The sequence below is a fragment of the Heterodontus francisci genome, chromosome 11 (genome assembly GCF_036365525.1).
Source record: "Heterodontus francisci isolate sHetFra1 chromosome 11, sHetFra1.hap1, whole genome shotgun sequence".
In the NCBI taxonomy this organism is placed as follows: domain Eukaryota; kingdom Metazoa; phylum Chordata; class Chondrichthyes; order Heterodontiformes; family Heterodontidae; genus Heterodontus; species Heterodontus francisci.
Window position 1 is genome coordinate 100,707,300 of NC_090381.1, and position 124,222 is coordinate 100,831,521.

General features: G+C 44.3%; 3 protein-coding genes across 5 annotated transcripts; all 3 read left to right on the forward strand.

Annotated features, from left to right (window-relative positions):
* The first annotated feature begins 12,992 nt into the window (after positions 1-12,992).
* agtr1a (angiotensin II receptor, type 1a) lies at positions 12,993-51,763 on the forward strand. 3 transcript variants are annotated; one of them, XM_068042604.1, is made up of 4 exons: positions 12,993-13,288; positions 36,816-36,946; positions 38,551-38,647; positions 44,971-51,763. In XM_068042604.1, the coding sequence occupies exon 4, from the start codon at positions 44,980-44,982 to the stop codon at positions 46,138-46,140; it is 1,161 nt and encodes a 386-aa protein (XP_067898705.1). In that variant the 5' UTR covers positions 12,993-13,288; positions 36,816-36,946; positions 38,551-38,647; positions 44,971-44,979; the 3' UTR covers positions 46,141-51,763. The 3 variants fall into 3 exon arrangements, with proteins under 3 accessions (XP_067898705.1, XP_067898706.1, XP_067898707.1); XM_068042605.1 differs by lacking the exon at positions 38,551-38,647; XM_068042606.1 differs by lacking the exons at positions 36,816-36,946; positions 38,551-38,647.
* Positions 51,764-57,865: 6,102 nt separating this feature from the next.
* On the forward strand, positions 57,866-76,507 carry LOC137374941 (carboxypeptidase B-like). Its single transcript, XM_068041554.1, has 11 exons — positions 57,866-57,936; positions 58,046-58,121; positions 58,218-58,342; positions 58,459-58,561; positions 63,540-63,641; positions 64,133-64,237; positions 65,074-65,184; positions 66,440-66,530; positions 69,769-69,971; positions 73,318-73,402; positions 76,291-76,507. The coding sequence occupies exons 1-11, from the start codon at positions 57,866-57,868 to the stop codon at positions 76,476-76,478; spliced, it is 1,260 nt and encodes a 419-aa protein (XP_067897655.1). The 3' UTR covers positions 76,479-76,507.
* Positions 76,508-95,090: 18,583 nt separating this feature from the next.
* LOC137375416 (carboxypeptidase B-like) lies at positions 95,091-119,196 on the forward strand. The gene is made up of 11 exons (XM_068042607.1): positions 95,091-95,275; positions 95,762-95,837; positions 95,929-96,053; positions 96,845-96,947; positions 98,334-98,435; positions 98,608-98,712; positions 98,816-98,926; positions 100,985-101,075; positions 105,393-105,592; positions 115,855-115,939; positions 117,311-119,196. The coding sequence occupies exons 1-11, from the start codon at positions 95,163-95,165 to the stop codon at positions 117,496-117,498; spliced, it is 1,299 nt and encodes a 432-aa protein (XP_067898708.1). The 5' UTR covers positions 95,091-95,162; the 3' UTR covers positions 117,499-119,196.
* The last annotated feature ends 5,026 nt before the right edge of the window (positions 119,197-124,222 follow it).

Below are 124,222 nucleotides of genomic sequence, written 5' to 3' on the forward strand. Positions count from 1 at the left end.
GGGGGGTGATGTTAGGATCTAGCTGGGAGTGATGGTAGGATGTAGCTGGGAATGATGGGTTATAGAGCCAAAAGCAGCCTTGATTGCTCCTCTTGACTGGGATCCACCATCAGGAGTTGATCCATTAGCCAAAAGCTTCTCTGGAACTCTTGCCCCATATCATTTTGTTTTGCCGTCAAAAGCCTGTAACTGTGCCTTCAGTCTCTCTCACCAAATTATTTCACTTTTTGCTTGGTGCCCACCTATCCCTCTCTCGTTAAATGCTTTGAGATATTCTTTTACATGGGGAGTGCTACATTATAAAATGTTCCTGTAATAAAGATACTGTAACAGGGTTGAACAAGGACAAATTTGGCTTGATTTTCCCAGTCCCGTGGAGACAGAGTTGGAGGTGAGTGGGGGGGGGGGGGAGCCATGAAAATGGCAGGGGAGCCTTGTTAGGATGACTCTCCAACGCATTCCCACCTCCAGGAGACTTTTCCAGGGGCAGGTTTGGAACGTGATCAGCTTCCCACTCCCTGGAGGCGGGCAGCCAATAGCGGGCAGCCAATTAGTTCAATGAAGGCCTGACGTAGGGGCCATTCTGTGCTGGTGCTGGTATTTTACTAACATTGGAGCAGCATCCTGCTGTGTACAGAGGTTGCCAGCTCAATCGACGTGGCCTCCCGACAGCAAGCCAGGAAGCCAACAGAGCTGGAGGTTCCATGCCCCAATGATGGGGCCACGGGGGTGAAAGGCCGTAGCTCCATCCTTCACAGAGGTTTCCCCTCCACGCCAGTCCCGACTGGCTTCATACCTCTTTATTTCATGAATTCTATGCGGGCAACTGAGGGACCTCCATGTTAGGGAATCACGCTCATCTGCCTGCCTCGGCAGCACCCACCTCTCACTGACAGCACTGTGAGCCCTCTGATTGGGTTTGCAGTCTCAGGAGCCTGCCTGCTGTCCTTAATATTACAGTAAGCATAGAGGCAGCCAATTAGCAGGCCACCTCCCAGAAGGCTGCACCGATGTGCAGGCTGATGTGATGGGCTGGCTCGGGACCCCCATATGGGCTCGATGTTGGGATCCCCACGCCAGCCAGAAAATGCAGACCATTGCTTCTGAGAAAGTAGTCAGTGCAGACCAAGAAAAAGTGAGCTGCAAAAGCCCAGCACAGCTTCATTGGAGAGATGCCTCGACCTCCTGCAATGTGCTGCAAACTCCCTTTCAAAGATCTCTCGTTTGGGCTTTGGTAATGGCAATTCTCTCTCTACTCTCCTGTAAAAATGATTCATTAATTCATAATATAATTATCGTTTCTGAGACAGACATCCTGCTGAAGATAATGATGCTTATAAATTGTAAACAGACAACTGTTACCACTTCCATTTATTTGTAAACATGACAAACCACTTAGTAGTAAGTCAGAAGATCCAGAACAAATAATCTAATTATCCAGGTCCTGCAATCTTGCTTGTCCCTAAACTCAACTGTTTAGCCTAACCAGTCATAAAACAGCATTAAATGATTAAATCTCCACTCCTTCCTCAATGCACTGTGCATACTGTGCACCATGAAACGTCATAGCATTCTTAACACTCGAGTACATGGTATGCCTTGTACAATATCTATTGTCATAATAACTCATCAGTGAGATGACATTTGGAATGTGCCATTGTACTGACTTTATCTTCACAGGATATTGATGGGAACTGAGTGATGCAGTGGACTAACATGTACAACACTGAGCTCAATTAGTCTAACACAACAGAGATTCTGGCTTTCAGTTGGCATATGCATCATATGCATGCATAAGAGAGTGCGCTTCTGGTAATACAGGTTTCTTAAAATACAACAAGTATGTTAGAATGCCTCCTGGAGATTCCGGTCTCTTGCGCAGACCTGATTTTCATCGCTCTGTCACTGGTGGCCGTGCCTTCAGCTGACTATCTCCTGTTCTTTGGAATTCACTCCCTAAATCTCTCGATCGCTCTAGCTTTCTCTCCTCCTTTAAGGCGTTCCTTAGAACCTACTTCTTTGACTAAGCTTTTAGACATCTGTCCTAATATCTCCTTGTGTGGTTATGTGACAAATTTGATTGAAAGATTTTCATTTATATAACTCCTTTTATGACCTCTGTTGTGTGATTGCCTTTAAGAGTGATGTCCCTTTAAGATCTTAGTATGCTAATGAACCAAGTACCATGATGCAGTCATGCGACTACAAGCCTGAGTCACTCTGTAACTGTAACCTAGAGGCAGGTCCTCTAAATAGTTAGCTCTGTACTGTGTTTAATAATTTGGCTGTAAATAAGACTGTTTGAGATCTTCAACCAACTGAACTCCACACATCTCATTTATGTTGCAACAGATAACATAAATATAGCTCATCTTCTGGTGGCAGCGGTGGTGAGAAGACAGAACCTAAGATCGAAGACCACAAGGAAAACAGCTTTAAAAACTACCTTCCTACAGCTAAACAGGAGAAAGTTAAACAAAAACTGGCCCAAACAGGGAAAAAAGAAAACACTTTCCTCAGGCGATAGAAGATGGAGCACTGAAGGACAGGCTGCAAATCAATCACTGTAATCGGGTGGGTCATTGTCCCGACGGTCCAGGAATCCACATTAAAAAAAAAGCTTCAAGGTACTTGCAAAGTTGATTTTTTTAAAGGCTTAGTAAAACAAAATAACAGGGAAAACCCACTCCCTATCTCAGGTTGATCAATTGTTTTCAAAGGCTCTCCCAGGCTGTTCGAAGTCGGCACCATTACAGAAGACATCGGACAGCAAATAGCGCGGGAATCCTCAATTCACGCAGCCCACAACTAAAGCTATAAAAAATATTAAATCACTTCAGTGTGAAGAGCTTTCACTCACTCAGCCAAAGGTTTAAAAAACCCATAAAACCACTCAAGCCTGAAGAATTGCCTACTGAACAATATAAACAAACTCGAGCAGAAAAAAACACTTGAAATGCCAATTGCACAACTGTGTAAACAGATAGTCTAGAGTGCTGGGCTAAATCAAAGAAGAGCAAAACCTCCATTCCCTGATGGCAGTAGCTCATCGCAAAGTACTTGTTTTTAATAGCAAGAAGTGCCAGGTGAATGTAAGTCAGATCAATTTCTTTGACCAACATCTATTCCGGTTGCAGAATCCGTCATGATCCAGGCAAAATCGAAGATGTAAAGCATATGTCTATCCCACAAGACAAGGAAGACCTCCACAGATGTCTTGGATTTTTAAATTTTTTGGCACTATACATTCCAAATTTTTCTGACAAAGCATCATCTCTGAGAGAGCTCTTAAAGAAAGATGTACCATTTGTCTGGCAGGAGGACCATCAGCATATGTTTGAGTCTTTCAAACAAGCATTGTCAGCAGAAACCAGTACCCTGAAGTACCAAGACCCAAGGAAGAAGACAGTTCTGGAAGTCAACGTCACGCAGAAAGGGCTAGGAGTATGCATCCTACAGGATGGCAAACCAATTGCATTCGGGTCCAAATGTTTATCCTCAGCACAGTCCAATTACTCAAACATAGAACGTGAAACACTTGCTCTGCTGTTTGGAATCACAAGGTTCCACATCTACCTGTTTGGCAAGCAGTTCACGGTGGAAAGTGACCACAAACCACGAGAGATGATTTGGTGCAAACCATTGACAAACGCACCACCTCGACTACAGCAGCTCTTAGTGAAGGGATAGGGATTCGACTTCGACGTCTGCTACCAACTGGGTACCAAAGTGGTCAACTTGGATATGCTGAGCAGATTGCCAAACCTGAGCAAGAATGAAGAACTTACACTGGATCTACAAGTGGACAGCATGGCCAGTGAGGTGGAAGATGTGCTCAGAATCAAATTGAGTTCTTGCACTTTGGTCAGCACAAATGTGACAAACTACAATCAGAAACAGCAAATAACCCACAACTGAAGGCACTGTGGGAACTCACCATAGAAGGCTGGCCTGACACAGTAAAAGTGGTGCCAGAAACGCTCAGATGCTTCTGGCCTTACAGAGATGAACTTGGTATCTCGAGAGGCATCACCTTCAAGGGAAAACAAGCAATTGTGCACAAAGCTCTCCGAGAGGATACATTGTCACAACTTCATCAAGGCCATATGGGCATAGACCAAACAAGATGACTGGCACGAGACACTGTTTATTAGCCAGGGATCAATAATGACATCGAAAGGTGAGTGAAGATATATGAGGCATGCCAGATCCACCAGCCACAACAACGCGAAGAACCTCTACACCCTCACGAGATTCCTCACAGCAAAATCGCTACTGACCTAATTTCCATTAATGGAGAAGATTTTATCTTAGTCACTGACTATTTCTCCAAATTACCAATTGTCAGACAGGTAAAAGACACTTCCAGTGCAGTCATCACAGACACTTTAAGTGCTATATTCAGTATATTCGGTGCATCTGAAGAAATCATTTCTGACAATGGGCCACAATATAAGGTCAAATCTTTCAGGGATATGTGCGCCAAAAGAGATATAAACCATGTGATGTCCTCACTACATTACCCTAGGTCTAATGGTCTTGCCGAGAGAATGGTCCACACAGTCAAAGCATTTATCCTAAAATGTAGGACCGCAAACCAAGATTTCCGCATTGCCATGCTCCACCTCAGAGCTACAACTATGGATATAGGCTTACCATCACCAGCAGAGATCATGTTTAGCGGACAAGTACGGACAACTCTGCCAAGCTAGCATCTGTCCAAATTCTCTGAGATGCAGGAGACACTGCTCGAGAAACAGGGGAAAATGAAGATGGTGCATGACCGACACGCAGGGGTGGAACTACATCAGCTATATGTAAGACAAAAGTTCAGGATCATACACCCCACAATGAAAACATAGTTGACTGCAGAGGTATCCAGAGTGTGCAGTGTGCTTATGTCCTACAAGATTACAACATCTAGCAGAGTGGTGTTGAGAAGGAACTGAAACCAACTGAGAGAGGTATGCAGTACTCCAGTTGCGTATTGTGGACTCGAGGGAGCACGCTCCAATGGCAGGGGTGTGACAGATCAACAGGACGGCAGCCAAAGCATTGACAACATGCCTGCAAACCCAGGACAGCCAAGTGTGAAATCCACATCCCCAAAAGGTTATACCAAACCAGATCTGGAAGAGTTGTCAAACCACCAAAATGATATAAGGACTCTTAAGCCTCTACAGTTGTAAATTTCACAATCTCTATCCATGTGTAAATAATTTTGATGTTGTCTAATTTTATGTATTTTTACCTTTTGCATACGAGACTTATCTTTGGAAAGAAAGGGGATGTTGTGTGATTGCCTTTAAGAGTGATGTCCCTTTAAGATCTTAGGATGCTAACAGCCAATACCAGGATGCAATCATGTGACGACAAGCCTGAGTCACTCTGTAGCTGTAACAGCTAGCGGCAGGTCCTGTTAGTAGTTAGCTCTGTAATGTGTATAATAGTTTAGCTGTAAATAAACTTGTTTGAGATCTTCAACCAACTGAACTCCACGTATCTCATTTATGTTGCATCAGACAACATAAAAAGAACTCATTACAACCTCAGGATGTCCCAAGCGCTTTACAGCTGATGAAGTACTTTTTGACGTATAGTGGCTTTTGTAATGTAGGAAACACAGCCGCCAATTTGAGCACAGCAAGATCCCACAAACAGCAATGTGATAATGACCGGATAATCTGTTTTTGGTGGTGTTGGTGGAGGAATAATCATTTGATAATGTTCCTTGGGACGTTTTACTGTTAATGTCACTATATAAATGCAAGTTGTTGTTGTTTTATGTACTTTTAACACAAAAGTCCAAGTGTATCAAGCCTGTGTCCTCAGTACCTTGCTCGACGGCAGCGAGGCCTGGACAACATACGTCAGCCAAGAGCGACGTCTCAATTCATTCCATCTTCGCTGCCTCCGGAAAATCCTTGGCATCAGGTGGCAGGACCGTATCTCCAACACAGAAGTCCTCGAGGCGGCCAACATCCCCAGCATATACACCATACTAAGCCAGCGGCGCCTGAGATGGCTTGGCCATGTGAGCCGCATGGAAGATGGCAGGATCCCCAAGGACACATTGTACAGCGAGCTCGTCACTGGTATCAGACCCACTGGCCATCCATGGCTCCGCTTTAAAGACATCTGCAAACGCGACATGACATCCTGTGACATTGATCACAAGTCGTGGGAGTCAGTTGCCAGTGATCGCCAGAGCTGGCGGGCAACCATAAAGGTGGGGCTAAAGCGTGGCGAGTCGAAGAGACTTAGCAGTTGGCAGGAAAAAAGACAGAAGCGCAAGGGGAGAGCCAGCTGTGTAACAGCCCCGACAACCAATTTTATCTGCAGCACCTGTGGAAGAGTCTGTCACTCTAGAATTGGCCTTTATAGCCACTCCAGGCGCTGCTGCACAAACCACTGACCACCTCCAGGCGATTACCCATTGTCTCTCGAGACAAGGAGGCCAAAGAAGAAGAAGATAAACGCAAGTTGTTGTTGTTGTTACTAGGAACAGGAAAATATAAACTGAGAGAAGAGATCTGGTGGTTTGTGAAAGTGGATCTTTCTTAGAGAGGCTTCTTCTGGTGGCAATGGGAAAGATACAGTTTCAAGAGACATTTGTAATACTGAAGTACCTGTTGTTTTGATTTTATTGCAGGATTTCGCTGCAAGCATAGTACTTAGATTCAATCAACAAGGACCTATTAATAATGGTAACCAGGCTGTAAATTCCTGGGATGATTTAGTTTAATAATCCTGTAAAATGTTTCCCATATATCTCATGCTATGGATACTGCAACTAATTCACTTCACCTCAATATCTTGTCCAAAATGATCAGATGACACCCAATAGTTCACAGTGGCTTCCCATGCTATTGTATTAATCAGAAGACTCTGAGGGGATTGGGAGGGAGGGCAGTTGTGGTCGAGGGTGGGGCGGGGTAGTGTGGAGGTCAGGGGAACTGTCAACTGTCAGCTATCTGTTATATACATAGAATTTGCAGCACAGAAACAGGCCATTTGGCCCAACTACTTTATGCCAATGTTGCTGCTATACACGAACCTCCTCCCACCTTACTCCGACCCTACCCTATCCATACATCCTTCTATGCCTTTCTACCTGAGGTGCTTATCTAGCCTCCCCTTAAATGCATCTATACTATTTGCCTCAACCACTCCCTGTTGTCATGTGAAGAAGGAGCCGTGAAGAAATAAACAATGAAGTGGAAGAATTATGAATTAAAAAGTCAACTGTTAAACAAAACCACAAGAACATGGACACTTGTACCACAGTCAAAATGGAGTAGCGGTCATGTGACCCCTCCTGTACTGGAAATCAACAAACCTGCCTGCAACAACGAAACGCGTTAACCTCATCTGAAATAGCTCTGGGGAGACTCTGGAACATTTCCTACAGATTGGAGGGTAGCTAATGTAACCCCACTATTTAAAAAGGGAGGTAGAGAGAAAGCAGGGAATTTTAGACCAGTCAGCCTGACGTCGGAAGAGGGGAAAATTCTAGAGTCCATTATCAAAGATTTTATAGCAGAGCACTTGGAGAACAGTGGTAGAATCGGGCAGAGTCATCATGGATTTACTAGAACTCTTCGAGGATGTAACTAGTAGAGTTGATGAGGGGAAGCCTGTGGATGTGCTTTATTTGGACTTTCAGAAGGCTTTCGACAAAGTCCCACATAAGAGATTAGCATGTAAAATTAAAGCGCATGGGATTTGGGGTAGTGTACTGCGATGGATAGAAAATTGGTTGGCAGACAGGAAACAAAGAGTAGGGATAAATGGATCTTTTTCCGAATGGCAGGCAGTGACTAGTGGGGTACCGCAGGGATCGGTGCTAGGACCCCTGCTATTCACAATATATATTAATGATTTAGACGAGGGAACTAAATGTAATATCTCCAAATTTGCAAATGACACAAAACTGGGTGGGAGGGTGAGTTGTGAGGAGGATGCAGAGAGGCTTCAGGGTAATTTGGACAAGTTGAGTGAGTGGGCAAATGCATGGCAGATGCAGTATAATGTGGATAAATGTGAGGTTATCCACTTTGGTAGCAAAAACAGGAAGGCAGATTATTATCTGAACGGCTATAAACTGAGAGAGGGGAATATGCAGCGAGACCTGGGTGTACACCAGTCACTGAAGGTAAGCAAGCAGGTGCAACAGGCGGTAAAAAAGGCAAATGGTATGTTGGCCTTCATAGTGAGAGGATTCGAGTACAGGAGCAGGGATGTCTTGCTGCAATTATACAGGGCCTTGGTGAGGCCACACCTGGAATATTGTGTGCAGTTTTGGTCTCCTTATCTGAGGAAGGATGTTCTTGCTATAGAGGGGGTGCAGCGAAGGTTTACCAGACTGATTCCCGGGATGGTGGGAGAGATTGACATATGAGGAGAGATTGAATCGGTTAGAATTATATTTGCTGTAGTTCAGAAGAGTGAGGGGGGATCTCAAAGAAACCTATAAAAGTCTAACAGAACTTGACAGGGTAGATGCAGGAAGGATATTCCAGATGCTGGGGGAGTCCAGAACCAGGGGTCATAGTCTAAGGATGCGGGGTAAATCTTTCAGGACTAAGATGAGGAGAAATTTCTTCACCCAGAGAGTGGTGAGCCTGTGGAATTCGCTACCACAGAAAGCAGTTGAGGCCAAAACATTGTATGTTTTCAAGAAGGAGTGAGATATAGTTCTTGGGTCTAAAGGAATCAAAGGGTATGGGGCAAAAACGGGAACAGATAACTGAGTTGGATGATCGGCCATGATCATAATGAATGGTGGAGCAGGCTCGAAGGGCCGAATGGCCTACTCCTGCTCCTATTTTCTATGTTTCTAACCCCTTTGAAATTGAAAGGAGCACTATTGCATATTAATGACTGTTATCAACATAAATGAACTAACAAAGGATTCTGGAGACAGTCGGACTCGCAAACCAAACCAAAATGAATGTGTGTTAAGTAGCACCGTGTTACCAGAATGGTTCCCATTCAGACATCAATCAATAGCCATGGTCTCCACATCCTGGTCCATTGTGTGGTCACACCAGGGGACAGGCCCATGTATCACCTAACAGAAACTCTAATGTGGTGGATTTTTACTTTAATAGGTAGCCCTCTGGAGACAGAGGGGAGATCAAGCCAACACCTACAGAAGACGAGTCCAGTCCGAGGCTATACAAGATATCCAGGCAAGAAAGAAGAACTCTGCTGAACAATAACTAAAAACCACCATAGTAGAGACATCACAGAGTGACTTTAAGACTCTCCATCTATGAAGGTAATAAATCCCACACCACCAGCTTTGTGCTGAATTGTAACCAGTAGAACTCCACAACACCTCAACAAGTTCAAGACTAAAAACACCCAGACTTGCACCTTTAAAAAATTCAACAGGTTTACTGTAAACCATGAACACTTACCTCATTTTGGACTTTAAACCACCGACCCTTTCCTCTCTATCGAATTATTCTTGTGTATGTATGTGCATGAATGCGTGTGGGTGAGGTTGCGACCATTTTGAGAATTGTGTAGAAATAGTTATCATTTTTAATCCTATCATTTGTCTGTTCATTTGACCCTAAAAAAAACTCAGGGACGAACTCACATTTTTAATAAAACACGATTGTGGTCAGTTGGGAGATGAATGGGGGGAACCACCCATACCCCCTTCCACCTGTTTGTAACTGTGCATTCCACATTCTCACCACACTCTGGGTAACCAAGCTTCTTCTGAATTCTTTATTGGATTTATTAGCGACTATTTTACTAATTTTGGACGCCCCCTTAAGTCAAAACATCTTTGCTGCACCTATCTTATAAAACCCCTTCATAATTTTAAAGACTTCTTTCAGGTCGCCTGTTTTTACTTGCCGAAGAAATTTGCAATCAGCAGAGGAAATTCTGGTGGAGACCTTGTGCACTTATTTCAATTTTCAGGCAAATCTCTAATGGGTGCCACCCAAAAAAGGCAAGAGGCAGTTTAATGACGGTTACAGAATTCCAATTATAAATTTCATGGTTAAACGGGCAGTGAAAAGAATGCATAGTCCCACTTTTTTCAGGCATTGAGCGGTCTCACCAACCAGCGCATTCTTGATCCCCACAGGCCCAGCATCCACTCTCCCTCCAGCAGGCACTGCTTCCTGCTAGCCAGCTCCATGCAAAAGCCAGCCATTTACCCTTGCAACAAATTGGTGAGCTGCAGGCGAGTGCTCATTAAATGCAACGCAAACTATTTTCAGAGCAATATCTTCAAGCTAAAGAGTGAGGGGTACAAGTCTAACTAATGGAGCACACACAAATGAGGCAAAATGGACATGATGGTGGCACGTGCCCACCATGGACATGATCTACAAATGGAGCATCTTACTAAATGGACTTTTACTGCAAAGGACAAACTCAATGGCTCAGATTTTGCTGGAACGGGATGTCTTGCAGTGTGCTTGGTTAGTTATACTTCTATCTCTCATCTTTCAGCTTGAAGATATTTTGCCCTGCAAATTGCTGAAAGTGTGAGCTGATAACAGTGTGGTGAGGGCAAGGGGCATCTGGGACCTTGGTGTACAATGGGACCTAGAGTCTGTCTCCTTGACCAATGAGATTTAAGGATTGAGGAAGAAACAGAGGAACAACAGAGAAGGAAATAGGGTGATTATAGTCAAATCAGGTACAGAGAGAAATAATAAGAGGGAAGGAAAGACTGGATTAAGAGAAAGCAAGGAAAAGTTAAAAAAAAAAATTAAAATCTCTCAGAAGAATTTACTGCCAATAGGAATAAGACTTGACAGTTTAAATAGTTCTCTTTCTGGGCCAGAGAGGTTGTTTTTTTTTTCGAGATATAGCACTGAAACAGGCCCTTCGGCCCACCGAGTCTGTGCTGACCATCAACCACCCAGTTATACTAATCCTACACTAATCCCATATTCCTATCACATTCCCACCTGTCCCTATATTTCCCTACCACCTACCTATACTAGGGGCAATTTATAGTGGCCAATTTACCTATCAACCTGCAAGTCTTTGGCATGTGGGAGGAAACCGGAGCACCCGGAGGAAACCCACGCAGACACAGGGAGAACTTGCAAACTCCACACAGGCAGTACCCAGAATTGAACCCGGGTCACTGGAGCTGTGAGGCTGCGGTGCTAGCCACTGCGCCACTGTGCCGCCCCCCGCTTTACTTAATAATTATGATATCCTGAAAAGGGTGCTTGTGCTGTTAAGTATCAGCTCTAACTTTCTGCTGTGAGTTTAATTTGAGGTTAATGTGCAAATACAACAAGTTCTTAAAAATAATGGGGAGAGCAAGAGCGAGCAGGGAGGGCAAGAATGAGCGAGGCTAACAGCAGAGCAGTGCAAATCGTCCTGCAACTTGTGGCGATTTGCAATTCACAGGGTATATCTACCTCAGCACAGTTGCAGAATGGTTTACACATTAATAATGACGCGCACCATTAAACTCGTCATTAGTTTGGAACAAATTCTGGGCCAATATATAAGGCACTTGGCAAACGTTACTCATAAAATCTGATTAGATGAAGCATCAACCTCGAGCCCAATTTCCTTCAACAAAATACCAGATTGCTACATAGTTTGTGACTTAAACTTGCCCCACTGTCAGTTGTCAAAATCCAGCTTGGCCCTGCTTCAAAAAAAGCCTTAATAGCGCTTAAATTGATCATTACTGTCAGTTGTTAGCCTACCTCTGTGTTACACTGGGGATATGCAGGTCAAACTCATGGCATAATGCACAGCGAGAATACTGCAGATGCAGACCGATAATAAGGAAAAAATAGCAAATGGTAAAATTTCAGTAATATGTTCTGCATTCGTTCTGCATTCTGCAACTAGAGATGGGCAATAAATGCTGGCCTAGCCAGCAATGCCCACATCCCAGGAACGAATAAAAAAAAATTGGTTGTTTGGATAAACAGTAATCTTTCCCCAGGACAGTTGCCAGCAGTACCAGCACAGACATATCCTGGCAGCTGAAAGATGTTTTTTCGAAATAACATCAGCAACTTAGATTTCTGCAGCGAGATATCTCCGTGTACCTTACAGGGCAGTGAGCAAAAGAATGGACAGGGATAGTGGAGTGAAAATGATAAGAGGGATCAGGGAATAGATGGTAGTGAGCACCTGCTCAGAAAGAAAAGGTATTCACAAGCTTTTGAAACTAGGGAGGGAAGTGAAAATTCAGAGGTGTTGAGAGAGTCAGTTCCCTTAAGTCAGGAACATAGGGGATGGGAAAGATTCTCATCTTGCCATCCAGTTGTAAAACTGGCATTGTGGATTGTCTGCCTGCAGTAGAATTTTTATTTATTTTGATTTTATCAGTGACAGCTAAAGGAGGGAACAGTGAATCACTTTATTTGATTGTGTTCATTTTTGTTTGACTACGCTGCTGGGAAGCAACATATTTTGTTTCCTAGTTTTGGACTCCTCCCCGCACCCCCACTGGTGGCAACATTTTCTCTACATCTACCCTATCAAACTCTTTCATAATTTTAAAGACCTCTGTCAGGTCACTTCTTTTTACTCGCATTTGACTATGTAAAATGCACAATATAAATGCAAATTGCATGGACTGCAGTGGTTGAAGAAGGCGGCTCACCTTTTCAAGGACAGTTAGAGATGGGCAATTGCCAGCAATGCTCACATCCCATGAACGAATAAAAAAAAACAAAAGGTGAAGTCAAAAAAAGACAATAAATAAAAGTACATGAGAAGCACATCTAACTAAAGGGATCATTCAAGTATATAACATGCACAAAGTTATTAAGTAAAATATATGCAGAAACTGGATGCTGCAAAACAGATTTGGTGAATACTGGGTTAAAGCAGAACATTTCTGGAGTGCATGAGACCTTATTTTGTGATCATTTCCGTTACTCTTTAGAACTTAATTAATGACGCAAAAGATGATTACAAACAAACTAGAAATAAGATTCATAGCCCAGGTCACTCGGGACCAGCAGTACACAGCCACTGAAGCATAGCAGTCAGCAATAAACAGCTCTCAGGAAATTGGGCTGTAAATGGCTCACCGTTTCTGACTGGTAGAGTCAATCGCCTCTTGCAGATTAGAAAGGGGAGGCTGCTCGCCATCTGCTCCTGGCAGTGTCCACGCGTTCCCGTGGGTGTCAGGCTGAGTATAAAAGAAGATCTGCTGTCACCCTTCCAGTAGTCCAGCTACAGCACGTGCCCATCTTACTCAGTCGACAGCCTCGGCACACAAACAGACTGCGAATTCCAGGCAAAGAGCTCACTGGTCAATCATCAGGTAAGGAAGTCATCATTCTTCTTTTTAAAGTCTCTGGCACTGTATTTGTCCCCCTCGTACCCACTGCACTTGTAAAATTGTAAGCAGGTTGATTTCCAGCATTTTCGTCCCTTTCCCTGGCAATGCATTTGATTTTTCGAGGAGGTTGTACTCTCCCCAATACAATTCTGTTATGTGGTCATTTTCGTTCAAGCTTTAAAGCACTTTCGTTTAATGTGCTTCTTTCTCATGACACATTAGCAGATTGAGGATGGACTATCATTGCTGTCTGAGTATTTATAAACTCTGCTCATTGAAGGGTTTGGCGATTATCAAAATGAACAAGGTATAAAAGCCTCAATTAACAACCAAATAAAGTTGATGTTTTTGTCAAGGATGACATCTGCAGGGCATTTTTCTCACTGGTAGTACTGTAAGCATAATCAGAGGTTTGGGTACGGTGGAAGGAGTGAGTTTTCACTTTTACCACCGTGCATAACTAAGCAGCATCACATTGGCCGTCTGTTGACAACATAGAAATGAGATTCGGGGGGGGGTGTAAAATGGGCAGTGGTAAAAGTGAGAAGTCAGTCCTATGTGTCAAATAGTTGTAAAATTATCATCTGTAACACAGCTGTAACACCACCCGCCCAATTTTTCCACCTAGTTAAATTAATGGACAGAAAATCGGGCTGGTTGGATTACGAACAGGCACTACCTCCTGTTCAATTTTCTTTTATGTCCTCCACTGGGGCAAGCTTTACACCCAAGACCTAAAGAGAAACTGCTCCCTGAATCTTTAAAGGGATTGTGCCTTCATAAGAAATTGTTTACTATTTTTGTTTTGTTTGTAAATAAAAATCATGTTTTGCTGCATAACTTGAGTGTGAGAAAAATGTAGCCCAGCGCTTCTCAAGCAAGAACCATGATTTTGTAACCATAGTGCCTCTTTTAAAATCACTGTTCACATGACAGATAATAAACTTGCTATTTGTACTGCTTTCATCCAACAAGATTACCCCTTCCTTTTTGGCCTCCTTGTCTCGAGAGACAATGGGTAAGCGCCTAGAGGTGGTGAGCGGTTTGTGGAGCAGCGCCTAGAGTGGCTATAAAGGCCAATTCTAGAGTGACAGGCTCTTCCACAGGCGCTGCAGGTGAAGTTGGTTGTCGGGGCTGTTACACAGTTGGCTCTCTCCTTACACTGCTGTCTCTTTTCCTGCCAACTTCTGAGTCTCTTCGACTCACCTTTTTTCAGCCCCACCTTTATAGCTGTCGCCAGCTCTGGCGATCGCTGGCAACTGGCTCCCACGATGCATAAATTAAAGACAGCCACAAAGATAATTGACTCATATAAGTGAGATTCGCATTTATATAGCACTGTTCACAATCTCAGAATGTCACAAAGCACTTTACAGCCAATGGGGGGAAGTACTTTTGAAGACTAGTCACTGTTATTCTTTCAGGCCTCGACAGGGTTGATGCAGGAAGGATGTTTCCCCTGGCTCGGGGTTCTAGAACCAGGGGAAACAGTCTCAGAATAAGAGGTAGGCCATTTAGGACTGAGATGAGGAGGAATTTCTTCACTCAGAGGGTGGTGAATCTTTGGAATTCTCTACCCCAGAGGGCTGTGGAGGCTCAGTCATTGAGTATGCTCAAGACAGAGATTGATAAATTTCTAGATATTAATATCAAGGGATATGGGGATAGTGCGGGAAAATGGCATTGAGGTAGAAGATCAGCCATGATCTAGTTGAATGGCGAAGGAGGCTCGAGGAGCTATATGGTCTACTCCTAATCCTATTTCCTTTTTGTCCTATATATGCCCTATAATGTAGGAAATTCAGCAGTCATTTCACGCACAGCAAGCTCCCACAAACAACAATAAGATGATGACAAGATAATGATGTTGATTGAGGGGTAACTATTGGCCATGACTATTGGAGAATGCCCCTGCTCTTCGAAATAGTGCCATGGGATCTTTTACATCCACTGGAGAAAGCAAACGGAATCTCAGTTTAATGTCTTATCCAAAAGAAGACATCTCTGACAGCTTAGCACTCCCTCAGTACTGCACTAAGTGTCACCATAGATTTTGTGCTCACATCTCTGGAGTGGAACTTGAACTTACAACCTTCGTAACGCAGAGGCAAAAGTGCTACCACTGAGCTGACACCTTAATTATCCACTCTTTCTTTACGGCAGAATACAAATTCACAGAAGCCGAGATTAATAATGTTTATATTGGGACAGTGGATCCTGCATCAAGTGGGTGGGCTAAGGTACAAAAGTCAGCTTTTGGTGGTAATTTTCTGAGGGTGCAGTGCCAGTCATCAGCAAGTCATCAGCTACAGTGTCATAGGCCTGACCCCATTACTGTACACACAATTAATGAGGCTCCAAACTAGGAGCACAGCTTCACAAAATTAACCCGGAATGTCGAGAAAAAACTAGCAAAGGTGGAGAAGGAAAGGATTTGAATGGGAGCATTAGCCATTTGCTGAAAGAACCCAGTCAATATCAAGCTTATACAGAATCAAAGAAATATCGGCATAGAAGGATGCATCTTGGTCCTTCATACCTGTGCTGGTTCTAGCTCCCCCAACAGAATTCCCGACTGTGATCCCAATTCCCTGCTCTTTCCCTTTAACAGTTATCATTTTTGAGTGTTTATCTCCCTCTTGAATGTTGTTGTGGTTGGCTCAATTTCAATATCCACTTGTGATAATGTATTTCATAATCCAATAATCCTTTGGATGAATACATTCCTTCTAGCCTTCTCCTTGATGCTTCCAGTACCAAGCCTGAATGTATTCTCCCTTATTACTAATTAATTTATCATTAAAAATAATCTCATACTACTTAAGCCCTTATGTAAATTTGAGCATGTATTCAATCCCCATTGCAAATAATTAGATACGCATTAACTTTATTTTCTCCAAAGGTGAGCAAATGTTCCATTATGTATTGAAGGAATTAGGCAACACACTTGTACAAATAACCAAGGAGGCCACTTGTATTGTATTGTGTAGCAGGTTCAGCATTCGGCCTTCAAAGGGACATTGATGTTTTTGGGAGGGTTTAACTAAAAGCAAGAAAGATGCTTCTGAGATTTAGTTATGAGGCGATATTTTCAAAGTTCAAAGTTCTTTAAGGAAAAGCAAACTGAAGGATAATGTGCCACAAGTCTTTAAAATACTGAGAACCATAGGTCATTAGCACAGAAATACTGGGCATTGATTTAAAATTAACAAACCTTAAGCGAAGATTAAAAGAAACATTTTTCTTCACAGAGTGGTGAGTTTGTGGATCAGACTCCCAACAAGTGCAGTTGCAGCTGAGCCATTTAACTCTTTCACCTAAGTATCTGATTAGGGAATATGATGGGTCTTTAAGAAATACAGGTAAATATCAAGCTGATCAAATTGACATGAGCAACATTCTGGCAACATTTTGCTTTATTGTGTTAGATTATGTAATTGTCACATTACTTAGCAGCTCTTTTATATTCTTGGTGTTAACCCTTTCTTCTATTTTTTGAAAATCATGCCAAGGGATGCTTTACTCTTCCAGCAATGTTGCAAGAGACATAATTTGGCAGGGCTGAATCGTAGAGATATAGGGACAGATTGAAGTCTGGAATTCCATTTGATTATCTTTAGGGATCAAGGTGGCACAGTGGCACAGTGGTTAGCACTGCAGCCTCACAGCTCCAGCGACCCGGGTTCAATTCTGGGTACTGCCTGTGTGGAGTTTGCAAGTTCTCCCTGTGTCTGTGTGGGTTTTCGCCGGGTGCTCCGGTTTCCTCCCACAGCCAAAGACTTGCAGGTTGATAGGTAAATTAGCCATTATAGATTGCCCCTAGTATAGGTAGGTGGTAGGGGAAGATAGGGACTGATAGGTATATGGGATTAGTATAGGATTAGTATAAATGGGTGGTTGATGGTCGGCACAGACTCGATGGGCTGAAGGGCCTGTTTCAGTGCTATCTCTCAAAATAAAAAGGAGTATTTATGCAGAACTTCCTTTCAGGTGATGAAATGGGTAGAGTTAATACTAGGGTAGACTACACTGGCTAGATTTTGACTGTGAGAAAGTACAAATAGGTCAAGGTCAAGAATTTGCAGTTTAATGGGACTTCCTCCAGTGCTGGTTGTCTCTATTCTATTGTGGCATTAGAAAGAAGATTGAAAGTGGGTGAATATGTGCCCTGGGCAAGGGCTTTCAAACCTTCTCATGCACAAACATGCTTAACATGGAAGCTGCAAGTGTTGTCAAGACAGAGAAGTTGCGAGGACGGTGGCAACTTTTGAAACTGTGAATGAAAACGGTGGCATCAAAAGGTGAACTATTATCAAAAATGACACAGTGCATTAATATCATTACTATTGAGAGCAAGATAAACAGGAGCACTAAACTAAAACAAGCCTGTCTTTTTAGAACTCCATATGTGACATTCAATTTGTTATTTATTGGCAAGACAAGAAACAATTGTCAACAAAATGTTTTGTTCTATTTAGGACGTTTGGCAAAATGTAGCTGTTTTTCTGTCAAGTACCAGGCATCTGTTTTTATTTATTATTGGTGTAAGTGGCAATTTGTTTAGGGGCATGAATTCATCAAGAGATGAACACATCTGGTACTTACTACAGAGTGTTTTTGTTTAAAAAGTGCTAATGCACCACTGAACAAGGCATTCACTATGCATGAAATTGCTGCTTGCACCATTCTAAACATCCAGGCCCCAAAATTCCTGGGCTTAGGAGGGAATAAAGAGGGCCTAGGCCCAGCGGGGAGAGTGGCATGGGATCCAGTTTCACTGACTCTCCGCCCCTTTTTATTAAGTGGGAAAATTCTGACTACAATCGGAGGAAAACTAGTGTTTCTTGTGTCCATCCTATCCCATCACTTAAAGAGGTTAGTCAGGTGAGATCATGCCCCATCTGACCAGAAACCCTGTCAGTTCTGCTTTTACTAAGTTCAAAGAAAGTACACCGATCTGAAAAAGTAGTAGTTACTTAACCAGTTTGGCGGTAGAGGAATAATGCCGGTTTCTGTGGCAGCAATTAAAGGTAGAATGATCAACTGCTGGTAGGAAAGCTGCAAGCAAGAAATTCTGCATTATTTTTAAACAAAGTTTTTAAATGAAACTGCCCAGGCCCCCTGACAGAGAGACAAGCTGACACTCCAGTATTCATGGTCCCCCGACAGAGTGACAAGCTGACTCTCCAGTGTTCATGGTCCCCTGACAGAGTGACAAGCTGACTCTCCAGTGTCTATGGTCCCCTGACAGAGTGACAAGCTGACTCTCCAGTGTCTATGGTCCCCTGACAGAGTGAGAAGCTGAATCTCCAGTGTTCATGGTCCCCTGACAGAGTGAGAAGCTGAATCTCCAGTGTTCATGGTCCCCTGACAGAGTGACAATCTGACTCTCCAGTATTCATGTTTGCCTGACAGAGTGAGAAGCTGAATCTCCAGTATTCATGTCCCCCTGACAGAGTGACAAGCTGAATCTCCAGTATTCCTGGTCCCCTGACAGAGTGACAAGCTGAATCTCCAGTATTCCTGGTCCCCTGACAGAGTGACAAGCTGAATCTCCAGTATTCCTAGTCCCCTGACAGAGTGACAAGCTGACTCTCCAGTGTCTATGGTCCCCTGACAGAGTGACAAGCTGACTCTCCAGTATTCATGTTTCACTGACAGAGTGAGAAGCTGAATCTCCAGTGTTCATGGTCCCCTGACAGAGTGAAAATCTGACTCTTCAGTTTTCATGTTTCCTTGACAGAGTGAGAAGCTGAATCTCCAGTGTTCATGGTCCCCTGACAGAGTGACAATCTGACTCTCCAGTATTCATGTTTCCCTGACAGAGTGAGAAGCTGAATCTCCAGTATTCATGTCCCCCAGACAGAGTGACAAGCTGGATCTCCAGTATTCCTGGTCCCCTGACAGAGTGACAAGCTGAATCTCCAGTATTCCTGGTCCCCTGACAGAGTGACAAGCTGAATCTCCAGTATTCATGGTCTCCTGACAGAGTGACAAGCTGACTTTCCAGTATTCCTGGTCCCCTGACAGAGTGACAAGCTGACTCTCCAGTATTCCTGGTCCCCTGACAGAGTGACAAGCTGACTCTCCAGTATTGTTGGTCCCCTGACAGAGTGACAAGCTGACTCTCCAGTATTCATGGTCCCCTGACAGAGTGACAAACTGACTCTCCTGTATTCAGGGTTCCCTGACGGAGTGACAAACTGACTCTGCAGTATTCCTGGTCCCCTGACAGAGTGACAAGCTGACTCTCCAGTATTCCTGGTCCCCGAAAGAGTGACAAGCTGACTCTCCAGTATTCTTGGTCCCCGAAAGAGTGACAAGCTGACTTTCCGGTATTCCTGGTCCCCTGACAGAGTGACAAGCTGACTCTCCAGTATTCATGGTCCCCTGACAGAGTGACAAACTGACTCTCCTGTATTCAGGGTTCCCTGACGGAGTGACAAACTGACTCTGCAGTATTCCTGGTCCCCTGACAGAGTGACAAGCTGACTCTCCAGTATTCCTGGTCCCCGAAAGAGTGACAAGCTGACTCTCCAGTATTCTTGGTCCCCGAAAGAGTGACAAGCTGACTTTCCGGTATTCCTGGTCCCCTGACAGAGTGACAAGCTGACTCTCCAGTATTCCTGGTCCCCTGACAGAGTGACAAGCTGACTCTCCAGTATTGTTGGTCCCCTGACAGAGTGACAAGCTGACTCTCCAGTACTCTTGGTCCCCGAAAGAGTGACAAGCTGACTCTCCAGTATTCATGGTCCCCTGACAGAGTGACAAACTGACTCTCCTGTATTCAGGGTTCCCTGACGGAGTGACAAGCTGACTCTCCAGTATTCCTGGTTTGCTGACAGAGTGACAAGCTGACTTTCCAGTATTCTTGATCCCCTGACAGAGTGACAAGCTGACTCTCCAGTATTCATGGTCCCCTGACAAAGTGACAAGCTGACTCTCCAGTATTCCTGGTCCCCTGACAGAGTGACAAGCTGACTCTGCAGTATTCATGGTTCCCTGACAGAGTGACAAGCTGACTCTCCAGTATTCCTGGTCCCCTGACAGAGTGACAAGCTGACTCTCCAGTATTCCTGGTCCCCTGACAGAGTGACAAAACTGACTGTCCTGTATTCAGGGTTCCCTGACGGAGTGACAAGCTGACTCTCCTGTATTTAGGGTTCCCTGATAGAGTGACAAGCTGACTCTTCAGTATTCATGGTCCCCTGACAGAGTGACAAACTGACTCTCCAGTATTCCTGGTCCCCTGACAGAGTGACAAGCTGACTCTCCAGTATTCCTGGTCCCCTGACAGAGTGACAAGCTGACTCTCCAGTATTCATGGTCCCCTGACATAGTGACAAGCTGACTCTGCAGTATTCATAGTTCCCTGACAGAGTGACAAGCTGACTCTCCAGTATTCTTGGCCCTCTGACAGAGTGACAAGCTGACTCTCCAGTATTCTTGGCCCCCTGACAGAGTGACAAGCTGACTCTCCAGTATTCCTGGTTTGCTGACAGAGTGACAAGCTGACTTTCCAGTATTCTTGATCCCCTGACAGAGTGACAAACTGACTCTCCAGTATTCCTGGTCCCCTGACAGAGTGACAAGCTGACTCTTCAGTATTCATGGTCCCCTGACAGAGTGGCAAGCTGACTCTTCAGTATTCATGGTCCCCTGACAGAGTGACAAGCTGACTCTTCAGTATTCATGGTCTCCTGACAGAGTGGCAAGCTGACTCTTCAGTATTCATGGTCCCCTGACAGAGTGACAAGCTGACTCTTCAGTATTCATGGTCCCCTGACAGAGTGACAAGCTGACTCTTCAGTATTCATGGCCCCCTGACAGAGTGACAAGCTGACTCTCCACTATTCATGATTCCCTGACAGAGTGACAAGCTGACTCTTCAGTATTCATGGCCCCTTGACAGAGTGACAAACTGACTCTCCACTATTCATGATTCCCTGACAGAGTGACAAGCTGACTCTTCAGTATTCATGGCCCCTTGACAGAGTGACAAGCTGACTCTCCAGTATTCATGGCCCCTTGACAGAGTGACAAGCTGACTCTCCAGTATTCCTGGTCCCCTGACAGAGTGACAAGCTGACTCTGCAGTATTCATGGTTCCCTGACAGAGTGACAAGCTGACTCTCCAGTATTCCTGGTCCCCTGACAGAGTGACAAGCTGACTCTCCAGTATTCCTGGTCCCCTGACAGAGTGACAAGCTGACTCTCCAGTATTGTTGGTCCCCTGACAGAGTGACAAGCTGACTCTCCAGTACTCTTGGTCCCCGAAAGAGTGACAAGCTGACTCTCCAGTATTCATGGTCCCCTGACAGAGTGACAAACTGACTCTCCTGTATTCAGGGTTCCCTGACGGAGTGACAAGCTGACTCTCCAGTATTCCTGGTTTGCTGACAGAGTGACAAGCTGACTTTCCAGTATTCTTGATCCCCTGACAGAGTGACAAGCTGACTCTCCAGTATTCATGGTCCCCTGACAAAGTGACAAGCTGACTCTCCAGTATTCCTGGTCCCCTGACAGAGTGACAAGCTGACTCTGCAGTATTCATGGTTCCCTGACAGAGTGACAAGCTGACTCTCCAGTATTCCTGGTCCCCTGACAGAGTGACAAGCTGACTCTCCAGTATTCCTGGTCCCCTGACAGAGTGACAAAACTGACTGTCCTGTATTCAGGGTTCCCTGACGGAGTGACAAGCTGACTCTCCAGTATTCCTGGTTTGCTGACAGAGTGACAAGCTGACTTTCCAGTATTCTTGATCCCCTGACAGAGTGACAAACTGACTCTCCAGTATTCCTGGTCCCCTGACAGAGTGACAAGCTGACTCTTCAGTATTCATGGTCCCCTGACAGAGTGGCAAGCTGACTCTTCAGTATTCATGGTCCCCTGACAGAGTGACAAGCTGACTCTTCAGTATTCATGGTCCCCTGACAGAGTGGCAAGCTGACTCTTCAGTATTCATGGTCCCCTGACAGAGTGACAAGCTGACTCTTCAGTATTCATGGTCCCCTGACAGAGTGACAAGCTGACTCTTCAGTATTCATGGCCCCCTGACAGAGTGACAAGCTGACTCTCCACTATTCATGATTCCCTGACAGAGTGACAAGCTGACTCTTCAGTATTCATGGCCCCTTGACAGAGTGACAAACTGACTCTCCACTATTCATGATTCCCTGACAGAGTGACAAGCTGACTCTTCAGTATTCATGGCCCCTTGACAGAGTGACAAGCTGACTCTCCAGTATTCATGGCCCCTTGACAGAGTGACAAGCTGACTCTCCAGTATTCCTGGTCCCCTGACAGAGTGACAAGCTGACTCTGCAGTATTCATGGTTCCCTGACAGAGTGACAAGCTGACTCTCCAGTATTCCTGGTCCCCTGACAGAGTGACAAGCTGACTCTCCAGTATTCCTGGTCCCCTGACAGAGTGACAAGCTGACTCTCCAGTATTGTTGGTCCCCTGACAGAGTGACAAGCTGACTCTCCAGTACTCTTGGTCCCCGAAAGAGTGACAAGCTGACTCTCCAGTATTCATGGTCCCCTGACAGAGTGACAAACTGACTCTCCTGTATTCAGGGTTCCCTGACGGAGTGACAAGCTGACTCTCCAGTATTCCTGGTTTGCTGACAGAGTGACAAGCTGACTTTCCAGTATTCTTGATCCCCTGACAGAGTGACAAGCTGACTCTCCAGTATTCATGGTCCCCTGACAAAGTGACAAGCTGACTCTCCAGTATTCCTGGTCCCCTGACAGAGTGACAAGCTGACTCTGCAGTATTCATGGTTCCCTGACAGAGTGACAAGCTGACTCTCCAGTATTCCTGGTCCCCTGACAGAGTGACAAGCTGACTCTCCAGTATTCCTGGTCCCCTGACAGAGTGACAAAACTGACTGTCCTGTATTCAGGGTTCCCTGACGGAGTGACAAGCTGACTCTTCAGTATTCATGGTCCCCTGACAGAGTGACAAACTGACTCTCCAGTATTCCTGGTCCCCTGACAGAGTGACAAGCTGACTCTCCAGTATTCCTGGTCCCCTGACAGAGTGACAAGCTGACTCTCCAGTATTCATGGTCCCCTGACATAGTGACAAGCTGACTCTGCAGTATTCATAGTTCCCTGACAGAGTGACAAGCTGACTCTCCAGTATTCTTGGCCCTCTGACAGAGTGACAAGCTGACTCTCCAGTATTCTTGGCCCCCTGACAGAGTGACAAGCTGACTCTCCAGTATTCCTGGTTTGCTGACAGAGTGACAAGCTGACTTTCCAGTATTCTTGATCCCCTGACAGAGTGACAAACTGACTCTCCAGTATTCCTGGTCCCCTGACAGAATGACAAGCTGACTCTCCAGTATTCATGGTCCCCTGACATAGTGACAAGCTGACTCTGCAGTATTCATAGTTCCCTGACAGAGTGACAAGCTGACTCTCCAGTATTCCTGGTTTGCTGACAGAGTGACAAGCTGACTTTCCAGTATTCTTGATCCCCTGACAGAGTGACAAACTGACTCTCCAGTATTCCTGGTCCCCTGACAGAGTGACAAGCTGACTCTTCAGTATTCATGGTCCCCTGACAGAGTGGCAAGCTGACTCTTCAGTATTCATGGTCCCCTGACAGAGTGACAAGCTGACTCTTCAGTATTCATGGTCCCCTGACAGAGTGGCAAGCTGACTCTTCAGTATTCATGGTCCCCTGACAGAGTGACAAGCTGACTCTTCAGTATTCATGGTCCCCTGACAGAGTGGCAAGCTGACTCTTCAGTATTCATGGTCCCCTGACAGAGTGACAAGCTGACTCTTCAGTATTCATGGTCCCCTGACAGAGTGGCAAGCTGACTCTTCAGTATTCATGGTCCCCTGACAGAGTGACAAGCTGACTCTCCAGTATTCCTGGTCCCCTGACAGAGTGACAAGCTGACTCTTCAGTATTCATGGTCCCCTGACAGAGTGGCAAGCTGACTCTTCAGTATTCATGGTCCCCTGACAGAGTGACAAGGTGACTCTTCAGTATTCATGGCCCCCTGACAGAGTGACAAGCTGACTCTCCACTATTCATGATTCCCTGACAGAGTGACAAGCTGACTCTTCAGTATTCATGGCCCCTTGACAGAGTGACAAGCTGACTCTCCACTATTCATGATTCCCTGACAGAGTGACAAGCTGACTCTCCACTATTCATGATTCCCTGACAGAGTGACAAGCTGACTATTCAGTATTCATGGCCCCTTGACAGAGTGACAAGCTGACTCTCCAGTATTCATGGTCCCCTGACAGAGTGACCAGCTGACTCTTCAGTATTCATGGCCCCTTGACAGAGTGACAAGCTGACTCTCCAGTATTAATTGTCCCCTGACAGAGTGACAAGCTGACTCTCCACTATTCATGGTCCCCTGACAGCGTGACAAGCTGAATCTCCAGTGTTCATGGTCCCCTGACAGAGTTACAAGCTGAATCTCCAGTGTTCATGGTCCCCTGACAGAGTGACAAGCTGACTCTCCAGTATTCCTGGTCCCCTGACAGAGTGACAAGCTGAATCTCCAGTGTTCATGGTCCCCTGACAGAGTTACAAGCTGTATCTCCAGTGTTCATTGTCCCCTGACAGAGTGACAATCTGACTCTCCAGTGTTCATGGTCCCCTGACAGAGTGACAAGCTGACTCTCCAGTGTTCATGGTCCCCTGACCGAGTGACAATCTGACTCTCGAGCGTTCATGGTCCCCTGACAGAGTGACAAGCTGAATCTCCAGTATTCATGGTCCCCTGACAGAGTGACAAGCTGACTCTCCAGTATTCCTGGTCCCCTGACAGAGTGACAAGCTGAATCTCCAGTATTCATGGTCCCCTGACAGAGTGACAAGCTGACTCTTCAGTATTCCTGGTCCCCTGACAGAGTGACAAGCTGACTTTCCAGTATTCATGATCCCCAACCGAGTGACATGCTGCCTCTCCAGTATTCTTGGTCCCCTGACAGAGTGACAAGCTGACTCTCCAGTATTCATGGTCCCCTGACAGAGTGACAAGCTGTCTCTTCAATATTCTTGGTCCCCTAACAGAGTGACAAGCTGACTCTCCAGTATTCTTGGTCCCCCGACAGAGTGACAAGCTGTCTCTTCAGTATTCTTGGTCCCCTGACAGAGTGACAAGCTGACTCTCCAGTATTCTTGGTCCCCTGACAGAGTGACAAGCTGCCTCTCCAGTATTCTTGGTCCCCTGATGGAGTGGTAAGTGGTGTTTCCGGTGTTCATGGTCCCCTGATGGAGCAGTAAGCGGTGTCTCCAGTGTTCATCGTCTCCTGACCGAGTGACAAGTTGTCTCTGGTCCCTTGACAGAGCGGGTGAGTATCCCTGCAATTTTCCAGGACAGACAAGACAGGCATCCAGGAAATGTCACAAATGGAACATGAACTTGCTCCTTTTTATTGATGACACATTCCCAGAGCTTTGTAATAGGCTCAGTATCAGGCCAGATTGAGAGGCAGAAGTCCTGCCCCACTATACGTCCGGTGGCAGAGTGGTGCTGTGGGAAATCTGTCCCTTCATGCTTGGTACTTTAAGCAGCAAAAGCCATCGTTGACCAATGTGATGGGCTTTCTCTCAATCTGGCCTGATGGTGAGCTGTTCCACTTTCTGGAAACTTCCATCCATTAAGCTGAAATCAAGGGGCATTTTGGGCAGTAGCATAAACTGGATGATGGCAAATTAGCAGCCATTTTACATCCTGCTCAATATTCTTTTCCAATGACCTCACTGTGTCTCCACCTCTTTTAGATCATTCCAGGATTTCCTTGAGTTTCTTGCTGGGTGGTTGGGTGAGGATGGGCCCATGGGGGACGTAGGGCAGAGTTGTGCCTGAATCTGTAATAGGTGCAGGCCTATTTGATCAAAGGGTGATGTTCCTGGGTTCCCAGTGTCTGGAGCAACAAGTGACTGAGTTCCCAGAGCAGGGGCACCAGGAGAAATATGGCAGTCTAGTCTGTCCCCAAACTCCCTCCAGCTGGAGGTTCTGTGGTGTTCTTGAGGACGGCCTGATGTCTTGACATTTTTCTGCAATATTGACACCCTCTGAGATGTTTCTGTTTAATGAGGACCTTCTAGAAGTTGATCTCCATCAGCAGTTGAAGTTCCCCTCTTCTTGGAGGCCACAGCACACAAACACCTGAGAGATCAGCAGCTGTGTCTCATTTGCCTGCCTCTTCCACTAGTTGTAGGCTCAGTCAGTAGGTTGGGGGTGCCCCAGGACCCAGGAAAGATAATCTCAGTGGGTCGGCGCCCAGATAGGAGCAGCACACTTTGGGCACGTTACTCCTATACAGGGCTGGGGTGAAGAGGAGCTAGAAAATCTATCCGTTAGAGTCTAGCTTCCCAACTCTTCTGCCACTTTACATATTCAACTTGAGAATTCACCATGGTGAGGTTTGAACAACAACTTCAAATGGCATTTATCGAGCACCTTTCATGTAGTAAAGCATCCCAGGAGCGGAGCATTATCAAACAAAATTTGACATTGAGCCACATAAGGTGATATTAGAATAGGTAACCAAAAGCTTGGTCAGAGAGGTAGGTTTTAAGGAGCATCATAAATGAGGGGAGAGAGGTAGAGAGGCAGGGAGTTTCAGCGAGGGAATTCCAGAGCCTAGGGCCTTGGCAGTTGAAGGCATGACTGCAAATGGTGGAGTGATTAAAATCAGGGATACCTCCGGATTAACTGTTTATGCCCATAATTAATAGGCTGCTGTGCCCAAATTGTACCTCGGATGTCTGCTGTATTGTTAAGAAAAATGTGTTTTTAAAAAGATGTTTGCTGGCTGGTTTAGTTTAGTTTAGTTTAGTTTAGAGATACAGCACTGAAACAGGCCCTTTGGCCCACCGAGTCTGTGCCGACCATCAACCACCCATTTATACTAATCCTACACTAATCCCATATTCCTACCACATCCCCACCTGTCCCTCTATTTCCCTACCACCTACCTATACTAGTGACAATTTATAATGGCCAATTAACCTATCAACCTGCAAGTCTTTGGCATGTGGGAGGAAACCGGAGCACCCGGAGGAAACCCACGCAGACACAGGGAGAACTTGCAAACTCCACACAGGCAGTACCCAGAATTGAACCCGGGTCGCTGGAGCTGTGAGGCTGCGGTGCTAACCACTTTCAAGTGTTCCTGAGCCACTTTGCAGGCTCTCGTGAGCTGCTCCCGGAGCACGGATATGTAATCTAGCAGACGATCTGTCCCTCTCTTCTAAAAACCACTTATTAGTTTTCGAGAGCCTCTTTATCTCATTTCCATAAGCTAATTCAAAAGGACTAAAACCAGTAGACTCATTAGGTGAAGCCCTAGTGGCAAACTAAAGGAATTCAAGCCCTTTATCCCAATCATGGGATATTCATGACAGTATCGATTTAAAGCTTCATGTGTCTGTGGGTGGTATGCTGAAGACTTTAACTGTGTTATACCAAAATTACTCATAACTTGCTGAAAAATTTTAGACATAAAATTGAAACCTTGATCCGACTGAATCTGAATCGGTAATCTATATCTAGTGAAGAACTGGGTTGACTTCTGTACCACTACCTTAGCAGAAATTGTCCTCAGGGGAATGGCCTCTGGGAACCAAGTAGCCCTACCATGATAGGGGTATATACTGGTGTCCCGTTTACATTTTACAAATTTCTGGGTAAACCCATTTAAAAATAAACGACCCTGTGAAGAGGTGGAAGTTTGTGCCCTATATTACAGTGGAAGTTACTTCATATAGTGAGTACTGTACTTACCTGCTGCTTGAAGTGACACAATTCTTAGGCTGCAGTTTCAGGCTGCCTGCTTTATTGTTTGTCACTGCTGGTTGCAAATATCTTCAATGGAATTGGTGGTTTACTGGAAACAGCCTGCCAGCTGGTGGTTTATACTGAGTATTGCAGGACTTTGGCAGCAGGGCAGGGAGGATGAGATGAAGTACAGCACCCGAGAATGTGAGGTTATAAATGTTGTATCGTCAACCTTATCTGCATAAGGGAGAACAGACGGGGTCTGTATACCGCAATGTTCCAGAGGAAGAGATAAAAGTCAGGTCACTAACCCCTACCAATACACAATAATTAATTACATTTTAATAGAAAACATTTGAAAATGTATATTATGATACCATTAGCATTTATAGAGCAACTTGTCATATCAAAACATCTCAAGTGTTTTGCAACAATAAAAGACTGTTTTATAAAACAGTATTTATGAGATTGGTTTCCCCTTTTAACGTTCATGCCTGCGATTCCCTACCCAGTGATTGACAATCTTGACCATATTTTATAGCTTCCCCTCCCCTAGATTGAGCTGCTTTACTGAGAACAGCAAAATAGAAATGTAAATATTAACCATAGAGTGATTCCATCTGTAGAAGTAATGATCCTCTGTCAGTCCTATTTCAGGCTAGTACAATCTAAATGTATTCTACAGCTGAATAACAAGTGCAGATAAAAGAAATAAGTATTTAAGAATTTAAATTCATACTGCATCCTTATGCCTGTTGTATGATTATCTTTAAGAGTGATGTTCCTTTAAAATCTTAGTATGCTAATGAGCTAAGTGCCAGGTCGCAGTCTTGTGACTTTGTCTTCTCACCACAGCTGCCACCATGTAATGAATTCTTTTATGTTTTCTGATGCAACAGAAATGAGACTCAGAGCCAGACTCACTCTGCAACTGTAACACCCAGAGTAAGGTTTTGTAAATAGTTACCTCTGTACTGTATATAATAATCCAGCTGTGAATAAACCCATTTGAGAGCTTCAAACAACTGGATTCATTGCATCTCATTTATGCTGCATCAGAAAACATAAAAGAACTCATTACATGGTGGCAGCTGTGGTGAGAAGACAAAGTTTGAGGTTGAAAACCACGGTTAAAACAACTCTGAAAACGATCTTTCCTACAGCCACTGGAGAGAAAGTTCAAGAAAAGTACTTGCTCAAACAATGAAAAAAGAAAGAAGTTCCTCAGGCTGTAGAAGACAGAGCATAGAATGACAGGCTGCAAGTAAATCGGGTGAGGGATAATGATTTTTTAAAAAAAGCTTTGAAGTCCTTCAAAAGATCTTTTTTTTTTCAAAAGCTCCATGTAGAAAAAAAATGGGGGAAGACACAACTCCTCTCCCGAGCTGATCGAGGTCAGTGCCATTACAGGAGGCGTCCATTAGAAAAAACATGGGAAAACCCAGATCACTGCAGAGCCCTCTTCCACACAACCAAAGTTTTAAAAAAACATTAAACCATGCGAGCATGAATAAGAGCTTCCATTCACGAAGCCACAGTAAAAACAAACATTAAAATCACTCGAGTGTGAAGAACATAAAAAAAACTCTTAAAAAACCCATCGAACTGCCCATTGAAAAGCTGTGAAAATAGAACAGGCTTAAGTGCTGGAAGCAAAATAAACACAGAGCACTAGCAAACACCTGCTCCTGTCAATCAAAGCAACTAGTATAAATAAGAGAGTCTCTTAAAGGGGAAACAGTGCAGAGTCATAGAACACGTCTTAAAGCAAGTTTTAAAGCAAAAGAACAGCAGAAATATGGATACCAAATTTCCCAGCATGAACTGGAAGGCCTTGGATATCCTATGAGTTCCAACTGTTCAAAGAAAGAATGCAGTTATTCTTCACAGACCAAATAATTGTAGAACCAGAAAAACAGACTGTAAAAATACTGATAGCAGTTGGAAATAAGGGATTGCACAGAATCAACACCTCTGGACTATCAGATGAGGACCAGAAAGATCTCACACGAATATGGAAAATGCTAGAAGATCAGCTCCGATTATGAGTGAATTTTAGAATTCACCACCTGGAATTGATGTCCCACAGGCAACAACCATAAGAATCAATAGACCAGTTCATCAATAGATGCTGTAGTAGGGGCAATGAATGTGGCTTCTCAGAAATTTAGCTGTCAGACCGAATAATGGAGCTGCTGATTGCGGTTACACTCATTGAGAAAGACCTCTTAGGCAAAAAGAAAGGTCACAGCATTGATGTACTGCTGGAAGATGACAGGAAATATGAAGCCATTGTAGCTGGACAACAGCACCTGCAAGCACAAGGTGCAGCCAACTGTAAAGGCAGCATAACCAGGTCGAAAAGAGCAGCAAGCTGTGTGGTAAGTGCCCTCATTTCGTGACCTGTGCAAGGCGTGCAGTGCAAAATGACGCTGGGCCCATCTATTCAAGACATCTGGTTCCAAAGATGCAGCCAAAAGCCGAAGCAGGACACAGACAAACAGAAGACAGGCGTAACAACCAGGTAATAGCAGCAAGGAAATGCCAGAGACCTGTGTAAACACAAGCCGATACACGAAGTCCACAGTAAAACAGGCCTGAGACAAGACTCAACGAGGAGTAATTCTCAACCAGAAGACAAACAGGCATTCCACATTGTGGACCTGACACATCATGTTGATGAAGTCAAACAACTGGAAGCTTTCGCCACTATTAACATGACATGCCCAAAGAAAGATGGCAAACATACACTCAGTGTCAAGATTGACACCTGCGCTAGTGAAAATATCCTACCAGTCCGAATACTCAAAGAACTGTGCAGGAGTCTTTGGAAATCAATGATACAACCGACAACTGCCAAGTTATCTGCATACAATGGGTTGCTCATTCCTTGCAATGGCACACTAACAATGCAATACAGCTATGGCAAGACAGCATGGAAACCACAAAAATTCTACCTTGTAGACACAAGCAGACCAGCAGTGGCAGGACTACCAGCGTGTAAGGACCTCAACATCATAACCATCCACGAGATCATTGACAAGGGGATATCTCCAGGGACCGGAGACCGCTCGCAGACTCTGACCAACATCAACCGATGCAGTCTGGAAACCCAGCAACAGCATGACTATGCTGCATCTTCACTTCTGCTCTCTAGAGAACCGCCAGCACCACAACAAGCCAGAACGAACAGGTACCTCCATGAGACCAAGTACTCTTCCCCCAAAAGTCCTCAACCTTGAACTCCAAGCCTTCAGATGGAGGATGAGGAGAGGCAAAGGACACACAATGTCCTGAAGAGAAAGAGGAGAAATGAGTTTGAAGCATTGTCTGTTGGCTCTTTGAGATGAGGTGCTGGAACTTTCCAAAAATAACAAGGCCTCAAAAGTGGCCATCTTGAGAAAAGCAACAGAGTATTTTCACAGGCTGAAGGTAGAGCAACAGAAACTGAATGCAGAAAGGGAGAAACCTCAGAAAAAACAGCAACAGCTGAGATGCAGCTTCTCCGAGCAAGAGTTGTCAAATCACCGAGACGATATATGGACTTTTGAACGTCTATACTTGTAAAGTTTGTAATATGTAGATAATTCTGATGTTATCCAATGTTATATGCTTTTACTTTTAGTATAAGAGTCTTATCTTTGGAAAGAAGGGGGATGTTGTATGATTACCTTTAAGAGTGATGTCCCTTTAAGATCTTAGTATGCTAATGAGCTACGTGCCAGGATGCAATCATGTGACTTAGAGCCAGAGTCACTCTGCAACTGTAACATCCAGACTAAGGTTCTATAAATAGTTAGCTCTGTACTGTATATAATCTTCTTTGGCCTCCTTATCTCGAGAGACAATGGGTAAGCACCTGGAGGTGGTCTGTATATAATAGTCTAGCTGTAAATGAACCTGTTTGCGATCTTCAACCAACTGAACTCCACGCATTTCATTTATTTTGCGTCAGACGACATAAAAGGACTCATTACAATGCACCTTGTTCACATTTGTTTCTTTCATGTAACATTCCAAAGTGAGGTACTTTTGAAGTGTACTCACTGTTGTAATGCAGAAACACAGCAGCCAATTTGCACACTACAAGCTCCCACAAACAGCAATAAGATAATGATTAGGCAATTTGTTTTTAGTGATGCTGTTTGAGGGCTAAGTGTTGGCCAGGATGAACACACATGCTCTTCTTTGAAATGGTGCCGTGGGATACTTTGTGTCCAGCTGAGCGGGCAGTCATAGCCTTTGTTTAAACATCCCATCTGAAAGTTGGGACCTCTGACAGTGCAGCACTCCCTCAGTACTAGCACAAGAGCATCAGCCTAGAGTTTGTACTCAAGTTCCTGGAGTGGGACTTGAACTCACAACCTTCAGACTAAGAAGCAAAAAGCATTATCCATTGGGCCACAGCTGATACTCACAGCAGGGCTTTCCTTCTGGGGTGGAAAACAGATGTCGGGACTGTTTCTGAGTCCCAATCCTATCCATCGGGGGAAGCAGTCGCAGCACCCAATTTTCACAGGGGCAGCCTGTTAATTGACTGGAGGCTGGGTTCGTCGGCCAATTAGCAGCCACAAGGTGGGGATCGGAGGTGGGTTTGAAAGGGAGGGGGCCCGATGTAAACCCATAATAGCTGCCATTTCACTGAATCAATTGCTGTGGTACTATTCCTGATGGTGCAGGAGAGGCAGAGGCCTGAGATTTGGGACCGGGCTTCCCTCGCTTTGCAGATGCAGACTTGGAGGGCCTCCTACAAAGCTGTGAGGAGGAGGAGGGAGCTCCCCTTTCCGGAGGGTGGCAGGTGAAAGCCACCCTCCCAGGCAAAGCAGGCCTGGATCAATGTGGCAGAGACAGTGAGCAGACTGTGTGTGGTCCACTAGAACCTGGTCCCATGCAGGAAGAGGTTCAATGGCCTTTTTCACTCTGGAAAGGTGCATGCAACACCAAACCCTCAGGACAGGACACTGTGTTTTCAACCTCCAGCTGAGGAGCCTGAGGGCACGTCCTGCTCCTGAACATGGGACTTAATGAACCCTCAGCAAGGCTCAGAGCCATAGTGCTGCTGAGGACCTGCCAGTACTGATTCATGCAGCCTCTTATACATATCCATATGAGGTCCTGCAACAAGAATTTAGGGAGCTAGGTAGCAGATTAGAAGGCAGGACCTCAAAGGTTGTAATCTCTGAATTACCCCTGGTGCCACGTGCTAGCGAGTATAGGAATAGGAGGATAGAGCAGATAAATGCGTGGCTGAGGAGATGGTGAAGGAGGGAGGGCTTTAGGTTCCTGGATCACTGGGTCTGTTTCTGGCAAAGGTGGGACCTGTACAAGTTGGACGGGTTGCACCTGAACCGGAACAGGGCCAGCATCCTTGCTGGGAGGTTTGCTAGTGCTGTTGAGGGGGGTTTAAACTAATTTGGCAGGGGGAGGGGATACAGAGTGGAGGTACAGCCAACTATAGAAGAGAAACTGAGTCAGTCTGGAAGGCAGAGCAAATATAGACCTGTTAAGGCACAAGTGAAAAATGCAAGGCTGGATTGCATATACTATAATGCAAGGAGTCTTACGAGTAAGGCAGATAAATTGAGGGCGTTGATTAGCACATGGCATTATGATGTTATTGCTATCACAGAGACATGGTTGAGGGAGGGGCAGGACTGGCAACTCAATATTCCAGGATATAAAATCTTCAGGCGCGACAGGGGAGGGAGTAAAAGAGGAGGTGACATTGCACTGTTGATCAAGGAGTCAATTACTGTAGTAAGGAGGGATGATATCCTAGAAGGTTCCTCAAATGAGGCCATATGGGTAGAACCTAAAAACAAAAGGGGGCAATCACTTGGCTGGGAGTGTACTACAGGCCTCCAAACAGTCAGGGAGAGATAGAGGAGCAGATATATAGACAAATCTTAGACATGTGTAAAAATAATAGGGTAATAATAGTAGGGGATTTCAACTTACCTAATATCAGCTGGGATAGTCTTAGTGCAAAAGGCTTAAAGGAGGAGGAATTCTTAAAATGCATACAGGAGAGCTTTTTGAGTCAGTACGTAGAAAGTCCTACAAAAGAAAGGGCAGTACTGGACCTAATCCTAGAAAATGAAGCTGGACAAATGGTAGAAGCATCAGTGGGGGAGCATTTCGGGGATAGTGACCATAACTCTGTAAGATTTAAAGTAGTTATGGAAAAGGACAAAGATGGGCCAGAAATAAAGGTACTGAATTGGGGGAAGGCCAATTTCTATTTGATAAAACAGGATCTGGCCAAAATAGATGGGAGCAGCTACTTGTAGGAAAGTCTACATCAGGCCAGTGGGAGTCAGTCAAAGAGAAAATAGTGAGGGTTCAAAGCCAACATGTACCCGTTAAGGTGAAGGGGAGGACCATCAAGTCCAGGGAAGCCTGGATGTCAAGGAATATACAGTATTGGATCAGGAGAAAAAAGGAGGCTTATGGCAGATTCGGAGCACTGAAAACAGCGGAGACATTAGAGGAGTATAGAAAGTGTAGGGGCGTACTTAAAAAAGTAATTAAGAAAGCGAAGACGGGACATGAAAAAACACTGGCGGTCAATATAAAGGAAAATCCTAAGGTGTTTTATAAGTATATTAAGGGCAAGAGGATAACCACAGAAAGAGTAGGGCCCATTAGGGACCAAAGTGGCAATCTGTGTGTGGAGCCAGAGGGCATAGGTGAGGTTTTAAATGATTACTTTTTATTTGTGTACACTATGGATATACTTGAACATATTAACATTGAAAGGGAGGAAGTATTAGATGTTTTAGCAGGCTTAAAAGTGGATAAACCCCCAGGCCCAGATGAGATGTATCCCAGACTGTTATGTGAGGCAAGGGAGGTGATAGCAGGGGCTCTTAACACAAATTTTCAGATCCTCTCTGGTCGCGGGAGAGTTGCCAGAGGACTGGAGGACAGCGAATGTGGTACCATTATTCAAGAAGAGTAGTAGGGATAGACCAGGTAATTACAGGCCGGTGAGTCTAACATCAGTGGTTGGGAAACTATTGGAAAAAATTCTGAGGGACAGGATTAATCTCCACTTGGAGAGGCAGGGAATAATCAGGGATAGTCAGCATGCCTTTGTCAGGGGGAGATCGTGTCTAACTAACTTGATTGAATTTTTCGAGAAGGTGACTAGATGTGCAGATGAGGGCAAAGAAGTTGATGTAGTCTACATGGACGTCAGTAAGACTTTTGATAAGGTCCCGCATGGGAGATTGGTTAAGAAGGTAAGAGCCCATGGGATCCAGGGCAATTTGGCAAATTGGATCCAAAATTGGCTTGGTGGCAGGAAAAGATGATAATGGTCGAGGGTTGTTTTTGCGAGTGGAAGCCTGTGACCAGTGTTGTACCACAGGGATCAGTGCTGGGACCCTTGCTGTTTGTAGTGTACATTAATGATTTAGACGTGAATATAGGAGGTATGATCAGTAAGTTCGCAGATGACACGAAAATTGGTGGTGTCGTAAATAGTGAGGAGGAAATCCTTAGATTACAGGATGATATAGATGGGCTGGTAAGATGGGCGGAGCTATGGCAAATGGAATTTAATCCTGAGAAGTGTGAGGTGATGCATTTTGGGAGGAATAACAAGGCAAGGGAATATACAATGGATGGTAGGACCCTAAGAAGTACAGAAGGTCAGAGGGACCTTGGTGTACTTGTCCATAGGTTACTGAAGGCAGCAGCACAGGTAGATAAGGTGGTTAGGAAGGCCTGTGGGATACTTGCCTTTATTAGCCGAGGCATAGAATATAAGAGTAGGGCGGTTATGATGGATCTGTATAAAACACTAGTTAGGCCACAGCTGGAGTACTGTGTACAGTTCTGGGCACCACACTATATAAAGGGTGTGATTGCACTGGAGAAGGTGCAGATGAAATTCACCAGGATGTTGCCTGGGCTGGAGCATTTCAGCTATGAGGAGAGACTGAAAAGGCTAGAGTTGTTTTCCTTAGAACAGAGAAGGATGAGGGGGGACATGATTGAGGTATACAAAATTATTCGGGGTATTGATAGGTTAAATAGGAAGAAACTTTTTCCCTTAGCGGAGGGGTCAATAACCAGGGGGCCTAGATTTAAGGTAAGGGGCAGAAAGTTTAGAGGGGATTTGAGGAAAGATTTTTTCACCCAGCGGGTGGTTGGAATATGGAATACAGTGCCTGAAGTGGTGGTAGAGGCAGGAACCCTCACAACATTTAAGAAATATTTAGATGAGCACTTGAAACGCCATAGCATACAAGGCTACGGGCCAAGTGCTGGAAAATGGGACTAGAATAGTTAGGTGCTTGATGGCTGGCACAGACATGATGGGCCGAAGGGCCTGTTTCTGTGCTGTATAACTCTATGACTCTATATGAGAAAATGGCATTGGCCTTAGAGGTCAGTAGTGCCGTATCATTTTATTTTGTCCTTGCAGGAAAAATGGGCACATAATGCCTGGGAGAGGCCCCAGACAGGAGGATGGGTTCCCTTCCTACACATCATCACCACAATGGAAGAGGGAGCACTGAGATTACCAGGGTCGCTGACTGTGAGAAAATCGCAGAAGGCGAGATGGGCATCCTTGGTGGAGAGAGTGAATACAAACTGGAATGCATGCATTAAGGGGTTGCATTGCACTCCAACCCAATCTGAAGATTGAGTTGCACTGGGAAGCCTCAGCATTGCAGAGGCTTCTGTTCTCCAAGGCTAGTTCTAATGATCTGTTCTTGTGTCTCCTGCAGGTGTTGACATTGAGGCGTTAAGACCAATTCCTGCACCATCACCAGGCCAAGGGCTGCCAGACCAAGCCTCAGACCAAGATACACTACACTTTGCAAGTGCATTCTCCACCACAGCGGATACAGTCACTTCAGTAGGTTCTTGTATGCAGTTAGATAGGGTGGCACTGGGTGATGATCACATTACGAGTGTGCAGGTGGAGGTGACAGAGACAGAGGCAGCTGTGGGCAGTTCCCCTCGTGGATGGAGGACAGACACAGTCCTACTCAGCCGGGTGCAGATGCAGGGCCTCAAAAGTCACAGGAAAGGAGGCTGTACTTAGACCAGCAAGAGCAGATGTGTTCCCACATGTTGGAATTCTCTGAGGCAGTGTGGGATCATGGGCAGAGAATGGAGGAGTACATCCAGCTCATGTGCACCACCATGGCTCAGGGCTTTGAGCACATGAGCAAGGAGTATCGTAAAGGAGACAGTGAGGTCTAGGGGCAAAATTGCAGAGTTTAAAGCCTAGACAGCAGAAGGCACAGCTGCCAATGCTGGGATAAAGAGCATAAGGAATACACAGGAGGCCAGAATTGAAGGAACGCAGAGTTCTCAGAGGGTTGTAGGCTGATGGAGGTTACAGATATAAGGCTACTTTTATGGCTGCAAATTTTGGGGATTACCATTCTTCTGACCGTACTTGCCAGGGATGCTTATAAAATGTCAGAATGCACATTAAGATACACTGCAGTCATATTGGTGATGGTGAAATTTGAACTCAATTAATCTGAGAATTAGAAAAAAACCTAATCTAACGGTGACCATGAAACGTCAATTGTTGTAAAAACCCATCTGGTTCACTAATGTCCTTTAGGGAAGGAAATCTGCTGTCCTTATCTGGTCTGGCCTACATGTGACTCCAGACCCACAGCAATGTGGTTGACTCTTAATATGCTCTCTGAAATAGCCTAGAAAGCCACTCAGTTCAAAGGCAATTAGGGATGGGCAGTAAATGCTGGCCTAGCCAGCGACGCCCACATCCCACGAACAAATATAAATTTAAAAATGTCATATTTGCTACTGTATACCTTATTTATGTCCCAATGCCAGCTCCTGAACTGTACAGCAGACAAAAACTGCTCCATTAGGTTTGTTCCCACTGTACCAGAACAGTATGTAAAGGCCAGGCTGAACAGCGTTGATGATAGACAAATAAACACTATCATTTGCTTTGACACTGCCATTACACATAACATTTACTAGTACTGCACTACAGAAAATTCAGCCCCATAGGTTTTTCCTTTTGTTTCATGTAAGTGAGAGGACCAGAAATATCTCACTGAGGCAAATGAGGCTGGATAATTAACAGGAAACCCCAAAGGCTGCCTTCTCCTGTTAAGCTGGAACTGAAATAGTCAGAAAACTGTTACAGATTAAAAATATTTCTCACATATCACAACACCAAAAATAGCTTTGACATGTATGTACTGGACTGTATAAAGGGAGAACAATATATCTCACACCAAACTTTTTCTTCAATAACTTGCAGACAATTTTGAGATAGAGACAAACATTTAAGATTAATCATTAGGAACTACATGTGATCACTTTTTCAGAGAGCCTTGGTGCATTGAGAACCATTTATAAGTGAACTATTAAGTTATGCCATTTTTCCACACTGTACGTTGCAGCTTTGTCCCAAGTAAATACAAGTTGTTGTGAGTGTGACATTTATTCAGCTGTTTCTCATTACAGTTTTTCGCACATCCACATGAATAATGTACCAAAAGCCCTTGAGATATCTTGACCTTTGAACATTGCCCAAGGAATCTTCCTGTATTTATTGCTAACGGTATGGTACATTTGTGTGAAGCCTTCACATTGTTGACATGTAGAACTTTCCAGATAAGGTAAACAGCACAAGACCTCTGAGGGGACTTGTTTCAGGCAGAGCTAAAGCACATTAAACATGCTGAGTCTCAAAAAGGGTATAATCCATCACTTTCACAAGAGGCCAAAGAGAACTCTGAGGGTGCGTGAAGGATCAGGGTGATGCTCCTCTAACATTGGTTATAGAAAATCCACTTTCATTTTTAAACAGTACAGCCTAGAAATGACTCTGTTAGACATTAGTGTACAGATATATACCCACTCATATCAAATGAGTTTGAAAGAAAGAAGGACTTGCATTTATATAGTGCTTTTCACCAGACATCACAAAGCGCTTTACAGCCATTGAAGTACTTTTTCTTTGAGAGTAGTTGCTGTTGTAACTTAGGAATGTTGTAATGAGTTTGCTTTTTAATAAACTTATTGGGGGTGAAGTGGGTCTTGGACAGCAGAATGGAACAGGCAATGGTGAATCAACTACCCATTTCACAATGCACCCTAATTTATTTTCCATTGAAGTCAACGTCTCCAGCCTTGCTATGAGTGAAGTGAAGGCAAACACATTGCATGATGCATCTCTGTTATTGAAAAGAGAACATTTGTAGAACTATGGAGAAGTAGCAGGGGAGTGGGACTAATTGGTAGCTCTTTCAAAGGCCTCCTTCTGAACTGCATGATTTAATGATTTGGAAATCATTTCAGTACATTCATCCATACATGGGTGGACATACTAAAGATATCCACCCATCCCACTTCTGCCAAGAAACTACTAGAGGTAGCATGGAAGCTCCATTTTCTTGTCACAGTGTTATTTCATGTTTCATGGATATATGCATGTCTTTTATTCCCATGTTATTGGGAGTTAATTTTCAACTTCAATGTCTGGGTGTAATTGTGGAGGAGCAGATTGGCTCCACTCCCTCCCTGCCGCAGGGAGGCCATCCCCATGGAGCTGGCAGCCTTCTCACGTGGCGGGGAGGGTGGCACTCCGCCACTGGCAAAATGCTGGGCGGTGCCACAAATGCGCCGCTAATTGGGGCCTTAAGTATGTAAATTGGCTGCCTGCCTCCGTTCAGTGGTCAGCTGATCCATTTCCCAGGCTGCCCGTAGGAAAATTCCCTGGTGGCAGGAATGCATTGGGAGGCCATCCTGACGTGTCTCTCTGCTGTTTTACGGCTCCCACCAGACCCATCGCCTCCAAGCCCAACACCATAGGGCCAGGAAAATTCAGCCCATTGTGTGTGTTACCAATTATACAGCCACTTATTTTAAACTCAAGTCATTGTCCTGAAATTACTGGTCCTAGGAGGACAGGAGGACTTAAGTCCAGCAGGAGGCCCAAAATTTAGGCTCTAGTCTCCTTTTGTACCCTTTCCACCCCTCCACCTCTCCAACCCCCCCTACCTCGCTCTCCTCCTTTAAGACCCTCTCAATAACTAATTTCTTGAACCAAGTTTTTGCTTACTCTTCCTAATAACTCCTTTTTTGACTTAGGGCCCATTTTTGTTTGATTATACCTCTGAGAAGTTTCTTTTTTTTTGCATCAAAGTGCTATATATATGCAAAGTGTGAGGCATTTCTGTTTTTCTAAAATTTGTATAGTTCAATGGGAGTGGAATCGATGGCTTCTCATAGCCATCTCCCTCCGTCGTGTTGTCACTCAGAGGCAGAACTGACAGAATGACAACCCTACACTATAAATTCTGCCACTTCTACCTTTACATGTGTCAGCTTTGGCTCAGTCAGTTGCATTCTTGCCTCTTAGTTCAACATTAGCAAGTTCAAGTCACATTCCAGGACTTAAGCACAAAAATCAAGGCTGATGCTCCAGTGCAGTGCTGAGCAGTGCTTCATTGTCAAAGGTACTGTCTTTTGAATGGGATGTAAAACCAAGGCCCTCTCAAGTGCATGTAAAAGATCCCACTGCACAAAGAAGAGCAGGGGAGTTATCCCTGGTGTCCTGACCAATATTTATTACTCAAAGAACATGGCAAAAACATATTATCTGGTCATTATCACATTGCTGATTGCGGGGCCTTGCTGTGCACAAATTGGCTGCTGTGTTTTTTACATTATAACAGCAACTAAACTTCACAAAGTATCCCATTGGCTGTAAAGTGCTTTGGGACAATCTGAGGGCGTGAAAGACGCTATATAAATGCAAATCTTTATTTTTCTCTGCTAGGGCCAAGGGAAAGTACACGTGCATGAAGCAACCACATTTACTTAACCAGTACTTCATGTCAGGTTCATGATGGTAACTGATTCCAAGAAGATCAATTGCCACTGGGAGAGCAGCAATTATAAACTTTGAATGGAATAGTACTGGCCTCCGAATAGAGTGACAAGGCTCTGATATTCCTGGCGCCCTACAGGATGGACTAATGACTGCCTTAAAAGACATGGGCGCAAATGCCCTTTAAGCTAACAACACATTCTCAGGACTTGTAACAGCGTCAACATTAAGCCAGACTAACTATACTCTTGGATAGAGTGCAGGACTCCAGAAATTTTGACACCACTACTTCCAGTGATATGAACTAAGAAGCAATCTGGCTTTGTGTAGGAAACTTTGGGCTGTTGCTCACTGTTAGCCTCCATGTTTCAAATGTGTGATATTGGAATAAGGACTTTTGGATTTGCCTAATCCCAGTGGATATGCATTCACTGCAGAGAGTTGTAAAGTATCAAAGGGTTTATCAAACTAGAAGGAATGAGACATCAGTAAAATAGATTACACTTGGGTTGTTGGTTGCCTGTCAATTGCACAATGCTTGTGCTGTTAGTATGTAGTGTTATTTTCTTTCCTTAATGGCATAAGAAATCAAATGAATGCTGAACTTGACTGTACTGCAGATTAACAGTCCCCTGTAGGTAAAAGAAAAACACTCATTTATTTTCATATCAGCTTAGCATTTTGTTTAAATTATGGACATATTACACACTTGAGTATAATATCAGTTTGGCTTTATGGGTCATTTGTGGGAAGGAATTTACACTCTGCATAAGCCACCTATAAATTATCGTAGCATTTTGACAGAAGTTTAATACAAAAACTCCTGGGATACTCAAAACTCTAGCCTGTCATTAATCATAGCCCTTCTGTCCACTTCACCAACCCTAAAGATAGACGTGCCTGACAAGTTCTTACTTATGATACAAATTTGCATTTTATGGAAGTGGCCCTATAATGTAGTGTGGAGAACTGAGGACATATTTGGTTTTGTAGAATTGGGAGGAATTTTATGCTCTCGCCCGTGTTGGGTTTAGAAGCAGGGAGAGCACATAATCAGGCGGGATGGTGACAGGGGGGGGGGTGGTGGGTGACCACGTCATCTTCCCCCTCTACCCAAATAAAGTCTGGGGCGGGAAGGCAGTGATTGGCCTTCCTTCCCCACCGCCAATTGAGGCCCTTAAGTGGGCAATTAATGGAATTAGCCATGCAGTGGGCAGGCCTGTCGCCGCACGGAGAGCGCAACAAGCAAACAAGTGTGGGTTGCTTGCTGGCTCCAGGGGTGGTCCCTCATTCAAGGGCACTCAGTGCCTGACCGATGGACCCAGCATCGGGAAGGGGGGGGCCCTCTGAGAGCCACCCCCCCTCTCCCTTGCTGCCGACCCCGCCTACACCCCTTCTCCTGCAACCCCCACCGCACAAGCCCTCCCGTCCTGACCTACCTGTGGCCTGGGTCCAGGGCCTCAGGTGAATTGAGTACCAGCAGCGGCCACCTCCTCAGCGGTGGCGCTGCTCAGTTACGAGCTGCCAACCTCTGATTGGCCGACAGGTGTCAGCAAGCGGCACATCTGCCGCCAGGGTCCTTGATCCCAGGGAAAGACCGCCACTGTTCACCTAAGTGCCTTCTTGGCACTTGATCCAGTAGGCCTTCCCCAGAGGAGGCGACGCAGGGCTCTCGCCGGCACTTTTGCCAGTGGTCGAGACCCCATCACCTGGGTAAAATCCTGGGCTGGATATCTGAGGATTTGAATCCCAGAGCTTCTTGTCACTTAATTAAAACATTAAATTCAGCAAATGAAAATGCATTGGACATCTTTATTGATAATTTTATGAAGGTATTTGATCAGCATAAAGCTTTTATGAGCCAGGCAAATCAAGCACTGAGATATAGTTGAAGGACATTTGATCATTATAAGTGAAAGTAGGCTGTATTAACAATGATATATTTGGAAAGTGATATAAAAGTTTAGACATCCCAATACTGAAGGCTATTAATACATCACAGAGTTAAAAAATTAAGATGTATTCTGGCACAGAATTAAATTTTAAATTATTTCTACAGTGGCGCAGTGGTTAGCACCACAGCCTCACAGCTCCAGCAACCCGCATTTGGTTCTGGGTACTGCCTGTGCGGAGTTTGCAAGTTCTCCTTGTGACCGCGCGGGTTTCCAGTGGGTGCTCTGGTTTCCTCCCACATCCAAAGACTTGCAGGTTGACAGATAAATTGGCCATTATAAATTGCCCCTAGTGTAGGTAGGTGGTAGGAGAATGGTGGGGATGTGGTGGGGAATATGGGATTAATGTAGGATTAGTATAAATGGGGGGTTGTTGGTCGGCACAGACTCGGTGGGCCGAAGGGCCTGTTTCAGTGCTGTATCTCTCTAAGCTTAGAATCATAGAAATTATAGAATGATACAGCATGGAAGGAGGCCGTTCGGCCCATCGTACTTCTGCCAGCTCTTTGAAATGGCTATCCAATTAGTCCCATTCCCCCACTCTTTCCTCAGAGCCTTGCAAATGTTTCTTTTTCAACTCCCTTTTGAAAGTTGCTTTAAAATCTGCTTTCACCACGTTTTCAGGCAGTACATTCCAGATCATAACAATTTGCCGCATAAAAACAAATTCTCCTCGGCTCCTCTCTGGTTCTTTTGTCAATTATCGTAAACCTGTGTCCTCTGGTTAGCAATCCTGCTGCCATTGAGAACAATTTCTACTTATTTATTCTATTAAAATCCCTTATAATTTTGAACGCCTCTATTAAATCTCCCCTTAACTTCTGTGCTCTCAGAAAACTAATCCCAAGTTCTCTAATTTTTCCACATAATAAAGTTCTTTAACCCTAGTTTCATTCTGATAAATAACCTCTGCATCCTCTCCAAGGCTCTGGCATCCTTCTTAAAGTCATCCTATATCAATTGCAGAGAGCTCACTGACAGCTGATGAAAATGGACCAATAATTAACCACATAAACTGGTGATTCATTCCATCCTGAGAACTGTCAATATTAAACCCTCAACCCCTAATCACTCTCATTCCGAACATCATTGAACATAGAAAACAAACAATGTTATTTTTAGAAGTAAAAAGGATTTTCCACCAATCTTTCAGCATGATTCTAACAGCTAATTTTAAGAGTGGTGAGGGTTGTTTGCACGCAGAGCAAGCAACATGAATACATTGTACGTTTTACAGAGCAAAGGCTCCAGTTTCAAATCTCAGGAATACCTACCCCTCCCATTAGTTCTGTAGTCATGAAGCAATCAGGTTATTAGGTGGAATATCCTTGCAATTGCACTCCATTTTATCTCAGGAAGTGAAAACAATCCAAGATTTCCAAACTCATTTCAAAATGTCTTATCAGACAATTGTGGAGATCTCTGTAGCTCTTGATCAATACAACGAGCTAAAGGAAGCCTAGGTGAGAGTCACAAAACTACACCAATAGCATCAACTGTATTAACTAATCTGGTCCAACTTCCTGGAGGAGGCGATGTGGAGAAGCTGGGGGTCATTTCACCACAGGTGCCTTGTGGGAAACTGATGGGATAGGGTCGAACATTGGTTTTACATCCCACCTGACTTTACTTTCCACTGAAGTCAATGGAGGGTAAGCAAATAAGATGTAGGATCAATTGTAGGTCATATAGCCCCTCAGCTTGCTCCGCCATTCAATAAGATAATAGTCGATCTTCTATCTCAACTATGCTTTCTCAGACTATCCCAAATCCCTTGATTCCTCTAAAAAGGACATGGTGTAAAACTGGTGTTTATCCTGATCCCATCAGTATCCCGGTGGGTGGCTTTGGTTAAAATGACTCCCACTGCCCCCTTCCCCTCACCCCAATGTTGTCTGAATCAACACGCACACTTGGAAGTGAACAAACTAGACTAAGGTATTCTCTGTGAGGAAAGCTGTCCAGTGCGGAGTTGCTTGGAGCATTTCTTCTTCTAGAAGGGGACCGTTGCATCATCCTGAAGAAGCCATCCAGGGAAATAGTGTAATTTAATTGGGCTTTAAAAATGTACTTACATGATACCTTTTCTGCCTATAGATCCTGGAAATGAATTGGATGCAGATGGCCGAAAACTCCAGCGTATTTCATAACTTACCATCCGACCTTGCACTGGACACGGAAGAAAACATTCTGAACAAATCGGTGGAGAATACCTCGGTGGAGAACAAACTGTACAATTGCATAATTGGTGGGAGGCATGATTACATCTTCCTTATGATCCCTGTCATATACAGCATCATCTTTGTGGTGGGAGTTTTGGGAAACAGCATGGTTCTGCTCGTTATTTATTGCTACCTAAAGCTGACGACAGTTGCAAACATCTTTCTACTGAACCTGGCACTGGCCGACCTGATCTTTGTCATCACTTTGCCGTTCTGGGCGGCCTATGCTGCCATGGAGTACCACTGGCCCTTTGGGGTCTTCCTGTGCAAGATGAATGCCACCGTCATACTGCTGAACATGAATGCCAGTGTGTTCCTAGTCACTTGTCTCAGTATTGACCGCTACCTCGCCATCGTGCACCCTATGAAATCAAGGACCAGGCGCACCTTAGACCATGCTCGGATGGTTTGCATCATGGTCTGGATACTGGCTGGCTTAGCAAGCCTGCCTGCCATGGTTTTCCGTGTCGCCTTTCACTACGACAGCTGGAATAAAACCATCTGCGCTTTTCATTACCCAGATGAGCACAAGAGGCAATGGATATTTGGCATGGCTTTGTTGAAGCCCCTTCTTGGGTTTCTAATTCCACTGCTAATTATTTTGATTTGTTACTCCCTGATCATCAAGAGCCTGGTGCAGGCCTACCAGATTGAAAGAAGCAAGCCAGTGAGCAATGAAACATTTAAGATGATTGTGGCTGTCGTGGTGTCGTTCATTTTGTGCTGGCTTCCATTCCAGGTTTTCACTTTCTTGGATGTGCTTTCCCATTTGGACATTATCAAAAATTGCGACATTCCTGAAATTGTTGACACTACCATACCCTTTACGATCTGTGTGGCTTACCTTAACAGTTGCCTGAACCCTATCCTCTACGGATTGGTTGGCCGCAATTTCAGAGAAAAGTTCTTTCTTCTCTTGAGGTGCATACCCCCCGAGATCAGATCTCACCCAAGTCTGTCGACAAAAATGAGCTCTTTATCTTACCGTACCATAGAATCCCTGAATGCAATGACCAAACAGTCAGTCCCTTCACGTGAGATTTAAACTACCCTACTTCACAGGGCATCACGAGACCATCAAGATTTCAAAAAAGTGCTACAATCATATGATGGATAATATGCTGTTAATAATGAGTTTGAACAGAGCAAACAGGTTCCATGACCCAGAAAAGCCAAAGTTTTTGTCGTCAGATTGAAATTGCAATTTACTCCTTAATTCTGTTTTCCATTTACAATTGTTTTCTCACCTCAAGGTGCTACCACCTGCTGAAGTTCTGGTTCCCAGTGGAGCAGTGTACTGGTTTCAGTCCTTTGACCAACTGGCCTGTCTATATAATTGAGTCTTAATGTGAGGCATCACAGCAGAGCCCAGCGCAATCCTGATCCGATGTCCACACAAGTGCACTTTCCAGCAGGAGACACTGGATCGGGAATCATGATTGGGAACATCTTTACATGAGTTGCCTAGAACGAGCATGCTGGGGTCCATTGTAGCTACTCTCTAGCTAGCTCAGCTCTTTTCTGGCTCCGTTTCACATGGTACACTTGCTAATTGAACCCAAGGCGAAGAATTTCAATTCATAACTTTAACCTCACCATCAATTTTCTAAATAAAATATTCCGCACTTTGCTACAGACTCATAGCGACAAAAAAGTGTGCACTGCACTGCTTAACAACTTTCAAACAAGAAGTGTTCTGCCTGAGTCAGGACTGAACGTGGGCCGGAATTTTATATAAAACTGTAGGTAAACGTTGGCAACCAGCAAATCCTTCTACAGCGGTCCATTTACATGTGAATTCAGCAACTCAACCGAAGCAAAGCAGAAAACAGAATATATTGTCAATAAAACACAGAGGCCTGGATATTCAGAGATTGTCTGGGAAGAAGAAAGATTCAAGTTCCCCGCAGTTGGCTGGCCCTTTTTGAAAGTTGGGAAATTGTGACAGGAAGGGGGAAATCGCCCCTTCCACCATCTCTTTCATGTCAATTCAAAGAGGTGTGACGAGCAAGTTGACCTCACCCAGTGCCAAGAATCCACTGTGTTTTGTCTGGAATCAGATGAAAGGAAAGATTATTTGCATGAAGCAAGAGGACTTAACTGATAAAATGATGAAGCTGAATATTGGCTTTCCAGTGCCAAATAATTGGAAAGTGCCAACGAAGAAACAGAAACAATTTTTCAGCCGTAACAGACCTGGTCTCCTGAGAGAGCTGCTGGTGCTGCTTTGATGTTCTTGGTCCCCTGACAGAGCTGCAAGATGGGATGGTCATCAGGAAGCACCAGAAATGATGCAGTACCCTGTCCTTTTCTTTTAATGACCATCAACAGGGTTTGCTGTCAGCCAGACTGACCTGATAGTGGAGCAGGATTCTGGGAATATTGGCCCCCTAAATTTCCAAAGTGTGTTGCTGTCTCCACGTGAAATTTGACAAGAGAAAGTATTTAGAGTTTTCCACCATTTACCAAATCCAAAATAGGTAGGGATAGAATAGAGCCAAGACACGGAGATAAGGCAGGGCATGAGAACATGACATGAGTTGGGATGTTTCATTTGTTGCCGATGAAATTCAAGGAAAATCACTAACAACAACAACTTGCACCTTTAACATAGTAAAATGTCCCAAGAACACAGGAGTGATATGTGGTGCAGTGGCTAGCATTGCACCCTCACAGCTCCAGTGACCCAGGTTCAGTTCTAGGTACTGCCTGTGCAGAGTTTGCAAGTTTTTCCTATGACTGTGTGGGTTTCCTCTGGGTGCTCTGGTTTCTTCCTACATGCCAAAGACCTGCAGGTTGATAGGTAAATTGTCCATTGTAAAAATTGTGCCAAGTGTAGTTATGTGGTAGGAGAATTGAGGGAAGGTGGGGATGTGAGAGGGAAAATGGGATTAATGTAGGATTAGTACAAATGGGTGGTTGATGGTTGGTGCAGACTCATTAGGCCAAGGGGCCTGTTTTGATGCTGTATCTCTCTATAACTCTAAACTTTGACAGTGTGGCACATAAGGATATATTAGGACTGGTGGCTAAAAGCTTGAACAAAGAGGTAGGTTCAAAAGAGTGTCTGAAGGGAGGTGGAGAGGTTTAGGGAGAGATTCCAGAGAGTAGAGTCTAGGCTGCTAATGATGGAGCAATCAAAATTGGGAATGCTCATGTGGCCAGAATTCAAAGACAGGGGGAGAATGGGTTTGATAAAATGCATCAGAATGCATACCACCCACCCACCCCATGTGGCAGTCTGCTGAGCCCACCTTCTTCTGGCAGAAGGACTCTCAAGACCTCTGCTACGTCTAGCAGTCTAGTCTCAGGGCTCTGGAAGATGGGTCTGAGGAACAGGGGTGGAGGAGGACCCAGAGCAGCAGAGGCCCAGGCTGGTCTTGTCAAACCCAGAGGAGCACACTGGCCATGCAATAATAAAGCAGAACCTATCTGCTGCCTCCTCTCAGGCTGGAACACCAGCCGAGTCATTAGGACACAGAAAAAGGCCATTCATGCCAGCACTTTGCAAAGCAATCTCGTCAGCTCTATCCACCCCCCACACTCTATTACCATAGCCCTGCAAATTTCCATTCTAATTTCCTTTTGAAATCATTAATTGTGTTCACTACCACCCCCTCATAGGCAGCAAGTTCCAGAACATTACCAGTTGCTGGTAAAAAATGTTCTGCCTCATATCGCCCCTGCATCCCTTGACCAGAACCTTCAATCTGTGCTCTAAGGAGAGCAAACCCAGCTTTTCCAACCTAATCTCGTTCCTAAAATTGTCCATCCTTGGAAACATTTTGGTAAATCTCCTCTGCACCATTTCAAGGACCCTCATATCCTTCCTAAAGTGTGGTGACCAGAACTGGATGCAATACTCTAGTTGTGGACTAACAAGAGCTTTATAAAGGTTCAGCACAATTTCCCTGCATTTATACTCAATATGTCTATTTATGAAGCCCAAGATCCCATATGCTTTGCAAACTACTACAATATGTCCTGCCATCTTCAAGGATCTGTGCACATCAACCCCAATTCCGTTGTTCCTGCACACACGTTAGAACTGTGCCATTAAGTCTATATTGCCTCTCCCTATCCCTTCAGCCAAAATGCATCATCTCATACGTTTCTGTATTAAATTCCATCTGCCACTTGTCTGCCCATTCTACTAGCCTATTTATGTCCTGTTGCAGTCGATTTGTATCATCCTCACTGTTCACCACACCTCCAAGTTTGATATCATCAGATTTTGAAATGTTATTCTGTATTCCAATATACAAGTCATTTGACCCTTGGGGAAAACTACTGGCTACCATCCTCCAGTCTGAAAAACAACCATTTACCATGACTCGCTGTTTTCTGTCCTTGGATTAAGTTTTTATCCAAGCTAACACTTATCCTCCGATTCTATGAGCCTCAGTTTTGTTAACCAGCCTTTTTATGTGGTACTTTTTAAAGCTTTCTTAAAATCCATATAGACAAAATCCACCACATTCCCTTCTTCAACCTTTTCTGTTACTTGATCAAAAAATTCAATTAGATTAGTCTAGCATGATCTGTCCCAAAATGACAAATGGAGTCCAATGAGACCCTGATGTGTATATTAATTGGGCCTATCCACGAATCAGGTTGGCTAGTCTGCCTTCTGGCAGCAGGCCAGAGCAAGATGGCATGACAGGGGAAACAAGGCGTTAAGTTAATTGACAGTATTCATGTGGCACTGTTTCCACTGGGCAGAAAGACTTGCATTTATAGAGCACTTTTCATGACTACTGAACCTCTCAAAGTGATTTACAGCCAATGAAGGTCTTTTGAAGTATAGCCACTGCTGTAATGTAGGAAATGCAACAACCAATTTGCACGCAGCAAGCTCCCACAAACAGCAATGTGATAATGACCAAATAATCTGTTCTTTTGTGATGTTGATTGAGGAATAATTATTGGCCAGGACACCAGGGATAACTTCCCTGTTCTTCTTCGAAATAGTCCTCTGGGACCTTTTACATCATACCAAGGAGGCAGATGAGGCCTCAGTTTAACATCTAATCTGAAAGACAGCACCTCCAACAGTGCAGTTGTAAACTAATGTACAGAATTCTTTGTAACCATGTAACTGTTCCTTTATTTCTTTTATATTAATGTATGTAGACTGGTTGTGGTGTAGTCCTGTGTGTGTGGAGTCTGTCTGCAACATGGAACATAGCAGTACCCAGATCGAAGATATCTAATGAACTGTATTGTGGCCCTGAAGGCACAAGGCAGGATGGTCAATTTAGTCTTGACAGAGCCTCGCCAGAACTAACAAAACCTATAAATGAATTAAACTGCAAAAGTGCTAGCATCTCGGGAGAGATACAGGTTTTTGCTTGTTCAGAGTCTGTACTATCCTGGAGATTGATCACGGTGCTAGAGATAACAAAGTGGATTCAGGCTGGCTTTGTTATCTGAAGCAGGAGGCCTTGGAATTCCTGCATGAGGCCCAAGGTAGAAATCATCTGGACAAGTAACTGACTTGTGTTGGAAAGGACAATGAGGTAATTATAGGCCAATTGAAGGAGTCAAAGACAAGTTTTACCTTATATGGAACAGGCCCATGGCAAAAAAGGAATAAAGGAAGAGCCCACTGGAACGTCTTTGCTGCAGTGGTTAGTGTGGCATGGTCAGACATCTGGAAGTTGAACAAGGATAATTCGTCAGCATATTGACCACTGTGACAGACTCTGGCTCACAGGGCTGCTGAGCAACCGGTATTATCGTGAGCATGTACTATTGCTTAGTGGTTTAATAAAGGTGTACGATAGCTAGTGGAACAATATCCAAGTTGCTGCGTGCCATTAATATCCAAAGTAAAGACTAGAATCTTTAGACCAGATAGAAAGTCTTACACAGCACTCCCTCAGTGCAGCCCTGGAGTGTTAGCCTTAATTTTCGTGCTCAAGCTTCTGGAGTGGGACTTGAAGCCAGAACGTTAGTTCTCAGTGGCAAGATTGGTACCAACTGAGCCACAGCTGACACTCAAAAGATATCAAAATCAGAAAGAGCAATCAAAAACCAACCTGTCAAGTGCAAATCCAGCAATCTTTCAGTTCCCCCCTTCCCTGTCCCCTCACTGACGTGTTCAATTTATTTCCCAGTTAAATGCCTTATCTTAGATTATGAAGCTAATATATATTACACCCTTAAAATAAGTACAAAAATTTGGCAAACTAACCCTGTGTAGCTGAACCATGCATTTAAGTTACATGCTGAAAAGAGACATACACACACCAAGCAAATTCAAGCCACAGTGCTCCCAATCGCACAATTTGAAATACTGCGATGCACATTGAAAGTATTAACATTTTTCTGTGATATTTCTATCATTAGAGAGAAGATGAAATGCAGTTTAAATGCAAATGAGCTAGGCTTTGATCTTTCTCTGCCCAAAGATCGTAAACAATAAGCTAATTCATTAGTCTGTCTCATCAATCGAATTACCCGCTCAAACCCATTGTGTGAGGAGGTCGCCTGGAAAGGTCAATTCTCCAAACCACATTCTCTCTGAGCAAAGCTCCCAGCTGAGACCATGGGATCACTACATTCACCCTGAAAGAGAGGGAGACAGCTGGATTTGCATGTCATTGTGTCAATAACTACATCATTGTGTTTGCTGTGACTACTCTCATCTCCGGGAAATAAACTCATGCAACTTTATTCAATTCAGTGCAGTTTATCATCTTTTAACTATTCTAAAGTAGAACATTTTAGCTTGTGCAAAATCTTGGTGTGCATGATAATTTATTGTATCTGTTCAATTTGCCATTGCATTTTTTGTAAACATCTTTTAAATAAAGTGTTACCGCTATTATCACCAGTTATCTTCAATAAAAATATTTCAATTATTATATATTTCATTATATATAATTGTGAACTCCCTCCATTACTTGAGTTGTGTACTATACGTAGAAAGAACTTAAGAACATAAGAAATAGGAGCAGGAGTGGGCCACATGGCCCCTCGAGCCTGCTCTGCAATTCAATAAGATCATGATTGATATGATCTTGGCCTCAACTCCACTTTGCAGCCTGGTCCCCATAACCCTATAATTCTAGAATCTGTCTATCTCAGCCTTGAATATATTCAATGACTCAGCCTCCAGAGCTCTCTGGGGTAGAGAATTTCAGACATTCATGATCCTCTGAGTGAAGAAATTTTTTTATTAAATTCATTCATGGATGTCGTTGGCTAGGACAGCATTTATTGCCCATCCCTAATTGCCCTTGAGAAGGTAGTGGTGAACTGCCGCCTTGAACCACTGCAGTCCACCCACAGTGCTGTTAGGAAGGGAGTTCCAGGATTTTGACCCAGTGACAGTGAAGGAACAGCGATATAGTTCCAAGTCAGGATGATGTGTGACTTGGAGGGGAACTTGCAGGTGGTGATGTTCCCATGCATCTGCCCCTCTTGTCCTTCTAGGTGGTAGAGGTTGCGGGTTTGGAAGTTGCTGTCGAAGGAGTCTAGGTGCATTGCTGCAGTGCATCTTGTAGACGGTACACACTGCTGCCACTGTGCGTTGATGGTGGCGACAGTGAATGTTTTTGGATGGGGTGTTGAGCTTCTTAAGTGTTATTCGAGTTGTACCCATCCAGGCAAGTGAAGAGTATCCCATAACAGTCCTGACTTGTGCCTTGTAGATGGTGGATAGGCTTTGGGGAGTTAGGAGGTGAGTTAATCGCCACATGATTCCTAGCCTCTGACCTGCTCTTGCAGTCATGGTATTTGATACTGAAGCAGTCCGTGTAGGAATGCAGCAAGATCTGGACAATAACCAGGCTTGGGCTGATAAGTGGCAAGTAACCAGTGCCAGGCAATGATCATCTCCAACAAGAGAGAATCTAACCATCTCCCCTTGACATTCAATGGCATTACCATAGCTGAATCCCCCACTATCAACATCCTAGGGGCTATCATTGACCAGAAACTGAACTAGAGTAGCCATATAAATACCGTGGCTACAAGAGCACGTCAGAGGCTAGGAATCCTGCGGCTAGTAACTCACCTCCTGACTCCCCAAAGCCTGTCCACCATCTACAAGGCACAAGTCAGGAGTGTGATGGAATACTCTCCATTTGCCTGGATGGGTGCAGCTCCAACAACACTCAAAAAGCTCGACACCATCCAGAACAAAGCAGCCCACTTGATTGGCATACCATCCACAAACATTCACTCCCTCCATCACCGACGCACTGTGGCAGCAGTGTGTACCATCTACAAGATGCACTGCAGCAACGCACCAAGGCTCCTTAGACAGCACCTTCCAAACCCACGACCTCTACCACCTCGAAGGACAAGAGCAGCAGATGCATGGGAACAGCACCACCTGCAAGTTCCCGTCCAAGACACACACCATCCTGATTTGGAACTACATCGCCGTTCCTTCACTGTCGCTGGGTCAAAATCCTGGAACTCCCTTCCTAACAGCACTGGGTGCACCTACCTCACATGGACTGCAGCGTTTCAAGAAGGCAGCTCACCACCACCTTCTCAAGGGCAATTAGGGATGGGCAATAAATGCTGGCCTGGCCAGTGACGCCCACATCCCATGAATGAATTTTTAAAAAAATTATTTTTACTCCAGTTCAGTTTCTGGTCAATGATAACCCCAGGATGTTGATAGTGGGGGTTTCAGCAATCGTAATGCCATTAAATGTCAAGGGAAGATGGTTGGATTTTCTCTTGTTAGAGATGGTCATTGCCTGGCACTTGTGTGGCGCGAATGTTACTTTCCACTTATCAGCCCAAGATTGTCAAATCTTACTGCATTTCTACACAGACTGCTTCAGTATCTGAGGAGTCGCGAATGGTGCTGAACATTGTGCAATCATCAGCGAACATCCCCACGTCTGACCTTATGATTGAAGGAAGGTCATTGATGAAGCAGCTGAAGATGGTTGGGGCTAGGACACTACCCTGAGGAACTCCTGCAGTGATGTCCTGGAGCTGAGATGATTGATCTCCAACAACCACAACCATCTTCCTTTGTGCTAGGTACGATTCCAACCAGTGGAGAGTTTTCCCCCTGATTCACATTGACTCCAGTTTTGTCAGGGCTCCTTGATGCCATTCTCGGTCAAATGCTGCCTTGATGTCAAGGGCAGTCACTCTCATCTCACCTCTGGAGTTCAGCTCTTTTGTCCAAGTTTAAACCAAGGCTGTAATGAGGTCAGGAGCTGAGTGGTCCTGGTGGAACCCAAACCGAGCTTCACTGAGCAGGTTATTGCGAAGCAAGTGCTGCTTGACAACACTGTCGATGACACCTTCCATCACTTTACTGATGATCAAGAATAGACTGATGAGGCGGTAATTGGCTGGGTTGCATTTGTCCTGCTTTTTGTGTACAGAACATACCTAGGCAATTTTCCACATTGCCGGGTAGATGCCAGTGTTGTAGCTGTACTGGAACAGCTTGGCTAGGGGTATGGCAAGTTCTGGAGCACAGGTCCTCAGCACTATTGCTGGAATGTTGTCAGGGCCCATAGCATTTGCAGAATCCAGTGCCTTCAATCGTTTCTTATCATGCGGAGTGAATCGAATTGGCTGAAGACTGGCATCTGTGATGCTGGGGACTTCAGGAGGAGGCCAAGATGGAGCATCCACTCGGCACTTCTGGCTGAAGATTGTTGCAAATGCTTCAGCCTTATCTTTCGCACTGATGTGCTGGGCTACCCCATCGTTGAGGATGGGGATATTTGTGGAGCCACCTCCTCCAGTTAGTTGTTTAATTGTCCACCCCATTCATGGCTGGATATGGCAGGATTACAGAGCTTACAGCTGATCTGTTGGTTGAGGGATTGTTTAGCTCTATTGCATGCTACTTACGCTGTTTGGCACGCAAGTAGTCCTGGGTTGCAGCTTCACCAGGTTGACACCTGATTTTGAGGTATGCCTGGTGCTGCTCCTGGCATGCCTTCCTGCTCTCTTCATTGAACCAGGGTTGGTCCCCAGACTTGATGGTAATGGTAGAGTGGGGCATATGCCAGGCCATGAGGTTACAGATTGTGGTTGAGTACAATTCTGCTGCTGCTAATGACCCACAACACCTCATGGATGCCCAGTTTTGCGATCTGTTCAAAATCTATCCTATTTAGCATGGTGGTAGTGCCACACAACACAATGGAGAGTATCCACAATGTGAAGATGGGATTTGGTCTCCACAAGGACTGTGCGGTGGTCACTTCTACCAATACTTTCATAGACAGATGCATCTGCACAGGCAGATTGGTGAGGACGAGGTCAAGTATGTTTTTTCCTCACCACCTGCCACAGACCCAGTCTAGCAGCTATGTTCTTTTGGACTCGGCCAGCTCGGTCAGTAGTGGTGCTACCGAGCTACTCTTTGTGATGGGCATTGAAGTCTCTCACCCAGAGTACATTTTGCACCCTTGCCATCCTCAGTGCTTCCTCCAAGTGATGTTCAACATGGAGAAGCACTGATTCATCAGCTGAGGGGGAGCAGTAGGTGGTAATCAGCAGAAGGTTTCCTTGCCCATGTTTGGCCTGATGCCATGAGACTGCATGGGGTCCAGAGTCGATGTTGAGAAAACCTAGGGTAACTCCCTCCCGACTGTATACCACTCTCCCAATTTTAGCACAAGCCCCCAGATGTTAGTAAGGAGGAATTTGCACGCCCGACAGGGCAGGGTTTGCCATTGTCATTTCCGGTACCTAGGTTGATGCCGAGTGGTCCATCTGGTTTCATTCCTTATTCACTTTGTAGCGGTTTGATACAACTGAGTGGCTTGCTAGGCCATTTCCGAGGGCACTGAAAAGTCAGCCACATTGCCGTGAGTCTGGAATCACATGTAGGTCAGACCAGGTAAGGACAGCAGATTTCCATCCCTAAAGGACATTAGTGAACTAGATGGGTTTTTACGAAAATGGTTTCATGGTCATTGGACTAGCTTTTAATTCCAGATTAATTAATTGAATTTAAATTCCACTTTCTGCCGTGTTGGGCAATACCCCGGGTCCCAGGGTTACTAGTCCAGTGATAATACCACTCACCACCACCACCTCAGTCATCTCATCTCCATCATAAATAGATGACCCTGTCTCCTGAAACTCTGCCCCCTCGTTCCACAATGTCCTATAAGGGGAAACATCCTCTCAGCATCTACCCTGTCAAACCGCCTCAGAATCTTTATGTTTCAATAAGATCACCTTGCATTCTTCTAAACTGTAATGACTGTAGGCACGAGCTGCTTAACCTTTCCTCATAAGACAACCCTTTCATTCCAGGAATCAGCCTAGTGAACCTCTCTGAACTGCCTCCAATGCAAGTAATTCCCCCTTAAATAAGGAGACCAAAACTGTACGCAGTACTCTAGGTGTAGTGTCATCGATGCCTTACACAGTTATAGCAAGACCTCTCTACTTTTATACTATAAACATCTTGCAAAAAAGGGCAACATTCCATTTGCCTTCCTAATTACTTACTGTAAAAGCAAAATACTGCGGATGCTGGAAATCTGAAATAAAAACAAGAAATGCTGGAACCACTCAGCAGGTCTGGCAGCATCTGTGGAAAGAGAAGCAGAGTTAACGTTTCGGGTCAATGACCCTTCTTCAGAACTGACAAATATTAAAAATGTCGCAGGTTATAAGCAAGTGAGGTGGAGGTGGGGCAAGAGATAGATGTCCGATCTACACCTTCTTCTTTGTTATCTCATGATCACAAAGGGAGGGTACTCAGGACAGGGGAGGCCGAAACTTTCTCTGTAGGAGCCATGGTAAAACAAAAAAAAAGTTAAAAACTTACCTCTTTGGACCTCTTCTGGCCCTAACTCTTCCACACTTTAGTTTCACTTGTTGAGAATGCCACATTGGTTAACGAAAACAAAAGAGGATTTTGTCCATGTACAAACTTAAGAGAGCAGAGAGAACTCTCTTTCTCCCTCTCTTAGACAGACACCTGATATGGGCATGCCCTGCTTATAACATCAGAATCAGAACTAATTAGCTTAAATATGAGTTATTCTTGAAAGATTTGCATTCCTGTTGCTTTCAAAAAATGGGAAACGGTAAGGGAATTTTTTTTCCCCTGGCAGGAGGGTTGGTAATCAAAGGTTTAAGATAATTGGCAAAAGAACCAGAGGGGAGACAAGAAGAATTTTCTTTTTTGCAGCAAATTGTTCTGATCTGGAATGCACTACCTGACAGGGTGGTGGATGCAGATTCAATAATAACTTTCAAAAGAGACTTGCATATATACTTGAAAAAGGAAAAAAAAAAGTCACAGGGCTATGGGAAAAGAGCAGGGGAGTGAGACTAATTAGAGAACTCTTTCAAAGTGCCAAAAGGCTTCCTTCTGTGCTGTAAGATTCGATGAAGCTTTCTCAATGTGTGGTCTGTAAGCAGACAAACAAGAGTTTAAGTTGGAGCCGAGGACACTGTCTAAACAGTCCGATACATTTTGGATCCCAGTTTCTCAGCCTTGAATTCTTGACTGAACTCATGTGTGGAGCAGGACTGTAATAAGACCCGTTCAAAACGGCACCAGGCAGCCTATAAAATGCATCTGATTTCCACGTTGCATGTGTATAATGACCATCCAGTCAATGGCTGATGAAACTGTATTTCTAAAGGTGCCAATTTTTATCCCATTATAAAGATTAGGGGTGTTAATACTTACCACGAAGGCAACCTCAAGGTCATTAAAACCATAAATCCTATTATATCAGCAAATGACAATAGTGCAACTCAAGCATATAAAAAGCAGCATTGAGTCAATTGCTATGGTCAGAAAAATGAAGTTACTTTGGCTCCTCGGGCTGGTTTCAGCCGTCCTGGCTAATCCAGACATGCAGCGATTCGATGGGTAAGAAAGCTCTCCTGTGTGTTGTATAATATTAAAGGCTTACAAATGTAATGGGCCTGATTCACTAGTTCCTGCTCATTATTTGTGCTCTGCTTTTTTTCTGGTGAAGGGAGAAAGTATTTCGCCTGACACCTACGAGTGAACAGGCACTGTGGTATACAAAAGGTCTGGCCGACTTTGCAAAGGTACGACAACAGCTTTAAACATTTCCAAACGTTCTTCTCAAGTAAAATGATTTTTTTTTAAATCATCTCTCCCTCTCTCTCTCCCCTCTTATCCAGCTCGACTTATGGCGACCCGACTCCATTGACCAAGTGGCTGTAGGCAGCACTGTAGATTTCCGGGTGGGTGCTGAGGACGTAGCAAAGGTTCAGGATCTGCTGGAGGAGAGTGGAATAGAATATGAGTATGTTTTATCAAGCCACCAATGTTTTACTTCACAAGGTAGTGCCCAGATGCTTATACTGAAGCTAGCCACAAGGGTAACACTTTGTATTTTTCTCTCTCTTCCCCTTCATTCAGAGTTTTAATTGAAAACCTTCAGGCAATGGTTGAACAACAACTTGACAATAAGGAACGTTCACCAACTTCGCACAGTTACATAAAGTACAATGACATGAATACGGTACGCCCTAATCTTATGTGCTAAAGAGACATTGTCCCTCTGCTATATGACCATGTTCTTGTTTGGCTAGGTTGAGTCTAACCAGTGCTGCAATAGAACTATGGAGATACCTTTGGCAGTAGCATGTTACAATGGAGGGAAGGGGGGCGGGTGTTGCTACAGCAGCTTGTATGATAGCAAGAATATTTGGATCTAGTGTTAGGGAAAGGCAAAACTAATTTTATTGAAGATTGCAGTGCAGGGGAGTATTACAGCACAGAATTGTTGCATTTGCCTACATAATAATAATCACTGCACTGTCAAGTAATTAACTATATTTGATGTGTGTTAAGACATATTGGAGGGTCATGGGAAGGTGCTTTTTAAATGTAAATCCCCAATTTTAACCACTCGCATTGCATGAGAATGGGACACGTAGAGGAAGGATTAAAATAGGAAAAGAGTTCCTTAACTCTTCCTTCACGCTGCACTCCTGCCTACCAATTTAACTCCCAAGTTTTGGGAGGTGTGTGAGACACTCTCTGGAGGCAGCCAAGGGCCTCATAGATATAAAACCTCAGGTTCTATAGTGCAAATAGGACCCCAATGTGATTTTAGCATGCAATTGCATGAGTCTCGCTGGGTGCCAGATCCAACAGAGAAATTTGCCAAGAGACCAGTAGAGGAGAAAACAAGGTAAGTTATTTTAAAATATTAATAGTGTCTTTGTAAGCCAGGAGGAGCAGGGCCTGACACTGTAAATGGTTTCCAAAAATCTAATCTGCACCAAGTTGTGCTCGCATACCACTCTTGTTCTTGCTGACCTACATTTAGTCTCCCAACATCTCCAATTCAAAACTTCATACTTGTCTTTACTCCCTTCATGGCTTCATCTCTGTAGCCTCTTGCAGTCCTATAACAATTCCAAACAGGCCAATTACTGCCTCATCAGTCTACTCTCGATCATCAGTAAAGTGATGGAAGGGGTCATTGACAGTGCGACCAAGCAGCACTTACTCAGCAATAACCTGCTCAGTGACGCTCAGTTTGGGTTCCGCCAGGGCCACTCAGCTCCTGACCTCATTACAGCCTTGGTTCAAACATGGACAAAAGAGCTGAACTCCAGAGCTGAGGTGAGAGTGACTGCCCTTGGCATCAAGGCAGCATTTGATGGAGTATGGCATCAAGGAGCCCGAGCAGAACTGGAGTCAATGGGAATCAGGGGGAAACCTGTCCGCTGGTTGAAATTGTACCTAGTGCAAAGGAAAATGGTTGTTTTTGTTGGAGGCCAATCATCTCAGCTTCAGGACATCACTGCAGGAGTTTCTTAGGGTAGTGTCCTGGCTCCAACCATCTTCAATTGCTTCATCAATGACCTTCGCTCCATCACAAAGTCAGAAGTGGGGATGATCGCTGATGATTGCACAATGTTCAGCACCATTTGTAACTCCTCAGATACTAGAGCAGCCCATGTCCAGATGCAGCAATACCTGGACAACATGCAGGCTTGGGCTGATAAGTAGCAAGTAACATTCGCACCACACAAGTGCCAGTCAGTGACCATCTTCAACAAGAGAGAATCAAACCATCTCCCCTTGACATTTAACGGCATTACAATCGCTGAATCCCCCACTATCAATATCCTGGGAGTTACCATTGACCAGAAACTGAACTGGAGTAGCCATATCAATACCATGGCTACAAGAGCATGTCAGAGGCTAGGAATCCTGAAGCAACTAACTCACCTCTTGACTCCCCAAAGCCTGTCCACCATCTACAAGGCACAAGTCAGGAGTCTGATGGAATACTGTCCACTTGCCTGGATGGGTACAACTCCAACAACACTCAAGAAGCTCAACACCATCCAGGACAAAGAAGCTCGCTTGATTGGCACCCCATCTACAAACATTCACTCCCTCCACCACCGACGCACAGTGGCAGCAGGTGTGTACCATCTACAAGATGCACTGCAGCAATGCAACAAGGCTACTCAGGCAGAATCTTCCAAACCCATGACCTCTACCACCTAGAAAGACCAGGGCAGCAGATGCGTGGGAACATCAGCAGATGCGTGGGAACATCACCAGCTGCAAGCTCCCCTGCAAGCCACACACCATCCTGACTTAGAACTATATCACTGTTCCTTCACTGTCGCTGGGTCAAAATCCTGGAAATCCCTTCCTAACAGCACTGTGGGTGTACCTACCCCATATGGACTGCAGTGGTTCAAGAAGTCAGCTCACCACCGCCTTCTGAAGGGCAATTAGGGATGGGCAATAAATGCTGGCCTAGCCAGTGACACCCACATCCCATGAATGAATTTTTAAAAAAACTTCCTCTCCAAATTCTTCGCTTCTTCAACTCTAGCCTTCAGTGCATCACCCCTCCCCTTTCACCTCACAATTTGTGGCCATGTCTTCAACCGATTAGACCCCAAGCTGTGAAATTCTCCACTATGTCTGTCCTCCTCTACACAGGGCGGCACAGTGGCGCAGTGGTTAGCACCGCAGCCTCACAGCTCCAGGGACCCGGGTTCGATTCCGGGTACTGCCTGTGTGGAGTTTGCAAGTTCTCCCTGTGTTTGCGTGGGTTTTCTCCGGGTGCTCCGGTTTCCTCCCACAAGCCAAAAGACTTGCAGGTTGATAGGTAAATTGGCCATTATAAATTGTCACTAGTATAGGTAGGTGGTAGGGAAATATAGGGACAGGTGGGGATGTTTGGTAGGAATATGGGATTAGTGTAGGATTAGTATAAATGGGTGGTTGATGTTCGGCACAGACTCGGTGGGCCGAAGGGCCTGTTTCAGTGCTGTATCTCTAATCTAATCTAATCTAACCTCTATCTCCTCCTCTAAGGCCATCTTAAAACCTAGCCCCTTGATTGATTTTCTGATAACCCCTACTAGTATTTCCTTCTTTAGTTCCACTTTCAGTTATTTCTGATTATATCTCTGTGAAGTGCCTTGGGACATTTGTATACCTTAGAGGTAGTATGTAAATGCAAGCTGTTGTTTAAAGTATCTCATCAGTTGGCTGTTTCAAGGGTTAACCAAATTTACAGAGTAAAATATTAAAGCTCACTGTTTTAACAGTGAATGAGTCGATGCCCCGAGAGAAGTTCAGCCACTCAACAGTCATACCTGTTATTCTGCAGTGTAATATCAAGCTGTCAGTGTTCTAAGTAGTATAGATCATAGAGAGAAAATCTTGTTTAACATCTGACCTGGATGAGGGTGTAGAAGGGTGGGTTAGTAAATTTGCGGATGACACAAAGGTCGGTGGAGTTGTGGATAGTGCCGAAGGATGTTGTAGGGTACAGAGGGACATAGATAGGCTGCAGAGCTGGGCTGAGAGATGGCAAATGGAGTTTAATGCGGAAAAGTGTGAGGTGATTCACTTTGGAAGGAGTAACAGGAATGCAGAGTACTGGGCTAATGGGAAGATTCTTGGTAGTGTAGATGAACAGAGAGATCTTGGTGTCCAGGTACATAAATCCCTGAAAGTTGCTACCCAGGTTAATAGGGCTGTTAAGAAGGCATATGGTGTGTTAGCTTTTATTAGGAGGGGGATCGAGTTTCGGAGCCACGAGGTCATGCTGCAGCTGTACAAAACTCTGGTGAGGCCGCACCTGGAGTATTGCGTGCAGTTCTGGTCACCGCATTATAGGAAGGATGTGGAAGCTTTGGAAAGGGTGCAGAGGAGATTTACTAGGATGTTGCCTGGTATGGAGGGAAGGTCTTACGAGGAAAGGCTGAGGGACTTGAGGTTGTTTTCGTTGGAGAGAAGGAGGAGGAGAGGTGACTTAATAGAGACATATAAGATAATCAGAGGGTTAGATAGGGTGGATAGTGAGAGTCTTTTTCCTTGGATGGTGATGGCAAACACGAGGGGACATAGCTTTAAGTTGAGGGGTGATAGATATAGGACAGATGTCAGAGGTAGTTTCTTTACTCAGAGAGTAGTATGGGCGTGGAACGTCCTGCCTGCAACAGTAGTAGACTCGCCAACTTTAAGGGCATTTAAGTGGTCATTGGATAGACATATGGATGAAAATGGAATAGTGTAGGTCAGATGGTTTCACAGGTCGGCGCAACATCGAGGGCCGAAGGGCCTGCACTGCGCTGTAATGTTCTAATGTTCTAATGAAAGACAGCCCCTCCAACATTAGCACTCCATCAGGCTTGCACTGGAGTGTCAGCCTAGATTATGTGCTTAAGTCTCTGGAGTGTGTCTTGAATCCATCTGACTCAAAGATGAGAGTGCGACCCATCAAGCCACAGCCGACACTGCCAATGCATTTTTAAAATTCATTTGTGGGTTATGGGCATCACTGGCATTTATTGCCCATTCCTAATTATCCTTGAGAAGGTCATTATGAACTACTGTCTTGAATGAGTGGCTTGCTAGGCCATTTCAGAACAAAGAACAAGAACAAAGAACAGTACAGCACAGGAACAGGCCATTCGGCCCTCCAAGCCCGCACCGATCTTGATGCCTGCCTAAACTAACATCTTCTGCTCTTCCGGGGCCCATATACCTCTATTCCCTTCCTATTCATGTATTTGTCAAGATGTCTCTTAAACGTCGCTATCGTATCTGCTTCCACCACCTCCCCTGGCAGCAAGTTCCAGGCACTCACCACCCTCTGTGTAAAAAACTTGCCTCGCACATCCCCTCTAAACTTTGCCCCTCGCACCTATGTCCCTATGTTCAGATGGGAGTTAAGAGTCAATCACATTGCTATGGGTCTGGAGTCCCATATAGGACAGACCAGGTAAGACGGCAGATTTCCTTCCCTAAAGGACATCAGCAAAACATATTGTTTTTACAATCATCCAGTAGTTTCATGGTCACCGTTACTGATATTAAGTTTTTTTTTATTTCAGAGTTATTTAATTTTTGAAGAACATTTGGGGTGTTGGGGTAGGTGTGTTGAGGATTCTCTTACTTGTCATTACTTGTCTTCACATTTTAAGAAGTTTTTTTTTAACCTGAAACAGATCAATGACTGGATAGTCAGCACTGTTTCCAGAAATTCAAACCTGATGTCTCTTACACAAATTGGAACCAGCTATGAAGGACGGCCTATCTATGTCATCAAGGTAAGTGGAATTATTTCAATGGGTATTTTCATGAAAGAAAATTTGTGTAAGAGGTTAAGAGAACTTAATCTGGTCTCATATGTGGAAAAAAATTGGCATAATTTAACCCATTAAAAAAAATCATGCAGTAAATCAAAGGACTCATTCTGTACTTGACCAGGAAAAGTGAACTAGGGTATCTCATCTAACCAAAGGACACTTTGAACTAAATGCGATTTGAGGATTTACAATGGCTAATAAGCATAATAGATTCCAGAGTGAATGTGACTTCGACTGAAGCATTTAAAAAAATAAATAAAATGACTCCTTATATAATAGGAGGTGTGTAATACGGATATGTGCTTGAAGCTAAAGAAGAGGATCTGAGTGGGTCCAGACTTAAATGGAAGTTTGAGCTGGGTTATTTTTTTACACCCAGTTCTTAGTCTGCTACATTCCTGTGGTATGACAACAAATGAATTTTAATTATTTATTTCACAATTTTGTCAAAGATCGGCAAGAAAGCAAGCAGCTCTAAACCTGCGATCTTCATGGACTGTGGGATACATGCTCGAGAGTGGATTTCTCCAGCATTTTGCCAGTGGTTTGTGAAAGAGGTTGGTACAAAACTTTAGCCGTTTACATTTTAATATAGATTAGTTTAAAAGGATTATGAATTACATCTTTTGCATAACTTCATATTTCCAACTTATTCATTTTGTGTCAAGTTATATTAAAAGTGATATTGCCATGTGATACCATTGCTAACTAGACCTACTACCAGGTCTGCAACCGGATGAGAATAAGGTGATCAATTGACACCTTCATTGTATGTGATGCACTTTGGCATACTTGTTAGAGGGGTTATTTCAATGCAATGTTCTGTTTTTCTATCTGACCACAATCACATCTATTGCTGGAAACTTCAAAAGGTTAAATGATAAATAACAACTTCACTGCCAAAAAATACATCATCACAAACTTTTCAATTGCTACAGTATTGGGATCTTTCCATGTAGTTTTTTTTTAAAGGCTGAAGAATCCTGGATAATTCTGAATTTAAAAGTCTTCCAATTGAATGATTTTCCAGATTATACTAGTTAAACTGCACGGGTCTGAACACAGACTAATCAGGCTACCATGCGGGGACCTGCAAACAGACTTATCGACCTACCATGCATGGCTCTGAACAGCCTTATCAATCCTACCATGTACGGCTCTGAACACGGTCTTATTAATTGTATCATGTATGGGCCTGAATGCATAATATGGAATTTATTTTATTTACTTAAAAAGGGAAATTAGTTGCTGGAGTGAAATCATGGTTTATTGGGAGAAAAGTTTCTTCATTAAAATAACTAAGTTCAAGAATCCTATGTACTTGAATTAAAGCTCTATTTAGTGTAAGAGCTGCTTTTGATGAGTAGCTAACAATGTTCCCTTTACCCTTTAGGCTGTTAGCACCTATGGATCAGATTCCATCTTTACCAATGTTCTGGATGCCATGGACATCTTTGTTGTCCCAGTCATTAATGTTGATGGCTACTCCTACACCTGGTCTAATGTAGGTATTAATATGTTCACATTATTTTTAAAAAGTGAGAGGTTTATGCATATGGCCACATCTACATAACCTACTTGGCCTACTGTGATGTATTGGCATAAAGGCGAATTGTTGTACTAGCTGATGGGTCAGTGTTTTGGTGTATCAGTATATCAGGACCTTGCAGCCCAACAAAGGGTGACAAATAAGACCCCTGTATCAATGAAAGTCTTGTGGGAAGCTTGTAAAGGTCACTTTTATAATGATTTAATAAGCCAAATTCCATTATTAATTAATGGGATTCTAGACTTTTTATCTTTTATTTTGAGCATTGATTTGTAATTAGGCATATTGCTTTGTGGTGACTGAATAATTCAATTTCCATTATGTAGGACTACAGGATTTTCCAAGATTAATACCAGACTTTTGGGGATTTATTCTGCGATTATGTACATATTTCCTTGCAAAATAAATTACTGATTTTGTTTCGATTTGTTCCCTGGGCGTACAAGTCAAGGGAAGAAGTAGAGAGAGGAGGCAAAGAATTTTGAAGTCAAGAAACGTTTAGCAGATTTGGTTTAAAATCTCAGGATAGATCCTGACTTGTACCTCCCAGGAGTGCTCATTTCCTCAAGAGCAAAGGTCAGGAAAAAGGGCAAAGGCCACTTGTTCCAAGTGTCTACCCCTTGTACGTTGCTCTGGGATTTCTGTAGATTCAGATGTTTACAGAGAGCTGGGACTTCCTGTCCCAATCACAAAGGGCATACACACAAGCCCTGCCTCATATAAGTCCTCATTGGTCTCTCTGCACATTTATAGCAAATATATGATGCTCACTCTACACATAGGCAATAGAACCTCCACTATCCTTCACAACTTTCACTGGCTAATGTCAGTGGATGGACAGGGAAAGACTTCATCTGCGGACATTAACCAGCCAAGAAAGATTAAATTCAGCTTCTGTTATTTGTATTGCATTTACCTCCACTCTCACACCAAGGGTGCAAAGCTTGGGGACTCCATCAATTCCCATTATCATAGCATCATAGAATCTTACAGCACAGGTCGAGGCCACTCGGCCCATCCTGCCTGTGTCGGCTGATTGAAAGAGGAATCCTATTAGGCCCACTCCACAGCTCCTGCCCATAGCCCTGCAATTTTTTCTGTTTCAAGTATATGTAATTGTCCACCCTTGGAGTCCCCAGTATTATGGTGGGCAGTGGATGGTCCACTGTATGTGCACATATGCCCTCATTTGTTATTTATTTATCTGAAGAATCGAATGTGGAGAAAAACTCGTTCCAGGATTCCTGGCAGTAGCTGCAGAGGAGTTGACCCGAATAGAAACTGGGATGCTGGCTGGTGCAGTAAGTACTTTGCAAGTAGTTTTCTCACTGTTTTAGCTGTGGAGGGCTTGGTGTCAAGGTGGTGAGAGGAATTATTTTTGAACATTGACATACCTGGAACAAATATATTTCTTCCCTTTATGTAAGAATTTTTAAATTAGAATCATTAAGGTAAAAATTTGTCTTGGGCAATATGCTGAACAGGTGATGTTATGTCAGCAGCCTGTGACACACTCATTGGGCTGGATTTTACGTTGGGCAGATGGGAGTTGGGGATCCGTCCCGCATTTTCCGGGTCCCCAGGCTTTAACTGTTCCAAGGCGGGACTTCCACCCGCTTGATGCAGGAAGTCCCACTTCATTGAACTGCCGGCCAATCAGCGGGCTGGCAGCTCTTAGTCCCAGCAGCACCACTGGGAACGGTGGACACTGCTGGGACTGCAGCCCAGCCGACCGAAGAGGATGCCTGGGAGCCGTGATCCAAGGTGAGTTTTGGTTGCCTTGCCGGGGGTAATCAGTCGGACCCCGGAGAGGCAAGTGTGGCTGTTTGGGGGGAAGGGGGTGGTCTTGGTTCGTGGGGGTGGTTGGGGAAGCGGGGGTGGCCCTCAATCAGGCAACCCTCTGCCCGATTGTCAAGGCCCACCCTCGGGGTGCTGAGAGGCCACTAGCTTTTACTGGGCGGCCTTTCCCGCCTCCAGGACGCCTGCTTGCCACACGTGGCGGCAGGTGAAGGCCCTTAAGAGGCTGTTAATTGGCAACTTAAGAGCCCTGATTGTACTGGGGCAGGCGTAAAGTGGGGCGGAGGCGGGAGTGGGTTGGGAAGGCCTCCTGGAGCCTCCTGTTCCATTTTACACCACCCCCCCCGCCACCATCCGGCTTGTTGTGGTGGTGTAAACATCCGGCCATCGATTCTTGTTCTATTAATGTTAATGGAACTGAAAATCACGAGGAGTGTATAACAAGCAGTTGATGCAATATTGCCCATTTTGATCCACCAATTAAGAGGAATTACTATCCCTATGCACTTTGTCGATCTGAGCCAGTAATGTTTGGTTACAAATACAACATGCCAAATATATTCGAAGAATGCCATATAAGGCGTTTTGGCAGAATTTCTGCACTTCTTCTGCCAAAATTACAGCAGACCCTAGCTGGAGATTCCCCACAGAAATGCACCCCCTATTTATTGGAATATTATTTTTAAGCAAAGACTGAAAAAAAAATTCTCACTGTCGTCCCATAAACAGAGTAAATACTGCAAGCTGAAACAATCTGAAAAATTAACTGGATTGAAGGTTGATAAATCCTCTGGACTAGATTAGCTACATCCCAGAGTGTTGATGGAGGTGGCTATGGAGGTGTTTATCTTTCAAAATTCTATAGATTCTAGAAAGGTTCTTGCAGACCGGAAAGTAGCAAATGTAACCCCATTATTAAAGAAAGGGAGAGAAAAAATGGGAACTACAGATCTGTTAGTTTGACATCAGTGGTCGGGAAAATGTTAGAATCTATTATAAAGGATGAGATAAATAGACACTTCGAAAACAATGACATGATTGGATGGAGTCAATATGGATTTATAAATGGGAAATCATGTTTGACAAACCTTTTTTTTGAGGATGTGGTGTAATTCGATTTTCAGAGGCTTTTGATAAGGTTCCACACAGGAGCTCAATAAACACAATTAGAGCACATGGGATTGGGGGGTAATATCCTAGTATGGATTGAGAAGTGGTTAACAGACAGAAAACAGAGAGTATAAATATACAGGTCATTCTCAGTATGGCAGGCTGTTCCTAGTGGGGTAGCGCTAGGATCAGTGCTTGGGCCACAGCTGTTTACAATCTATATAAATGATCTCGATGTGGAACCAAATGTAATATTTCCAAATTTATTGATGACACAAAACTAGGTGGGAATGTAAGTTGTGAGGATGATGAAAGGAGGCTTCAAGGGACTTGGGCAGGCTAAATGAATGGGCAAGAACATGGCAGGTGCAATATAATGTCAGTAAGTGTGAAGTTATCCACTTTGGTAGAAAAAACAGAAAAACAGGATATTTCTTAAATGGTGAGAGGTTGAGAAGTGTTGATGTCAAAAGGGACCTGGGTGTCCTTGTTCATGAGTCGCCAAAAGCTAGCATGCAGGTGCAGCAAGCAATTAGGAAGGCAAATAGTGTGTTGGTCTTTATCGCAAGGGGATTGAGTACAGGAGTAAAAATGTCTTGCTGCAATTGTATAAAGCCTTGGTGAGACTGCACCTGGAGTATTGTGCACAGTTTTGGTCTCCTTATCTAAGGAAGGATATACTTGCCCTGGGATGGTGGGATTGTCTTATGAGGGGAAATTGAGGAAACTGGGCCTGTATTCTGTACAGGCTGATGTTACAGAGCTCAAAGAATTTCAAAGAATGAGAGGTGATCTCATTGAAACTTACAAAATTCTTACAGCGCGTGATAGGGTGGATGTAGATAGGATGTTTCCCCTGGCTGGTAAGTCTAGAACCAGGGGACATGGTCTCAGAATAAGGGACAGGCCATTTAAGACTGAGAGGAGGAGGAATTTCTTCACTCAGAGGGTGGTGAATCTGTGGAATTCTCTACCCCAGAGGGCTGTGGAAGCTCAATCATTGAGCATGTTCAAGACAGAAATCGATAGATACCTGAATACTAATGACATCAAGGGATATGGGGTTAGCGCGGGAAAGTGGCGTCGGGGTAGATGATCAGCCATGATCTAATTGAATGGTGGAGTGGACTCGACGGGCTGAATGGCCTACTCCCACTCCTATGTTCCTATGTTCCTATGATCTCAGCACTAAAAATAACTGAGTGAAGACGCTGCAGGGGGTCTCCTCACCTGCCATTACCTCCATGCATTCATTGATGACTGGGGGAATAGGAGAGTCATTTGAGCTCTGTAACATCATCACTTAAGTAAGCAAAGCAAAAGACAGTAAAGAAAGCTCTGACTTATACACGTACATTAAAAAAACATAACTCTGCTTACACTCATTCTTCCCGTCAGCAGGAATGGCAGGGGTTTCATGAAAAGACATGTTACTGTTTCAAGTATAACCTGAAATTCAGAGCCTCAGAAAGGTTTTGCTGGAAATGTTGACCTGTATTTCTTCTCTTTACACATGCTGACTGATCTGCTGTGTATTTTTAGTATTTTCTGTTTGTGTTAAGGCTATATTACAGAGTAGGCATAAATGGGGACCATCACATACACTGCTAACTGTCCCATTCTGTCCTGCAGCTGTAGGTGCCTCAACGAACCCGTGTTCTGAGACATACTGTGGTCCTCAAATAGAATCTGAGAAGGAAGTTAAGGCTGTTGCAGATTTCGTCCGTCTCCACAAGAAAAACATCAAGGCTTACCTCACTATGCACTCGTACTCTCAGATGTGTCTCTTCCCTTATTCCTACACTTATGATTTAGTGCCAAATCACAATGAACTGGTATGTGTCTCAGTGCATTTTACTTCACAGATAGTACGAGACATGGCAGAATTTGACACTTAGATTGATATCCTCTGAGTGGCATTTGACTCCAGTGGATGGTGAAGTTCTCAGTTTGGATGCATGTCCCCCTTTTCACAATGTATTCCTCCAGGTTATCAGGAAGATCTAAAGAGTAAAGGTGATTCCTCCCCAAAGAGAAGGAGGATGAGCCAGATGCTTACACACTGAGGGTTTCTTTCATGCACTACCTGGGAACAGATGCTTGGTCAGCTGATGAATTATGCATAGCAAAGGCAAGGACGTAAAGGAAGGAGGAAAAAACTTGGGCTAGGAAAATGATTCATTTGATGGCTCAGTGGGGAACTGCACCATTTGATGTGGTACTGAACCATTCAGACCAATAAGGTCCAAGATATACCCTTGGTCTCTACTGAGTCAGTTTCCCTTGGCTGAAGAGTCTAGAACTAGGGGTCAGGATAGGGGTCAGCCATTTAGGACTGGGTTGAGGAGAAATTTCTTCACTTGGAGGGTTGTGAATCTTTGCAAATCTCTATCTCAGAGGGCTGTGTATGCTCAATTGTTGAGTATATTCAAGACTGAGATCAGTAGATTTTGGGACACTAATGGAATCAGGGCAGATTGGGTAGGAAAGTGGAGCTGAGGAGGAAGATCAACAATGATCTTATTGGATTAAATAGGGTATGGCCTAATACTGCTTCTATTTCTTACGTTCTTAAGTCTTTATGAGTAAACTGGTCTCAGTTGGAACATCGATTGGGCACTACAACTGACCTAGTGTCTCTGGTCCTGGCAGAGGAGGGAAATCAATCCGGGTTCTATTCTTAGTCTCTATTCTATGCCATAAGTATTGCTGCATTAAAGCAATGTGTTTTACTGTGAGAGAGGACAGGTTTGGCTGTGATGCCCCCACTGATTGAGATGTCTGCTAACATGCAATCTATCAACTTCGACATGTGAATGACCACTTGGTTATGGTAACAAAATGGTAGCTGGAGTTAGAGTCCTTCAGAACATGAGGGGAAAAATTGGAAACAAAAAAAATGCTCAGTTTGGGTTCCGCCAGGGCCATTCGGCTCCAGACCTCATTACAGCCTTGGTCTAAACATGGACAAAAGATCTGAACTGAAGAGGTGCAATGAGAGTGATTGCCCTGGATATCAAGCAGCTTATGACCAAATGTGACATCAAGGAGCCCTAGCCAAATTGAAGTCAATGGGAATCAAGGGAAAACTCTCCGTTGGTTGGAGTCATAACTAGCACAAAGGATGATGGTTGTGGTTGTTGGAGTTCAATCATCCCAGACCCAGGACATCACTGCAGGAGTTCCTCAGGGTAATGTTCTAGGCCCAACCATCTTCAGCTGCTTCATCAGTGACCTTCCCTTCATCATAAGGTCAGAAGTGGGGATGTTTGCTGATGATTGTACGATGTTCAGGACCATTCACAACTCCTCAGATACTGAGGCAGTCCGTGTCCATATGCAGAAAGACCTGGATAGCATTTAGGCTTGGGATGATAAGTGGCAAGTAACATTCATACCACACAAGTGCCAGTCAATGACCATCTCCCACAAGAGAGACTCCTCCCCTTGACTTTCAATGACATTATCATTGCTAAACCCTCCACTATCTACATCCTGGGGGTTGCCATTGACCAGAAACTGAACTGGAGTAGCCAGATAAATATTGTGGCGGCAAGAGCAGGTCAGAGACTGGGAATTCTGCGGTGAATAACCCACCTCCTGTCTCCCCAATGTATGTCCAAGTCAGGAATGTACAAGTCAGGAATGCGATGGAATACTCTCCACTTGCCTGGATGAGTGCAACTCCGGCAACACTCAAGAAGCTCGACACCATTCAGGACAAAGCAGCCTACTTGATCAGCACCACATCCACCACATTCACTCCCTCCACCACCAACGCATAGTGGCAGCAGTGTTGACCATCAACAAAATGCACTGCTCACCAAGGTTCCTTCGACAGCACCTACCAAACCCACAACCACTACCACCTAGAAGCAAAAAGGCAATAGATGTGTGGAAACACCACCACCTGCAAGTTCCCCTCCAAGCTACACACCATCCTGACTTGGAACTATATTGCCCTTGCTTCACTGTCGCTGAATCAAAATCCTGAAACTCCCTCCCTATCCGCACCTTGGTGTACCTGCACCAGATGGACTGCAGCAGATCAAGAAGGCAGCTCACCACCGCCTTCTCAAGGACAATTCGGGATGAGCAACGAACACTGTCCTAGCCAGCGATGCCCACATCCCATGAACAAACAAAAAACATCAAGGGGAAGCAAGTGCAACAGGGGAAAAAGCTACCCAAAAAAAAGCAAACTAAATAAAATCTTTTAAAAAAGCATGTAGCAGTAGCATTTTATGAACTTAACTATAACATTGACTGTTAACTAGGCTCACTAGTAGCAATCTTGTCTTTGAGTCATTAATTTTTGGGTTCAAGGCCTATTCTGAGACTTGAGCAAATAATCCAGGCTGATACTTCAGTGTCAAGGGTGCCATCCTTCAGAGAGGTCATTAACTTAGAGGACCTACTTATCTGTTCAGTTGTATGGAAAAACCTCCAGCTCTGGTTTCACAATCATGTACTTGTGAGTTGGTTTAGATTACTGAGGCAATACTGGGAATGCCCCTCATTCATGAGTAAGAGGATCTCGGTGCTGGTAATAGATTCTCTTTTTTGGGCCTCCTTATCTCGAGAGACAATGGATACGCGCCTGGAGGTGGTCAGTGGTTTGTGAAGCAGCGCCTGGAGTGGCTATAAAGGCCAATTCTGGAGTGACAGGCTCTTCCACAGGTGCTGCAGAGAAATTTGTTTGTTGGGGCTGTTGCACAGTTGGCTCTCCCCTTGCGCCTCTGTCTTTTTTCCTGCCAACTACTAAGTCTCTTCGACTCGCCACAATTTAGCCCTGTCTTTATGGCTGCCCGCCAGCTCTGGCGAATGCTGGCAACTGACTCCCACGACTTGTGATCAATGTCACACGATTTCATGTCGCGTTTGCAGACGTCTTTATAACGGAGACATGGACGGCCGGTGGGTCTGATACCAGTGGCGAGCTCGCTGTACAATGTGTCTTTGGGGATCCTGCCATCTTCCATGCGGCTCACATGGCCAAGCCATCTCAAGCGCCGCTGACTCAGTAGTGTGTATAAGCTGGGGACATTTCTATATTGTCACTTGTAACTTATGTTTTGCTAAGCTCCTTATGAATCAGATTTGGAATCTTTGTTTAGTGTTTGATTACTTTAGAAATGACAAATACAAAAAACCATTGCCTGTTGGCATTCTGTGTTCCAGTATAGCCTTGCTAAAGGAGCAATTAGCACTCTGGCCAGTCTGTATGGAACACGATACACCTACGGTCCTGGAGCTACCACCATATGTAAGTCTTTGGTTTCTTTCAACATTTATTCACCATGTTAAATGTTATTAACCTGGTTGCTTTCAGCTGCTGAGATCCCACAGTTTGGAATTTCCGCCCCAAACCCTTTTCCCTTGCTCTCCTCCTTTAAAACACTCCTTAAAACGCACCTCTATGAGCAAACTTCTGGTCAGTCCTTCTGATATCTCCTTCTTGGACTCTGAGTTCATTTGTGTCCAATTACTTCCCTGTGAAGCACCTTAAGACAGTTAATTACATTAAAGGTGTTACAAAAATACGAGTTGTTCTTAACAGGCAATGATGGAAATGCACAGCAGTACAGGCTGTATTTGAGATAGGTAAATAGGTTAAAGCTTCAAGGGAGATCCTTCACCAGCAATGCATGAGAAGGAGCTAGAACATCTTCAAAAGTGGCATGCCTGAAAGAGAAGTGACAATGAAGCAGATAGTACAAAATCCCACTCGTATATTAGCCCATACTTTCACTGACTTATATTCGCTCCCTGTCCCCCTCTTTGTCCGCACCCTATTTCTGCAACATCCTTCAGCCTAATATCCTATCCTGCATACTTTAATCCTCTGACTCTAGCCACTTATGAAGCCTCTTTCATTCACCCTACTATTGGTGTCAGAACCTTCAGCTGTCTCGACCCTACTCTTTGGAACTTCCCGCCTAAACCTATCCTCTTCTCTACTTGTCTATCCACCTTTAAATACCCATCTTTCTGTCCAAGTTGTTGGCCACCAATCCTAATCTCTCCGTCCACTGCTTGGCTTCTGTTTCCTATCTATCCTGACAGTGAAGTGCTTTTGGGATTTTACCTTATGCATCTAAGCTGCTATAGAAATGCAAGTTATTGTTGTTGTAGGGACACATTGAATAAATAAAAATGCTGGAAATCTCCTCTGAAATGAGTTCTGAGTCCTAGCCACACCTATCAAACGTGCCATTCTAATTAGGATAGTCCAACATTAACCAGCAGCAATGGATGGAACTCTCAAACCAACAAGAAACAGCTGCTTTGGTGTTTCACAAAGCAAAGATCCGAATCCAATCCCCAGAATACATTGAAGGTGGAGGGATGAAAGTCCTGATTTTAACATGGGCCAGAAATTAGGATTGCGGGGGCTGAAGAAGGTTTCAATCCACCCTCACCACCACTCCTGCTGGGACATGAGGCCCAGGACATTTTAACTACCAGACCTCATTTGAATGTCTTGACATGGACACCTGCCTGAACCTGGTAGGGACAATATCAACATCGGCAGGTTCAGACCACTGCTGGGGGCCCATGGATACAGACCCCAGCAAGGTAAGGGAGGGGTAGGGGAGATTGGTTAGGTTGCAATCAGAGCAAGGTGAATTCAGGAAGCATGGGACAGGGGAGGTCCAAGGTATCCTTGAAGGCCAGGAGGAACACTTCTCCCACACACTGGCCCTCAAGCAATCTTTGAAGAGTAATAAAATCTCCTACCTTGACCTCCTGTGACAGGATGCTGCTTACCGACAGCTTTCTCTGGCCCTTAGTTAGCTTGCAATTAAAGTGGTCAACAACTTATATTTATATACCTTCAACGCAATAAAATGTCCCAAGGTGCTTCACAGGAGCATTATAAAATAAAATACGACACGGAACCAAATAAGGAGATATTAGATCAGATGACCAAAAGCTTGATCAAGGGGTAGGTTTTAAGGAGTATTTTAAAGGAGGAAAGTGAGGTAGTGAGGCGGAGAGGTGTAGGGAGGATATTCCACAGCTTAGGTCGGAGGCAGCTGAAGGTGCAGCCACCAATGGTGGAACAATAAAAATCAGGGATGCTCAAGAGCCAGAATTAGAGGAGCACAGATATCTTAGAGGGTTGGAGGAGATTACGGAGAGAGGGAGGGGCGAGGCCATGGATGGATTTGAAAACAAGGATGAGAATTTTAAAATCAAGACATTACTTGACCAGGAGTCAATGTTGGTCAGCGAGCACAGGGGTGATAGGTGAATAGACCTTGTTGCGAGTTAACGCACAGGCAGCAGACTTTTGGATGACCTCAAGTTTGCAAACAGTAGAATGTGAGAATGCATTAAAATTGTCAAGTCTAGAGGTAACAAAGGAAAGAATGAGGGTTTCAGCAGCAGATAAGCTTAAGCAGGGGCGAAGCCGGGCAATGTTACGGAGGTGGAAGTAGGCAGTCTTAGTGATGGCACAAATGTGAGGTCAGAAGTCCATCTCAGGGTCAATTGTGGACACCAAGGTTGCAAACAGACTGGTTTAATCTCAGGCTGTCACCAGGGAGAAGGATGGAGTTGGTAGCTAGGGAATAGAATTTGCAGTTGGCGACAGCAATGGCTTCAGTCTTCCCAATATTTAATTGGAGGAAATTTCTGCTCATCCAGTACTGGATGTCACATAAGCAGTCTGATAATTTAATAATGGTGGAGCAGTCGAGAAAGGTGGTGGTGAGGTAGAGCTGGGTGTCATCAGCATACATGGGAAAACTAAGGCTATGCTTTCAGATGATGTCGCTAAGGGGCAGCATGTTTATAAGAAATAGGAGAGGACCAAGGATAGATGCTTGGCGGACACCAGAGGTAACAGTGCAGGAGCAGGAACAGAAGCCATGCAAGAGATACTCTGAAGTCGCATTCCAATGTGTTTTAATTAGCCCACTGATCCTCTGGGGCTGGCTGCCTGATTTCAAGTAAGTTAGGATGAGGAGGAGGCAAGGGGTGACGGGAATGCAGATAAGGAATGCAGCACATATTCTCCCCCCTCCCTTTAATCCCACCTGACACATTAACCTAATTTTTCTCTGATCAGAATGCCGATTGACCTGTGTGCTTTTCCAGAACTTTCTGTTTTTAATTTGAGGATTTGTATGCATTGTCTTTGTACAGATCTTGCAGCCGGAGGTTCAGATGATTGGGCCTATGATCTGGGTATTAAGTATTCCTTCACCTTTGAACTTCGTGACACTGGCAGATATGGCTTCCTGTTGCCTGAATCTCAAATCAAGCCAACATGTGAAGAAACGATGTTGGCCATTAAGTACATAGCCAACTATGTCGTCAACAATTTGTATTGAAATAAATATGTGCAAAGCATGTCAAAATAAAGAAATCTGGCAATCCATAGTCTGTTATTTTTCATCCTATAAAGATAGCTGACCAGGTGAGAGAAATACTACAGTCAAAATTCCTCTTCCTCGCTCCCAAGTAGCATCTCAAAAAAAGTTGCAATGCAGAGGAAAGATATTAGGTGCTCCTCTTATTCCCTTCATCCTGTACCTGAACAGCACTGTCCCCAGGCTTTCTCTATCATTTTTTTTGGTGTCTGCACTTGACGAAGCAAAGACTCTGCTTTAAGTAACGTTAGTCAAAATAGCAGCAAATAAATATCCCATGAACATGTTAAATATATATAGCCACTGTTATCACCAGCAGCTGTTTCCAGCCTAATATCTTTAGTCTTCATCAGTCATCTGCTGTTCTCTGTCTGCTAAGAAAGCTCAGTGTTGTTGCTGTGAAGCACTGATCTGGCCTGGTCACTACAAATGCAGAAAATACAGGGCATTCACATTTAATTTTAGAAGTTCTCAGCACACATTTACATTTAGACTGGGGTTAGACTGGGGGAATGGGACTGATTGGATTGCTCTACAGAGAGCTGGTGTGGACTCAATGGGCCAAATGGCCTCGTTCTGTGCAGTAATGACTCTATGACATGATTTACCAGATTTGTCCTGAGCTCACTGATCGACACTGGCTCCCAGCAACGCCTCGATTTTAAAATTTGCATCATTGCATTCCCTTAATGCTCTCTCCCCACACCAACCCCTCCCCACCCAACCACCCCTGCCCCCCACCCCCCACCCTCCCAACCAACACCTTCCCAGCTCGGTAATCTTCTACAGCCCTACTGTTATGTTTTGTGCCCCAAACATAAGGAAAATAGATTCACAATTTCTGTGTGTGCAAAGGCTTTATTCGAGCTGGCTGCCTGGAATCTGTCTGGACTTGTCCTGATTTCACTTTTGGAAGCATGTCCTTTCCAGGGTTGACTAACAGCATAGTGAGCAGTGTTACACAGTACAAACAATCACTGAACAATCAAATACAACACCTACAACCATGCCAAAATCTTTGTGTTCCTCCAATTATGACCTCTTGTGCTTTCCCTAATTCCTTTAACCCACCATCAGTGGGATCTTCATCTGCCTGGGACCCAGTCTCTGGAATTCCCTTCTGAATCTTCTCCACCTCTCTCCCTCTCTCTATCCTTTAAGTAGCTCCTTTAAAAGCTATTTCTTCAGCCAAGCTTTTAGCCACCTGTCCTAATATCTCTTTATATAGCTCAGTGTCAAAGTTTGATTGATTACACTCCTATAAAACATCTTGGGATGTTTTTGCTACATTAAAGGTGCTATATAAATGCAAGTGTTTGTTATAGTCAACACCAATTTTCATTTCTATAAGGATTACGTAGTCTTACAGTCAGGCCTCAGAGATCACAAAATCAGTGTCTTGAGAATCAGGGCAGTGCACCACTGCCTTTGTCCTTGATTTTTATGTCGTCATTGTCAACAGGAATAGTGCCGGAAGACTGGAGGATAGCAAATGTTGTCCCCTTGTTCAAGAAGGGGAGTAGAGACAGCCCTGGTAATTATAGACCTGTGAGCCTTACTTCGGTTGTGGGTAAAATGTTGGAAAAGGTTATAAGAGATAGGATTTATAATCATCTTGAAAAGAATAAGTTCATTAGAGATAGTCAGCACGGTTTTGTGAAGGGTAGGTCGTGCCTCACAAACCTTATTGAGTTTTTTGACAAGGTGACCAAACAGGTGGATGAGGGTAAAGCCGTGGATGTGGTCTATATGGATTTCAGTAAGGCGTTTGATAAAGTTCCCCACAGTAGGCTATTGCAGAAAATACAGAAGTATGGGATTGAAGGTGAATTAGTGCTTTGGATCAGAAATTGGCTAGCTGAAAGAAGACAGAGGGTGGTGGTTGATGGTAAATGTTCATCCTGGAGTATAGTTTCTAGTGGTGTACCGCAAGGATCTGTTTTGGGGCCACTGCTGTTTGTCATTTTTATAAATGACCTGGATGAGGGTGTAGAAGGGTGGGTTAGTAGATTTGCAGATGACACGAAGGTCGGTGGAGTTGTGGATAGTGCCGAAGGATGTTGTAGGTTACAGAGGGACATAGATAGGCTGCACAGCTGGGCTGAGAGATGGCAAATGGAGTTTAATGCGGAAAAGTGTGAGGTGATTCACTTCGGAAGGAGTAACAGGATTGCAGAATACTGGGCTAATGGGAAGATTCTTGGTAGTGTAGATGAGCAGAGAGATCTTGGTGTCCAGGTACATAAATCCCTGAAAGTTGCTACCCAGGTTAATAGAGCTGTTAAGAAGGCATATGGTGTGTTAGCTTTTATTAGTAGGGGGATCGAGTTTAGGAGCCACGAGGTCATGCTGCAGCTGTACAGAACTCTGGTGCGGCCGCACCTGGAGTATTGCGTGCAGTTCTGGTCACCGCATTATAGGAAGGATGTGGAAGCTTTGGAAAAGGTGCAGAGGAGATTTACTAGGATGTTGCCTGGTATGGAGGGAAGGTCTTATGAGGAAAGGCTGAGGGACTTGAGGTTGTTTTCGTTAGAGAGAAGGAGGAGAAGAGGTGACTTAATAGAGACATATAAGATAATCAGAGGGTTGGACAGGGTGGATAGTGAGAGCCTTTTTCCTCGGATGGTGATGGCAAACACGAGGGGACATAGCTTTAAGTTGAGGGGTGATAGATATAGGAAAGATGTCAGAGGTAGTTTCTTTACACAGAGAGTAGTAGGGGCGTGGAACGCCCTGCCTGCAACAGTAGTAGACTCGCCAACTTTAAGGGCATTTAAGTGGTCATTGGATAGATATATGGATGAAAATGGAATAGTGTAGGTCAGATGGTTTCACAGGTCGGCGCAACATCGAGGGCTGAAGGGCCTGTACTGCGCTGTAATGTTCTATGTTCTATGTTCTATGATCTTGCAGTCCCCCAGCAGTTGTTTGCAAGACCCCAAGGATCTTGCAATATTCACACCCCAGCATCTTTAATGTCGTAAATGCCCTCATGTTCTTCGCAAAGGAGAAGAAATAGGGAGGGATAGTGGAAGCAATACTGGCAGAGTTATGAGAGGTCACCAAAGAGACAGGTTTTGAGGAGTTTCTTGAAGGGGAGACAGGGAGCTAAGTGGAGGGAAGGTTCCAGGGTTAAGTCAATGAAAGTTCTCCCATAGATGATGGAGAGAGGAGACATGCACCACTACTCTGATGTGGTCAGTACTTCGAGTGAAATCACAAACCAGGGATGAGAGACTTCATTTGTGTGGAGAGACTAGAGACGCTGGGGTTGTTCTCCATAAAGCAGGGAAGGTTGAGAAGATATTTAACAGAGGTGCTCAAAATTATGAAGGGATTGGATAGAGTAAATATGGAAAAATTGTATCCAGAAGGTCCAGTAACCAGAGGCCCCAGATTTAAGGTAATTGGCAAAGGAATCAGGAGAGAGATGAGGAGTTTATTTTATTTACAGATCATGATCTGGACTTCACTACTTGAAAGGGTGGCTGAAGCTGATTCAATAATAACTTTCAAAAGGGAACTGGATATATACTGGAAGGCGAAAAATTTGCAGAGTTATGGAGAAAGACCAGGGGAGTGGGAATCATTGGATAGCTCTTTCAAAGAGTCATCACAAACATGATGGGCCAAATGGCCTCCTTCTGTGCTGTATCTTATGATCTTTTGATCCTTTGACAGCTTTTTTATGATTTCATTAGTAATACTGAAGAAAATCTCTACAAGTGCATTTACAATAACATTAATTATGGTGACCAGAGGAATCCTCATTTCCTTAAGGACAGGTGAAGGGAAGCATTAAAAACTACTTTTTCATGTGGTGCACCAATAAAGGCTGTTTTACTTTGTCTTTATTACTGCATCTTTTCAACTTGAACAGTCTGCCAACGTGTGGAGACTGTTAACAGTTTGATTCTTGACTGCTTCCAAAAGAAATAGCTTTGCATCAAAGAGGTTCTAAATATTCCTGTTAGCTGCTGGTCTTTACTACTGGCAGGAGCTGTGATTTAAGAAATCTGCATGCAACATCTTAGCTCAAAAAAGGCATTTCGAGACTGTGGACTGTGTACCTGGAATAGATATGATCCATCAAAATCAACTATTACATTTTACAAAGCTATAAAAAGACATCTTTCAAAAAATAACATATTGACTACCTGTGGACTGATTCCAAAATCTTTTATATGAAGGGTCTAGATTTTAACTGCAGGCCATTTTCAGCAAATTCATTTTGGTCCGGATGGGATCTATCCCAGGTTACTGAGGGAAGTGAGAGAGGAAATAGCTGGGGCCTTAACAGATATCTTTGCAGCTTCCTTAAACACGGGTGAGGTCCTGGAGGACTGGAGAATTGCTAATGTCCCCTTGTTTAAGAAGGGTAGCAGGGATAATCCAGGTAATTATAGACCGGTGAGCCTGACGTCAGTGGTAGGGAAGCTGCTGGAGAAGATACTGAGGGATAGGATCTATTCCCATTTGGAAGAAAATGGGCTTATCAGTGATAGGCAACATGGTTTTGTGCAGGGAAGGTCATGTCTTACCAACTTAATAGAATTCTTTGAGGAAGTGACAAAGTTGATTGATGAGGGAAGGGCTGTCGATGTCATATACATGGACTTCAGTAAGGCGTTTGATAAGGTTCCCCATGGTAGGCTGATGGAGAAAGTGAAGTTGCATGGGGTCCAGGGTGTACTAGCTAGATGGATAAAGAACTGGCTGGGCAACAGGAGACAGAGAGTAGCAGTGGAAGGGAGTTTCTCAAAATGGAAACGTGTGACTAGTGGTGTTCCACAGGAATCCGTGCTGGGACCACTGTTGTTTGTGATATACATAAATGATTTGGAGGAAAGTATAGGTGGTCTGATTAGCAAGTTTGCAGACGACACTAAGATTGGTGGAGTAGCAAATAGTGAAGGGGACTGTCAGAGAATACAGCAGAATATAAATAGATTGGAGAGTTGGGCAGAGAAATGGCAGATGGAGTTCAATCAGGGCAAATGCGAGGTGATGCATTTTGGAAGATCCAATTCAAGAGTGAACTATACAGTAAATGGAAAAGTCCTGGAGAAAATTGATGAACAGAGCGATTTGGGTGTTCAGGTCCATTGTTCCCTGAAGGTGGCAACGCAGGTCAATAGAGTGGTCAAGAAAGCATACGGCATGCTTTCCTTCATCGGACGGGGTATTGAGTACAAGGGTTGGCAGGTCATGTTACAGTTGTATAAGACTTTGGTTCGGCCACATTTGGAATACTGCGTGCAGTTCTGGTCGCCACATTACCAAAAGGATGTAGATGTTTTGGAGAGGGTGCAGAGGAGGTTCACCAGGATGTTGCCTGGTATGGAGGGTGCTAGCTATGAAGAGAGGTTGAGTAGATTAGAATTATCTTCATTAGAAAGACGGAGGTTGAGGGGGGACCTGATTGAGGTGTACAAAATCATGAGAGGTATAGACAGGGTGGATAGCAAGAAGCTTTTTCCCAGAGTGTGGGATTCAATTACTAGGGGTCACGAGTTCAAAGTGAGAGGGGAAAAGTTTAGGGGGGATATGCATGGAAAGTTCTTTACGCAGAGGGTGGTGGGTGCCTGGAACGCGTTGCCAGCGGAGGTGGTAAACGCGGGCACGATAGCGTCTTTTAAGATGTATCTAGACAGATACATGAATGGGCAGGAAGCAAAGAGATACAGACCCTTAGAAAATAGGCGACATGTTTAGATAGAGGATCTGGATCGGCGCAGGCTTGGAGGGCCGAAGGGCCTGTTCCTGCGCTGTAATTTTCTTTGTTCTTTGTTCTTTGCATTTGCGTTCCTACATTATAACAGTGACTGCAAGTCGAAAGTATTTTGATGGCTGTAAAGTTTTTCGGCACGTCCTAAGGATGTGAAAAGCACTGTATAAATATAGGTATTCTTTATTTCTTTCTCTCCTCTCATTCTCTCTTTCTTTATTTCTCATCTCATTCACTGGCGCAAAGCAGAAGCTAGGAGTACTTTAACTCCTCGTCCAAATTTAAATCCTGGGTCACTTCCCGTCCATTCTGGGAAGGAGGTCAACTGGAAGCAGCAGAAATTCACATGGCCCAAAGCCTGCTCATTGAGACAAGAGGCTGCATCAGCTGCTAGGACATCCCAGGGAGGGGAACACAATGGGATAGGTGCAGAATTGTGTCAGGAGAGGCATAGGCTTCCATTGGGAGACCCAGAGGAGCACTCCTGCCCCTCTTGACCACAAAAGGAAAACATTTAAAATACAAAGAAAAAAGATTTGCACTTCTACAGCACCTTTCATAACCTCAGGCCAACCCAAAGCACTTCATAGCCGAAGATGTACTTTTAAAGTCTAATCACTGTTGTAATGTAGGAAACACCGCAACCAATTTGCACACAGCAAGCTCCCACAAGCAGCAACGTGATAATGACCAGATAATCTGTTTTCATGATGTTGATTGAGAAATAAATACTGTGCAGGACATGAAGCTTAACACCACTGCTCTTCTTCAAAACAGTGCCATGGGTTCATTTACACCCACCTAAGACAGCAAACAGGGTCTTGGTTTACCATCACATCCTGAAGATGGCACCACCAACAGTACAGCACTCCCTCAGTAATGGACTATCAGCCTACATCTTTCTACTCAAGTCTCTGGTGTAGGAGCAATATAACTTTCTGACTCAGAGGCAAGAGCACTACCCACTGAGCCAGGGCTATATTAGAAGGTAGTCAATAACCCACATTTTTGCCCCCTCCTGACCCTGACACAGGTCCTTGTTGTGTCAACCTGGCAGTAAATTTACAGCCACTTCCTGCTTACAAGACTGAGTAAAAATTGTGGTCGGGTACCAATTGCTTCATTGAGTCGTAACATGCAGATGTTAAAAAGGACCCCATTGGTTTTCAACAGGTACCCTTGGCACCTGCTCAACTGAGCAGGTTAAAATACTAACCAGTTAGCTTTTTCTGAATACAGGGCAGGTAAGTGATCTAATCAATCTAACTGCCGTCCTGCTCGGTTTCTACCTGGCATGTATTTTTCTCGTATCTTTTTGTGCTTCCATCTGTCATTGCATTTCCAAATAAAATCAAAGCAGCAGCTTAACCTGTATAAAGTGATGTAATAGTGCATTATTCCTTGCTGTGCATAATGTACTGTGAATCCTTCTAATGAGGACTAATTGTTAGACCTGGACTAGGCTAAACCAAATACTACAGAGTATGAAAACAGTTCCAGCAGACCTCAATCTACTCACGGAAATGGGGGTCAATCTATTTACACAAGAAAAGTCCAAACTGTATCAATGTGCTATAGACAAAACATTAAATATTACAGAGAAGGGAAGTTATGAAAGGTGATGTTAAAATTTTGAAAGTAAAGTTAGCAGGAGTCGATTCCTTTAAGACATGCTCTCAGATTTGTGTCTGCAGGTTGTGTGCACCACTTGTTTCTGCCTTGTGTCCCTATCCGTATTCTGCCAATCCCGCTCCCTGCTCAGACTCTGAGTGCCTCAGTCCAGTGAAAGCCAACAGAACCGATACAAAGTGCAATAGCACAGGCTGGCATCACCATGGATCTTCTGACTTCCACTGGAAGGACTCAATGTAAAGTGATAAGAGACATGCTCTAAATAAAATGAGGCATATAGCTGTGGCTCAGTGGCAGCACTTTTGCCTATCTGTCAGAAGGTTGTGGGTTCAAGTCTCGTGCCAAGGACATGAGCACAAAATCTAGGTTGACACTTCAGTGCAATAGTTAGGGGTGCTGCACTGTCAGAGGTGCTGTCTTTCAGATTCGGTGTTAAACGAAGGGCCTGTCTTACCTCAGGTGGATGTGAACGATGCCATGGCACTATATTCAAGAGGAGCAAGGGAGTTCTCCCTGGTGTCCTGACCAATATTTATCCCTCATCCAGCACCACTAAAACAGATTGTTTGGTCATTATCATATTGCTGTTTGTGGGAGCTTGCTGTGCGCAAATTGTCTACTGTGTTTCCGACATTACAACAGTGACTACATTTCAAAAATTACTTCATTGGCTATAAAGCACTATGGGATATCCTGAGACAATGAAAGACGCTATATAAATGCAATTTCATTTTTTTCTATAAATATTTCCCCAAGTAAATCGTCCACATTTTCCAAATCATCATCCCAAATAATATATTGTTCATTCATTCATAGAAAATCCTGGATGATTGGGATTTGATAACATGAACCATAAGTGTAAAGCCTTAGTGGTTTATCAAAGATAGTTCAACCCTGAGATTTATTCAAACATTGTAACCATTCTGTCATCTATGAGAGGTCTTTTTGCATTCTTGTTCTCCCAGCAAGGGGGTCACACTCAGAATGCAATTTAGAGGAAGGACTAAAAGCCAAGGCTCTGGTTCTCTGTTAGTGAATCCCCATGAGCAAACTCCTCTCACATTGCACAGAATCACCTCCATAGTATATAATAAAGTGTCAGCAAAATGAAAACTGTCATGACATGAACTGAAGACTTTGCAGGTGTCACTGGAAAATAATGTCTTGTGGCATAAAGATTGCCTGAAATTGTGCAGATATGAAGCCTATTTAGATTAAGTTATTAGAAATGCACAGAGACGGTAGGAATAGAAGTTATTCCGAGAAAGCCCAAAGCTAAAGAATTAGTTTACTTGCCAGGAAACACATATTTCTGCAGACAGTCAGTACGCTAACTGCTGCCATGTGGTTAGTGTGAGGGTACTACAGACCTTTAAAAGACGTTTAATTTTCTGACAGAAATGATATTAGCCTTTTTAGGTTGAGGAGGGAAGGTGGAGTTTGCATGGGAGTAATTAGTTAGATTCTGTTGCTTCTTTGGCCTCCTTGTCTCGAGAGACAATGGGTAAGTGCCTAGAGGTGATCAGTGGTTTGTGGAACAGCACCTGGAGTGGCTATAAAGGCCAATTCTAGAGCGACAGACTCTTCCACAGGCGCTGCAGATATAATTGGTTGTCGGGGCTGTTACACAGTTGACTCTCTCCTTGCATTTCTGTCTTTTTCCTGCCAACTGCTAAGTCTCTTCGACTCATCACTCCTTGGCCCCGCCTTTATGGCTGTCCGCCAGCTCTGGCAATCACTGGCAACTGACTCCCACGTCTTGTGGTCAATGTCACAGGACTTCATGTCGCGTTTGCAGATGTCTTTAAAGCAAAGACATGGACGGCCGGTGGATCTGATACCAGTGATGAGCTCACTGGACAATGTATCCTTGGGGATCCTGCCATCTTCCATGTGGCCCACATGGCCAAGCCATCTCAAGTGCCGTTGGCTCAGTAGGGTGTATATGCTGGGGATGTTGGCCACCTCAAGGACTTCTGCATTGGAGATACGATCCTGCCACCTGATGCCAAAGATTCTCCGGAGGCAGCGAAGATGGAATGAGTTGAGACGTCGCTCTTGGCTGACATACGTTGTCCAGGCCTCGCTGCCGTAGAGCAAGGTACTGAGGACACAAGCTTGAAACACTCAGACTTTTGTGTTCCGTGTCAGTGTGCCATTTTCCCACACTCTCTTGGCCAGTCTGGACTTGGCAATGGAAGTCTTTCCCATGCGCTTTTTGATTTCCGCATCGAGAAACAGTTTACTGGTGATAGTTGAGCCTAGGTAGGTGAACTCTTGAACCACTTCCAGAGCTTGGTCGCCGATATTGATGGATGGAGCATTTCTGACATCCTGTCCCATGATGTTCATTTTCTTCAGGCTGAATGGTTAGGCCAAATTCGTTGCAGGCAGCCGCAATACTGCCCATAAGTCTCTGCAGACACTCTTCTGTGTGGGATGTTAATGCAGCATCATCAGCAAAGAGGAGTTCCCTGATGAGGACCTTCCGTACTTTGGTCTTCACTCTAAGACGGGCAAGGTTGAACAACCTGCCATCTGATCTTGTGTGGAGGAAAATTCCTTCTCCTGAAGACTTGAACGCATGTGAGAGCAGCAGGGAGAAGAAGATCCCAAACAGTGTAGGTGCGAGAACACAGCCCTGCTTCACACCACTCAGGATAGGAAAGGAGTCTGATGAGGCACCGCTATGCTGAATTGTGCCTTTCATATTGTCATGGAATGAGGTGATGATACTTAGTAGCATTGGTGGGCATCCGATCTTTTCTAGTAGTCTGAAGAGACCATGTCTGCTGACGAGATCAAAGGCTTTTGGTGAGATCTATGAAAGCAATGTAGAGGGGCATCTGTTATTCACGGCATTTCTCCTGTAGCTGGCGAAGGGAGAACAGCATATCAATGGTGGATCTCTCTGCTCAAAAGCCGTACTGTGCCTCAGGGTAGACACACTCAGCCGGCTTCTGGAGTCTGTTTAAAATGACTCGAGCAAAGACTTTCCCCACTATGCTGAGCAGGGAGATTCCACGGTAGTTGTTGCAGTCACCGCAGTCACCCTTGTTCTTATAGAGGGTGATGATATTGGCATCACGCATGTCCTGTGGTACTGCTCCCTCATCCCAGCACAGGCAAAGCAGTTCATGGTTTGCTGACAGTATAGCAGGCTTGGCACTCTTGATTATTTCAGGGGTAATGCCGTCCTTTCCAGGGGCTTTTCCAGTGGCTGGAGAATCAATGGCATCGCTGAGTTCCGATTTTGTTGGCAGCTTGTCCAGCTCATCCATGATTGGCAGAGACTGGGCTGCATTGAGGGCGGAATCAGTGACAACATTTTCCCTGGAGTACCGTTCTAGGTAGTGTTCCACCCAGCGGTCCATTTGCTTGCGTTGGTCAGTGATCGTTTCCCCATTTAGACTTGAGGGGGGTGATCTTCTTGATGGTTAGCCCAAAGCTCTCTTAATGCCATCATACATTCCTCTGATGTTTCCGGTGTCGGAGGCCAGCTGAATACGACTGCATAGGTGTTGCCAGTAGTCATTTGCACAGTGTCTGGTTGTTCTTTGTGCAGCACTTCTGGCTACTTTAAGTGCTACGGATGTTAAGTCGCTGGGGGTTTTCTTGTAGTTCAACAGTGCAGTGCGCTTAGCAGCTATGATAGGTTCCAGCTCTACAAAGTGATTGAAACCTGTCTGCATTCTGCTTCTTACGTTTGCCAAAGGTGGTCATTGCTGAGTCATAGATGGCGTTTCTGATGTGGGCCCACTTCATCTCTGCATCCCCTGCAAGAGTTTTTGATGTATTATGGAAATTGCAGTCTCCCAGAGCTTGCTTAGGGTGCCAGAAAGGAACTTCCTGCAAATGTTCTTGAATTGGTTGTTATTGTTTCTTCTGTTTTTCTCCCCCCACACCCGCCCCCCTTTCTCAGGACATAGAATTACTTGGGAGTGGGAGGATAGTGTGTGAGGTCACACTGTCTTAACATGTTTGATGGACCTGATGGTCTTTTCCCTGCCTTCTTTTCATCCTCAGGACTTTTAAAACTCTTCATGCAGTGTCAAACTGAAGTGGTGCAGGATTACGCTTCCGGGTAAGGCCCTAATTCCATCCAGATTTACTCAACAACCTCAAAATGTGATGTTAAATGTGTTATTGTAGTACAGTCCTGAGCGCTGCACTACTGAATATGCTGTGTTTCAGAAGCAACATTAAACTGAGATCCTGTCTGTCCTCCCAGGTGGACATAAAGAAAATTCCATGGCACTATTTTGAAGAAGAGCAAGGGAGCTTTCCACGGTGTCCTGGCTGATATTTATCCCTCAACAACAGACTATCTGGTCTTTATCACATTGCTGTTAGTGGGATCTTGCTGTGCATGAACTGAAGGCCATATTCAACATTATAAATTACTTCATTGGCTGTAAAGCACATTGGGATGTCTTGAGGTTGTGAAAGGCACTATACAAATGCAAGTCTTTCTTTCTTTTCTGGAGTTAAAAGGGATTGAGGGACATGCTGAGAAGATGCATATGTGGATTTGAATTACAAAACAATTAAAACATTTTAATGGGATATATAACAATAGTGTAAAAGTTATCATTTTCTAGCATATTCTTTTGCATGGAAGTTTGCCAAATGCCTTATTCTTTGACACCAGATACTGAGCTCTCATATCACAAATAGCCTCTTCCTGCTGACTCATCTAACTTGGATCTGTGCCAGTCCTCATTGTGAAATATACAATGTTTGAACATACTTTGCAGTCTCTAATAACCCATGTGGAATCCAGCTAATGAGGTGATGTTACTGCACTGATAATGGGAAATAGCATAGCACTCATTGATATATGCATTTATTTAAACTTTACCCTTTTTTATTCATTCATGAGATGTGGGCACTGCTGGCAAGGCCAACATTTATTGCCTTAATTGCCCTTGAGAAAGTGGTGGTGAGTGATCATTTTGAAATGCTGCAGTCCATGTGGTGTAGGTACGCCCATAGTGCTGTTAAGAACAGGAATATAGTTTCAAGTCAGGATTGTGTGTGACCTGGAGGGGAACTTGCAGGTGGTGGCAACATCTGTTGTCCTTATTCCTGTAGGTGGTAGAAGTAACAGGTTTGGAAAATGCTGTCTAAGACACCTTGGTGAGGTGCTGCAGCGCATCTTGTAGATGGTATGCACTGCAACCACATTGTGCCGCTGGTGGAGGAAATGAATGTTTAAGGTACTGGATGGAGTGTCAATTAAGTGGGCTGTTTTGTCCTGGATGGTGTCAAGTATTCTGAGTGTTATTGAACCCACACTCATCCTGGCAAGTGGGGAGTATTCCATCACACTCCCGACTTGTACCTTGCAGATGATGGACAGGTTTTGGGGAGTCAGGAGCTGAGTTACTCACTGCAGAATTCCCAGCCTTTGACCTGCTCATATGTGGCTGGTCAGTTCAGTTTCTGCTCAATGGTAACCCTCCAGAATGTCGATGGTGGGGGAATTCAGCAATGGTAATGCTGTTGGATGTCAAGGAAGATGGTTAAATTCTCTCTTGTTGGAGATGACCATTGCCTGGCATTTGTGTGGCGTGAATGTTACTTGCCACTTATCAGCCCAACCTTGAATGTTGTCCAGGTCTCATTGCATGTGGGCACAGACTGTTTAATTATCTGAGGAGTTGCGAATGGTACTAAACACTGTGCAATCATCAGCGAACCTCCCCACTTCTGATCTTATGATGGAGGGAAGGTGATTGATGAAGCAACTGAAGATGTTTATGGCTAGCACACTACCCTGAGGAACTCCTGCAGCAATGTCCTGCGGCTGAGATGATTGGCCTCTAACAACTACAAGCATCCTCCTTTGTGATAGTATGACTCCAGCCAGTGGAGAGATTTCCCCTGAGTCCCATTGACTTCAATTTACTAGGGCTCCTTGATGCCACACTCAGTAAAATACCGCCTTGATGTCAAGGGCAGACCCTCTCACCCCATTTCTTTCTTGCCTGGGCTCTTGGTTAAACCAAGCTGCTATAAAGTTTTTTTCTGAGCGATTACTGACCAGGACACGAGGGTCATGTATCGTACCATAAGAATCATGATCACTCTGGTAAGTAGTCAGAATCTCAATTTCACATCTCATCTAAAGAAAGACGCCTGCAACAATGCAGTGTCTCTTTCACATTTCGTGGTGCATCAATGTTATGAGCTCAAATCGCCAACAGTGGTGTGTCAACATTCTGTGTCAAAGTCATAAGTGGTGGGAACTGGCACTACAGAATAGAGAGTTTGAGATCCCATTAGCATTAGCATTACCAACTGACCCAAATGGTACTACTAGTACAAACGTTTAACATCCAGAAACAACAGTGGCATTGCCAACTCTTGTCAACTGGTGCAACGGAATAAGGAGATTTTTTTTATTTGTTTGGGGAATGTGGGCATCACTGGCTAGGACAGTATTTCTTGCCCATCCCTAATTGTTCTTGAAAAGGTGGTGATGTGCTTCCTTCTTGAACTGCTGCAGTTCTTGGGGTGTAGGTCCGCCCGCAGTGCTATTAGGAAGGGAGTTCCAGGATTTTGACCCAGCGACAGTGAAGGAACAGCGATATAGTTCCAAGACAGGATGGTGTGTGACTTGGAGGGGAACTTGCATTTGGTAGTGTTCCCATGTATCTATGGCCCTTGTCCTTCTAGGTGGTAGAGGTCATGGGTTTGACAGGTGCTGCCGAAGGAACCTTGTTGAGTTGCTGCAGTGTATCTGTAGATGGTACACACTGCTGCCACCGTACGTCAGTGGTGGAGGAAGTGAATGTTAAAGGTGGTGGATGGGGTGCCAATCAAGCGGGCTGCTTTGTCCTGGATGGTGTTGAGCTTCTTGAGTGTTGTTGGAGCTGCACCCATCCAGGCAAGTGGAGACTATTCCATCATACTCCTGACTTGTGCTTTGTAGGTGGTGGACAGGCATTGGGGAGACAGGAGGTGAGTAACTCGCCGCAGAATTCCTAACCTCTGACTTGCTCTTGTAGCCACAGTATTTATGTGGCTACTCCAGTTCAGTTTCTGGTCAATGGTATCCCCTAGGTTGGTGTTAACAGGGGGATTCAGCTATTGTAATGCCATTGAACGTCAAGGGGAGATAGTTAGATTCTCCTGGTCATTGTCTGACATTTGTGTGGCACGAATGTTACTTGCCACTTATCAGCCGAAGCCTCGATGTTGTCCAGTTCTTGCTGCATCTGGACACAGGTTGCTTCAGTATCTGATAAGTTGCGAATGTTGCTGAACATTGTGCTAGCATCAGCGAACATCCCCACTTCTGACCTTATGATGGAGGGAAGGTCAGTGATGAAGCAGCTGAAGATGGTTGGGCCTAGGACATTACCCTGAGGAATTCCTGCAGTGATGTCCTGGGACTGAAATGATTGGCCTCCAACAACCACAACCATCGTCCTTTGTGCTAGGTATGATTCCAACCAACGGAGAGTTTTCCCCCTGATTCTCCTTGACTCCAGTTCTGCTCGGGCTCCTTGATGCCATACTCCATCAAATGCTGCCTTGATGCCAAGGGCAGTCACTCTCACCTCACCTCTGGAGTTCAGCTCTTTTGTCCATGTTTGGACAAAGGCTGTAAATAGATCAGGAGCTGAGTGGCCCTGGCGGAACCCAAACTGAACGTCAATGAGCAGGTTATTGCTGAGCAAGTGCCGCTTAATAGCAATCTTGATGACACCTTCCATCACCTTGCTGATGATCGAGAGTAGACTGATGGGGCAGTAATTGGTCGGGTCGGATTTGTCCTGCTTTTTGTGCACAGGATATAACTGGGCGATGTTTCACATTGCCAAGTAGCTGCCAGTGTTGTAGCTTGGCTAGGGACGCAGCTAGTTCTGAACCACAAGACGTCAGTACTATTGCCAGAATGTTGTCAGGGACCATAGCCTTTGCAGTATCCAGTTCCTTCAGCCATTTTTTGATATCACATGGAGTGAATCAGATTGGCTGAAGACTGACATCTGTGAAGCTGGAGACCTCAGGAGGACACCGAGATGGATCATTCACTCGGCACTTTTGGCTGAAGATGGATGCAAATACTTCAGCCTTGTCTTTTACGCTGATGTGCTGGGCTCCCCCATCATTGAGGATGGGGATGTGTGTGGAGCCACCTCCTCCAATTAGTTGTTTAATTGTCCACCACCATTCATGACTGAATGTGGCAGGACTGGAGAGCTTAGATCCGATCCATTGGTTGTGGGATCACTGAGCCCTGTCTATTGCATGCTGCTTCTGTTGTTTGGCATGCAAGTAGTCCAGTGTTGTAGTTTCACCATGCTGACACCTCATTTTCAGTATGCCTGGTGCTGCTCCTGGCATGCCCTCCTGCACTCTTCATTGAACCAGGGTTAGGAACCATTCAGCCCACCAAGCCTGCTCCGCCATTCAATATGATCATGGCTGATCATCCACTTCAATGCCTTTTTCCCACACTATCCCCATATCTATTTATGTCATTGGTATTTAGAAATCTGTCAATCTCTGCTTTAAACATACTCAAAGACTGAGCTTCCACAGCCCTCTGGGGTAGAGAATTCCAAAGATTCACTACCATCTGAGTAAAAACATTTCACCTCATCTTGGTCCTAAGTAGCTTCCCCCTTATTTTGAAATTGTGTCTCCTGGTTCTAGACTCCCCAACGAAGGGAAACATCTAGCCTACATCTACCCTGTCTAACCCTTTAAGTATTTTGTAGGCTTCAATGAGATCACCTCTCATTCTTTGAAACGCTAGAGAATATAGGCCCAGTTTCCCCAATCTCTCTTCATTGGACAGTCCTGCCACCTCGGAAACAAGTCTGATAAAACATTGTCGCATTCCCTCTATGGCAATAATACCCTTCCTAAGGTAAGGGGACAAAAAATGCACACAGTACTCCAGATGCAGCCTAACCAAGCTTCTGTACAATTGAAGCAAGACTTCACTACTGTACTCAAATCCTCTTGCGATAAAGACTAACATACCATTAGCCTTGCTAATTGATTGCTGGACCTGCATGTTAGTTTTCAGCTACTTATTGACAAGGACACCCAGGTCCCTTTGTACATCTACACTTTCTAATCTCTTACCATATAAGAAATACTCTGCACATCTATTCCTCCTACCGAAGTGTATACCCTCACATTTTTCCACATTATATTCCATCTGCCACATTCTTGCCCACTCACTAAATCTGTCCAAATCCCCTTGAGGCCGCTTTGCATCTTCCTCACAACACACATTCCCGCCTAGTTTTGTGTCAACAGCAAACTTGGAAATATGACATTGGGTCACCACATCCAAATCATTGATATATATTATGACAGCTGGAGTCCAAGCATTAATCCTTGCGGTACACCACTAGCCTGCTAATGCGAGAATGACCCGTTTATTCCTACACTCTGTTTTCTGCCTGTTAATCAGTCCTTAATCCATGCCAGTATATTACCTCCTATCCCATGTGATTTAATTTTGCTAACCAACCTCCTGTGGGGGACTTTATCAAAAGCCTTCTGAAAATCCAAGTATACCATGTCCACCAACTCCCCTTTATCAATTCTGTTAGTAAACTTCCTCAAAAAACTCCTACAGGTTCGTCAAACATGATTTCCCATTCATAAATCCATGTTGACTATGCCCAATCAGATCATTATTATCGAAGTGTCCACGTATCACAGTTACACAAAGCAGTGTATTACGACCAGGTGAGAAAGGTATCTAGGGGTCCGTCAGCCTTCACCTGGTCTTACCGTAACAGGGTTTAATTTTAAACACATCGTGTTTTTAGCTCCTACTTGGTGAATCCTTGTTTACCGCTTTCCAATTATAAGGCAAAGCAACCCGCACAAACAGGTTTTCTTAGATTTAAAGAAGAAAAGTTGAAATTTATTCAACTTAAACTTAAACTCTAATTTGGTTGACTCCTACGGATACACGACTCGCCCACGTAGCATGCATATGCGATACACACATGCAAATAGAGACAGAAAAGAGCAGAAGAAAAATAAAGTGGAAAAGTTTGAGGCAATATCTGAAGAGTTTTTGTTATGGTTCTTCGACCCTACTGTAGAGTCCTTGATTGTAGGTAGATCTTGCTTTTCGTTGGGGCCCAGTATTCTTCTCAAACCTTGTTCACTGTAGGAGACTTTTCTCTCTTGGGGTTCATGTGTCTTCAGTGGATTCAGAGGCTTGTGAGAAATTGATGGGAGCAGACAGGAGAGATCTTCTCAGTCCAGGACCAAACAGACACTCTCCGTTCAAACTCTTTGTACAATTCAGAAAAACCCAGGTTGCCAAGCAGGTTAGTCATGTGACTAACTGGTCTGACCACGTCTTGGACTATATCACCTTAGCAGTCTCTGGAATGCTCCTCTTACACACAATACCTGGTGATCAAGGTCCATTATGGGTTGAATGTGTCAGGGAATGGTCCTTTGTCCTTCCAATCACTGTCTGTTAATATGCAAATTTGTTTTCCAGCCACAGTTGATCTGCTTAACAAGTCCTTTCTTCACTTCCAGCAAAAGTTTAAAATCAATGTTCATGACAAAATTAATGTGCCTCATTCTTGGCAGGTGGGGGCCTAGCATGATAAGTGCAACTACAAACTGATTGCTCTGGCTGTTGGTGAATGGAGACCTATGATATAGAGAAATAGCAATTGTACCAGTTACTAAGACAACTGCCACTAAAGGCAGAAAATAGGAGACAGAGCTCATCGCTTACTGTTATGCTAACTTGAACAAAGAGATATAGGTAAAGAGGTGCCTAGGTGGCGTGCACAGAGCATGCCCCTTTCCCCTGGCTTTGAACCAGCATCAGACTGAAGTGTTAAACAATTGCTGCGAAAAATGAAATGAGTTGCCTTCAACCTCTGGATACAAGTCCACAGCACACATTGCCCATAGTATTCCCTAGTTGGCATCAAATTAATATTCTTATACAAAACTTCCTGCAGTGGTGCAAGATCTCTTAGAGCAAGAAGTCCCAGGCTACCAGAGCAAGCGGTGAAAACAAGAAATAATTTTTCAGAAGGAATTAGATAACAGACCAGCATGTTAAGCTGTTGTGGTACAGGATGTTCAAGCCTATATTTATTATGTATTGATGAAAACTTCACTATTCAGATAATCGATCAAAGGAAAGTCCGCCTTCAGAAATACCAGTACCGGAAAGCATGTGAATGTTGCCAAAGATATGAAAAGACAAATGTTACATTGCAGACACTCGGCATGTATTTATTGAGGATACTGCATCGGATATAAATATGCCTGACCTCACTGGGTGTCTCTTACAATCAGAGAAAACAATGAAAGGACTTTTGTTTCTGGGTTTTTTTGCAGCTGTTTCAGCCAGAGCTGCTGTTGGTCAATATGCTGGGTAAGGAATGTCACTGAATTTATAAAATTCTTATCCTCGTTTTCAAATCCTTCCACCTCCTCACCCTTTCCTATTTCTGTAAACTCCTTCAGCCCTACATCCCTCTGAGATCTCTGCACTCCTCCAATGCTCCACTTTTGTGCATCCTCCACTTCCCTTTGCCCCATCATTCATGGCCGTGCCTTCAGCTGTCTCGGCCCTATGCTCTGAAATTCCTCCCTAAACCTCTCCTCCTCGCTACCTCCTTTAGTATAACCTTTAAACCTATCTTTTTTAACCAAGCATTTGGTCACCTGTCCTGATGTCTCTTTCTTTGGATCGATGTTAATTTTTGTCTGATCACTCCTATGAAGCACCTTGGGTCATTTTACTAGGTTACAGGTGCTATATAAATGCAGGTTGTTGTCATTGAATGTGCTGCGAAAGCGATGGAGTTGGGAATTTCTACCACACATGCTAAAACTGACATTTAATTTTTGTTGTAAGGGATAAAGTTCTGCGCCTGATACCTGAAAATGAAAAGCATCTGCAGTTTATAAGGAATGTGTCCCGCAGAGTGAAGGTATGATTTCAAGTTGCGAATTCAGACGCTGATATTTGATAATAAATTTGATTAAATGAACCTATTAATTGTGTTATTGATGTGCACACAGATTGATTTTTGGCAGCCTCATTCAGTTGAGCTGGTGACCACAAACAGGAGTGTGGATTTCAGGGTCGGTGCTGATTGGGTCTTAGATGTTCAGACTGGACTGGAGGAGACTGGATTGAAATACGAGTTAGTTTCAAATCCTGTATTAACGTTCGCTGAGCAGAAATATGGGGGTGCATTCCCAATTTGGGCACAATCAGTGATCCAGTGCGAATTGTGCTCAGAATTGTGATAGTTTTCTGAATTAAATTTTTTTGCCCTAGTTTCCACTCAAATCAGTTGCATATCTCCAATTCTAAAATCTTCCACGAATCAGTGCAATCGGGCAGCGTTTTAGAACTTAATTGTTATTTTACCTTTGTATTAAAAATATTTTTTGATGTATTTAAAAGTGGTAATGTGGTGCAGTTTGATTGGCATAGCTGAAAATGGGTTTAGTGCAAAAAAATTAAGCATTTTTAATCAGGGTATCATCCACCACCTGTGAGTAACCTGATTTTAAATAACTGAAAATGACTTTGATAAACGAAATATTACCATCTAGTAGTTTCATTGGAGTGCAATAGCCACTTTCTTAGTAAATTAAGAAAAACATTTAAATGGTGCCTTAGCGCCCAGAGAATACTGCTCAATTTTAAGAGTTTCCTCAAAGGCCCACAAACAGGAGCAATTAGCGCAAACTCTTGGTGGAGATTAATTCGATCTGGAGCCATGGCCAGTTTTGTGGATACGGTTGGCTTCTAGCTCGATGTTTTTTAACCAGCACAAAAGATGGCGTAAACTCAATTTGTGCAGGACAAAATTGAAAATCCCCAATTTTGGATAATTTGGGGCGAATTACATACCCAGCAAAAACTCTACCCCTTAGTTTTTACAATCCATATTCATCCTTTTAAAATTAATCTTACTTTGCACAGCATATTAATTGAGAACGTGCAAACCCTGATGGAGAAGCAGTTTGACCGTAAGGAGACAGGTTCAACAGGCTACGATTATGAAAAATATCATCAGTGGGATGAGGTAAAATTTGATATTTGCACACAATGTAAAATCATTCTGAAGGTGGGGTTCATGCTGTAAAATTTGATATACGGTGGGGGTCGGGGTGGAGTTGGGTGGGCGTTAAGAATGCCTCTGTCACCATGCATGAAGGTCTTCACTGCTCAGTGATTCTAGTGAAACCACTGATATTTTCTTTTAGAATGTGCTTACAGAGGTCTTCTGCACAAACACAACATTTAAAGTAATTTCTAAGTGTCTAAACAGGAACTGCTAATATCTAAGCTATGAAATTACAGCATCATACTTATTATAAGTATTATATACTAGCAGAGATCTGCAAAACATTTGTGGTAAAATTTGTATCTTTATTGCAACAGTAGATCTTTAAATCTCCGTCCCATTCCATTCCATCTTTCTCATGCCACCCGTGTCATGGCATTCCCATCCAAACCCTTTTATCCCTCTCATATTATCCGCATCTCATCCCCCATCCCACCCATTCTTCCCATGCCATCGCCATCCCCCATTCCACACCTCACAACCCCTTCCCCCATTCCATCCCTCCCAGGCCATTTCCCCCCATCCCTTGCTACCACCTCCCTCCCATGTCATTATTCCCCTGCCCATGCCATTCCCCTACTCCCTTCCCATGATGTATGCCATCCCTACTCCCTCCATCCCATGCCGCCTACTTCCTCCATTCTTCCCTCCCTCCCATGCCATTCCTCCACCTCCCTCCCACTCTCCCATGCCATCACCTTCCTCGCTCCCTCCCATGATGTTTCCCTCCCCCCCATGCTGTCCCTTCCTCCCTCCCTTCTCCCATGCCGTGCTCCCCTTTTCCCTTCCTCCCCGCCCCTCCAGACCATCTCTCCTCTGCCATGCCGTCGACTACACCTACTCCGTTTCCATGCCATCCCTACCCTCCTCCCCCTCTCCTGTGCCATTTTCCCCTCCGTCCCCAACCCATCATCAAGAAACAGAGGATGGGGAGTGAGGAGTGCCATGCCGGGTCCCACTATGCAAGGCCAGGGTGCGGCAAGGGCTGGAGGCCGGTAACTGAGCCCGGAGAGCAATGGGAGCTAGTAAGCAAGGCAGGGAGTGGCGAGGTCCAGGGGCCAGTAACCGAGGCCAGGGAGCAGTGAGGACCGGGGTCTGTAACTGAGGCCAGGGAGCAGTGAGGCTCTACCCACCAATTCAACCCACTGACCAATCAGAATAGTGCAGACAGACAGAAACTGAGTATTATCGCAATAGATACAGCTCGATAATATCATACTGAAAACTTGTGATTTTGAAAAATGCATTAAATTTGAAAAATATACCTAAAAATAGTAAAAGCTGTCAGCAATTGCAGGTGTGTTGATCTTGAGGATGTGATCATTACTGTTTTTTCTATTGTAGATTGAATCCTGGACTGCTCACATCACTGATGAAAACCCAAACCTAATTTCTCGGTTTGAAATTGGAAGGAGTTATGAGGGACAAGGCATCTATCTCCTCCGGGTAAGATCACTTGTATCAAATAGCATTATCGTTGTGATAGTGTCTGATCTGTCTGCCCTACCCTGCTGATAATGTGTCAAGAGTCTTGTTTTGCGGAAGCTTGAGAAAGTTTGTGGTTGCACTGATAATGTAGCCTTAAAGAATGATACTGTCTGCCAATCTCTTGTTAAAGGTTGGCAAGAGAACAGGTGTTATGAAACCTGCCATCTTCATGGACTGTGGAATCCATGCCAGGGAGTGGATTTCTCCAGCATTTTGCCAGTGGTTCGTGAAAGAGGTTGGTAGTGAAACCTCACCTATTCCACTTGTGGGATATATCTACAGATACTTCCTTAAAGAGATAGAGAAACATACTATCTAACAAACTTATGCTTCCACAGGCTGTTAGAAATTACGGATGTAATTCTACTATGACCATTCTTCTCAATAAAATGGATTTCCTGGTTGTTCCTGTTATCAATGTAGATGGTTATGTCTACAGTTGGACCAAGGTAAGTGTCAGAACCACTATGGATGACCCAGAGTAATTCTCAAGACAGTAGATAGGGTTGCAGTCCTGCCAGGATTGTGAAACAAGGGCCCTGAGATAACTGGGGTTAGAGAGAGTGGAAAGCCTAAATTTATTCCATAAGGGTCAGGAATTTGCTACAGAACCCAGTTATATAAGAGCATAAGAAACAGGAAAAGGAGTGGGCCATTCGACCCCGCAAGCCTGCTCCGCCATTCAAGAGGATCATGGCTCCACTTCTCCACTTTCACGCCCTATTCCCATATCCCTTGGTTCCCTCAGTACCCAAAAATCTATCGATCTCACTGTTGACTGAGCATCCTCTGCCTTCTGGGGTAGAAAATTGCAAAGGTTCACAACCATCTGAGTGAAGAGATTTTTCCTCATCAGTCCTAAATTTTTTTAAATTAATTCCTCGGATGTGGGCGTCGCTGGCTAGGCCAACATTTATTGCCCATCCCTAATTGCCCTTGAGAAGGTGGTGGTGAGCTGCCCTCTTGAACCACTGCAGTCCATGTGGGGTAGGTACACCTACAGTGTTGTAAGGAAGGGAGTTTTTCATTCCTTTTTATAGACTTCATAGCGGTTAGATACAACTGAGTGGTTTGCTAGGCCATTTCAGAGGACATGTAAGAGTCAACCATATTACTGTGGGTCTGGAGTCACATGTAGGCCAGACCAGGTAAGGACAGCAGATTTCCTTCCCTAAAGGATATTACTGAACCAGATGGGTTTTTACAACAATTGACAATGGTTTCATGGTCATCATTAGACTAGCTTTTTAATTCCAGATTTATTAATTGAATTCAAATTCCACCTTCTGCTGTGGTGGGATTTGAACCCATGCCCCCAGAGCAATACCCTGGGTCTCTGGGTAACTAGTCCAGTGACAATACCACTATGCCACCGCCTCCCCTTTTTCTAGTGACCCCTTACTCTGAGACAATGGCCAGAATTTTAGGCCCCCCCAAAGGAGGGCCTCCGCCCACCACCACGTGGATTTTATTCTTGGCCGGTCGGGTGGCCCAGGCCCAAGAGAAGCCGCCTGACAAAAGCAGGCGGCTTTCTGATGGTCTTCGGGGGTGGGCCCTCATGATCAAGCACACTGTGTCCAACGGAGGTCTGTCCCCGCTGCCCCAACCACTCTCAACACCCAAAATGCACCCCCCCTCTCCACCCACCCCCCCCCCCCACCCCCGTCGCCCCAATCGACCACCCTTGCCTCGCTGGAGCCCAACCGATCACCCCCGTCGAGGCACCAAAAACTTACCTTCGTTCTGGGGCTCCCCAACATCTTCTTTCCAATGGCTGGGTTGCAGTCCCAGCAGTGACCACCGTTCCCAGTGGCTAAGAGCTGCTGGCCCGCTGATCGGCTGGCAGCTCCATTAGGCGGGATTTCCTGCCTCAATGAGGTGGAAGTCCCACCTCAGACCAATTAAAGGCCTGTGGACTGCAAAATGCGGTCCAGATCCCCAGGCCAGGTGAAGGCGGGTTCAGTTGGTGGACAGCTCCCATCAGCTGAGAGAAAAATTCCGGCCAATGATCCCCAGTTCTAGACTCTCCAGCCAGGGGAAATAGCCTCTCTGCTGCATCTTAGTCTCTAATGGCCCTTTATTTCAATGGATGGCAACTCACAGGCTGTGAGCCAAGGAGAGGTCACTGCATTTTCAACTCCTAGCTGGAAGGACCTGATTGGGGGAATTCCCTTCCCCAGAGGGTTGTGGATGCTCCATTGTTGAATGCATTTAAGGCTGGGATAGACAGATTTCTGGTCTTTAAGGGAATCAAGGGTTATAGCGAGCAGGTGGGTAAGTGGAGTTGAAGCCTAAGATAAGACACGATCGTATTGAATAGCAGAGCAGGCTCGATGGGCCATATGGTCTACTGCTGCTCCTATTTCTTGTGTTCTTCAGATATCGACAGACCTGCTGTGTACTTTGATCATGTTTTTACTATTATTTGGTTATGTAAGGAGATGCTCATCTGATATGATGGCAGCAAGGATCTAACGCATTTATTTATTTGCTTTATTAATCTACAGGATCGATTTTGGAGGAAGACACGCTCCAGGAATCCTGGCTCTAACTGTACGGGCACTGATCCAAACCGAAACTTCGACGCCAAATGGTGCTGTAAGTTTCTGCATTTTAACAAACGACAGTTTGGGGCAGTGTGTGCTTACTAAAACAGATGGAAATTAATGAATGGTGTCATTAGCACTGAACAGATATGTCTAAAGATTGGGTGTAGTGAGTGCATTTCCTGTCCATGAATCTTATTGCCTGTTGTAATGATGTTTAGAGAAGGAAGGGTCACCAGGAAAGGGGAGGGGAGAAGCAAAGGCAGGGGAGCAGGGAGAGGAGGTGGAACGGGAGAGGGGAGGGAAATGATGGGAGAAAAGTGAAGGATAGTGAATGACGAGGGGAGTGGACTGGGGCAAGGTGTGAATGGGCAAGGATGTGAGAAGGCGGGGGAAGGAGAGGCCGAGGAGCGGAAAAGAAGGGGATGATCAGGGGAAAGTGTGGAGAGAAAAATAGAGAGGGGAGAAAGGATGTAGATGAGGAAGAGAGAGGAAAGAGAGGGGAGCAGCCCGGGAGAAGGGGAGAGAATGGGTGAAAATGTCGGAAGGGCAGGGGAAGGGAAGGAAGAGGAGAAGAAGAGGAGGGTGACAAGGGGAAAGTGGAGGAGAGGAAAATAGAGAGGAGGAAAAGGTATGTAGAGGAGGGTGAGGGAGAGGACGGCATAGAAGTGAAGAGTAGGCAACAGAGAAATTGCAGATGGTGGAGAAAGGAATGTAGAGGAGAATAAACAGCAAGGAAGAATTTTCCCTTCCTTTCCTTTCCCTTTGCCTCTCCCCTCAACAATAAATTGGTAACGTAGATGATCACAAGAATATATTTCTGCCCCTCTCCTCAGAAAACCAACCCCTGACTCCACCATCCTGGCAAATTACCATCCCATCAACATCCCTTTCCTCTCCAAAGTCCTTGAATGTGTTGTTGCCTCCCAAATGTTTCCCCTGGGGGGAGAATCTAGAACTACACAGTGGGCAGCACAGTGGCGCAGTGGTTAGCACCGCAGCCTCACAGCTCCAGGGACCCGGGTTCGATTCTGGGTACTGCCTGTGCGGAGTTTGCAAGTTCTCCCTGTGTCTGCGTGGGTTTCCTCCGGGTGCTCCGGTTTCCTCCCACGTGCCAAAGACTTGCAGGTGATAGGTAAATTGGCCGTTGTAAATTGCCCCTAGTGTAGGGAGGTGATAGGGAAGATGGGATTACTGTAGGGTTAGTATAAATGGGTGGTTGTTGGTCGGCACAGACTCGGTGGGCCGAAGGGCCTGTTTCAGTGCTGTATCTCTAAACTAACTAAGGGTCACTGCTTAAAAATAACAAATCGCCCATTTAAGACAGAGATGAGGAGAAAATTTTCTCTCAGAGGGTCGTGAGTCTTTGGAATTCTCTTCCTCAAAAGGCAGTGGAAGCAGAGTCTTTGAATATTTTTAAGGCAGAGGTAGATAAATTCTTGATAAGCAAGGGGAGGTGGAAGGTTATCGGGGGTAGGTGGAAATGTGGAGTAATCAGTTCAGCCATGAACTTATTGAATGGCGGAGCAAGCCTACTCCTTCTCCTAATTCATATGTTCGTAAATCCATTCCTATCTTTCATGGATCGCCATGCTTGAATCGCACCAATCAGGCTTCCGCCCAAAACAGCTCTTATCAAAGTTACAAATGACGTTCTAGGTGACTGTGACAAATGTAAACTATTCTTCCTCATCCTTCTTGACCTGTCTGCAGCCTTTGACACAGTTAACCATGCCATCCTCCTTCAATGCCACATCAACGTCATCCAGCTGGGTGGGACTGCTCTTACCTGGCGCCATTCTTATCTACACTCTTATCTATATAATCATCTCCAGAGTATCACTTGCAATAGCTTCTCTTTCTATTCTTGCATCATTACCTCTGGTGTCCCCCAAGGATCTGTCCTTGGCCCCATCCTATTTCTTATCTACATGATAACCTTTGGGGACAACATCTGAAAATGCACAATTATGTCACAAAAATGTGCTTGGTCGAACGATGACTTTTTAATCCACCGCCTGGAAACCTGCATATTAAACTGGTGGAGACGAACCACTCAAACCTTGCAAGCTTCAAACTCTGCCTGCTGACTGTGAGTACCAAGGCATATTCCCTGCATACTGTAGTGTTCAGTGGTTTAATTGATTTGTGTTTGATTGTATTAGTCTGTTCACCGATTGATGCTCACTGTGCTTAATGACTTAAGCTTGACGGGTGAGCTATTGAGAGTAGAACACTTTCCTGAAAGAACAGACAGAAGCTCCTTCTGTTACCCAGTTGAGAGAACTTTCCAGAAAGAACAGACAGAGATCTCCCTCAAAGGAATTCAGTCACATTGCTGTCTCCTGGAGAACCACTGAATCAGTTTCCATGTCTTCAACTTCAGGACCACCAAATTCAGCCTGAAGCCAGCAGAGTCACCAACCTCCACAGACTGCATATCCCTTTTATTTCTCTGGACTCTAATTCGATCAAACTATCCTTCCCCCACTCTGTAACCTATTTGTGTGTTTGTGTGTGTGTGTGAAAGTTGGAGTAAGTTTTATCATTTTTACTTAGATCGGTTTAAGTACAATAAAGTTAACCTCTTTCTTTGCTAAACTCGAGAAAACCTGTCCGATTTTCTCTTTTATGATCACGGCACATAAACAGTTAAACATTCACTGAATTGGAAAGTATATCCACTTAAATAAGAAATAAATCTATTGTGGTCAAACAAGGAGAGGGAAAAGAGGGGAGCCCTTCGACCCCTCCTCACCTGATTGTAACAGTTAGTTTTCACATGTACGCCGACAATGCCCAGCTCTACCTCATCATCACCTCTGTCGACTCATCCACTGTTGAAATTATCAGACTGCTTATCTAACACCCAGTACCAGATGAGGAGAAATTTCCTGTAATTAAATATTGGGAAGATTAAAGTAATTGTTTTTGCTCCCTGCTTCAAATTCCATTCCTTAGCTATCAACTCCATCTCTCTCCCTGGCAACAGGCCGAGGCTAAATCAGTCTGTTCATGACCTTGGTGTGATACTTGACCCCAAGATGAGCTTCCGACCACATATTCGTGCCACAGCTAAGATCACCTATTTCCACCTCCGTGACATTGCCTGACTTTACCCCTGTCTCAGCTCATCTGCTGCTGAAACCTTCTTGGATGCTCGTTACCTCTAGACTTGACTAATCCAATACACTCCTGGCTGGTGTCCCACATACTACCCTCCATACACTTGAGGTCATCCAAAACTCTACTGCTCATGTGTTAACTCACACCAAGTCCTGTTCCCCTGTCACCTTGCGCTCACTGACCTACATTGGCTCCCAGTCAAGCAATATCTTGATTTTAAAATTCTCATCCTTGCTTTCCAATCCCTCCATGGCCTCACCCCTCCCTATCTGCATAATCTCCATGAGCTCCACAACCCACCATGATATCTGCGCTTCTCTAATTCTGGCCTCTAGAGCATCCCCAATTTTAATTGGTGGCCATGCCTTCAGTTGCCTAGGCCCCAAGATCTGGAATACCCTCCTTAAACCTCTCTGCCTCTCCACCTCGCTCTACCTCCTTTAAGACACTCTTTAAAACCTACCTCTTTGACCAAGCTTTTGATCATATGACCTAATATCTCCTTATGACTCAGTGTCATATTCTTTTTTATAATGCTCCTGTGAAGTGCCTTCGGACATTTTATTATGTTAAAGGCAGTGTTACTCTTTTATTAAAAATGATCATTAAAATTCGGCTGTCTGGTGCTGACAGCATCACGTGTGGAGACGTGAAGGTTTCCTTTAAAAAGTACAGTTATTTGGAGTAACAACTTATGTGGGCAGGACCAGCTTCAGCTGAGACAAGGTGCCAAAGGCCTTGGGGTCTGAATCAGCAGCCAAGAGCAAGCTGCCAGAAGTGTTGGATTAGGGGATTGGGACCAGCAGCAACTGGGAGAAGGCCTCAGAGCACAATCTCCAGGGCGGCATTAGGAATTGAGAATGGTCCATGGGAAATTACAGCAAACAGCTCACAAATACAGGGTGAAATGCTCAGTGACAGTGACACTATTGTTGTTGAAAGTATTGGCTCTCTCAGGTGGACGTAAAATATCCCATGGCACTATTTGAAAAAGTTCAGGGAAGTTCTCCACAGCCCTGGCTAACATTCAACCCCCAACCAATACCTAAAACAGATGACCTGATCGTTCATTTTATTGCAGTTTGTGGGAGCTTACCATAAGTAAATTGGCTGCTACGTTTCCTACATTACAACAGTGCACACACTACAAAAGTTCTCCATTGATTTTAAGCACTTTGCACTTCCTGAGGTTGTGAAAAACATTATATAAATATACGTTTTTTCTTTTTTATGTACTGTACAGCCATTGGTGCCTCAAGGAACCCATGTGACGATACTTACTGTGGATCACATGTAGAATCTGAGAAGGAGGTCAAGGCTATTGCTGATGTCATCCGCAAATACCGTGCAATCAAGGCTTATATCAGTATCCATTCATACTCTCAGATGTGTCTCTTCCCCTACTCCTATACCTATACATTGACATCCAACTACAAGGAACTGGTATGTGACAGACATCATTTATTAATGAATGAAAGATATTTACTCAACATAGTTCAGTTATAATGAGATTATTATTAGTAGGTTTAGGATACAACATAGTACAAGACACCATGGGGAGGGTGTCCTCTGTGAATTTTGTGTAATGAAATTGTAAAGTCTGTTATAAAGAATATGTATGCACCATAATTTTCTCTCTTCAGCTGGCAACATATTACTTTTAATTCTAGTAGAGCTAGGAATAAGTACACTGTTATGCCACCTTTATTCCTCTCTGGAGAATGATATCTCAAACAATGCCTTTTCTTTACAGAAGACAAAAGCCTTCAGCAGGCATCACCCATATCAGGGCTGGTTGCTGTATGCAACATACAAACCTCCATGCCATCTATGAGCTATTGTGGGTGTAGTACGCTGGGAGGCTGTGCATGGCTGGGGGACATAGAAGTTTGTGCAGGGTCAAATGACCCTGGTTTGTCCAGTGATAATTTTCATCAGATTGAATGCAATGTTTGAGCTCCACCACAATCAGAGCATGCGCTCTCAGTGCAGCAACATACATAACAATGGCTTATCTTGTGTAAATCTCTTTAACAGAAGGGTAGTAGCAGCTGGGGGTTTATCATGTAGACCTCAACATGCACTTAAAGCAGGGGCACCCCAGTGAATTTGACAAGGCAACACTTAATGAATTGGACACATTTTTTCGCACCTTTCCCTCATCATCAATACCTAAGTCTCTCGTGTATAAACATCCCATAACCAAATTCATCTTGTTGTCAATATCTCCTGTTCTTGTCTGACTCAGCATTGAGGCTCTCTGACTCCCTCTGGTGTTTGCATACAAGATTTGGTTAGGTGAAATTAGTGCAATGTGGGTAAGTTTGTATGTTGCACAGTAACTGTAACTTTACGAGCTGAAATATAGCATCAGCATCCTGGGCGTCTGCATCAACACACATAAAATCATAGGAGTGGCATTTTTTCTACTACACCAACCAAAATAGGGTGGTAAAGCAGCTGAAACAGAAACAAAACATGGTAGGAAAGTCCAGAGCTGGTTCCATGCTCCTGCCATTACCAGAGTAAATTTTTCTCCTTCTCAGCCAGTAAGGATCATGTTTTCTTTCCTGATTAGGAGCAAAAGTAATGATGTGCAGTATTTTCTCAAAACTACCGTGTAATTTTCAGCCCCGAGGTGAATGGATTTTACAGTTTACATAGTCTCCATCCCTCTTTCATTTAACTAGCAAGTATCTGTGATATAAGGATTAAGTTATCCAGGTTACGACAGATTGCAAAGTAAAGCTAATACAATACATTAGCCTAGAAATGAATACAAAAAATGCCTGAGGTTAGACAGCATAATAGTCGTAGTGTGTAGCAGTGCACACCTAATGCCTAGTTATTGTGCTCTGCCAAATTACTGTGGGAAGAAATAGCTTGTTGCTGCTTTATCACTGAAGTTGTGAATTTAGGTTACCAATGTAATTGTGGCCAATTTAAAAGGTTTTGTTTCCCCATTCCCAAAAGTTCCCACATCATTCCTATTGCATATCCTAATTTAGTGTTGCAGCACAAGCTGAAAGCTGACATAGCTGAGCCAAGACCTGCTGCAACATTTTGTCTACAATGCTTACTGTTTATCCAGTAGCATTAGCATTGGCTAGAGATGACCAGTAATGGCAGAAAGGCGCCCATGGTGTAAGGACATACACTAGACATATTGCTAGATTCTGATGGTATGCATCATATTAGATCTTCCATCCAAGCAACTGGGAATGATTGAGGAACATTGCCTGGGGAGATTGTAACAGATTTTTATGATCTCAAGAAGATCTCCAGAGACAATCAAATATTTATACAGCACTGCCAATAGCTGTCAATAACAACAACTTGCATTTATACAGCCTCTTTAGGTAGTAAAACATCCTAAGGTGCTTTATAGGAGCGTTATCAAACAAAATTTGACGCCGAACCACATGTTATTACGAGAGATGATCAAAAGCTTGGCCAGAGAAGGAGGTTTTAAGGAGCATCTTAACGGAGGAGCGAGAAAGATAGAGAAGCGAAAAGCTTTTTGTGGGGGGAGGGGGGAAATTCCAGAACTTAGGGTCTAAGCAGTTGAAAGCACAACCACCAATGTAATGGTGGAGCAATGAAAATTGGGGATGCGCAAGAGGCCAGAATTGAAGGAGCGCACAGATTTTGGAGGGATGCAGGGCTGGAAGAGGTTACCGGGATAAGGATGGGTGAGGCCATGGAGGGATTTGAAAACAAGGAATCGAATTTAAAAATCAAGGTGTTGCCAGATCGGGAGCCCATGTAGGTCAGCAAGAACAGGGAGATGGGTGGACACAAATTGGTGCGAGTTAGGATACGGACAGCAGTGGTTTGGATGTCAAAGTGCACACAGCCTTCACTTTATTATCTATCAGGCTTGTTTCAGCCTGGAACTGGTGACATCTGCAGTTTGAGCCAATTTGCTGTCCACCAATGTATCAAGGAGGTCATTGCATAGCAGGGGCAACAAGTCATTTCTTTCCATAGTAATTTGGCAGAGCACAATAATTAGGCATTAGGTGTGCATTGCTACACACTACTACTATTACTGCTGTCTAACCTCAGGCATTTTTGTATTTATTTCGAGGCTAATGTATTGCATTAGCTTTACTTTGCAATCTGGCACAATCTGGACACCTTAATCCTTGTTTCACTGATACTTGCTAGTTAAATGATTGAGGGACAGTGACAACGTAAACTGTAAAATCCATTCACCTCAGAGCTGAAAATTACACTGTTTTTTGAGAAAATGCTATCAATGTTGCCACTGTCACTGAATTTTACATGGATCAGAAAGATAAGTACAATAAGAAAATCCATTTGACCACAGCATTTATCCTTTCATAAAAGCCCACATCACAGTATCCAATTGACACTTGAACAGCTGCAGTGTTTACCATTCAGTATTCCATTCATTACTAGCAAATGGACTTTATTCCTTGGATTGTCTTCATCCCACAATCATTTAACAATTGGGTCTCAGTGAAATGAATCCCAGAGTAAAAGTAATAAGGTTGTGACTCTGTATGAAGAAGTTCTTCCTGACATCATTCCTGCATTCGCCAATTTGTATCTGCGTCCCTTCTCCTGCAGTTGTGGTTTAAGTTGAAATAATACCCAGGACTAACCCTTTCCATTCTAATTAGTATCATATCCAGGACTTGGATATTCTCCATCTGCCTTGTTGACCAGAATCAAATATTCTATTATTGTGTTATTCAAGTGCAGCCAGCTCAGAGTACTAAAAGAAAAGTTTTTTTTTATTCATTCATGGGATGTAGGCGTCACTGGCCAGGCCAGCATTTATTGCCCATCCCTAATTGCCCTTGAGAAGGTGGTGGTGAGCTGCCTTCTTGAACCGCTGCAGTCCATGTGGGGTAGGTACACCCAGAGTGCTGTTAGGAAGGGAGTTCCAGGATTTTGACCCAGCGACAGTGAAGGAATGCTGATATAGTTCTAAGTCAGGATGGTTTGTGACTTGGAGGGGAACTTGCAGGTGGTGTTGCTCCCATGTATTTGTTGCCCTTGTCCTTCTTATTGGTAGAGGTCGCGGGGTTGGAAGGTGCTGTCTAAGGAGCCTTGGTGCATCGCTGCAGTGCTTCTTGTAGATGGGACACACTGCTTCCACTGTGCGTCGGTGGTGGAGCGAGTGAATGTTTGTAGATGGGGTGCCAATCAAGCGGGTTGCTTTGTCCTGGATGGTGTCGAGCTTCTTGAGTGTTGTTGGAGCTGCACCCATCCAGGCAAGTGGAGAGTATTCCATCACACTCCTGACTTGTGCCTTGTAGATGGTGGACAGGCTTTGGGGAGTCAGAAGGTGAGTTACTCACCTCAGGATTCCTAGCCTCTGACCTGCTCTTGTAGCCACGGTATTTATATGGCGACTCCAGTTCAGTTTCTAGTCAATGGTAGCCCCGAGGATGTCGATAGTGGTGGATTCAGCGATGGCAATGCCATTGAATGTCATGGGGAGATGGTTAGATTCTCTCTTGTTGGTCAATGCCTGGCACTTGTTGGCGCGAATGTTACTTGCTACTTATCAGCCCAAGCCTGGATGTTGTCCAGGTCTTGCTGCATTTCTACACGGACTGTTCAGTATCTGAGGAGTCACGAATGGTGCTGAACATTGTGCAATCATCAGCAAACATCTCCACCTCTGACCTTATGATTGAAGCAGCTGAAGATGGTTGGGCGTAGGACACTACCCTGAGGAACTCCTGCAGTGATGTCCTGGAGCTCAGATGATTGACCTCCAACAACCACAACCATCTTCCTTTGTGCTAGGTATGACTGCAGCCAGCGGAGGGTTTCCCCCTGATTCCCATTGACCTCAATTTTGCTAGGGTTCCTTGATGCCATACTCGGTCAAATGCTGCCTTGATGTCAAGGGCAGTCACTCTCACCTCACGTCTTGAGTTCAGCTCTTTTGTCCATGTTTGAACCAAGGCTGTAATGAGGTCAGGAGCTGAGTGACCCTGGCGGAACCCAAACGGAGCGTCACTGAGCAGGTTATTGCTAAGCAAGTGCAGCTTGATGGCACTGTTGATGACACCTTCCATCACTTTACTGATGATTGAGAGTAGGCTGATGGGGCGGTAATTAGCCAGGTTGGACTTGTCCTGCTTTTTGTGTACAGGACATACCTGGGCAATTTTCCACATTGCAGGGTAGATGCCAGTGTTGTAGCTGTACTGGAACAGCTTGGCTAGGGGCGCGGCAAGTTCTGGAGCACAGGTCTTCAGTACTATTGCCGGAATATTGTCAGGGCCCATTGCCTTTGCAGTATCCAGTGCCTTCAGTCGTTTCTTGATATCACGCGGAGTGAATCGAATTGGCTGAAGACTGGCATCTGCGATGCTGGGGACTTCAGGAGGAGGCCGAGATGGATCATCAACTCGGCACTTCTGGCTTAAGATTGTTGCAATGCTTCAGCCTTATCTTTCGCACTAATGTGCTGGGCTCCCCCATCATTAAGGATGGGGATATTTGTGGAGCCACCTCCTCCAGTTAGTTGTTTAATTGTCCACCACCATTCACGGCTGGATGTGGCAGGACTGCAGAGCTTAGATCTGATCCGTTGGTTATGGGATCGCTTAGCTCTGTCTATCGCATGCTGCTTACGCAGTTTGGCATGCAAGTAGTCCTGGGTTGTAGCTTCACCAGGTTGACACCTCATTTTGCGGTATGCCTGGTGCTGCTCCTGGCATGCTCTCCTGCACTCTTCATTGAACCAGGGTTGCTCTCCTGGCTTGATGGTAATGATAGAGTGGGGGATATGCCGGGCCATGAGGTTACAAAAAACAAAGAACAGTACAGCACAGGAACAGGCCATTCGGCCCTCCAAGCCTGCGCCGATCTTGATGCCTGCCTAAACTAACACCTTCTGCACTTCCGGAGCCCATATCCCTCTATTCCTTTCCTATTCATATATTTGTCAAGATGTCTCTTAAACGTCGCTATCGTATCTGCTTCCACCACCTCCCCTGGCAGCAAGTTCCAGGCACTCACCACCCTCTGTGTAAAAAACTTGCCTCGCACATCCCCTCTAAACTTTGCCCCTCGCACCTTAAACCTATGTACCCTAGTAACTGACTCTTCCACCCTGGGAAAAAGCTTCTGACTATTCACTCTGTCCATGCTGCTCATAACTTTGTAAACCTCTATCATGTCGCCCCTCCACGTCCGTCGTTCCAGTGAAAACAATCCGAGTTTTTCCAACCTCTCCTCATAGCTAATGCCCTCCAGACCAGGCAACATCCTGGTAAACCTCCTCTGTACCCTCTCCAAAGCCTCCACGTCCTTCTGGTAGTGTGGTGACCAGAATTGCACGCAATATTCTAAGTGTGGCCTAACTAAGGTTCTGTACAGCTGCAGCATGACTTGCCAATTTTTATACTCTATGCCCCGACCGATGAAGGCAAGCATGCCGTATGCCTTCTTGACTACCTTATCCACCTGCGTTGCCACTTTCAGTGACCTGTGGACCTGTACGCCCAGATCTCTCTGCCTGTCAATACTCCTAAGGGTTCTGCCATTTACTGTATACCTCCCACCTGCATTAGACCTTCCAAAATGCATTACCTCACATTTGTCCGGATTAAACTCCATCTGTCATTTCTCCGCCCAAGTCTCCAACCGATCTATATCCTGCTGTACCCTCTGACAATCCTCATCACTATCCGCAACTCCACCAACCTTTGTGTCGTCCGCAAACTTACTAATCAGACCAGCTACATTTTCCTCCAAATCATTTATATATACCACAAACAGCAAAGGTCCCAGCACTGATCCCTGCGGAACACCACTAGTCACATCCCTCCATTCAGAAAAACACCCATCCACTGTTACCCTCTGTCTTCTATGACCGAGCCAGTTCTGTATCCATCTTGCCAACTCACCTCTGGTCCCGTGTGACTTCACCTTTTGCACCAGTCTGCCATGCGGGACCTTGTCAAAGGCTTTACTAAAGTCCATATAGACAACATCCACCGCCCTTCCCTCATCAATCATCTTCGTCACTTCCTCAAAAAACTCAATCAAGTTAGTAAGACACGACCTCCCCTTCACAAAACCATGCTGTCTCTCGCTAATAAGTTCGTTTGTTTCCAAATGGGAGTAAATCCTATCCCGAAGAATCCTCTCTAATAGTTTCCCTACCATTGACGTAAGGCTCACCGGCCTATAATTTCCTGGATTATCCTTCCCACCCTTCTTAAACAAAGGAACAACATTGGCTATTCTCCAGTCCTCACTGGACCTCACCTGTCACCAATGAGGATGCAAAGATTTCTGTCAAAGCCCCAGCAATTTCTTCCCTTGCCTCCCTCAGTATTCTAGGGTAGATCCCATCAGGCCCTGGGGACCTATCTACTTTAATGCTTTGCAAGACACCCAACACCTCCTCCTTTTTGATAATGAGATGACTGAGACTATCTGCACTCCCTTCCCTAGGCTCATCATCCACCAAGTCCTTCTCCTTGGTGAATACTGATGCAAAATACTCATTTAGCACCTCACCCATTTCCTCTGGCTCCACGCATAGACTCCCATCTCTGTCTAACCGATCTATATCCACAGATTGTGGTTGAGTACAATTCTGCTGCTGCTCATGGCCCACAGTGCCTCATGGATGCCCAGTTTTACATTGCTAGATCTGTTCGAAATCTATCCCATTTAGCACGGTGATAGTGCCACACAACACGATGGACGGTATTCTCAATGTGAAGGCGGGACTTCGTCTCCACAAGGACTGTGCGGTGGTCACTCCGACCAATACTGTCATGGACAGAAGCATCTGCGGCAGGCAGATTGGTGAGGACGAGGTCAAGTATGATTTTCCCTCGTGTTGGTTCCCCCACCACCTGCCGCAGACCCAGTCTAGCAACTATGTCCTTTAGAGCTCGACCAGCTCGGTCAGTAGTGGTGCTACCAAGCCACTCTTGGTGATGGACATTGAAGTCGCCCACCCAGAGTACATTTTGTGCCCTTGCCACCCTCAGTGCTTCCTCCAAGTGGTGTTCAACATGGAGGAGTACTGAGTCATCAGCTGAGGGAGGGCAGTAGGTGATAATCAACAGGATTATGTTTGACCTGATGCCATGAGACTTCATGGGGTCCGGAGTCGATGTTGAGGACTCCCAAGGCAACTCCCTATCTACTGTATACCACTGTGCCACCACCTCTGGTGGGTCTGTCCTGCTGGTGGGACAGGACATACCCGGGGATGGTAATGGCAGTGTCTGGGACATTGTCTGTAAGGTATGAATCCGTGAGTATGTCTATGTCAGGCTGTTGCTTGACTAGTCTGTGGGACAGCTCTCCCAACTTTGGCACAAGCCCCCAGATGTTAGTACGGAGGACTTTGCAGGGTCGACAGGGCTGGGTTTGCCATTGTTGTTTCCGGTGCCTAGGTCGATGCCAGGTGGTCCGTCCGGTTTCATTCCTTTTTACTGACTTTGTAGCGGTTAGGTACAACTGCGTGGCTTGCTAGGCCATTTCAGAGGGCATGTAAGAGTTAACCACATTGCTGTGGGTCTGGAGTCACATGTGCACCAGACCAGGTAAGGACAGCAGATTTCCTTTCCTAAAGGACATTAGTGAACCAGATGGGGTTTTTTTACAACAATCGACAATGGTTTCATGGCCATCATTAGACTAGCTTTTAATTCCAGATTTATTAATTAAATTCAAATTCCATCTTCTGCTGTGGTGGGATTCGAACCCATGTCCCCAGAGAAATACCCTGGGTCTCTGGGTTACTAGTCCAGTGATAATACCACTACGCCACCACCTACCGCCTACTTGCATTTATGTAGCACCTTTCATGATCTCAGGAAATCCCAAAGTGCTTTACAGCCAATTAATTCCTTTTGAAATGTAGTCACTGTTGTGATGTCGGAAATGAGGCAGCCAATTTGCACACAGCAACCTCCCACAAATACCAATGTGATAATGACCAGATAATATGTTTTTTCTGATAGTGGTTGATAGATAAATATTAACCAGAACCCTGGGATAACTCCCCTACACCTTTAAAATATTGCCATGGGATTTTCTACAACCCACCTGAAAGGGCAGATGGGGCCTCAGTTTATCATCTCATCTGAAAGGCAGCACCTCCCTCAATACTGTGCAGGGCTCCTCAGTTTTGCATTGGAGTCTCAGTCTAGATTTTCATCATGCCAATCTCTGATTTAAATATCAACTGATGGGTCGATGTAGCTTGGCATTCCGTTTGCTTTCTTAATTGCTGCTCTGCAATAAATTGACATGGTCAATGTTGAGGTTACCTTCACTCCTGGAGCTTTTCCAGCATGTTCTGTAGCCATTTCAACACTGTTCATTAAGTAAGCACATCCCCCATTTTTCTCTACGTAAGACCTTGTTAAGAATTTTATCTGCCCACTTACGAATACTGTTTAGGTTCTTCCGTATCTAATAGGGGCGGCACAGTGGCGCAGTGGTTAGCACCGCAGCCTCACAGCTCCAGGGACCCGGGTTCGATTCCGGGTACTGCCTGTGTGGAGTTTGCAAGTTCTCCCTGTGTCTGCGTGGGTTTTCTCCGGGTGCTCCGGTTTCCTCCCACAAGCCAAAAGACTTGCAGGTTGGTAGGTAAATTGGCCATTATAAATTGTCACTAGTATAGGTAGGTGGTAGGGAAATATAGGGACAGGTGGGGATGTTTGGTAGGAATATGGGATTAGTGTAGGATTAGTATAAATGGGTGGTTGATGTTCGGCACAGACTCGGTGGGCCGAAGGGCCTGTTTCAGTGCTGTATCTCTAATCTAATTTGCCATCCTTTCTCAGACAATTCCTTCTTCCTCTCCCCAGCATTATCTCTAAGTTTGTGTAGTACTATTTATGTGGGATTATAGTGAAGGTTTTCTGGTAATTTGGATGAACTATATCACAGGGCTTTCAAGCATCCACTGGAGATGTCACTTCCCTAAAACAAAAGGGTTACTCAGTCATGATCTCTCCCTACTAAAACTCGATTGACTGTCAATTAGTGGATTACTTTCAAGACAATCCTCAGCTTTGTTCCCAACCACAACACTGCCTATCTTTGGGGCAGCAAGTTAAAGAAGGAGAATAACATTGTTGATTAGCTCTTGATGCTGTCACTCCCAAAGTAAAAATATGCATAACTGTAAGGGAATATTTAACAGCATAGAAAACCTCCCTGCCTTGGGATATTTTAGGCTATTTTTAATATCTCCTCTGGCACAGTCATCAGGAGAGTTAAGGCCCCTATTCCACACTGCTACCCCATTGCCATACTAACATACATATCCTCAGGATTCAATGACAAATATCAAAACTAGGGGCCATATATATAAACTAGTTATTAATAAATCCAATAGGGAGTTCAGGAGAAACTTCTTTCCCTAGAGAGTAGTAAGAATGTGGAACTCACTACCACAAGGAGTAGTTGAGATGAATATTTAAGGGCAAGCTAGGTATACATATGAAAGAGAAAGAATTAAGGATGTGCCGATAGAGTTAGATGAAATGGGATGCAAGAGGCTTGTATGGAACATAAGCACAAGCATGAATCAGTTGAGCCAAATGTTGTGATGTACATTCTATGTAAAAACTTTCCTTAGCATTGGTAATGAAGAATTAAAATGAAACAAAAGTAAGACTTTCTGTACAGTATTTTACTGGTAATTGTATTTTTGTTCTGTGATTTTGTTTCAGAATACCATGGCTAGGAATGCAGTTAAGGCCTTGAGCAGTTTTCATGGAACTCAATATTTGTATGGTCCTGCAGCAATCACAATATGTAAGCATTGTTAATCATGGGAACAGGAGTAGGCCTGTTCTACCATTCAATGAGATCATTGCTGATCTGTGACCTAACTCCATATACCAACCTTTGCTCCACATCCCTTTATACCTTTGGTTAATCGAAATCTATCATTCTCAAATTTAAAATTCACAATTGACCCAACATCAACTGCTGTCTGCAGAAAAGAATTCAGAACTTCTAGAACCCTTTATGTGTAGAAGTGTTTCCTAACTTCACCCTTGAAAGGCCAGGCTGTAACTTTTAGGCTTTATTCCCTAGTCTTCGATTCCCCAAGCATCAGAAAGAGTTTCTCTCGATCTACTCTATCAGTTCCTCTTAATATCTTGCAAACTTTGATCAAATTACTCCTTAACCTTCTAAATTCCTAGTTTGTGAAGTCTTTCCTTGTATTTTAGCCTTTGGAGTCCAGGTATCATTCATGTAAATCTAAGCTGCACTCCCTCCAAGGGCATTATCCTTCCAAAGGTTTGGTGTCCAGAACTAAACATAGTACTCTAGGTTTAATGTGTGTGTGTAAAAATTTGGAAACAAGCATAGTCAATCTGGAATGGTGCTGGGGTGGTGATCTACTGATGTGAAGCTCTGATGCACTGTCACAGGGTGGTGGGATATGTATTTGTAGCTATAATTCTATAAGTCACCCCATTGTATCTGTCAAGGAATGGAGAGTGACCTCATTCTGATCTTGTTCATTTCCTCGTAGTAATTGGCACTGGTAGGGAATTAGGAGCAAATCAGCTTCTCATTTTATCAGCTAAGTGTGGCCCATGTCATCGAACACCAGTTAAAAACAAACATTGAGTTTGCCCAATGGCTGATGACATGATTAAGCCAGTGAGTAGTTGAGCCACAGTGGTGGAGAAAAGTTCCAGGTTTGATACCAGATTGTGCTGAGATAAGTGATGTCAGACAGGGGAATGATAGGAAAACTGCTTTTGGCCTGATTGGTCCTGCTTTAGGAAGGAGAAAGTTAACCATGGTTTTTGTTCCTGATCAATGTCCAGTGCTATCGGATTGTTATATCTGAAGGTGATTGTGCTTTGTTTTACAACCACTTAATAAGCAGCAGATCGGAGCCTAGTAAGAACATAATTGGAAAGTCGAGACTATAAGACCTTTCCATATGTCAATACTACATGTTGTTTCTTCCAGAAGTCATAGTCCATAAAAAGTTTTAAGTTTTAGAAAGGTCACAGATCTGAAACGTTAACTCTGTTTCTCTCTCCACAGATGCTGCCTCACCTGCTGAGTATTTCCAGCACTTTCTGTTTTTATTTCAGATTTCCAGCATCTGCAGCATTTTGCTTTTATTGAAATCTTATCCTTTTCTTTGTTAATATCTAGATCCTTCTGCTGGTGGTTCTGATGATTGGGCATATGATCAGGGCATTAAATATTCTTTCACTTTTGAACTCCGCGACACTGGCAGATACGGCTTCTTGTTGCCTGAGTCCCAGATCAGGCCAACGTGCGAAGAAACCATGTTGGCGATCAATTATATCGCCACTTACGTTCTCAACCACCCATATTAATCCATTTGGTGGAAAAGAAAGTATTTGTTGGTTACCAGAAAATGTATGTAGACTGAATTTAAAGTTTAGAATTTATAGTTAAATATTGGTATGCGTGGGGGGTGGAGAGTTAAGGTATTTCAAAATTAAATAGTCAATCTATCATGGTGCTGTAAGTCAGAGAATATGGCCTCACTCTTATCTGCCTCTGTTTCTCTTTCTGTCCCTCCACTTCTATTTTCCTTTCTGTTCTCTTCGTCGCTGTCTTCATAACTCTTCATTCTGCTTCTTCTCTCCGTCCTCTTTTGCTTCTATCCACCTGTTATTCTTTTATTCTTTCCTCACAGGTAGGAGGTGATGGGTGGAATGTGGCAGCATGATGGGAAAAGGAGCTACCAATGGCCCCAGCTTATGTGGGGGTTGCCAGAAGATTATCACTCTCCAAGGTTCCTATTCCATTCCCTCATATTTCCCTCCCATTCCTTGTTCCCAATGCATCTCCAAGCATTCATTTTCCCAATAATCCTTCCCATTTTTGGCACCCCTTCTTGCCCATCACTGGCCCTAACTCTTTGCCATCAAACTCTCTGCTCACTTTGTCTATCCTCTGCTCCCCTCAATTTTCTATCATTCAACCAATCTTCCATCCACAAAGCTGGGCAGTGAGAGGCTGGATGCCTCCATCCTCTACTTCTATCCTCCCTTCCTATCCATTTCCCTCAGAGGTTTGTCTCGCTTTCAAATTTAAATTAAAAAAACAGAAATTAAACTAGAATATAGAAAGACTCTCCATGTATCTTTCTCTTTCTATTTATGTGAAGGCAAAATTCAACTTAATCAGGAGTGCAAAATGACGGTCGTATAGTCAATGACAGTAAAATCGAGGTGGAGGGTAAAATTGGCAGTTGATTCACTAGCATTCCCTCTGTCTGTCTCACAGGCGTTAGCAATTCTGATATTTACATTTCCACATCAAGAAAACACTGGTGATATTCAGATAGCTTAAAATGCCACTTTGTTTTTGAAAATTGAAATTGGATGAGCATATGAAAATGTGTGTGCATTATTCATTTCCTGTGGTTTATAAAATACAAAACAAAAGCGACAATAGCAGGTTTGTTAGCAGTACATGGTCATTTTTTACACAAACACACACACACTCTCTCTCTCTCTTTCTATTCTGGGGCCAGGCTTTCTCCTGCAGTTTCCTGGGGGTCTTATTTGGGACAGAACGTTTGTTAACCAACGGCCAGAAGGAGGGAATTCTCAAGCCAAGTGTTCCCCTATCTCCAGTTTGGCTTCTGCTGGGGTGCTGGTATTCCAGAAAAAAGAAAGTGGCAGAAGTAGAGGTTCCATCTTGCAGTCCAATCCTGGAACTTCACATGCCCAAAACATTTTGATAGAAATTTGTTGGCTTTCAGCCCCACATCTAACTAGTCCACAGGCAGTCAACACAATGAGTGTTATCGGGTTGGGTTAGAACACACCTGCATGCAGGCCTCTGAGCAGCTCTCAGGTTACAGAACTCCACAAGGTAAGGAGTTGGCACCTTATGCATATCAGTGTTACATGGGCCAAAGATTATATTGTCTGCCCCATTGTTCGCTTTCATTGTTGCTAATAATAAAATTCTTTTAATTAAGAATTTTGTTGTTTCCTTGAATATTATGAAAGGTTTTAGAATGTAAGTCTTGTGACAAAATAAAACAACTCAACAAAGTCCCTTTGTTTCAAGAGTTTTGCTAAGCTAACCCACATTTAACATTGAACTAGTCCTCAGGCACTGTTGACCTATATTGCAGTTCCATTGTTCAGTTTTTTTTGCTCAAATAATTATATTTCCTGAGTCATCTTGTGGATGTAAATGAAGACTACTATTCAATAAGAATTTTACTTTGATGAAGAAATATCCCCAGTACAAATAGACAAAAGCCACTTTTGTCCACCCTGAATTTGGTGTTATTCTGAACACAAAGGGTACTTTCACCTTCTTAAATGCCCCTCACAATAATATGGTGTCTTATCGCTGTATGGCTGCTGACCCAGAAAATATGGCTTTCCCCTGTCTTGTACTTTAAGGAGGGAACAATCTTTTAAAATAAATAAGCTAATTCTTCCAATAAAATATTGGACAGAGCAATGTCATAAGAGCACAGAGTGGGTAATTTTGGTTTTGGAGCTCGTGTAAAATAAGCGATATGGGATCATTTGCCTATTATATACCTCTCCCGATTTTCATTTCCATTTACACTATCACACAAAGTCAAAATTACCCCTCATTATGTGTTTATCTGCTATTATTGCAAGCAGTAATTCCTAGGCTATAGTTCCTTGGCAAAACTGATTCAAGTGCCATAATGTTCGCTTCCAATACACATGGTTGGGGGAGGGGGGAAATATCAATTTTGTCACATGGGCAGTGACCTGAGATAGCAGATTGCCTGCCCTTTATAGAACCCACCTGATTTATGTTCCATTGATTCAATTGACAATTGGACAAATATCCAATTACTAATAGGATTGAATATTGTTTTTATCAGAAGCTCATGCACAGGTCAAATTAAAACATTTCTGCTGCACACTTAAAGGGCTGGATTTTGTTCCCAGCCTGACATCGGGTTCTGTGGCGGGCGTGGGGATGCCGTAGAATCGGAACGGCAGCGGCTGCCACTGAACCCGATACTGGGATGACCAGGCCCAATCTTCCCGAGGGCGGGATAGACCGAGGTCATCCTTCCTGCCCAGAGGCCAATTGAGGCCCTTAGTGGCCAATTAAGGGCCTCTTCCCGCTGCTGTTGGGATCTTACCAGTGACAGGGGTGCCTCCACCATGCCGGGAGGATGCCTTGTAAAATGAGGTGCCCTCCGTGTGAGTTTGGGAGGGGGTGTCCCTCCTTCTTGGGAAATTCCTGGCCCATGGTGGACCCCCCCCCCTCAGGAACCACTGTACCCCCCAGGACCGCCACCCCCTCCCCCCTCCCGGACCAAACACTCACCCGCCCACACACCCTCGCCAGGGCCTTCTGGATCAGCCCCGGAAACCCCGCCTCACCTACCTCTGGTCCGGGGTTCCAACACTGGGCCTGTGTCCCTGTAATTGGCCAGCAGCTCTTGGGGGCGAGATCCCTGTCCCTATTAAGTATTTTAAAGGGACAGGTATCCCACCTCCTTGGACTTTGACAGCAAAAGACCTGGGGTCAGAAAAATTGCAGAGGCGCAGTTTCCGCCTTTTTCTCGGCCCGGCGCCAGGAGTCCCACCTCCTGCATAAAATTCAGCCCTTAAAAGGTTTGGACCATGAAGAAGACACATCATATGGACCAGAAACATAATCTGAGTTTGGACTTTGCTGTCAGTAAAGACAGGAAAGAGCAGACTATCTTTGCTGTTCTCAATGTGAGTGCAAAGGACTATGCCCAGGATAAAGTTACCTTACAGCCGGTCCTCTCAGGTAATGATATGATACAAGATGGATGGGCACCCCTTGTACCTTCCAATCTATACCTTTGTTATCTCCTTTTTCAGCAATTAATGTTATAATACTACAATTGGGGGATATCCACTTCTATATCCCACTGGTTAACTCATTGTTCAAGACAAGGAGTAGCGGTCACAAGATCACCAGGTGAGTTCACCTGCAACGTCATAGCAGAAGGGAAAATGAGCGACCCATTTCCCTCCAAAATGCCCTGAAGTGGCTGTCCTGGACCATCCCTTATGATGCCTTCCAACACTTCCTTAATGAAGACATTGAATAGGACAGATGACAATGGGCAACCATTCCACCATTCTCTTTTTCAGAGATCAATAGTTTCAGTGAGTCTTCTATCCATCCTTAATGGATAGTGGAACTGGAGTACACATCCTGGATACTCCCATAGCTTCCAGCTTCTTAATGAGAATATATGGAGGTTATTGTTGCCTCAATGAAAATCAATGATTCCTGATTCAATAAAACAGTTTTCACTCGCCCGCTCAGCTTTTAGGAATTCAGCATGAATACTCTTGTCATGAATACGTGCTATGCTGAATTATGATTTTTTTTAATCCGCTGGCTGGAAATCTAAATTAAATTTTTTAAGAAGGAAAAAAGGAACAGACAAAAGGTAAATGCTAGCAGTTAAGATGGCCACCGCAATTTGTTTCAAAATACCCTACATTCCAATGCATCAATGTGGAGGCGAATTGTCTGGCCAGTTCCCTCCAGAACAATGCCTTGGGGAATTTTGAGTGAATTACCTATCCTGCTCCCATTTACAAGACATTAAGGCATCACTTGGGACATTAGACTTGTGGAGACAAACTACTCAAACCTAATCACTTGAACAATGGGACCCTGGTTGAGAGAAGGGAATTCCAGACATGAACTACCTAGGTTACAAGAGGAAATACACACTGAGCCATCATGTTGAATCATTGGGTGACAGTCATGTGACAGGCCCACCATTTGTATGTTTAAGCTGGTGTTTTCTCTGCAGCAGCAGTGACAAGCACCTAGACACTGGCCAGATATGACCCAAGTGGGGTCACTCCTCCCTCTCTCTCCAGTCCACCTTGTAAGCTTCAAACCCTGCCTGCTGGCCATAACCACCCAGGCCTATCACTACTGCAGACAGAGACCCCGTGAAGGAAATCATCTGCATCGCTGTTGTCCAGGAGAACCACCTAACCAGCTGTCCACATCAGAAAGCTGGAAGCCTCAGGGCCACCGGGTTCAGCCGGAGCCCAGCCAAGTCACCAAACTCCATAGACTGTATACCCCTTTTTATTGCTCCGGACTCTAATCTGATCAATGCATCCTTCCCCACTTTGTAACCTATTTGTGTGTGTGTGTGTGTGTGTGTGTGTGCGTGTGTGTGTGAAAGTTGGAGCATAGTTTATTATTTTACTTAGATCTGTTTAAGTACAATAAAGTTAATCTCTTTCTTTGTTAAGCTCAAGAAAACCTGTCCAACTGGTTCTTTTATGATCATGGCACGTAAATAGTCAAACACTCACTGAGTTGTCCAGTACATTCACTTTTAAAAAGAAATAAACCCTGTTGCAGTCAAACAAGGAGAGGGACAAGAGGGGAGCCCTTCGACCCTTCCTCACCTGATTGTAACACTATCCATACATACTGTCCTTCCACTAGCTTGCAACAATGTTTGGAGTCAATTTCCTTTCAGCTACTTGGCTTATTCGAACTGTAGAACACTGTCTTAATAGATCCTCTCTTTCCATTTTCTCTTCATCTTCCAATGCAGTATACACTGGATGCAGCCAACTGGAGGTGTGAAAAAGTAGCCCGGGGGGCCTTTACATGTGTAGCCCCTCATGATTTCACCTTGCTTTGCTTCCCTGTGCCAAATCTTATATCATGTAGTATACATTCTAGAATGGTGCATCCTTGGCATGACATTTCCACAATCCTTCCAGCTGTCTTGTGTGACACGGTCTATTAGTATGTGATAATATCTCAGGTGTTTGTCTTCCTTTTGACACACTATGGATAATTGGGGTTTCTGTCAATTTATAACCAGATGTCCATGGCCATCTGGTTCTAATGAATAAGATTTAACTTGACCAAAAGATTTATCTTTCTTGAAAGACTATCTACCAGAATTGCTCAGGGAGCAATCTACTCTTCCCTGAGAGGGTACTAGTATCTAGTCTACATCATCAACAACAGTCTGTGGAGTGAGGCTTTATTATTCTATTTGCTCTTCAAACTTCCCAAATGTATATGCCCACAGCACAAAATCACATCTGCCAAAAATAGGCACTCTCAGAGCAAGGTTTAAAGATAGCTAATAAGGGAAGTAGACACAATTCAAATTTAATGAATAATGCTCTTCCATGTCAAACTATCTTCATTTACTTCCTTTATAGCGGGAAATGGAAGTCAAGTGAACCAAAAACTCAATTCCAATCCAAAGCTTCCAGAACTGGTCATTTTAGAGTTGGAAGCCATCACTGCTCCAACGAGGCCTCCAACTAAAACTGCAGTCTGATCACAGTGATGTCATTGGGACCAAATTTGCATGTTCAAAGAAGGACCCCTCTGCTTTCCTGCGGATGTCCTGCTCCCCTGCTCAAAGTAGCAATTTAATATCAAGACCCAACAGCAATGCAGCAGGATCACTGCCCTTATTTTAACTGCCCCGACTCTGCCCCAGCCCGTTTTCCATCAGAGAGGAGGAGTTAAAATCAGGGTCTGTGTGTCTGAAGTCGAGGTGTAAAACTACAAAAATATATATCTAATTAATTTATACAAATTCTTATTGCTTTTATAACCAATGCCTGAAGAACACATTGATGCTACAGGAATGCTACTGATCTTTGAAAGTAAAATGGATAAAATTATCCACAACAAGTTGGAAATATTGTTTTCATCCATGAGTTACAAACTCTAAAAGAAATATTTTAAACATAGTTATTGAGATTTCAATGACAGTTTACACAGAGATGTGCATAATGATCCAGTAACTCACCAACTAACTGAAACAATCCTACTGCAATATATGTGCTAGGTTTATCAGGATGCAGTATTAAGTTTGTTTCTCTTGCGTTCCAAATACATCAGCCCTGAATGGATTCTGTGTGAATATCCACTCTGTGCCAATGTACTTTAGAACTTTCTTTTTCTGACATACCCCGCCTCACACCCCACCCCCCACCCCCCTCCATCCCCCATCCCCAGAGTAGTGGAGTCATAGTGCAGTATAACAAATAGGTGGGACTCTCCAATAGGGGAAATAATTTCTTT

Bases quoted from the DNA above. Each gene is read 5' to 3' on its own strand.
- LOC137374941 (XM_068041554.1), top strand. From the start codon at position 57,866: ATGAAGTTACTTTGGCTCCTCGGGCTGGTTTCAGCCGTCCTGGCTAAT. The intron at 58,122-58,217 runs GTACGACAACAG...CCTCTTATCCAG, and splicing joins GTCTGGCCGACTTTGCAAAG to CTCGACTTATGGCGACCCGA. The intron at 66,531-69,768 runs GTAAGTACTTTG...TCTGTCCTGCAG, and splicing joins CTGGGATGCTGGCTGGTGCA to CTGTAGGTGCCTCAACGAAC.
- agtr1a (XM_068042604.1), top strand. From the start codon at position 44,980: ATGAATTGGATGCAGATGGCCGAAAACTCCAGCGTATTTCATAACTTA.
- LOC137375416 (XM_068042607.1), top strand. From the start codon at position 95,163: ATGCCTGACCTCACTGGGTGTCTCTTACAATCAGAGAAAACAATGAAA. The intron at 95,276-95,761 runs GTAAGGAATGTC...TTTTGTTGTAAG, and splicing joins GCTGTTGGTCAATATGCTGG to GGATAAAGTTCTGCGCCTGA. The intron at 96,054-96,844 runs GTTAGTTTCAAA...TACTTTGCACAG, and splicing joins GAGACTGGATTGAAATACGA to CATATTAATTGAGAACGTGC.